Genomic DNA, 119789 nt, shown 5'->3' with positions numbered 1-119789 from the left:
CCCCTCCATCAAGAAGAATCTCGTCAGCGTGTCTCTACTATGTAGAGATGGTTTTAAGCTTGCTTTTGAGTCCAATAAATGTGTTGTATCCAAGTATGGAACTTTTATTGGTAAGGGCTATGAAAGTGGAGGCTTGTTCCGCTTATCTTTGATGGATTTGTGTGATAAACTTGTAAACCATGAAATGACCCGGGTTTTCGAACGAAGAACCCGAATTCCTGTATCGTTGTGATAGTCCCTGGATCAGTAGCTATCACATACAAAACTCATTTCAGGCAGTAAATCAGTTCATACTCACTTAAAAGAGGTTCAAACATGGATTTAATTATTATAAAATCTAGAAGATTTGCAATACAAATTTATTACAAGCCCTTGGGCTAAACTGGAACAAATAGAAAACGGTAGCGGTAACCGGTCTTCAGGCCATCCTTCATCTCGAACTTCATCACCCCAGGCAGCACATGAGCGTAGCACGGGCTTCTAAGCTTCAATCATATCATCCGTCGTTGTTGGTGTCGAACTCCTGATCGGATCCTGCATCTTGCCAAACCATCCCCAAGGACGGAATAGGTTCACGTCACCATCCGTATGCCAGCTTTAAGTGGATGCAAATGTATAAAAAGTAGACAAGGATAGGCTGAGGTTTCCTATACAACACAAGTATATATATATATATATATATATATATATATATATATGTGTGTGTGTGTGTGTGTGTGTATACATATATACATATATATACACATAAATATACATACATATATATACATACATATATATATACGTGTATACATACATATATATATATACATGTATATATATATATGTATGTATATAGAACCCGTCTATTTAGCATTCTGGTTGTTGAATAGTTATTTAACACCTACGGTGGAGCATCACCGGAGCTCCGGTGAGCACTCGGGCAGCAAAAAATTACTCCATTTTCATTGCGCAGTAGTAAAATGGAATCCAGCCTTTATTGTGCATGTGTTTTAATGCCTTTTCGATTCACTGGCGCGCAGCGTGGGTAGTGTAAATGGGATACTCCACGTTTTGATGCCCAGTTGACCAGTCCGCATTGATTTTCGCTTTGATTGCGTTAATTACTGGCTGAGCCCTCTCACAATGTTTTTATTTCGGGTGTGGTTTCAACTTTCTGGTCAGCGGCCACATACCACACTGATCTCTGGCAAGCTAAATATTTACTACGTTGCGGTGTCGTGGAAATATAAAGCAGCCCTCACTATTCCGTGGCTAATCCGGTTGTCGCGACCAATTATTCTGTGACCGATCCGTGATGGGTGCTTCCTGATCCAAACGTGATGGTAGTAAAAAATAAAAGCTTGCGCCGTAAAAGCTAATGTTTACTATGTTGTGGAGCAGTCCTTCCTTTTCTGTGGATAACAAAGGTTCCGCTGTCATGAGAGTAAAAAAGTGACCATTCTGCGACTGATCTGACTGATCCTTTCAGTTCCAAACTTGATGGTAATAAAAAAAAAGAGGTGGTTATAAAAAGTTTTTTTTGCAGCGTGAATATTGATCCGGGTGTGCCTATATCCATTGCATGGGCTCGTCGTGATTTCGTGCCGAATGTGTATGTCAACGCATTGGAGTGGGGTTGTGGACATCGGGGCTATATACTGTAGTGATCGAGAAGCCATTGGTAATCTCTTGATCTATCGACAATCTATTTCGCTGTGGATGAAAGCATAGCAGCCGTATTTCTTATCATGGAAGTATGTTGGGGGACATCCATCTCCTGAGCCATGAACGAAGGGCATGCAAAATGTTTTGACCACGTGCCATGATGGACGAGCCATGAATGCACGGCATGCAAAATGTTTTGACCATGCATCATGATGGATGAGCCATGAATGCAGGGCATGCAGAATATTTTGACCATGCGCCATGCATGGAATCTTCAATTACCCATTATTGGTAAAATTGCAGCAGAAGAGGGATTTTAGGGGGCACAGTTGAAACATGCATCTATGCCTATTAATGTGAGCGAGATTGTCTTTTTTATAACAAATATGAGAGAGATTTGGGAGAGGGACATGCGGTCATTTTGCTTCATGACTCTATCCATGCATTAGTATCTCGTTTAATAATTTTAAGTTCTACGAGATTACTGCACTTGTATATATCCAAGGAACATTACTTGTTCAAAAAAATAATTTTCAAACATAGGAAGTAATATCTACAATAAGTTTAAGTAAATTCTAAAAATTTAAGCAGTATTTTAATAAGTTCTGCAAGATTATTCTATTTGTATTGAAATATAATTTCTTGTTCAAAGAAGTAATTTTGAAACATAGAGGAGTAATATCTACAATAAGTAATTTACTACTTAAAAAGGAAGAAATATAGTTTTCTAGCTTGTTGAATTTTATTTTAATTGAATATCTGGGACCGTGGTAATCTTGAGACAATTTAGGCAATACCGAGGAAGAAATATTCATTGTTTGGAACAATAAAAACATAAAACATTGTTGTGAGGAACTCGCGCGGAGCATGATGATCTCGTTATCACTGAGCGAGCGGTGGCCGTCCTCAGGGAGTGTGATGTCCTGCAGGGTGTCCACGTACGAGTGCCGGAACATGATCTCGCTCGTCAGCGCCTGGTCTTCCTCCTTGACCTGTCTCTGGTACGCTCGCCGCGCACTGAACAGCAGCACGAAGAGCTCCAACTGGCGCAACTGAAGGGCGTGTGCGGCCTGCTGGAGGTGTCGTCCGCAAAAGATGTGATTGGTGATATGGACAGGAAGAAGAAGATGCTCATCTGCTGGGAAATGTAGTGCAGTCAGGCGCGCTACTCTCAATATTTAAAATTACTACTCTCAACATTTAAAATTACTACTCTCAATATTTTTTACCCTCTAGTTTGTACAATATATTATTCCTTCTGTGTGTCTCCAATTACTCTATTCATCTACAAAAATACGATTAGGGCAATAAAATTATCCACTTGTTATGCAAGATCACTCAATATTTTTCATTGCATATACGTGATACCTACATATAAACACAGTTAGGGAGCAATTGACCATATACACATGGAATAAGCAGTGGAGACCAAAGGAATAATAATTAAAGTCTGAAGGAGTAATTTCTTGGAGTAATTTTCGAACAAGTAATTTTCAAACATAAAACAGTAAACATCTTCAATGACTTTAAGTAATTTTTAAAATTTAGTGCAGTATTTTATCAACATCTTAACCGTAACAATCTTTTGAACTTCACAATTGTGCCACCAAACAAGAAGTATATCCAGTATATGCAATTACAGATCTTAAAATTCACTAGCTGATCACACAAAATTTTGATTCAACAAAGATTAAGTGATGTACAGGCTGAAGGCATAATCACATCAAATGCCCACCTTTTCCCGGAGCGAGGACAAAAATCATGTGGATTACCTCACCACTTGCTACCATTCGACATGAATCTCATGGCTATGAGGAGCAAACAAAGACAGTAACCGTGGAAATCGGAAAATGATTCTGTCTTGAAGGGATGCATTGCTTCTGCCCTCCAGATCCTACAAAAAAGCTACTGGTACTATTAGTTAATTGAATTGAAATGGATATATCAGAATGTGAGATTGCTAAAAGAGGGCATGCACTGGAGATTCAGCAGGATATCCACTACCTGAATATTTACCTTTCATTCAATCTATTGGCACGCACGGAAGAACAAGGATTTAAGCTGTTGGATCTGGGGTGCTCTCCTGTGCAGCCATCCATGGCCATCCATGAGATCCATGCTACTGCTACCATGGATTCGATCACATAGAAGCAGGCGTCGCGGAAGCTCTGACCACGCCGCCATGGTTGGAATGTAGTATGCAGAGCAACATGCTCTCCAGAAATATCGTCCACATTACCCATGCGCATGCAAGCGTTAACTGCTCCTAAAATCCCTTCATTGATTGCAATGAATCTCCATGGAGACCGTACACACTGCATGCAAAAAAAAAAGGATCATACATTGATGGTGCGCTTTTTAATTAAATTGATGGTGCAGTTTGCGCTGGTGGGAGGGAGTAATAATCTATATGAATTTTACTCGGCAGAGTTGGGCGACGCTGCCAGGTGCGTTGAATATTATTCAACACCCTAGTGTTGAATAGACAATATATATATATATATATATATATATATATATATATATATATATATATCAGGTCGGTGCAGGAACTCCCTCTCCCTGCACCCCATCTGACTCCACAGGGGAAAGTGGTCTAGAGGGAGATAGAAAGCTGGGTTTACTACTCTAAATGAAGTAACAGAAGAGTAGGAAATGTACATGACCGAGTACGCGGATATACGTATAGATTACACCCTGTAGGGGTTGTACACCTATACCCACTCGCCACGAATCCAGCCAGGAGCGACATGACTATCTCTGAGGCACCGGCCTACCGAAGTACTCCGAAGAGCGAGACTAACCACTATGGCACCATCCTGTCCCACCTAGGTTGGGATGCAACCCCATCGTGGTTGGGGCGCCCTGGAGTTGTGTGGCTCTCCCCCTGCCATCTGAAGTTCTACCAAGTGCCCATGCTCCTCCCGCATCGGGCCTCCCCCGCACTACCCTACTCCTGACAGGTCTGGTGACGCGCATAGCTAGCTCGGACCGGATCCACCATCACAGTGGGTAAGTGGCGTGCACGAAAAGTCCTACAAATCTCAGATACCACATATGTCCATAAGAAGCCGGGGCAAGCACTCCTCGCAGTCCTCCGCAGTGGTTCGCCAAAGGCACCCATAACAGGTATCGCCCCTCCTTCTCTTCCCACACCCGCCACAGGTGCTCCCCAGAATGTGCCCAATACACATTCCTGGCCAGTAGCTTGCCCCCGCTAAAAGCCCTATCTCTGGCTCCTCACAAAGTGGGTCTCATGCATGCCAAGACTATCATATCATAGAATCCCATACCCAAACACTCTCATAGTAGCCAAGAATCCAAGAATCAATCAAGGGGTAATGGGGATGCAAGGAATACGGTATAAGTAGGCCATGCAGGCTTATCTCACATACACACAAGTAGAGCAATAACATTTCTAGCAAGCAATGCCTAATAGGTATTCAAATTGTAGATGTGCGTGAACCTGAGTGCTCCTCATAGAACTCCTGGGTCTCCTGGTAGTCCTAGTCGTCGTTCTTCTCTTCAGCAGTAGGACCTATTCGTAATTATGAATTACTATAGGGGCCAAAGTGCAAAAATGCATAAAACTACCCAAATAAGATTCAACTCACAACCAAACCTACTCTAATGCATAGATCATGATTTTAGAAGAATTATAAAACTGGTTTCATAATTTTCGGAGCTCTGGTTGATTTATTATGAATTTTTGAAGCTTAAAACAATTTCTGGAATTAATAAAAGGTTTTCGGAAAAAAAACACACAGACTGACACGTGGTAGCACTAGAGAGTGCCACGTGTCCTGCTGACATTAGCACGGGGTCTGTCAAATGCTGACGTCATCATGGCCTCTGATGACGTCAGCGTTGACCTGGTCAATGTTGACCAAGTCAACGGGTCAACTAGGTCCACGTCCGTGTGGGGTCCACATGTTAGTGGCAATGTGTCATTGACAAGTGGGTCCCGCGTGTCAGGTCTGGGTAAAAGAAAAAGAAGAAGGGCACGGGGGTGTAAACGGGCTCAAAGAGATTGGGCTGGCTCGGAGGCCCATCATCTCGGTTACGTGGGCTGGCTCGGGTTTGCGGCTTAACGGGCTGGTTTACTGGCGGCCCAGAAACTCGGCTCGGCTTGGTCTTTGGCTGGTGGGCCGACTCGCTTAACTTGGTGTTTGGGCCCGCAGGGCATTGGCGGCCCACTCCTCCTCTTCCCTTTTCTTCTCTTCCTTTCTCCTCCTCCTCTCGCTGGCTTGTGGAGCCCGATCGTCAGCGGCATGCCTCTTCGTGCTGTGGGGGCAGATCAGGTCGACGGCGGTGAGGTCTTCGAGCGGCGAGTGTTCCCCGGCATTGGCGAGGTCCAGCGGCGGTGGCATGGGGACGCGTGTGCACACGCGGGGCTCGGGAAGCCGAGTCCGCGATGCGGTGGCGAGGTTGGCAAAGGGCCAGCTCAGAATGGCGGTCATGCTTGGCGCGGTGACGACATGGCCGCGACGCACGAGCTCTGGCAATGGCGAGCAAGGGCAAGGCGACGGGGTGCGGCGGTGCAAAACAGAGGTGGCGCGGTGGCTCAGTCAAGCGCAAGGCAGGGCAGAAGGGCGGCGGGTCCGATAGCAAGGCAAAGGCGGCGGAAACAGAGGAAAGGCAAGGCAGAGCAGCTCTCCAGGCAGCGCGGCATGTGTGCACAGCCACCGCGCAAGGCAGGACCATGCGCGCGCGGGGAAGCGCCTGGGCACGGGGACAACGGCAAGGTCGGGTTCGTTCGGGACGGCAGAATAGGGCGGTTTTCCTAGGCACGGCGAAGCCGCGCGTGAGTGCAGCAGCGCACGCGGAGCGCTCAGCAAGAATCCGTAGTGGCACTCGCGATCCGGTTCAGGCTAGGTCATGGCGCGCGCGAGCTCCTGGCTCCCGGGTTCACGGTGAAGGGCGAGAACAGGGGCGTCGCGAGGCACTGTCCAGGCAGCAGCCAAGCTCGGCTTGTGTCCGGGGTGTGCGTGCTCGGCACCCAGGGCGTGGCGTGTGCATGCATGGAGCGACGCAATGTGGCCATGGCGAGGCAGGACAGGGCGGTGGCGTGGCGAGGCTGGTCTAGCAGGTTCGGGAATGCGCATCCGCGGAGTCTAGGGATCCTGGCCGCAGCAGCGGGGAGACAAGGCAAGGCGAGGGTGGCCGGAAGGCGGAGACTTGGCTTGGCGCAAAGGCGAGGCAGGGCCCCGATCTTGAGGACGACGCGAGGCTCGGCTTCCACTGCATCGCACCGGAGCAGGGGCGGCTCGAAAGGGCAAAGGCCCGGATTGGGTGGCGCACGCACGCGTGCGGGCACCTGGCTTCCAGGGCCGTGGCGGGGCCGTGCCGAGCCAGTGCGGCACAGCGGCGCAGGTAAGGGCGACGGCGGGTTGCGGGGCGAACAGCGGCGACGTGTCCCTGCAGGCGGCACACAAGGGCATGGAGGTCCTAGCTAGCGGGGTTCATCGGCGGTGTGAAGCACACCGGCAGCAAGGTTGGGTCGGCGAGCAGAGAGGACGGTGCTCACCAGCGGGTCCGGGGATGTGGGTGCTCGACGCCGTGGCGAGGTGAGGCAGAGGATCGTCGTGGCCGTGCTGTGCAAAGCAGCTGCGGCGGCGGAGTCATACTGGCGCAGGCGTGACGGAGCTCCGGTAGGCGGTGGCGTCCTCTTCCTCGAGCTCGGCTTCCTCCTCTCCTTCTCCTCTGCTTCTCTTCTTGGCCCTCTCCCTCTCTGCTCTTCGATTGGCGGCGGCTGGAAGGGGAAAACCCCAAATTGGCTAGGGTTTCCTCCCGGGCGGCGGCTCGGGGTCCTATAGGAGGCAGGCTAGGGCTTGGCACGGGCCCGGACGCCGAGGAGTGGTGGTGATATGATGGTCGCAGCGCGAGGCGACGTGGCGGCCATCCAGGGCTTCTCCGATTCTAGGTCGGGGAGCTCACGGGCCCGGGGTGGCATCGTGAGGTGCGGCGGGCAGGCGGTGGTGTCAGCTGACACAGGCGAAGCCGGCGGCGGACGCGAACGACGTGGACGGAGGCGAGACGGTGAGAGAGAGGGGGAGTGGTTGGGAGGAAGAAGAAAAGGCTGACAGGTGGGGACTACCTGTCAGTGTCTCTCATGAAGAAGGGGTACGGGTGCGACCAGTGCACAGTGCAGGCCGGTGGAGCGGGCCGCAGCAGGTTTGGTGGGCCGGTCTCGGGGATGTGGGCCTGCGGCGTGGGAGCTGGGCCGGGGCGCACGTGGTGGCGAGCGAGTTGGGCTGGACGGGGTTAGCAGGCCGGAGGCGGGGCGGATCGGGCCGGGTAGGAAAGTTAGGGAAGGGGTTTTCGGGCTGGTTAGCTCAAGCTGGTTTGGGCTGGATGTTAGTGGGTCAGTTAGGGTGGTTAGGAAGGGTAGGTTGGGCTAGGTTTAGGCCTGGTTAGAGGTTAGTGGTGTTAGCTTTTGAATTAAGTTTGAATGGCCAAATTCAAATTTAATTCCACACAATTCAAACAGGATAAAATTAAATCCAACTTGAGTTCAAATAAACAAGGTAGATCCGAAAACTCCAAATAACTCCAAATAAATCACACTAACATTAGAGTCCTTATATTAATTATCTTTTATATTATAGGAATTTGGAAGGAAAATGAAGCCAACCTTAAGTTATTCAATCTATTTCCACAACCACACAAAAAAGTTTTTGAAAACTCACATTTTTGGAGAATTTAACATTCTGTAAAAATCACGAGATGTTATAGACACCCCCCTCAAAAGAATCTCGTCCTCGAGATTAAGGGGTTACCAAAGTTTCGAAGTACAAAAACTTTTTGGAGTTGAACCATGACAATAACAAAGCTTGAAGTCTTCAACGGGAAAGCTCACCGGTCATGGCGTAGGATGCATCTCTTGTTTCCCTTCTTGTCAGGTGGGTGAGCCTCCAACGGTCGGTGGTGCGTGAAGCTTGAACAGACTTGGTCGCGGAACCCGAGGCTGGTCCGGGCGTACGGTTCTTCTTCTCTGGGCAGTAGGAGGCCTTGTGGCCCACCTTGTGATAGGCGAAGCAGACGATTGGCGCGAATGAGATGTTGGATCCTTGTGCAGGCTGCTGACGGGGGTAGCTTGCTTTGCCTTGGTTCTGTCCTCCATTGATTCTGTTGCTTTAGTACTGGTTGTTTCCCTCTCCAAAGTTCGCGTTCGGCTGGTTGAAGCCAGAACAGAAACTGTTCCTGGGTGGAAAGCGCGACATGTTCCAGTCGAGGGGCTGACTCTCAAACTTCCTCTTGGCATGCTGACGATCTTCCCATTCAAGTCTCTCCCTCTCAATGGCAGTGCAGCGATTCACCATGTGGCGGAGTGTGGGAAACTCACATCCGGCGACCACCTAGCGAATCCCATGGTGCAAGCCGCGGAGAAACCAGAACTGCTTCTTCTCCTCAGTGTTAGTGTCATCTGGGGCGTACCTCATCGTCCTCATGAAATGGCATTCATACTCCTCCACTCGCATCGTACCTTGTGTCATGGTACGAAAGTCTTGGGCCTTCTGGATGAGAATTTGCTTCGGCACGTGCTGGTCGAGGAATGCCTTAGCAAACTCATCCCAAGAGATGTGCACCGGATCGACGTGTGAGTCATAGTAGCTGTCCCACAAAGACTTAGCAGGACCCTCCAGCTGGTGCACAGCGATGGCGACGCACTCCTCGTCATTGCAGTCAGTGAGGTCGAGCTTGGTCTCGATGATCCTGAGCCAATCATTAGCATCCATTGGGTCTTCTGAGTAGCTGAAAGTAGGGGCCTTCAGAAGGATGACACTACTAAAAAATTCTATTAACCGAGGCGTTTTAAAATTGCCTCGGAGGCGGGCACATTAAAATCCAGTGTGGCGACGGCGAGGCCCGGCACGGGGCGTGCGGCCCCGCAGCGGCGGGCGGCCCCAGCGAAGACTTGGCTCCGTGGAGAGGCCCGGCGCGGTGGGATGGGATGGCTTGCGTGGCCCGGCATCGGGCGCAGACCCTGCGGCGGCGACGACCCTCCCCCTCCCTGGCGCCGAGGTCGGATCCGGTGAGGACGCGGCCGGATCCGGCGAGGACGCGGCCTGATCCGGCGGCGCGGGGCCTCCACGGCGGTAGGGCTCCACAGAGGCAGGGCTCCACGGCACGACAGAGGTCGCGAAGCACGCGGGGGCAGCGGCCGGCGGCGGAGCTCGCAGAAGAGCGGAATTGTGGCGGCGGCGGTGCGGAGCCTGCGGGGGCGCGGCGCCTGGCGGCGTGGATACGGCGGCGATGGGCTCGGCGGGCCCAGGATGGGCCTGCCGGGCTTTTCCTTTTTAAAATTTTTTTTTGATTAACCGAGGTGGGCAGCAAAATTGCCTCGGTTAATGTCCGATTAACCATGATGGTAGATCCGAGACGTTTGCAAAAACTGCCTCGGTTAATGCTTTTTGCCCGCCTCGGTTAATGTTTTTTGTAGTAGTGTGAACCTCTCGATCTTGCGGTGCAAACCTTTGTCCTGGTGACCCTGGTGGCGACCTCCATTGTTGTTTCCTTGTTCTGCCAGCTGGGTTAGGCATTGGAGCCACTGAGTCTGGGCGGCCATAACCTTGGCGAAGTTAGGCGGCGGTGGCGGAGGTGGTGCTTTCTGACGGTTGTTTCTGCCTCTTCCTCCTAGCTGTTGTGCGGGTGCTGCTTCGACGTTGTTCTCCTTGTTGTTGTCACCATCATCATCTCCTTCTTCCACCTGTCCGACAGGGATTGGAGGGGCTCGGGCAGCCAGGGCTGCGCCTCTGCCATGCCCCGCATGTGGTGCACGTGCCGGGGCACGTCCGCGTCCATGACCGGCTGGGTGGCCGTGTCCGCGTCCAGGTGCTGCGGCAGCAGCTTCCACTCGAGCATTTTCCTCAAAGCGGGCAAGCAGACGGTTGGACCTCCGGGTTGACATCTTCTGAGAAGGATAGACAAAAAGCTAACTTAACACTACTAAGAGCACAAAACTATACCCTACACTCGCGGGTAAGAACCATAAGAGGCAATCAAGAGGCAATTAAGATGCAAGCACTCAATCATTCAAACATTCCTAATCTAGCATACTTCACTATCTGATTACTTCGTAACTGCTTCAAAGGGTAGTCTCTACTTCATAAAGTTCGTTGTTTCTCGGGAGTCAACCGAGTTCACTTCCTTCTGATCCAAAAAGGCTTCGTAAGAAACTTCTTCAATGCAGTTAAGAGAATGAGTCAAGAAGTGGAGGAAAGATGAGTCAAAAGGTAGTAGTCAATAGTTCAAGGAAGTATATTAAGCAGAAAGAGTCGTTCAAAGTGTCCTGGATTTATCGGCCAGTCCTATGGCTCGTGCTACGGTCAACCTGGCTCTGATACCAACTGAAACGACCCGAGTTTTTGAACGAAGAACCCGAATCCCTGTATCGTTGTGATAGTCCCTGGATCAGTAGCTATCACATACAGAACTCATTTCAGGCAGTAAATCAGTTCATACTCACTTAAAAGAGGTTCAAACATAGATTTAATTATTACAAAATCCAAAGGATTTGCAGTACGAATTTATTACAAGCCCCTTGGGCTAAACTAGAACAAGTAGAAAACGATAGTGGTAATTGGTCTACAGGCCATCCTTCATCTTGAACTTCATCTCCACAGGCAGCACTTGAGCGTAGCATGGGCTTCTAAGCTTCAATCGTACCATCCGGCCATCCTTCATCTTGAACTTCATCTCCACAGGCAGCACTTGAGCGTAGCATGGGCTTCTAAGCTTCAATCGTACCATCCGTCATTGTTGGTGTCAAACTCCTGATCGGATCATGCATCTCGCCTAACTATCCCCAAGGACGGGATAGGTTCAAGTCACCATCCGTATGCAAGCTTTAAGTGGATGCAAAAGTATAAAAAGTAGCCAAGGATAGGCTGAGGTTTCCTATGCAGTATATATATATATATATATATATATATATATATATATATATATATATATATATATATATATATTATGTCTCTCACCCATCCCAGGTCGGTGCAGGAACTCCCTCTCCCTGCACCCCATCTGACTCCACAGGGGAAAGTGTTCTAGAGGGAGATAGAAAGCTGGGTTTACTACTCTAAATGAAGTAACAGAAGAGTAGGAAATGTACATGACCGAGTACGCGGCTATACATATAGATTTCACCCTCTAGGGATTGTACACCTGTACCCACTCACCACGAATCTAGCCAGGAGTGACCTGACTATCTCCGAGGCACTGGCCTACCGAAGTACTCCAAAGAGCGAGACTAACCGCTATGGCACCATCATGTGCCCCCAGGTTGGGATGCAACCCTCTCGTGGTTGGGGCACCCTGGAGTTGTGTGGCTCTCCCCCTGCCATCCGAAGTTCTACCAAGCGCCCATGCTCCTCCCGCATCGGGCCTCCCCCACACTACCCTACTCCTGACAGGTCTGGTGACGCGCATAACTAGCTCGGACCGGATCCACCATCACAGTGGGTAAGTGGCATGCACGAAAAGTCCTACAAATCTCAGATACCACATATGTCCATAAGAAGCCAGGGCAAGCACTCCTCGCAGTCCTCCGCAGTGGTCCACCAAAGGCACCCATAACAAGTCTCGCCTCTCCTTGGGTACCCATAACAGGTATCGCCCCCTCCTTCTCTTTCCGCACCGGCCACAGGTGCTCCCCAGAATGTGCCCAATACACATTCCCGGCCAGTAGCTTGCCCCCGCTAAAAGCCCTATCTCTGGTTCCTCACAAAGTGGGTCTCATGCATGCCAAGACTATCATATCATAGAATCTCATACTCAAACACTCTCATAGTAACCAAGCATCCAAGAATCAATCAAGGGGTAATAGGGATGCAAGGAATACGGTATAAGTAAGCCATGCAGGCTTATCTCACATACACACAAGTAGAGCAATAGCATTTCTAGCAAGCAATGTCTAATAGGTATTCAAGTTGTAGATGGGCGTGAACCTGAGTGCTCCTCGTAGAACTCCTGGGTCTCCTAGTAGTCCTGGTCGTCGTTCTTCTCTTCAGCAGTAGGACCTATTCGTAATTACGAATTACTATAGGGGCCAAAGTGCAAAAATGCACAAAACTACCCAAATAAGATCCAACTCACAACAAAATCTACTCTAACGCATAGATCATGATTTTAGAAGAATTATGAAACTGGTTTCATAATTTTCGGAGCTCTGATTGATTTAATATGAATTTTTGAATCTTAAAACAATTTCTAGAATTAATAAAAGGTTTTCAGAAAAAGAAAAACACACAGGCTGACACGTGGCAGCAACAGAGAGTGCCACGTGTCCTGCTGACATCAGCACGGGGCCCGCCAAATGCTGACGTCAGCGTTGACCAAGTCAATGGGTCAACTGGGTCCACGTCCGTGTGGGGTCCACATGTCAGTGGCACTGTGTCACTGACAAGTGGGTCCTGCATGTCAGGTCTGGGTAAAAAGAAAAAGAAGAAGGGCAAGGGGGTGTAAACGGGCTCAAAGAGATTGGGCCGGCTCGGAGTCCAATCATCTTGGCTTGGCTCCACCTGGTCCGCGGCTCGGTTATGTGGGCTGGCTTGGGTTTGCGGCTTAACGGGCTAGTTTACTGGCGGCCCAGAAACTCGGCTCGGCTTGGTCTTTGGCTGGCAGGCCGGCTCGCTTAACTTGGTGTCTGGGCCCGTGGGGCATTAGCGGCCCACTCCTCTTCCCTTTTCTTCTCTTCCTTTCTCCTCCTCCTTCTCTCGCTGGCTTGTGGAGCCCGGTCGTCAGCGGCTCGCCTCTTCGTGCCGTGGGGGCAGATCAGGTCGACGGCGGCGAGGTCTTCGAGCGGCGAGTGTTCCCCGGCGGTGGCGAGGTCCAGCGGCGGTAGTGGGTCAGTTAGGGTGGATAGGAAGGGTAGGTTGGGCTGGGTTTAGGCCTGGTTAGAGGTTAGTGGTGTTAGCTTTTGAATTAAGTTTGAATGGCCAAATTCAAACTTAATTCCACACAATTCAAACTGGATAAAATTAAATCCAACTTGAGTTCAAATAAACAAGGTAGATCCAAATAACTCCAAATAAATCACACTAACATTAGAGTCCTTATATTAATTATCTTTTATATTATAGGAATTTGGAAGGAAAATGAAGCCAACCTTAAGTTATTCTATCTATTTCCACAACCACACAAAAAGTTTTTGAAAACTCGCATTTTTGGAGAATTTAACATTCCGTAAAAATTACGGGATGTTACAAACCATGTGAGACATGATGATTCTAATATTTGGCATTCACTATTATGTCATATTAATTTTGGTTGCATGACGCACTTAGTTAATTTGAGTTTAATCCCTAAATTCGATTTGGTTAAAGGATCTAAATGCCAAGCTTGCGTTCAAGCTAAACAACCCCGCAAGCCTCACAAGGCTGTGAAAGAGGCGAGGAAATCTGGCACCACTAGATCTTATTCATTCTGATCTGTGCAAAATGAATGGAGTAATGACCAAAGGAGGAAAAAGATACTTCATGAATCTCATCGTTGATTGTACCAGATTTTGCTATGTGTACTTATTAAACACAAAAGATGAAGCTTTGCATTATTTCAAAGTTTATAAGGCTGAGGTAGAGAACCAACTTGAAAAGAAAATCAAACGGTTATGGTCCGATCGCAGGGGAGAATACTTCTCACAAGAGTTTACTTCATTCTGCAAGGAACATGGAATTATTCATGAGAGGACAGCCCCATATTCCCCTGAGTCCAATGGGATTGCAGAAAGGAAAAACCGCACTCTAACAGACATGGTTAACGCCATGTTAGACAACGCGGGACTATCCAAGGAATGGTGGGGCGAGGCTGTGCTGACAGCAACTCATGTCTTGAATAGAGTTCCTACAAAGAACAAAGAAGTAACACCATTCGAGGAATGGGAAAAGAAGAAGTTAAATCTCTCTTATTTGCGCACCTGGGGATGCTTGGCTAAAGTAAATGTACCAATCATCAAGAAGTGCAAACTTGGACCAAAGACTATAGATTGTGTCATTCTTGGTTATGGCATTCACAGCATGGGATATAGATTTCTGGTAATCAACTCTGGAGTTCCTGACATGCGTGTTGGCTCAATCATGGAATCCAGATATGCTACATTCTTTGAGAGTGAATTTCCAATGCGTGGGAATGCACCTAGCATGTCTGGTCACAAATCAGCTATCTTCCCTAACACTTTTGTGCAAACAGAACAGACAACCATAGAGGATCCCGAGGTAGATGATAACGGAGTCACTCGAAAGAGTAAGAGACAGAGGGTTGCAAAATTCTTCGGTGATGACTTCGCTATATACCTCGTGGACGACACCCCCAAAACCATTGATGAGGCATATTCCTCTCCCGATGCTGACTCTTGGAAGGAAGCAGTGCGTTGTGAGATGGATTCAATTATGACCAATGGAACTTGGGAAGTTGTTGATCGTCTGTACGGGTGTAAGCCTGTGGGATGTAAATGAGTGTTCAAAAAGAAGCTAAGGCCGGATGGTACTATTGAAAAGTACAAAGGCAAGGCTTGTGGCTAAGGGTTATACCCAAAAAAAAGGAGAGGACTTCTTTGATACATATTCACCGGTGGCCCGATTGACCACAATTCGAGTACTGCTAGCTCTAGCTGCCTCACATAATCTTCTCATCCATCAAATGAATGTTAAGACAGCTTTTCTAAATGGAGATTTAGAAGAGGAAATCTATATGGTGCAGCCTGACGGTTTTGCAGTAAAAGGTCAAGAAGGAAAGGTGTGCAAATTATTGAAGTCCCTATATGGCCTAAAACAAGCACCTAAGCAGTGGCACGAAAAGTTCGACATCACTATGACTTCTGCTAGCTTTGTTGCGAATGAAGCCGACAGATGTGTTTACTACCGTTATGGTTGGGGAGAAGGAGTAATCATGTGTTTGTATGTAGATGACATACTAATCTTTGGGACAAGCCTCAATGTGATTGAGGAAGTCAAGGGTTTCCTGTCAAAGAATTTTGACATGAAAGATTTGGGAGTAGCTGATGTAATACTAAACATCAAGCTATTAAGAGAAGGAAATGGTGGGGGTCACATTGGTGCAGTCCCACTATGTAGAGAAGGTGCTAAGTCGCTTTGGTTATAGTGACTGCAAACCTATCTCCACCCCTTATGATCCTAGCATAATCCTTAGGAAAAACCGACGGATAATGAAAGATCAATTGAGATACTCTCAAATCATAGGCTCGCTGATGTATCTAGCTAGTGCAACAAGGCTTGACATCTCATTTGTTGTGAGCAAACAAAGCCGTTTTGTTTCAAATCCAGGAGATGATCATTGGCGTGCTCTTGAGAGAGTAATGCGCTATCTACGAGGCACTGCAAGATATGGCATTCACTATACTGGGTACCCAAAGGTACTGGAGGGCTATAGTGATGCAAATTGGATATCTGATGCTGATGGTTTGAAAGCCACAAGTGGATATATATTCACTCTTGGAGGTGGCGCTGTTTCCTGGAAGTCTTGCAAGCAGACTATCATAACGAAGTCTACCATGGAAGCAGAACTAACAGCACTAGACACTGCCACTATTGAGGCTGAGTGGCTTCGTGAACTCCTTGGGGATTTGCCGGTGGTTGATAAACCTATACCTGCAATATCTATGAACTGTGACAATCAAACCGTGATCACTAAAGTACACAGTTCTAAGGACAACATGAAGACTACTAGACATATAAAGCGGTGGTTGAAATCTGTCAGAAAACTGAGAAACTCCGGAGTAATAGCTTTGGACTATGTCCATACGTCTAAAAATCTGGCAGATCAATTCACCAAAGGACTATCACGTAATGTGATACATAGTGCATCGAGTGAGATGGGACTGAGACCCACATGAAGTCTACCACAGTGGTAATCTGTCCTATGTGATCGGAGATCCCGTGAAGTAGGATGGCGAAACAAGCTGGTGTCAGACTGAGAGAAGAGACCCTTGCAAGGTCCATCTTTTCAAATGCACTACTCTTCTATCTGTATGGCAGGATGGTATATACCTTAATATGTTTCGAGTGGCTTTACAAGCAGAGATGTCGGCCTACAGGACATCTTAAAAGGAACATACCTATATGAGTTCGACTGCTAGTCACAGTCTATGAGATTCGGGTGATCTTTAGATGCTCATTTAAAGGCACGGAGTTTGACTTATATGCTCCAACCAGAGGAGGTGCTCTAAGCAGCCTAGTACCAGTTAAGGATTTGAGTAAACCTTACCTCGCACGAAACTATCAATTCAAGGCATAGTCCATTGCTCAATTGCGAATAAGTGTAAGCTCTTTTTCTAGATGGGTGTTCAACTTAACAGTCCCTATCAAAATACTGGTATATCAAACAAGTCGAGAAATGAGAGCATTGATTGTGTACCTCTGAAGTTCGGTGGGGATTGTTGGACTAATTGGGCATGGCCCACCATTAGTCTATTAATCAAAGAACTTCAAAGGCCCACAATAGTTACTAAGTGAAAAAGGGATTAGTACCACATTTTGTTAACACTAATGAGGTATTCAACTTAAATAGTGAGTTTTGAGATACTCACATAAAAGAAGTTGAAGGGAGACATGGGAATTCACACGCGCGCCGCCGCCGCCGCCGCCGAGCCGAGCCGCCCGCCCGCCCGCCCGCAAGCGCACGTGACGGGCTAGGCGAGGGCGAGGGCGAGGTGTGGCTGGCTGGCCGGCCGCGCCGGGGCCTGCCTGAATGGGCCAAGTTTTGGCGCTCAGCCCAACAGCCAAAAACCCTAGCCGCCAGCAGTCCTTGGAAAACCCTAGCTGCCAACTCCTAACTCCCAACCACCCTGTCCAGGTTCATTCTGGAACATGGTTAAAAGGGGGCGCCCATGTCTGGAGGGTCTCTCCACTTCTTCCACCCTTCTCATACTTGCGCTAAGCTTCTGCATCTCCGGCCAGAGCTCTCTGCGCGCACAGAGGACTCCGGCGAGTAGGCCTCCGGAACTCCATCCGTCAACGTACCTGCATGGGTAGGCGGGCGATCAAGTTTTTGGGGAGCGCCCCTTCAGGCGCGACTGCTCCTTCCGCTCTTCGCCGACAAATGCCACTTCCCCAACCGTCGCTGCCATGGCGCAGACGAGGAGAACTGCTGCTACGGGCGCGGCTGCCGGCACCGACACTGAAAGCGGTTCTGGTGGAGCTCATACCGCGGGCACCGGTACTGAGTCCACCCAAGGGTATAAACTGCTATCTTCTCTGTTTAAGCATTCGATTAGTACTATGCTACTTGTTGTTTTCTTCAGTAGTATAGCAGAGAATGCTTATGTTTATGTTAAGATGCTCATGTTATGTTAGTATCTATTACATCGTTTTTATGGATTAAAGCATGTTGCAAAATGGCTAGATATTCAACATGAGGATACAAAAAAAAACTATCTGTATGGAGACCAAGACATTGGAAGTTTTCCCCTTGTATATCTTTGCTAAGAATGGATGGAGAAGCAATAATAGATTTTGCTTTTAATTCCTTCAAGTCATTTGGGTACTCTTTTCTCTATTTTGTCAGAGGCCAGAGACATTTATTTTTCTAAAAAAAGCAAAGCTATCGGCATATACTTAGGACGCGTTTAGCAGCGTTCCATCCGCTCTGCTCCCACTGTGAATTGGCGGAGCATTGCTAAACGACGACTTCATTGTCCGATTCTTCTTCGAATCTAGTTGGAGCTACGCTCGCTTCCAAATCAAGCATGGAGCGCAAAAAACATACTCACCCTCCACCCATTTCCTTCTGCTCCTGCCTCCCGTCCCCTCCCGACCCGCCCATCCATTGGCTGCCGGTAAGCCACCCACTTGTCGTCACTAGTACCCTGCCCGCTCATCCCCACTGGTACCCCGGCATCCCCTGCCTGCCTGCCCACCGGAGTTTGGCCGTAGGAGATCGGCCGGATGTCAATTTGCGTACACAGGAGCTTGACCAAAGGTCTATTAGCGGCCATCGGAGCTCGGCCCGAGGTGGATTCGCAACCGCCGGAGCTCGGCCCATTGGAGCCTGATTCGCACAGCCACCGGCCGATTTGTATTGTCGGAGGTCGATTCAAGGGGCCATTAGAGCTTGATTGGAGTCAAGAGATGTTGATTCATGGAGTTGTAGCTCGATTTGCGGGCGCTGATACTGTGTCTTAGATGAGGCTCGTAACCACCTGGAGCCAGAGCCCCGCTCAAGCGCCAACAAATTAAATTTGTTATTTTGAGAAGCAGGAGTCACTACTACAAAAATTATTTATCGCGGCCTTTTTTAAAACACCTCCGAGGCAGGCAGAAACTTCAATCGCATCGGTTAATGGTATCGATTAACAGAGACGGTCATTTTTTATTAACCGAGACGGTTAAATCGGTTAACCGTGACGGTACCCTTAAAATGACTGCCTCCATTAATATACATTAACCGAGGCGGTTGTTCTAACCCAAATGTCTCGGTTAATCGATTAACCAAGACAGGTACCGAGGCCCAAAAGACCCATTACTATTGTTCTATATACATACAGGGTTTGGAACTCTCATCTCTTCTCTTTTCTAAACACCCGTTAGCCGCTCTCCCTCTCTCACTACTCTCCCTCCCTCTCTCACTCATCTCTCATCCAAATCGATGCCAGAACGAGGGCACGGCGGCGCCCCGGATCCAGCGCGCGGCGGCGGGTTCCCTCCTCCACGATCCGGCGCGGCCGGGAGGCCGGATCCGGCGGCGCACCGGGCCCTCCCCTCCCCTCCCAGCCTCTGCTCCTTTGTCGTGCTGCGTGACGCGAGAGGGGACGGTGGCGGCGCCAAGGGATCGCGGCGGCTCGGATCGAGGGGGTCACAGCGACCCGGATCGCGCGATGGTGTCGCCGCGTCACGAGAGCCGACACCAGGGCAAAGTCGCGATACTAGGGCCGCCTGCGACGGTGCTAGGGTACAGACGCGGCAGCAGCGCAGGAAGGCCGGCGGCGGCGCAGGGAGGCCGGCAACGCTTGGATGGGTTTGGTGGGCCTTGTCGATGGGCTCGGCGGGCCCCATCGATGGGTTGGCTAGGTTTTTTTATTTTTTTTATTTTATTAACCGCGGGCATTCAAAACGTTTTGGAAAAGGTCCGATTAAATGTGGCATTGGGTTCGAGGCGTTTTGGATGCCCACCTCGGTTAATCTAAAATGCCCGCCTCGGTTAAAATTATTGTAGTAGTGAGTGGCTGGAGCTGGAGTACCTAAGAGCGACAAGCGGAGCAGTTTTGAGCGTTGCCAAATGCGCCCTTAATATTTTTATTTTTAGGGTCTTCAGGCTCCAAATCAACTTATTCGGGAAAGGTATGCCTTCGTTTATTAGATATTGATAACACTGACCATACTGAAAATTGGCCATGTTTATGTAAATCTAAATCCAGTGAATAAGTCCCTATCATTTGTTAGCTGCATATTAATTGTTTGTGCCACTAGGTTTTGCCACGCTATTAATTTATCCCCGGTTAATGCTCTTTGGAAGGAAATATTCGGTGGTAAGTGATTCAGTATAGTTGCCACACTGTAGCGCGAGGATAGTAGGCTATATTATACAACCTAGGAAATTGATCCTTGAGTGGCTTTGATCCCGCCCATTTGTCTTCCCAAAATCTAGTATTTGAACCATCTTTAATTTTGAAGGTGCCACATCCTAAATATTCTTCCTTGATCTTTAATAGGCTTTTCCAGAAGTACGAATCTCCATGTTTAATTTGAACCTGAGAAAAACACATTGAACTTAGATATTTATTTCTAGGCAAGGTCTGTCATGTTCCATCTTCATTGAGTAATTTAAATACCCATTCGCTGAGAAGACACTTATTTTTAATGCCGGGATCTGTTATTCTCAGACCTCCTGGTCCTTAGGGCGACACAGGATATATCATGCATCTTGCACGACGATATTTCTTTTATAGCTACGGCCTTGCCAAAAAAAAAGCTAGATCTATAAAAGTTATGTTTTTTTGACCCCCTTCGGAACTTAAAAAAAGACATCATGAACATTGGATTTAGGGGGTGTTGGATTTATATCGACGATTATAGGTTGGGGCATCACCGCCGGGTCTACAACCGCTGCACCAGCATCCGTTAGCCGCACTGCCGGTCCGCTTGCTGCACCACCAATCCACTCTCCGCGCTGGCCCCCACTCTTGTCGTGCCGCCGGCCTGCTTGCCAGGTAGATCTGCTGGCCACGCCGCCCCCCCCCCCCCCCCCCGCGAGCCATGTGGACGGCCCGCTCACTGGGCCTGCGAGCCGCCCGCGCCGAGCTTGTGCACCCGCGACGGTGGCAGAGAGGAGGATGGTGAGAGGAGGAGGCAGGGATGGGGACGGTGGGAGAAAGAGGAGGACGAGGGGAGAGGAGGACGGGATGGCGGCAAGGAGGAAGCGGGGATGGGGCGGTAGTGGAAAGGAGGAGGAGAGGGTCAGAGGGTAGAGAAGGGGAGGGATGGCGGTAGGGAGATGGAGGAAGGGAGGGGAAGCAGGGATCCAGCAGGCTGAAAGAGGACAATGAGGAGGGGGGGGGGACGAGCGAGACCAAAATACCAGCACGGAGAGGAAAAATATCTAGTAGAGGGCATTACCACCGGGTCGTAAGATGGCGACATAGCCATGCTGTATTATAACCCGGCGCTACGGTCATGCCCTCATCATCTATCCGATCTGTAGTAGTGTTTAGCCTGCTAGGATAAGATAAATGTTTAGCCTTACAGGTACTAACTTATTACACTTGAATCTATCCTCGTTTACACTCCACTCCGCACTGCAAAGTTTACGGTAATGCATTGGGATTCCCATGTACCGGAATGGATATGACCCCAATTTACAGCCAAATAAATATATATACTCATTTTCATGTTTTTTTTTGCTTCACCAAAATCGAAAATCTCACTCTTCTGAAAATTATTTTTTAAGCCAAATAATTGTTCAAAGACACAAAGCGAAAGTTATATATTTTTTGTTTGTTCCCAGTCATGTTAGATAAATAAGATTGTGTCATCTACATATTGTAAGTTCGACAATCCATCTTCAATAAGATGAGGAATGACACCTCTAATTTGACCATATTATGCTCTGCCCTTTTGATTAATATCGAGACCATATCAGCCTCGATGTTGAATAAAATTGGTGACATGGGGTCACCTTATCTGCGACTTTTTTTTGTTTGGAAGTAGTACACCAAAAAGGAATTGCCTTAGTGGCCAAAAATCATCATGGAAAGTACCAAAATTGTCAAGGAAATGATCCTTGATGGCTAGCCGCCAAGCAAAATCCGCCAAGAATAGAGAGCCAAGCAAAATTCGAGGGCCACCGCGTGGATCTGGGGCGGCGGATTCGAGGGCCACCGCGTGGATCTGGAGCGGCAGATTTGAGGGCCATCGCGCCTATCTGGGCAATCATGGAGGAGGGCGACAACGGATCTAAGCTGTGGGGGAGAGAGGCAATAGATGGAGGGAGAAAGGAAGTGACTAGGGTTTCAGATGGGTACGATGCACATTTTATAAATATCAGGATTCAATCTGGATCATTATTTCACAGATGAATGGCCAGCATGAGTCAGGCCTTAGCAGAAAAAGGCCTAGGATAAGTATTCAGCCCAGTTGAGAAAATTATTCACAATTTTTATCTATCTATACTATAATCTATCTATACTATAAAGAATGAAAGAATTGATAACCTTTCTTACATACATTAACCCAACTATCCCTCTCACAAATTCCCTCTTGAAGGTCCACATGGAAAAATTAAGTGCTTGACAGGATTTGGTGAAAAATAAAAACAGCATCAGGAAATTGTTTCTGCCAGAATCGCCGGTTTTTTTTTTCACCACCGCGTCTCATACCCGCCCGCGTGACCCCGCGGCCCCCGCCGTCGCCCCTCAAGCCTCCCCCGCCGACGCCGCCGCAAGCAGGAACGCGCGCCCGTCGCACCTCCCCCGTCGCGCCTCCCCCGCCGACGCCGCCGCAAGCAGGAACGGGCGCCCGTCGCGTCTCCCCCGCCGACGCCACCGAGAGAAGGAACGCGCGCCTGCGCCGTCGTGCCCCTCGAAGTCGCCTCTGGCGCGCTGCGGGGATCTGCACCATCGCGGTGCCCGATTTGCGTGCGGATCCTCCACCACTCCCCACCCCGGTCTATGGGCGGACGGGCAGATCGATCCGGCGGAGCAACGCGTGGACCTTTAGACGCGCCGAGGTGCGACCCCCCTCCCCCTTCGCTGATTTGCCTCCAGCCTCCCCCGCCCACGCCACCAACGCGGGGTCGTGCCTCCCCGCTCCGGCATCCCCGCCGTGCCTCACCGCCGACGTCCTCGCGGGACCTCACAGCTGCTGGGCTTCCGGGCTCTCTGCCGTGCTTGCCGACGCCTTCTCAAACTCCAACGAGCCGGCGCCCTCGAAGTGGACGGGGACACCCCCGATCCGGTGCCTCCACGACGATTCACTCTGATCCGTGGCCCCCCGTCGTCTTCCCCGAATTCGGCGTTGCCCACGGACCCGCACGCCACGGAACTCGCCCCGTCACCTGCCTCCCCTACTTTGTTGAATCACTGGTTCGCACCTCAGGTGAGTGTGAGTCCCTCTTGCTCACGATGTGCTCGGTGAATTAGCTGTTAGGCGGGTGTATACCTTTGTTGTGTCTCCATGTGCTCGCCACAGACTCGCTTGCAACTTGGGATGGTCTTCTCACTTTTGGGGATATGCATCAGCATCAGAGGCAGTTCTATTGATTTTCCAGGGTTTTCCTATGAATCGCCATTGTTCGTAGTAATAATTGAATTGCTGGTTCAAAGTGCATTCCTGATTGTTCTCCGTGTATTGCCAATCAGATTGATTGTTTCAAGCTGTAATGGCTGGGCGGAACAACCTGAACCAATCCTCTGCAACACTGCAAGGCGTCAGATTGGAAGCCAGTGATCTCGGCATTGTGACAGCATAACAGTGGTATAAATAATATTTTTTATGAGGTCATTTGAGCATACCACTCAAATATGCCATTGATACGATAACAGACCTTTGAAATTGCCTGCGTCAATCTCTTGTTTTGTCATAAACAGCAGTATGAGATGTTTGAATGTTGTTTTTCAGGGAAACAGTATGTTGCCTGGCATATATGATGTGACTAAGTGAGTTCCAATTCCTCAAAATTGATCCTCTTCAAATAAAAAATTTTATGAGCTTAATTACTCACTTTAGGATTGCAGTTTTGCTTAGACATGCAGGTCTTAATAATCTTACACAAGCAACTAGGTCAGCCAACATATGATCGATGTTCCTTATTTCAAAGGAACACTTATATCATGCTACACTTGCATGATCCTTAGGAGTGTGTAGTTGTACCAGTTATCAATCAGTAGTTGACAACGCACGCTGATTACTAATGTCAAACTTCTACCCTTTGTATTTGGAGAAGATCTGGAAACGGAGCAGGAACCATGCCATAACATTTTCAAGCACCTAATTATTTTAATTAGAAATCCATAAAACAGTCAGGACCTTTCGGTTACCTTCTGGTAACCTGCTCGACACAGTATTGGTTTTGGTTTTAGCTTTGACTTTGCAGTCTGGTTTTATTAGACATTTCTTTGGTGAAAGTCAAGTTGACCTAATTTTTATTTCCTATTCAACTCATGATTTTTCTAGCACACTATGATGTTTCGATTTGCAACTATTTGTCAAAACAATGCAATTCCTGCTTTACATATCGAGAAACAATGCAATTTCTGGTTGAAAAATATACCATGGTGTAGTTAATAACATATCTAAAAATTGAAACTATTTGCAGAATAGCAAATATCTGCATTGAATAGCAGAATTGAGTGTTTGTAGAATTGTTCTTGACTGGCAATTTACTATTTGAGAATATTTGTGTATTAGTACATCAGGACTACACATATTTGAATGAAGTTCAGTTCTAAATCATTAAGTGCAATGGTACATAATCATCCTATGTCTTTCTAAGCTCGACAAGTTTTTCCATGATAATCCTGATCTGGTTTTGTTGGACTGAGCGTAGCAGATCCTACAGCAACACTGCAGAACCCAACATCGAAGGAACTGAGCATTGGCAGGCTCAAGATCAAGTTTCGACTTTTGGCTGGGACCAGATCACCCACCCACGCTTAGTAGTACTGCACCAAGGTACAATTGTTTAGGCCTCTGCATCTTTTGGTATTCTGTTCAACTACTTCCTGCAAACGTAAAAAATTATCGCAGCGTAGGCAAGGATATAAAACAGAATGTATTGTACATTTGCTTGCATATTTAGTTGACCTTGGTAACAATGGTGAACCGATGGGTTTGATTTATCTCAATACTTTTTGGAACAACAACGTTATATATGATGAATATTGTTATTTATTGGCAGATTCACATCTTTTTACACTTGATTTTTAAGCTCCCGTAGCAGCGCATGGGCATTCACCTATTTTGTGCTTCTCTGAATCTTGGTGACTGAATGAAAGTTGTTGTGTTTTGCATTTTTTTTCCATATTACAAAATATTGAATCAACCGTTGTTATTTTTGTAGACCTGTTTGGCATGGTACTGATTTTATTTGGATCCTACAGTTGCTGCAATCAAAGGTGGTAAAGATAGAAATGCTGATTTTGAGCACTATGCAATATTTCAGGTATCACACAAAACATTTAATTGTTGCTGCCGTTATGATTTCCATTATTACATATTCTTGGTGTAATATTGAGAAAAATACACACTGGTTTTGAAACCTTGGTTTTACAATAAGACAAAAAAACATTTGGACAGAAATCTTGGTGTCTACCCTGGCCTTGTTTCTTGGGAAAATAGGTCTTTTGTTCTGTTTGTGAATTTGACTTCCTAATTTTGTATGGTATATATTTGGTAGATAACCTCTTTCATTGAGCGTCATAACATCTGTATGTGGTGGGCTTTATTCAAGAGAGGGTATGAAATAGGGAACAAGTTTAAAATGATGCTGGCTTAAAGCTTCCTGCTGCCAGCCATTCTTGGGTGTTCTTAATTCATCTCCACAATATATATTTTAGGTTAGCCAACTGGTGTTGCACAAATGCTACCCTCTGTTGCAATAGTCCCAAAATTAATACATGATCTGAATCACTTTATCTGCTCAACAAGGAACAGGGCATTGCATCTCATACTTGGCAAATGGAAGATCTGATCTAAAGTGTGGTTATCCCATTCTCATATCATGCTGAGGCACTAGCAAGGAGAATTGTTCTTATAGCGTAATAAATTCTTGATATTTAATTGGGAAGATTAGAATCAGTATTTGGCAAGGGGAAAGATCGGGCACTCACGTTCTGGTTACATGCATGTGTTCGGTAACATGCTCATGCAATTAGATGGGTACAGTTAAACGCGCATGCAGAAGATTAAAGGAAATAGTGCAATTAATTGAACCCCACAAGTAGGTCCAAATTAAAATCTACAATTGTAATCGTTCTGGAAAAAAAGTAATCGTACATTGCATTCTTTGTTGAAATGGATGGAGTACCCTTCTCTGTTAATCGAGACAAAACTCTAACAAATAAAAGGGTTTGTTTCGAATTTGTAGTAGATTTGTCTAGATGAACATGCTGAATTACTGCATTATTGTATTTGGGTACTTTGGTACTATTGAGTCACAACTAGAAAGCTTAATCCTTGTTCTTCTGTGTTCAATGTGGCCGAACTTTGAAAGTGATTACAAGTCTGATTTGGTTCTTCTGAATGTCATTGTCGCACAGGGTATATGCACCTGTCTATGACCAATGTGTTTCTATCATCAATGTCAGTAAAATGAAAAGTAATTTTAGGAGTATGGTGTTATCTACCTACAGCACTAACTGTTATGTTGCTCTAATTATCCCAAATACATGGATCTGTATCTATTCTAAAGTAGGAGATGGCCTAGAGGTGAAACTGAACAAAGGAAGAGCACATGTTTGACTATCCCTTCCCATGTGTTTTTTATGGCAGATAGAACTTACATTATAAAGTTGCAGTAATATGAATAAAAGATGTTTGAGGTGTGAAAAGCAGCCTTTCATGGTGAGAAGCTAATTATCCCTGTGATGTCTGGCTCTGATGCTTGGCAAGATTTCAAGCATCAATTGTGCTACCATTGTGTACAAGTATTTACCCCTCCATATTCACTGATAAAATATTTTTTATGCCATAATAAGTATCGTGCAGCTATAAATATTCATTTTTGATAATATTAATGTCTTATTTGTGAATATCGATACATGTGCAGGTGGGCTAACGGAGAAGATTTTAGTGTACCCAAAGGCTGAGTGAGAAATATGGATGGATCTTGCTACATTTTTAGATCATATTTTAAATTATGGTGTTGCATCAATTAGACCATATTTTAAATTCCTGTACCAATCAATAATTAATAATGAATTAAGACAAGTTCTTACGGTGGCTCTGATATAATATTTTTGTTGAACTATTATTGTTAATTTTATTTTGTTGATGTGTCCATTAGGTGCTGCCATATATATTTTTGATCCGTTCACTTGGCGCAACTCTTACGCCATGAAGTATATTATATACCTACATAGAGTTGATATTGAATTAGTTTCAAACACGTGCCTGGGCACGTGTATAACCACTAGTCATTTAAACAATGATTCATTTAAATTTGAAAACTTGTGAAGTAGCATGCAAATTAAATTATGTCTTATACCCAAAATATTTTTTTTTTCAAAAACAGACTGCAGATACGCTGTTGTGTAGGATTTAAATTTTTTTGAATTGATTCTCTATTTTCCATAGTTTAAATAAATTTCTGGGTGCTTATCAAAAGTGATTCAAAATTAAACTACGTGCTTCTTGAATAAGATTCAAAAAATTCTGTAAAACCATATTTAGACTCACACGTTCTGTTATAACACATATTCTTGAGCTAGATTAATAATTCAAATGTTTCCTATTTATAATTCATACTTCTATCTTCAAGTGGCCATAGAATAATTATAATAATATCTTTATTTGGTCAGAAAATTGTACAATTTAAAATGACAATGTATTTTTGGTCCATTAGCTTGCCACAAAAAATTCAAGTGGTTCTAATGGTGTGGAACTATCCATTGTTCACAAATGGATACCTCTCACATAATTTATATAACTCAAGTCAAACTTTGATATTTGAATACTTATAATATTTTTAAATTCGTATTCACCTCAAATTTTGATACAATCTTAGATTTAACATAATACTCAAAATATGAAGTTACATCACTAATTTTTGTGCATAAACATATTTTTGTATTCTCTACTCGGGTGGAGCAAAAAAGATATATCTAAAAGATCTAAAAACAATAATTAACTTGCAAACAAACATCAATAAATGAGGATTGTCTCTAGCGCCAAGATTTTTTTTTCCTTTTTTCTTCCCTAGCACCGCACCCATGTTTGAGTGTCGTACATGTGTAAGTGAGCTTTCAAGAAACTTTCAAGATTTAAACAGTTGTATAAAACATATAATTTTCTTGGCTGCCCAATAGAATTGCCAAGGAAATGCTCAAATTTCTTGGCGGTCCAATAAAATCGCCAAGGAAATGAGCAAATTCCTTCGCGGTTCTTATCATCCGCCAAGAAATATATATTTCCTTGGCTATTAGACACTACCGCCAAGAAAATCACATTTTCCTTGGCGGCTTCATTTCAGCCCCCAAGATAATTCCAGTTTGATGTAGTGGTGCCTGGTGTCATAATTAATTTTGATGCCAACACTTTCTTAGGTCACAAACTTCTCAACCCAGCTACACCATGTTTGGCTGAACCCTTTCATCCAAAGAGTTTGCTGAAGAGAAGACCATTTTACCTTATTATAGGCCTTTTCTATGTGTAGCTTAATTATCGCACCATTGTATTTCTTAGTATGAAGTTCGTGAATGGTTTCATGTAAGATCACAATGCCTTCCATTATATTTCAATTTGTCATAAAGGGCGACTGAGATGGTCAGATCACCATTTCAGCTACCCCCATAAGTCTATTAGTAGAAAATTTGTGAATATTTTAAAGCTAACATTAAGGTGGCAAATAGGTCTATATTGTTGAATCTTTGATGCCTCTTTAAATACTTGTGACTTATAACTATATTATTATCCATTCAGACGATCTGTTTTTTTTTTTTGGGGGGGGGGGGGGGGGGGGGGGGCGTCGAAAACTGCAGCTAGATCGTTGGTCTATAAACAGACTCCATGATGATTTGAATCGCAAGCCAGGAAGATTGCAACATATCTAGTCTGAAAAAACAAAGCTTCTGTCAACATGTCAGTTTTACATAATTTCAAGCCTAAATACATTACACTTGGATGGCTGGACCCCAAACAATGGAATTAGTCCAATCAACAATCAATTGGAGGCCTAGTGACACGCTACACGAATGGCGGACGGCGATGGCGTCCACCCCAGCCACGACATCAAAATGAACGGAATGAATGGAATGCTCGCATTTTCGAGCACAAAGAGTCACCGCGATTCAGACCTCAAAGTAAGATCGAAGAGGAGGCATCCATATGGGCAACGATTGGAGCCAGGCACCTTCACATACACACTCACCATTTTTGAGTCCTTTTTTTATCACTGAGTATTTTGTACTTAAGCCTCTTTTAGGCTTCTTTTCTTTGTAATTTGGCCGTCTGGCTCTCCTTCTAATAAATATATATAGTAGGCAGCGCTCCTGCCGGTTCGCTCAAAAGCAATATATATACATTACACCAATTTCGGTGTTGACACATTTTTTCAGTTCATTTACAGCACGTACGTGTAAGTCTGAATTGGCTAAAGAGTAACTGCTACCTAAAGAGCATATTTGATCTTTACTCCTGACAGCGCATACATGCCATCGTGGTGCAAAAAGTATTTCAATTTACAATTTTTGGAAATGTAAATAGCATAAATGAGCAGTTGACTTTTCTATGGTAGCCTTAGGCCAGTCTCAGTGAGAGTTTCATGGAGAGTTTCATAACATTAAATATCATCAATTTTTACGAACGCCTCGATTTTTTCAGAGCAGGTCAAAATTTGACCGTTTCTACAAATAAAACTTAGTTACGTAGCAACCGACCCACCCCGAAAAATATATTTTTAGAGGCGGGTCACCCAATCACCCGCACCCACCCGCCCCCTAAAAATATCATTTTTGCCGGGGGCAGGCGGGTGCGTCACCCTCCTCTAAAAAAATTTGAACGTACTGAGCAAGTGGCTCGGCCTTAAAAAATTCCAATGGAGCGGGCAGCTCAGCCTTAAAAAATTTGAATGGGAGAAGCAGCCGCTGTTCAGCCCGGCTTAGGTGTTGTTTAATTCCAGAGGCTAAATTTTAAACCATGTCACATAAAAAGAATCTTAATATTTAGAAGTATTAAATGAAGTCTAATTACAAAAATAATTGTAGAACCCTAGGGCTAAACTGCGAGACGAATCTAATATGGTATATTAATTCATAATTAGAGGATGGTTACTGCAGTATCACTGTAACAAATCATAAATTAATTAGACTCATTAGATTCGTCTCGCGAATTAGCACTCATCTTTCAAAAAAAAATTATAAATATATTTTATTTAAGGTAAAGACTACAAACCAACCGGCCGTATGTTTGGGCTTCTGAACGGCCGGTCCATCAAGCATCCATCCATCGTCCGGGCCATCATTTCAGTATTTCTCACCTCCTTCCATTTTTCTCTCCCCTCTCTCTCTCTCTACACAGGTGAAAGAGTCATTGCCTCCTTCCTCGACCCCGCCGCCCCATCTGCGGCGCCGAGGCCCTCTCCTCGTCCGGCGGCGCGCAGGCCGCGGCTAGGACGGCCCGGGAGGCCACGGGGATGGCAGCCGACTACATCAAGCAGGCGGCCACGAGGGCCAAGGACACCACTGCCGGGGCGGCCGGAACGACCGCGGAGTACTCGAAGCAGGCGGTGGCGAAGGCCAGGGACGCGATGCTGAGCACCGGCGAGGCGGCGGCCGAGTACGCGAAGCAGGCAGCGGCGAAGGGCACGGGCGGGATGGGGAGCCCCTCACGCTCTCGCCCGCGCAGGAGGCGCCCATCCTCCTCCTCCCTCCACCGCCCTCCCTCAAGCCATCGACCTCCCGCCCTTCTCCTCCCTCAAGCCGGTGACCCCCCACCCTCCTCCCTCACACCAGCGACTCCCCGCTCTCCTCCATGGATTTGTTTGATGCTCTACTGTTTTCTCATTGCAGCGAACTGAATTTGGGGATTTTTTTCCTAAGGGATTTTTCAGCAGAGATGTGGTGAGATTCAGTTGGTGGCGGGGGAGCAGATTCACAAGAAGGCGGAAAATGGTTTGTACAGGATTTGTTTTTGCGTCGGAATCTATTTCATCTGGGTGGTTTATTTTTCTAATTTTTTTGGTAGAGGGGAAACTCAAATCGAATGGGACAAAGAGGAGGAGTCCTCTGTGAACAAAGGCAAGTCTCGATTCCGTCATCCTACTATCAGGAGCGCCAATGATCCATGGCGGGTCGAGAAGATCTCAAGGAGTGTCGATCTGCTTCCCAATAAGCACTCGTCGAGAGATATCCCCTCCCTTACTCTTGTAAAGCTATAGCGTAAGGGCACTTTCTAGCACACACCACATAGCAGTTATTATGTGTGTTTTAGTCGTATTTGCATTTTTATCAGCACTAAGATTCCTCCCCACACCTCGTTTAAAATGTGCAGTTCTTTTTTCGGCTCAATTGTTACAATGCCAAGGGGCCAAAATCAGCAACAAGGGCGCCCTCAACCATCAATGAGGTATGTTTATGTGATTTTTTTGTTCAGTTTATTTTTTACGTATTAGTATTTTCAGGCAATAATGTGGTTTATTATTAGCAAATTCATATTGTCCATTAGCCAAATACACAAGGAACATTAGGCAACCCATCCATTGTTCAGTTTGTTTTTTACACGTTAGTATTTTTAGGCAATAACGTGGTTTACTGTTGGCAAATTCATGTTGTCCATTAGGCAAATACACAAGGAACATTAGGCAATCCCATCTATGCAGCTAATTTTTAACTGCTTTGTGCATCAACTTTTTTCTTTGTGTATATCAGCCACTAGTTTTCTCTCGGGTAGTTTTCTCCCAGGTAGCTTTAGGGGCTAGTCTATGAACTTGCTTTTTTTTAATGATGATCCCGCCCTCTCCCCTATCCTAGGAATTTTCAGTATGATGTCAAGAGCACAGAACCAGCATCAAAGCCAAGTGGGGTGGGTCATTCCCTACTCATCTAATTTTTTTAGCCTTTGTAATTGTAAGTGGAAAGTATAGAGTTATATTGTTTTCATTTGCAATTTTTTGTAAACTAGCTTGGTGGCTTGACTAAGCAAGTGCAAAACTACAAACCGGATGTTTGCAACCCACAAACCTTTCTACTAGCATTATCAGAAGCATTTTAATGAATTTCAGTAGGCATTTAAATACTATTCAAATAGAATTTTAAATGTTCAGTTCAAGCACTTTCATAAAGTCTCATGTGATAGACTCTCTTTTTGTCTAGAATGAAATCTTTTACCTTATTACGATCATAGGCCAAATAGATTAGGTTTCAATAGATGAACAAACATAAGCCTTTTCTAAATCAAAAATCTCTTGCTCATTGCTCTATACATTTTTGGAGTAGTGGGACTGGTTGACTTGCAAATCCTGCACTTATTTCCTGTTTACTTGTGCATTCATCCCCTCAGCTATAGCATATTTTCTCTTTTTTTATACCGTTCAACTTTTGATCTTGATAGATTGTTTATGTTTGGCGATGTAGTTGCACGACCCGCGGCAGCTAGATGAGTTTGGGTATCAGGGTTTATAGTTGGGATGCCACCAACATCATTAAGCAGTTAGAAAATAATGATAATAGCTATGAGAATAGGCAAATAAATGTACTATAATCAAGCAATATTGTGGCAAGGTCAAGGCAAAACAATGCAAATGTTAGACAATTTTTACAGCATTCTTTCTTCTCTAATTTCTCTTTTCTGTTCTTACATTGCATGTTCCAAAATTATTCAGCAAGGGGTATCAAGTACAAAGCATGAAGCAGATATGATGTTCAGTATGAACCGGGTCAAGTAAATAATTACATATGTAGTGAGAGCAAGTACATTATTTTCTGTTAGTTAGTGATGTTGCTTATGGTTAGGCAAAAGTACTCTCAATCACTGGCAGAACCAGATATAATAAACTGAGATCTGCACCATTATATGATTCGGATCTACAGGCACATATATTTAACCAGAATAATAGATCATGTTTTCACCCCTCAATTATAGGCTTTTCCTTTCCTCTTGTTGTGGTAGTTTTTGTGTTAGATCCTACATTTTTTATGATACAAGCACCATTGGTTCTTGATTAGGCAATAATATATATAGGAATTAGGCAATAATATTATTTCAAATAGGCAATAATATGTGTTACAATCTAGCAATGTTTCAGATGTCGGGTACATGGAAGGCCTTTTCTCATGCTATAGCATTGCAACTGCTAGTTTCATTGTTTGAGTCATGCTTGCTTTCTTGGCCAGTAAATTGAATTCTAGGTCAATGTGCTTTTCTTCATGTAGTTAGACCTATCCAATAGCTTTGCTGGTATTTTCGGCGGATGTTGGCAGCTACAGCTTGATTTTGTTTAGAGCAATTGAATAGTGATGGATATCTTTTCTTTTCTTTTCTTTTTTTCATTAGGCAATAACTTGGCTCTAAATTAGGTAATAATGTAGAAGGAATTAGACAATATTGTTTTCCAATAAGCAATGATGTTGTTCTACCTAGGCATAACAATACAATTAATTAAGCAATTTTGTTTCAGTATCTTACAATTCATTTTTTATTGGTTGTATTTAGTGCATAGTTAACATACAACTACCAGCAATGCTGATACAAGCAATATTTCTTCGGCCTACTAATTAGGGAATTTTTTCCCTCCATTACTTACATAGTTGCATATCCTCTTTGGTTTTTATGTTTTGTTTCAATATATTTGCAGGTCACCAGAGTATTGAACATGAATGCAAATCGGAAGGCATTTTGAACAGTTGGGAGCACATATTGAGTACATTTTAGAATTTTTATTCACATAGTGCAGCAATGAAAATTGTAGGTAAATTAATAGGTAACTTTGTAGGTCTGAATGTGTTCTAAGATGCATGATATTTGTACATTCTTTTGTTTACATGAGGGGGCTGATGTTGTTGTGCCTTATGAAGTGCCTGACAATTTGTCTATTATTTGGTATTTTTCTGTTCTATATGATGCTTGATATTTGCCTAAACTACATACCTGATGGAACTGTTGGGGGGGAAAATAAATTTGTTGGGCAGTGAATTGAATGATATTTTTATGTCTGGGCTGCTGATGGTATTGGAGAAAGGATGTGGCCGCCCAGGGAAGAAAAAAATATGAAAAAAGCAAATTTGCCAGAATAGGAAAGTACAAGTATGTCACCGATAGATTAGCTTTTCTAATTACGGGCGGCCGTACGGCCAGCCTAATTTACGGTCGGCCGTACGTTAGTCAGGTACTTTATTTAATACTCTTAGACAGCAAGATTCTTTTTGATGTGAGCACCTGTAAACAAACAGGTCTTATCCTCTACCTCTCGTTCTCTCAGCCTCTCTCTCCCTTATTGTAATTCTCTCTCACCTCGCTCATCTCTCTCTTACTCTCAGGACCAGGAGCGGGGGCTCGGTGGCGGCGCGGCCGGCGTGCTGCCCCGGCCAGGCCCGGTAATAAGGTAACCTCCTGCCGGTGCAGTTTGGACTGCAATGCCCTAGGAACCATGTAATCGGAGAACTGCAAGGTTTTCTTTTCGGTTGCAAAGTCGTCCGAGTAAGACTTGCTTCTCGGCGGCCTGCTGGTTCCATGATTCGACGAGCATGGCGCGCCGGCCGTCGCCGTACCTCATCAACAAGCGGCTCCGGGTGCAGGATGCTGCAGCGGCGTTGTGGCCCGGGCACGGAGCCCTACTTGTGGCTGTCAGAGCAGCTCCGGTCCGGGCAGATGGACGCCGACAACGTCGACATTTGCAGCCACCTCAGGCTTATCTCGTACCGGGAACCAGATGCTTTCCATGGCCGGAGGGGCACAGCTTCGTGCTACGCACCGTGACCCGGAGAGGGCCCGTCCTGCTACGGCGGCCTCGAGAGGTGGCGGTGGCACCGGCAAGGAGCAGCGCCGCTTTTTTTTGTTTATTAAATTGGTTTGTAGGGGCGGGTCAGAGGGTGACCCGTCTCTAGAGATGGGTTTTTAGGGGCAGGTTAACGTATCCGTTTATGCAAACAGCTATTTTTAGTTGCTGAAAGTAGAGTCGGATCCGGCATCCACCCAAAAAATACGGTTTTACCCGCTACTACAAACCATTTATGTAGTAGTGTGATCATCAGATTCAGTGAGGTGGCTGTATGAATAAGGGCATGTACAACGCGAGTAATGAGCCGTCTGTATCCGGTTTTTCACGACTAACGACGCGATTTAACGAGGAGACGGCCAGTGCCGTCGTCTGGCGAGACGACGACCCGCGCTCATGCTCCTAAACGACGAGACAGCCGTGCGCGCCCGTTGTAGCAGCGCCGACGACAACGGAGGATCATGTGTGCTTGCCCGGCTCTGCGCTGCTTCCGGCCGTGCCACACAGAACCGCGCGTCGCGCGCCCGCAGACCTGCGCGCGCCTGTGCACAGAACCACTACCATGGGCAGAACTGAAGCCGCCGACCAAATTCGCCGACGGCCAGCCGTCTCGGTCCAATTCCTCGAGCTGAGAGCACACCAGCGACCTGACTGACCTCCTTCGACCCCTCGCTTCGGGCTGCTCCCTAACCGCTATGGCAAGTGGATAGGTGAGCTCCACCTTCCGGTTCCTGTTCTTTTGAATTAAACTCGAAAATGGGATCGCCATCCCTCAAGGATGCGCATGTTCTCGTTAATGCCCTGTGTTCTTCTCGAGGTCGCTGGGAACGCGAGTGTCGCCGCCGCGGCACCGTGGTCGCCGCCATCCTGTTCGTTGCTGGTGGACTCCGGCCGTTGAATAGCCTCACCAAGTGTGTCACCGAGTTCGCCTCATCGCCCTGAACTCCTATGCGAGATCCTTCACCGCCGACGAGTTCACCGTCGGCAGGAACGCCACCCCACCCTCTATACCCGCGCGACCTCCGCTATGCGCTCAGCCTGTTGGACAGATTGCCGCACCCCACCACGTTCCACTTCCTCTCCAAGATGAGTGTGGTCATCAGCGTGTTCGACAGATTGCCTCACACCCAGGCAGCGCCCGGCCTCTTGTCCTGCACGCACGCGCGGGCGCGCGGCCAGTGCCCGCTGTCCATCGCTGCCGTCGCTGGTCTCATGCTGCTGCGGCCTGTAGGGTTCACTGCTAGAAAACTGGATATTAGTACCGGGCAGGAACCCCTGGTTAGTACCAGTTTTCTGTCTGGTACCGGCCGATCGGTACTAAATGTGACAGCATAATGACACAATTTAGTACCGGTCACGAACACCGACCGGTACTAAAGATATTTTTGTCAAAAAAAAATCAAATTGCTTCTCCGGTTCCTCATCCTTTCTCTCTCCTCTTTTTTTTCTTTCCACCATCGTGCTCCATCTTTCTTCTCTATTTTTCAAGAACAGACTTCTGTTCTTCACGAATAGAGAAAAAAAAGATAAGCATCAGCGGTGGGAAGAAAAGAAGTCTGCTTCTGAAGAAAAAAGATAAGCAGAAAGGAAGGAGTGAGGAGCTGGAAAAGCTTCACTTAAGTTACAACATTCAAGTCAAGATTACAAAGACAAAAAATTATAAGAAAAATTATACAACACAAGAGATTCAACAAGAAGAGATTCAACATTCAGCTGATACCTAAAAATGAAAAAAAATCATGAGCCAGGCGGCGGTGCAAGCCGTGAGCCCTTGCCTGGCCGTAGAGAGCCGGCGCCGGGGCGTCCGCCGCCGCTGCTGGCCGCGCCCGCGCGTGGCTTTGCCATCATGGCTCGGCCGCGCACTATACCACAACCACAATATAGCGTCAGACATCAGTCGCTATAAATGAACAATTACCAACAAACGGTTGGTCGGTATAGTTTTTCATCCAACCATTGGTCGGCATTACAAGTTTTGCCGACCAAAAATCAGTCAATATATCAATTTAGCTTTAGCGACCAACTATTTGTTGGCAAACTGAAGTATTTACAACCAATCATCGGTCGGCATAAAAGATTCACATGTTGGGCGCTCAGCTAAATAAACTCCCGCCCACACAATTTGCAAAGGCCCACTTGTCAGTCTGCTATGAAACCCTAGCTCCCCAAACCAACCCATTCCGTTCACCATTTTCTTGGCGCCGCCACCCACGCCAGTGGCAATTTTCCCCAAGTTGCGCGCGTGCCCGCCTCCCCCAAATCCAATCCCACCTCCCCCAAATCCAATTGCAGCGCCAGATCGAGCAGCCACCCCCCACCACCGTCCTCTGCAGCATCCACGCGCCGCCGTCCCCTGCAGGCCGCCGCGCGCCGCGCCCACCTACAGATCGAGCGACACCCCTTCCGCCGTCCCCTGCAGCCGCCTCCACGCGCCGCTCCAGCCGCCCCCGCCGCCGTCCCCTGCAGGCCGCCGTGCATAGCGCCCTGCTGCAAGTGCGACGCTGCAGGCAGGAGGCCGAGGCCGCGATCCCCACTCGTGCGGCCCTCACGGCCGTGACCCCATCCTCTCGATCCGGAGCCCAGAGGGTGCGGCCCTCACGGCCGCAACCCCCACTCCTCTAGATTGAGCAGCCAGAGGGTGCTGCGGCTACCCCTACCTCCGCACAGCGGCGCAGGTCTGAGGCCGCCGGCCGGCTGCCGCCTAGAGCAGCTAGCTTGCTGATTTTCTGGGCCAGAAGACCAAGCCTATCCTTAGCTTGTCACCGCCACCTTCTCTCGTGACACACAACAAGGCCATCAACTAGGTCTGGACATGAATCATTTGCATCTTCATTTTTCTGCGTGTTTTCTAAATCTTGCTGTTGGAATTAATATTTTTATTGGTGCAGGCAGCAGGCATCTTGGTCAATCACGAGGCTGCATTTGGAACTTTGAGCACATCTTCAATATTGACAACAGCCGGCCACCTAGTCGAGAAGTATTCAGGTGAAGGAGCTTTTGTAGCGATATGTTTCCATCTGTTTTTCTAGTTCCTATGTCTTACTGTCTGCTGTCTTATTTTAAGATGTTGATATGTTGTGGTTGTACTCTCTATGAAAAGATATACTCTACAATCAACTTGATCTCGTCATGGATAGAACATGGATTAACAGTGACTCTAGGTACAACCTATTTATTTTACAAATTCAAGTGTTGTGTAGTTAACATGACATTTAACAAAAAGAATTACATGTAGGCACACCAAGGCATATTTGCAAAGCGTGAACAATTTTCTAGCTTTTGCATTTAAAAATTCAGCAGTAGGCAGCAAGATATTATGCCCTTGTAGAAAGTGTGTGAACTCATTTTGGAGAGAGGCAAGTGATGTACGTGAGCACTTGATATGTGATGGTTTTCTAGAGGGGTATACAATATGGAATTTACATGGAGAACCTACCCCTTCCGTGAATCATGGGAATTTTGATGATGCTGAGCTTATGGAGGACTGTAATGAGGATGATGACATATCTGGTATGCTTAGAGACTTAGCTGCTGGTTTAGATGATAGAGGAGATTTTGAGGACAACAGTTCTATTTTGGAACCTTGTGTTGAGCTACTTGCCATTCAAAAGTTGGTAGATGAGAATAGCAAAGAGTTGTACCCTAATTGCAAGAAATATACACAACTTCGTTTCCTCGTTAGACTTTTGCACCTCAAACTCCTTGGAGGATGGACTGATAGATCTTTTAATCTACTATTAGATCTACTTAATGATGCACTTCCTGAGGGTTCATCACTACCTAGAAATTTTCATGAAGCTAAGAAATTGGTTAAATCTATAGGAATTGGGTATATTAGTATTCATGCTTGTGAAAATGATTGCATTCTCTATTGGAAGGATAATTCAGATTTGAATACATGCCCAAAGTGTAAGGTTTCACGGTGGAAATCAGTAAGGAAGAGTCTAGATGGCAGACATACATATAAGGTGCCTCGAAAGGTTCTTCGTTACTTTCCAATTAAGAAATGCCTACAAAGGTTATTTCTATCCTCCAAAACAGCAAGTCTAACTAGATGGCACGATGAAGGCCGAAGAAAAGATGGCCTTCTAAGGCATCCTGCAGATTCACCATTATGGCAGGACTTTAATGACAAAAATCAAGAGTTTGCTGCAGATAGCAGGAATATCCGCCTAGCATTTGCCACCGATGGTTTTAACCCATTTAGAAGCATGAATATTAGCTACAGTGTTTGGCCTGGTATTTGCATTCCCTACAATTTTCCACCTTCAATGTGCATGAAACAATCCAATTTCATCCTTTCCTTGCTTATTCCTAGTAGATATGGCCCTGGTAGCGATATGGATGTATATTATCAGCCACTTGTTTATGATTTGTTGGATATGTTTGAGAATGGAGTTAGAACCTATGATGCTTCCAAGGGTGAGTACTTTCAGTTGCGTGCAGCGGTATTGTGGACCATTACTGATTTTCCAGGTCTAGGATATGCTTCTGGGTGTGTCACAGCAGGTGTAGTAGCTTGTCCTGATTGTCACTCCAGTACATGTTCAATACAACTTGGTAATGGTAGCAAGACTTGCTATATGGGGCATCGTAGATTCTTGCATGCAAACCACCCATTCAGATTTGATGTTGATAAATTTGGTGGAACTGAGATTAGGTCAGCACCTACTCCACTTACGGGAGATGAAATTTTGGACTGCACTAAGGATCTTAATACAATTTTTGGTAAGGATCCATCTGGAAAGAAACCAACAAGCAAGAAACGCAAGGAAGGGGAGCCATTAGTCATTTTCAAAAGGAGATCCATTTGGTTCATACTTCCATATTGGAAAGATTTAATGTTGCGGCATAATTTTGACTTCATGCACATAGGAAAAAATGTAAGTGAAAGCTTAGTTAAAACATTCTTGGGTACTGCTAGTAAATCTAAGGATAATTTGAATTCTCGCTTGGACATTCAAGCTCTAGGGATTAGAACTGATCTTCACCCAGTTGAAGTGGAAGGCCAACTTTATTTACCACCCGCACCATACTCAATGAGTCCTGATGAGAGGAAATTATTTTGCCAAGTACTAAAAGGGGTGAAGTTTCCTGATGGGTATGCAGCTGATATACGGCATAATATACATGTTAATGAAAGAAAGATATTTGGGCTTAAGAGTCATGAGAGCCACATTATTTTACAACACTTGCTGCCACTTGCTGTGAGAAAGATACTGCCTGAAATAGTTAGTGCTGCAGTGATTCGTATATGCAACTTTTTCAAGAAACTTTCGTCGCCTGTCATTAGAATAAGTGATATGGAAAGTCTTGAGGCTGATGTAGCTGAAACCTTGAGCCTTCTTGAGGCTTTATTCCTTCCTTCTTTTTTTGATATTATGGTACACTTGATGGTGCATCTTCCTGCTCAAGCAAGAATAGCTGGTCCAGTCCATTTTCGTAGCATGTGGCCTGTAGAGAGGTAATTTTCTTGAGCATTTTTAGCATAGTGAATAAATTATTGTGAGCCCACTATTTTTATAACATTACCGATGTGTCTATTGTTTATGTGCATAGATTTTTGATGAGATTGAAGGGTTCTGTTCATACAAAAAGCCATCCTGAGGGATCAATTATGGAGTGGTCTATGTTTACTGAGTGCCTTACATTTTGTTCTCGCTATTTACATGAGACTCAATTTAGCCGCCAATTTAGAGATGATGAAGACAATAGTATTACTCCTTTCTTCCGTAGCCTTGGTCGAGGATTGGCTGGAAAGTGTATAGTGAGTTTGGACCACAAGACATGGCTGCAAGCCCATAGATATGTTCTGTTCAACTATGCCAACATAGGATCTTATTTGGAGTAAGTTATCAAAATCTGTTACCATCACATGATCACATTCTAAATCTGCTACCATCACATGCTAAATGATTTAGTGACCTTTGTAGCAAGCATGCTCACTATCTATCCTCCATTGGTCTTCGAAATAAACGAGACATCAATCGTACACAACATGAATCCTTTCATGAATGGTTTAGGTTGCACGTAAGTAAAATAAAACTTAGACTATGTTCTTTGAGATGGATTTCACATGTACTTTGACTAGTATTTCATAACCACAGGTAGAAGAAAGGTGCGAGGAAGAACCAGAAGAGATTAAAATTTTAGCGAAGGCTCCAATGATGAGTGCACATAAGTATAGTAGCTACACAATAAATGGATTCAATTTCCACACAGAGTCATATGATGAGGGTAGATCTGTTCAAAATAGTGGGGTTGCTTTAGTTGCTGAGTCAACCAGCTTTGATAGGGGCAATAATGATAATACTATAATAGGAAACAAGCCCTATTATGGTATTATAAAGGAAATTCTTGAACTAAATTATCACCACAAAGGAAATGTGGTGCTTTTCAAGTGTGATTGGGTTGACAACCGTGTGCAGGACAAATGGGTCAAAACAGATCAATTTGGGATCACAAGTGTCAACTTTAAGCATTTATTCAACACAGGTGAAAAGTTGTCAGATGAGCCCTTCATACTTGCATCACAAGCTATTCAAGTATACTATGTTCCGGACCCAATTGATAAGGAGTGGGCTGCTGTTGTTCAGTCCAAGCCAAGAGATGTGTATGACTTTGATAATTTGGAGGACGAGCACATAGATAATGATAATGGACTAGTTGTGCAATTGTCTGACCTTAATGCAAGTGTAACTGTGGATATTGTTAATGGGACTATCCCTACTATTAGAACAGACATTGATGGTACACTTGTTGATCCCAAAAAAACTAAAAAATAGTCTATAAAGTAAGTTTCATTTAAACAATGTGGCTGATATACTTTATCTTACTGATTGCATGCTAAGATTGTCATATTTTTTGTTCTTAACAGAAGGAGAAATGCCAAACGCAAGAGAAAACAATAAAGGTGGCCTCACCGAGTACGAGCAGAAGCGTAAAGCAATTATTGCAGACAATAAAAGGAGGCTGGAAGCTCTCAAAATCCCTTCTTTGAGCTCTGAGGGCCGGCAAGCTCCTACAAGGAAAAGAACAAAGGTTTCAGACTTTCTTGTTACAATAGTCTTTGGTACTCTAGATCTTTACAGCATAATATTTTTTAGTCATTGGTACTCAATAGATCTTTACAATAATGCATTTTTTCTTGTAGAGAACTCATAACAAAAGTGATGCAGCAAGTGAAGGTCATAATCTGCGCCCGAGGCCAAAAAGGAACAAGGTTGAGATTGCACATGAAGAGCACATTGATGAAGATCTTGGTTATGACTCAACTGGAGGATTCTTATCTGACAACGAAGGTATTGCAGCATACCTTGTCTCTTGTTGCAGCATAAACAATAGCTTGCAGTATTACATAAATGTTTGTCATTTTTAAAATTACTTGTAACAGATGTTGTCAACAGTCCACAAAATAAGAGAAAGGGAAGAGGCATCACTAGATTGGATGACATATGTGCAAGACCACCAAGCATGGGTAAAATCAAAATAATGCTTAATGAATATGGTCAGCCCATTGGAGATAATTCTAGGAGGTTTTCTAGTTTCATTGGCTGTCAGGTGAGGAACATAATTTCAGTAGCATGTGTTGATTGGAGGCTTGTGGATGCTGAAAAGAAATATGAAGTATGGACTATCATAAAGGTAATGAATTGAGCACTATATAATTGCAGTTGGATATGTTATTGAACAAGCACTCCATTTTCTTTTTTCCTCAAACACATCACAAAGAGATATACTTATTAGCTGGTTCATGGTTGTGTGCTTCTATTCATATGTATTCATGCATTAGCAGTTGGTACATGGATACTACCTATAATAAATAGTATTTCTCCATGAAAAATCAGGCATGCTATGATGTCGACGATGCTGCCTTTAAGTGGTTTATGGACACTGCTGGGAAGAAATGGAAGGAATGGAAGTCAACCTTGAAGAAGCTATATTTTAGTGGAAAACTAACTGATGAGGAACTGAAGAAAAAACATGCTAATAGAGTTAATTCTGCTGATTGGAAATTTCTCATTGACTATTAGAAGACACCTCAATGTCAAGTAAGAACCAATTAATATATGCAGCATATGGCTTTGTGTTCATGTAAATTTCTGATAGTACCTTTCTATAATAGGCTCGCACTAAAGTAAGCACGACAAATCGTGGAGTTGAAGCTACCTCATACATCGGGCAGCAAGAGCTTTGCTCGCTCTAGGCATGAATTGGTATAAAAAAAATCTCATTACATTATAATTCAAGTACATTATTGTCTTCAATCATTAGGACTGAAAGTTAAAGCACATGTAGGATGGGGAACTTGGACGCCCCTCTCGAAGAGATGAAGTCTTTGTCAAAACACACACAAGAAAGAATGGAGTTCCTTCAAAACAAGCAGCACCGATAATAGTAAGCTCCTTTCTTGATGAATTGTAAGATTTAATTTTACTTTGGGCTATAAATATTCATCTTGATACTATGTAGAATCAATTTCAAGATATTATTGAAGAGTACCCAGAGCTGAAGGAAAAAACAATTCAGCAAGGTGATATATATGCTATAGTTTGTGGAGAAAAGGAGCCAAGAGGGCGTGTTCATGGTTTGGGTCTAGGACCAACTCCCCAAGATGTTGGTGCCCCTAGTTTGAAGTCATACGCACCGACAAGGCTTCAAATGGAAGTTTTGGCTCGTAAGAAGGCTGAAAGTTATAATGCTGTTTTAGAACAACGGATAGTAGAAATGTTGGCAGAAAAAGAAGAGGAAAGGATGGCAAGGCATGATGTGGAAATCATGTCACAGAATGGTTCTAATTCACGAGCCCAGACACAGGTGTGGTGCTATACACAATTTAGCTACCAGAAGAGTGTTAGTGTGCTATATTTGTTAACATTTGTTTGCCAAATTCTTTTAATTCTAATTTTCCATGTAGAGCCCAAGGTTCAAAGAACATGATGATGAGGCACAATCTGATCCAGAATGTGATGATGACGATCAGTCTGATGAGGATCAGTTCTTGCTTGTCAATAGACGTTTTGCGGCCCCATCAGTGCCACCGCCCAATCAGTCCGATCAGTGTTGCCCCATTAATACAAACACATCAGCCCCAGCAAAGAAAGATGCGACTCGCTCACCACATGATGAACTTGTAATCTTCTCATTCATACTATAAAATTTCTATTTTTGTGGTTGTACACACATTGATTTACCTCTCATGAATGCATCATTTGCTTCAGGTTGGAAAGGAAGTCATATTATACGCCGTGTTGAGATCTGAGCTACCTGTGGCTAAGGGAACAATTGTTTCAACTAATCCAACCACCTTGGTAGGAGGTCAGCCTCTTGGAAAGCAATATTGTGAAGTTATTGTTAGTTTAGTGGTGAAACGGGATGCGATTCTGCCTCGTCCTCATGCTGAGATGAACAATATGGGTGATGCTCTTATGATGGCAATTGCATGGCCATATAAAAAGGTAACCTAAACTTTTTGTTGTTTATGTCTTTTGCATCAATGGTGATTGGCCAAGTTTCTAATTAATGATGTGTATCTTAGTTGAAGGTTACCAAGGCATCAAAATCCTCCTTGGGTACTGCAGGTATTTAGTCTGAATTTTACTTTCAACAAATAACATAGAGCAATCTGCGCTGCTTCTCTTCTTGTGACATGTGAATTCATAAATTTTGAAAGCAAGTGATCTGCATAGAGTAATCTGCATGGCAATTAGCTTATCTTTGTCAAAATAGTATGAGAATTCTGCAAACATAGTTATGTGCTGCTCTAATGACTAAGCATATAACAAGCTTGTGTAGTGTGTACATAAGGAACTACACTAGTATGCTTAGTTAGGTTTTGCTCACAATGGTAAACAATTAAGATCACTTGGTCCTCTGATATCCACTAATATAACAGTAACTACATTTCGAATGGTTGTATGTCATTTCTTTTTTTTTCATACTTTGCTGAAAACTGCTACTGATTACATGCTATACTCACTTTCAGGCAGTGCTGAAAGAAATGCTAAGAACTAGGAAGGATGCTTGAAGCTGTTTACAAGTTCGAAGATCACATCAAGATTTTGTGTTTATTTTGTTTTGGAGCTCCTGCAGATGAATATTTTGCACAAGCTTAATGGCTGTAGTGAAGTGTGATAGTTTGACCTGTAATGGTAGATGTGGAAATGCTAATGGCTTACTCATATGCAAACTTGATGGCTTTTGGTTAGAAATGGTGGATGCTTCTGATCATAGATGCAGACTTGATGCCTATGAGCTAGCTAGTTTTGTATGGCTGTAGTGTGCAATTGGACTAGCTTATAGCTAGCTACCTCATGTATATGGAATTATGGATAATTTAGTATTAATGTTATATGCTCACTTTCAGTGAATCGTTATGAATGTTCCAATTGTGGATTTATCACCTGATTCAACTGTTAATAGAATAATTTTAAAATATATATGTGGAATAAAATTTATGTTTGTTCATGGGAATAGTTGTCGATGGACTGTTGGTCGGTATTTCTTTCATGGGGCATCGGACAGTCAGTCGGTATTTCTTTCAAGGGGCGTCGGACGGTTGGTTGGTAAAAATGTGTCGGTCGGTATAGATTTATACCGACGCCACTTTTACCGACAAATAGTTAGTGTCGGCGTAGCTTTATGCCGACCGATGGTCGGTCGCTATAGGGACTTTTAGCGACCATAATGTAGTTGCTATATTTTGGCTGTGGTATAGTGGCGCCCGCCGGAGTGCCTCCGCCGCCCCGCCCCGAGCCGCACCCTCCGGCGTGCCCTCTGCTGTAGGGACCGGGCCGCGCTGCTGACGCGAGGCTCCGCAGCCGGGGCCTGGCCGCGTGGCCCGCGCGCCTCCGCCGCCGGGGCCGGGCTGCACCCGATGGCGCGGGGCTCCGCCGCTGAGGCCGGGAAGTGCCGTCCCCGTGCCTCCGCCATTGGGGCCGGGTCGCGCGCGCCTCCGCCGCTGGGGCAGGGCAGCACCCCCCCCCCCCCGCGCCTCCGCCGCCGAGGCCGGGCAGCACCAGTGCGCGCTCGCATCTCCGCCGCCATGCCGCGGCCGGCCGGGGGGCGCCACGCCTCAGATCTACCCCTGCACGAGAGAGGAGAGAAGGGGGAAGGAAAGAGCAAGAGAAGAAAGAAGAGATGAGGAAAAAATGGAGAAGGGAAGGGAATAGACAAGGCTGGTGCTGGCCGCTCGTCCATCCTGATATTTTTCCGCGTTGTCAAGTTAATACCGGACGGAGGCTCCGTCCGGTACTAATAGAACATTTTTTTGTACTGGGTAGTGTCTCTACCCGGTATTAAATATTTTGGGTGTTATTTAGTACCGGCTGGAACCACCAGCCGCTATTAAATGGTTATCTCTCGACGTCAGTAGTGTTTTTTTAGTATCGATTCGTTGGTCTGGCTGGTACTAAACAGTCCTATGGGTACTGTGCTACAGAACCGGTACAAAATGTACCCTTCAGTACCGGGTAAAAGACAACCGGTACTGACGTACAGGATGAATGTGCTGTTTTCTGGTAGTGGTTGCGGCAACGTCATCCGTGCAGTGCATGGTCCTTTCTTCATCCGTCCCATCCAGTACACAGCCTAGTCTCTGCATCGATGCCTCGGTGATGGATCAACGATGCTGTGACTGAAGGCTTGAAGCACACGTACCAGTAACAAGTACGTTCTTAGCTTCTGTTCTATCAAATAGCAACAACATAGTATACATAATGGATTCACAATTTATCTTTGCTATATGTAAAGCATTTAACAGTTTGCAGACAACTAAATAGATAATTCATTGTACCAACCGTCTAACCCTCTATGTTCGGATTACAAAAACTTACAGATAACAAGTTGTATGTGGGTTGTACATGCCCTAAAACAGCCTTAATCCACATTTATTTTGCCAACTGTACGTAGGTCACTCATCTATTGGCAAGTATGTAAGGTTAGGAAGAATAAATTGATATTTTGCGCTCTCTGCCTCTACATATTTTCTGAAAGACAGGCATGAATTGTTATCTACCATCGGCATTTTAATCTAGTACAAGTTAATTCAGTTGCACCACTTGGAAACAGCGCACATTACAGGATGTATCCCAGCATTTTTGCTAATTTTCGGAGGTTTTTTGCTATTTACACATCGCTGAGTGCTTTTTTTTACTGTGGGCCAAAGCAGCACTCTGCAAAAGCTTTGCCGTGTGCCCGAAAAATAGCCCACGGCAAACATGCCTTTGCTGGTTGTTGTTTGCCGGGTGCAACACACGGCATACTCTTGTGGGGAATCCCGTAGTGAGTATAATAAGGCAAGGTATTGGCGCAAATCTAGGGCCAACACACAAACACGCTCGAACGCGCAACGAGCGATGGCACAGTTGCAACGCCGATGCTCAGACCGGTCGGAGATACCAGTCATACCGGTTGTCGCCGGGCAGACCGGCGGTGAACCAACAAACATCGCCCGGAAACGACCCGTCGGAGCAGACGCACGCAAGGTTGTTCTAGAGTTGGCAGGCCACCTAAGCCCTCAATTAATGTAGAGACGAAGGAGGAACAACAAATAGTAGATTGGAAAACCTAGGGCAAAGAGAAAAGATAAAAAGATAAAAGTTGTATTTTTGATCGATTGGATACTCTTAATCGGCCGTGGCCCTTTATATTTATAAGGTGGGGAGGTCTTGCCCCACAAGGAATCCTTTTACAGATCTAGATCTATAAATTTATTTAATTACACTCGAACTCCATATAAACCTAGACCGGACCGGTCAGACCTGTAGGCACAACCAGTCAGACCGGTATTCACTAAGTATTCGGGCTTCATCCCGGAGTATCCGGATCAAATGTTTGGACGTCTGAACAAAAGTCCGGATTATCTGGGCTTAAATTCGGAGTTTTCGGTTTCTCTGGTCTTATTGTCAATTTTGGTTGTCAACATATGCCCCTCTGTTTTTGATGATGCCTGCATGCCAGAAAATAACCTTCTGAATCAAAATTATCTAAGTACGATGATGAACAACACATCGGCCATATATTTGTTCTAAGGGCGATGAAAGTATGCATCGGCCATAACTTGCTCTACTTCAAGTTAATGTTAGAGCAATTTGCTTCAGCCTCCATACCTGCTTGGTATTCACTGACCTGGCTGGTATTACCTTCATCAGTTGCTCCATTAGCTCTTGCTTGCGCATTCGTTGCAACCTTTTTTTTGAGTGTGAGATAAGCCCGAGGGACACCACCTCGGCTTTAAATATTTTGAATCTTGTTTTATGTTCTTGTCACTCTCTTTGCTGCAATTAAGATCCTTTTTAACCAGATTATCACTAACCGGTCTTTGTGAAGTACAACTTGGATATACAGAAAGATAATGAATAAAATATAATTGCATATACATCCTACTATAATTCAAAGGTGTATAACGAGGATACTAATAATACAATGGAGCAATCGGTCCATTAAATGAATGGCATAGCAACATAATTACCTTGGCTTGGACAAGAATTTGATTGCTCTTGATGCTTTGATGATGGCTTTGTATCCTTAACTTTGTTTGACTGTCCCTTCTACTTTTGGATGGCTCCTTCCTTCTCATATTCGGCCAAGAGCTCCATGAAGCTCGGCCTTGCTTTGCTCTTGTTACTTTTTTGCAGAATTCCCAGATGGACCGGTCCGACTAGTTTCCAGACCGGTCTTAGCAGACCTGGAGCCTCTCTTCTGTTCTCGCCCCCCGAGCATTGAACTTTTCAATGAAAACTCAGAGGACTTCTTTAAAGGGACTTCTTGGCTACGTTTTGAAGGCTCAGATCTCTCTTCACCAATTATTACATTTTTCCTTTTGTCGATTCGGCTTGACTTGGACAAATTAACACTTTAGGATTAATCAATTCAAGCATATCCATATGCGCAGGAAAAGGATTCTTATCAACCTGCATTTGTGGAACAACTAATCGGCCTTCATTAACAGCCGATTGAATTTGTCTCCGAAGCACATTGCAATCATTAGTGGCATGAGAAAATGAATTATGACATTTGCAATAAGCATGCCGCTTTAACTCATCAAGCGGTGAAATAGCATGAGACAATTTAATCCTAATTTCAACAACTCATCAAAAATACGATTACATTTGGACACATCAAAAGTAAACTTCATATTTTCTTGTCGATTTTTATGAATCTGCTTGAGAGAGCCACAAGTGCAAGGTTCATCATTAGAGGGCCAAACAAACTCAGCAGTGCAAATATCTTTATCTTCATCATCCGAATAATTTGAATCGCATCCAAGCACATAAACAGGACGATTAGGATTTTTATTGGACTTTTGTGAATTTCTAGCCTCTTTAGCTCGGCTTTAATTAGCCAGAGCTTTTTGCAATACTTGACTAACATCTAGAAATTCTTGTCCATCTAGCTTTTCTTTATGAAAATCAGGTAAACCAGAAAAAGCTAGATCAGCTAAATCTCTATCAAAAATTGTCAAACTATAGCATCGGTTTCTAGTATCTCTAAATCTCCTAATATATTCAGAAACACTTTTATGTAATTTCTGTTTAACTGATGTAATATGTGACAATTTCAATTCAGTTTCACCAGTAAAGAAATAATCATGAAACTTCTGCTCTAAATTAGCCCAGGTGTAAACTAAATTGGGTGGCAATGAAATAAACCATGTAAAAGCAGCACCCAATAGAGATAAAAGAAATAACCTCAATTTGCAAATATCATTAGTGCTAGCCTCACCACATTGTATAATAAATTGATCTATATGCTCGAATGTAGTTCTACTATCATCACCAGTAAATTTAACAAATTTAGGAATTTTAAACCGTTGAGAATATGCAACATAATCGTAATTCTTAGGGTATGGTCTTTGATAAGTTCGGCACTTTATCTTAGGTTCTATATCAAAAGTTTGCTGAAATATCTTAATAACTTCTTCCTTAAAACTACTTGATCCAAATCATCGGCATCAGGCTGATTTGGGACCGGTGTACCATTGTGTTGAGCAAAGTTCGGCGGTGTAGAGACATGTCACAACGAACTTGCCGCACCATGTGGTGGCATATTTGCATTAGGTGTCGAGTTATATAAAGCTTTATGATATTGCGCTGTTACATTAGTTCGGCCTGATGATTGCTTAGCCGAACCCATACTGTAGCATCAGTTGGAATTCCAGCCGAATTACCCATGATTTTATCGGTGTTAGATGTAGATGGATCTTTGTCATCACCGATAGGACTCATACCAAGATAGGTTTCTATCCGACTAAATCGAGTATCAAATATACTATGCAAATTTTGACCCACTAATTCCAACTTATTATTCTAATGAGAAACAACAGCACCATCTACTATATTAGCAATCTCTGAATCGAGAGTAGGCTATTTATTCTCATCAGATTATACCTCAAATTGACAAGAGTCGAAGGTGCCATCCTTTGTAACCTTCCCTTGTCAGTCGATGGAGAAGTGCGAGATGTATTGCTTCTTAGCTTCTTCCTCCGGTCTTTGAATCTCCTTCTCCTTCTCTTTTTTGATCTTCTTCTAGATATCATCGAGAGCTTTCTGATGTTCGGCCGAAAGTTGCTCAACAGTCGGCCTTTTAATATTGTCGACATCAATTTAGCCAGGTTTAGGAATACCGGCCATGGCAGCCAATTGATTTTTCCTATTCCCCAGCAGAGTCGCCAAAAAGTATGTTGACGCAAATTTAGGGCCAACACACAAATGCACTCGAATGCACAGCGAGCGATGACACAGTTGCAGCGCCGATGCTCAGACCGGTCGGAGATACCAGTCAGACCGGTTGTCGCCGGGCAGACCGGTGGTGAACCAACGAACATCACCTAGGAAAGACCCGTTGGTGTAGGCGCACGCAGGGTTGTTCTTGGATCGGCAAGCCACCTAGAACGCCATCAATCGACGTAGAGACGAATGAGGAACAACAAATAGTAGATTGGAAAAGTTAGGGCAAAGAGAAAAGATAAAAAGATAAAAGTTGTATTTTTGATCGATTGGATACTCTCAATCGGTCGTGGCATTTTATATTTACAGGGTGGAGAGGTCTTGCCCCGCAAGAAATCCTTTACAGATCTAAATTTATGAATTTATTTAATTACACTCGAACTCCATATAAACCTGGACTGAACCGGTCAAACTCGTAGCCACAACCGGTCAGACCGGTATTCGCAGAGTATCCGGACTTCATCCCGAAGTATCCGGGTCAAATGTTCGGACGTCTGAACAAAAGTCCGGATTATCCGGGCTTAAATTTGGAGTTTTCGATTTTTCTGGTCTTGTTGTCAATTTTGGTCATCAATACAAAGTAGGCACGCTGAATGAAGTGTTACATTAAATTTGTACCGAGGTGGATAAGAAAATAAAAGAGAGCGAAGAAAAACGGACTGCAAGGTTACAGCCGGCAGCAACACATACTCCAACGTATTTGGTGAGAAAATAAGAGAGAGGAGATAGAACCGGTATTAATTATATAGCCCACCACTTCTACAGCCAACTATTTATACAAACAAATTTTTAGATTGGCTTAAAATAACATGCAATAGTATGACTCTAGTATCGAGAACATCAGACTAGTAACCAATCCTCTATACTCCTATACTATCAGCAGTATCAGCCATGTTTCATTGCTGTTTCCCTGATGAGTGTTGACCCTTGCACATTAACTAGTATATCAAGGACCAGCAGTGTCTGACGGGTCAAAAGGGTGCAGAAAGCTAGAGCCAAAGCAAAGCAGCTCCACCTTCGTCGTGGTTGATGCCTCAACACATATTAGCATGTACAACGACAATTATTACGCCGTCTATTAGCGATTAATTGGGCTTATCGAGGACAATCCGGGAAGCGACGGTCCTCTCGCGAGGCGACGACCTCAGCCCGTTGCCCGAGCGAAAACGACGGCTCAGCGCTCCCGCTGTAGCAGTAGCTGCGAGTCGACGGCGGCGGCGCCGGATCCCTTGCGAACGCTGCTGGCTGCTGCTCGCACGCCGAGCCGGCCAGAGAGCTTCGTGAATCACCGCGCCGAGCCTGCCCCCTACGGCACAGCTGCCCCAGATAGCCGGCGCGCCGAGGAACAACCCCCCCCCCCCCCCCCCTCTCCTCCCCTAGTCCCCAACTGCTCGGCTGCTCCCATGCGTCGGCGTTGGCCAGAGCTGTTTCCGTGCAGATTGGAGAAGATGAACAGGTGATAGGCTCTTCATGGTTTGGCCCCTTGCTTGCCTTGGTTGCTTTCCCGTTGGCCCATCAAGCCCAAAAGACGAACAACCCACTGCCCACCCAAATCCCCAGTGGCCAAAGCCAAAGCCCAATGGCATGATACGGGCATAGTATTACATAGTAATAATTTATATTACTATATGTAAAAACTTTGCTATCTTGTGTATAATCCTTTTTATACTATGAGTTTATATATACTAGATGTTTGCCGCAAAACAATACACAAAGATCCATTTTACATATTTGATCACCATATTTTATGTGTGTAGGCATGTATTAAATAGTTTACAGACAGCAACACATCATTGTCATCAGTATGCAGTATTCTATATATATATATATAGGACTGACGACGACTGGAACTGGCCAATGGCACGCCATTAGGAACTGTGATCCAATCAGAATCAGACACGGTCACTAGGTCGGCCCCTCGAAAAAAGACCCATCAATAATGTAATTATTAAGCTGCCTTTGTCATATCATTACCAACCGAGACATGCCGGGTCCACCTTGGGACATAACTGCAGCTAGATTGATTCGCCGAATCTACGGGCATGCATTTCATGATTGAAATTCTAGCTCCGGAAACTGTATGGAGTTTTTTTTTAAGAAACACCAATCCTAACCACGTGATTACGCGTGCTACACTCATCTTTGAATACACGCACACAAACCTATCCTTAAACGTCATCATGGGCAGCTCAATTTCGACGGATACGTCATCTCCTACCGAAAGAAAAGCACCAACTAAATCCTACAATAAATCCACAAAACACAATCACCAATGACGAATCAAAGATTCTAACCCTAATGGATAGGTTCCGACCACAAGAAACCTTACAAGATGAGTTTTACTTAGGGTGTGTTTAGTTGGTGGAAAAGTTTGGGTTTTGGTACTGTAGCACATTTCGTTGTTACTTGACAAATAATGTCCAATCATAGACTAATTAGGTTTAAAAGATTCATCTCGTGCTAATCAGTTAGATTACATAATTAGTTATTTTTTTCAACTTCATTTAATGCTCCATGCATGTGTGAAAAGATTTAATGTGACGGATACTGTAGAAAATATTTTGGGAACTAAACAGGGCCTTAGTTCACTATTATTATTTTTCAATACAAGCACACATTGCAGATTATTTTTCTTTCTAAACCTTTCTCAATGGTAGTTTTATTGTGAATACATATATAAATATCCACATTAGCATAAATGATGGTATGATGGCTAATATTTAATGAAGAGAACAAAATAGTTTCATCCCAATGCAACAACCTCAATTGTATATTTATACGGTATGTGTTTCATTCATATTGATAAACCCGCCCGGGTCCCGCTACAATTGACATGGACGCAATCAATGACATCAGAGACACAAAATACACATGCATACAGATAAATGACTGGCACAATCACAGCATTCAACAAGCCGATTATGAATGCTCATTTGCCTGTCTCTGCAAGATGCTGCTGGTGCGCCTATGGCGCCACTGCAGGGGCCCTGTCCATTGGAATCTCCAGCCGATCGAGTTGGTATATCCCCTGAACAAGGCGGGCGTTCCCAACTATCTCACCGGTCCTGAGGTCCTTGATCAGGCACCCCGAGCGGGAGAACATCACGTTGTAGTCGAGCTTGATAAGCCTCGACAAAGAGATGACGTTGCAGGTGAGGCCAGGAACATAGAGGACGTTGTTCACCCTGAAGTTCTCCATGACCACGGGCCCAAAGCCGCGAACTGCTAGCTGATGCCCATTGGCAGCACGAACCTCGCCGCCCTGTCGTACTGGGATCAGCCACGGAAACAGGGACGCGTTTCCCGTGGCATGCGTAGAAGCTCCCGAGTCGAGAATGAACTTGGTGCAGAAGACGGGATGATCAGCTGTCGTAGCTTGGGTGCTAGCTCCTTCGGCGTCACCGATCGCAAAAACCTCGAGCAGCCTGACGAGATACTCTAGTCTATTACCATCCTCGTCCTCGGTGATCAAATCATTTCCTTTGCATAAAGTAATTAATACACAGCAAGTTAATTATATTATTATTTAGGAAGAAGCACCGGAACATTTTATGATTACAATTAAGCCTGCAAGAAAATGTCTATATTTGTGACTTTTGGCGATGTTTTTTTTTCTTCTCAGAACATCAAAGCAATGTATTGAATAAGACTGATCTTGCCTAATTTGTGCCGTCTCCCTCTGTAAGTAATTGTAATCTTCATGTGTTGCATCAAAATGCTTCATTTGAACATTTCACGAATTTGTTCATAGGTGCATGTAACATTTATTCTCCATTTCAAATTGTAACACTTTTAAAATTGGCTTAAGCTTTTCTAACTTCTACTAGGTTTATAGAAAAATACATCAAAAATCTACAACATCAAATTAGTTTCATTAAATCAACTAAGAAATTTGTTTTATAGTGCACTTAGTTGGTCTTGTAGGTGTTAATATATTTTCTAAAGAATTGTTTAAAATTAGAAAAGTTTGACTTATAAAGACAAAATGTAGGAATTGAGGGAGTAACATTAATGCCAACCCTTTGACCATTTAAAAGTACTAGGGGTATACCAAAAGTAACATTAAAACAAATAAAGTAAGACATACCAAAGGAATATGCATTTGTATTCATTCTCTTTAGGTGCTTGTGATGGAGGTGGTGGCGATTGATGGCATTTGCTAGTTAATAGAGGATGAAGATGGAAGCAACCATGCGGCGATCAATATGGAGGTATTGTAGGTCAAGGTGACAAGGGAGAGGTGCTAATAGATGTTGAAAATGGATGGTCGACATATATGCAGGTGGTGTCGTGGAATGTTATAGTGCTCCCTTTTATTAGGCAACAGAATTAAACAAAACATCCCAGCCTCTACGTATGAGTTCCTTCATACGGGATGTGTGTGATGGTGCTTTGTGGTTTTTTCAATAGTAGAGAGACAATATGCCTTGGGGCCACAAAATTAAGGTTCTAGTGGTGTCACTGGGAACTCATTAACTATTCTAGAAAACAGAGAAATCATAAGTGAGAGTAATGACTTTCAATAAAACAAAAAAAAGTGAGTTTAATGCCAATGGCTATTTCTGAGAAATAAAACGAGGAAACCTTTAAGTTCTAAAATGCCCTATCCTACATGTGACAAGATGGGTAGGGCTGCATTCATCTTGCTGGGGGTGTTGCTCTGCTCTTTTGTCACACTACTTCAAGGTTTTCAGGGCCCTAGGAGAATTTATAATCATTTCCAAATTAAAATTCTATGCATTATAATATCTCTTCTCTTGTGGTGTAGTTGTTATCGCCAGAATTTGACCAGGATTGGTAGGCCAAATGTCAGAAGAAGCCCACGGTAAAGGAGTCCACTTGGCCAGGCTTATATCATAAGTTTGGCCAAATACAATGATAATTGGGCACTCAAGGGTCAAGCTGAGATGGGGTCACGGGCCTAATCCATGTTGAAGCCCAGTCTATTCGCGAGGCTGGTTCGGACTGCAGGAAGAGGCCGCACAAAAATGGACGCCCAGGCCACATATGGAATCCGTTTTGGACGTTCTAGATATGCATGGAAAGCTAAGGAGATAAGCTTTCCAATACAACTGGAATCACGTCCAGATTCGCTCGGAGTTGACGGAAACTGCCGAAACAATAGGACGACCAGAATCTGCCACAATTATACGGCATGTTTCGGCTGGTATTTGGAAGCTTCATGAAGATCTGGACCGGTGGAGGGAAGAGTCCAGGTCATGTTATCTAATCTTCGAGTCTTTATTGAGTTGTAATCTATCTCTAGTCTTCGTTTAGGAAAGAGTTTAGAGGTTGCCTTGCACGGCAAGAAGTCTCCGGACTATAAATATGTACTCTATGACATTTGTAAAGGGAGAGCGTCATCACGTCTCGCAAACAACAACTCTCGGCGCATCGCCACCCCTAATCCTAGGGTTTCATCCAAGTAAGTGCCATGTTGCCCTGATCGCTTCTCGCGATCAGGGCAGCATTGTTCTTGCTTTTACCTTTATAACTCGTACTGAAGCGTTTTTTATGGCGAGTAGTACTAGTTATCCTGATGTTCGTAGCATGGCTTTTAGTAAATCCATTGTGCTTTGTTGCTTATCATCTACGAATATCATGTTGTCTCTGTGCAGTCACGTTTCAATCTTATGCTAGTTCTTGTCGTATAGAATTAGTCGCACAGAGGCAACACCCTGCTTCTTTTATGTCTAGTAGATCTAATCTGTTATGGTTTGCTCTTATCTTAGGAGCCTGCGTAATATCTGCTAGGTTAGGCCTTGCAAACGGATTGGATGATCCAGTGGTGTAGTAGATGCTTTATCTTAGCCTTAATAGGGATTGTTCCGGGAATCGGCTCTTGCTAGTTCTTAGGCCTCTGTTTTGAGTTATGGTTCAGTTATCTATTACATTCATTAGGCCTAGTCACGTGTAGGATGTTCCGATCTAGCAGTGAAGCTGTTACCATCGTGGATTAGATTAATTAGATTTAATTGAAGCAGTTTCATAATTATTTGTTTTATTTATCATATCTGGATACAATCAGATCCCATCTGACACCGGGACGCGATTGGCTCTTTAAAGACGATGCAAGAGTCGTCCCGGGGAGCCGACCACGGCTCGGACTTACATTTACACGTGTCTTTGTGCGCAGGAAACTGTTCGGAGCACGTCTGCACCCTCCTGATCGGGTATAGGTCAGGTGGCACGCCTGGCTTTCACACATTCTCCAGGTGCGTGACGGAATTGTGGGCCGTCGACGAGGGAGCAGTGCCTGCCAGCGCCCCGGCGACCTCCCGGCTCTTCGTGTTGCCCGTCGCTGCTCGCCGGTGGGTTTCGACTAACAACACATTCTGGCACGCCTGGTGGGACCCTTCTCGGCAACAACGTCCACTGCAACAATGACCGGAGCTCAAGATCAAGAACCCGCTCCCAAGCCCATCACGTATGAAGAGCTCTCTCCTGAACACAAGAAGAAGTGTGATGAGATCAAAGCTCTGCTGGAAGCCGATCTCATCGGCTCTTTTGAGAGGACCCGCAACCATGGCATCAGGTGGAAGGGGTTCTCGCCTGAAGGCGCTCTCGACAACGTGGATTTGTCTGTACCATCAGAGGAGCGCACCAGGGCCCTGCGTCAGGAGATGAACTACATGGTGGCCCATGCGCTTCATCGGCATTCTCAGAGCCTGATGAACGAGCTCGAGCGCATGGCACATCGCGTCATCCAGGAGATAATCAAGAACCAGTACTCTCCATCAGGGCCAACCCTGGGGAGTCACACAGAGGAAGCTGCACTGCATTCTAGACCGGTATTGCCGTTCTCGTTTGCGGCCCCAAGACCACAAAATTCGCCGATCTACGTCGTCCACAAGATCGGCGGCGATCCTGGAGAAGGCCAATTCCTCACCGAGCCACCCAAGGAGATCCCGCACGGCTACACGTGCGCCTACATCCCTGACAGCGTCAATCCAACACGCTCGGTGCAGATGGCAAACCCAGGAGCTTCTAGAGCAGACGCGGAGAAACAAGCATGGCTGGCAAAGTACGCTACTGGGCCGAGTGCTGAGCTATCGGCCCCAAGAGTTCTTAGTGTGGAGCAGGTCAGTGCAATACTGAGAGACCAGTTCGGCATCCTGCCAAAGAGAAAAGCGATCGGCTATTCCAAGCCGTATCCAAGTGATTATGACTTGATCCCACTGCCGCCCAAGTATCGGCTTCCCGAGTTCACCAAGTTCAACGGGTCAGAAGGAGCCAGCTCCATCGAGCATGTGAGCCGATACTTAACGCAGCTTGGGATGATCTCAGTGTCGGATCCGTTGAGGGTCCGGTTCTTCGGCCAATCCCTTACAGGCCCAGCTTTTGGGTGGTATGCATCACTGGCTCCGGATTTGATCCGAACTTGGAGGCAGCTCGAAGATCAATTCCATACCAGTACCATTCGGAGGCTGCCGAAGCTGGAATTGCCGACCTCGCCCAAGTCAGGCAGAAGCGAGGAGAGACTGTGTCAGAGTACATACAACGCTTCAGGGAGGTCAAGAACCGATGCTACTCGTCGCGCATCACAGAGAAGGAGGCAGTCGATCTGGCTGTCCTGGGACTCGCTAAGCCGATCAAGGATGCGGCTTTTCAGTTGGAGTTCACATCTCTGGCGCACCTGGTGCAGAAGCTTACAGCATACGAGCATTACCATCCTGAGCTGTACCAGGACAAGTTCAAACGCCATGTAAACATGGCCCAGGCGGAAGAATCTGATGACTCTGGTGAAGAGTAAGAATTGGCCGTGGCAGAGTGGACTCGGGGGGCAAACCCTGTCCCGTGCAAGTGGGTCAAACAGCAGGGGCTTGTGAAGGGCTTCGACTTCGACGTAACCAAAGCAGAGCAGATATTTGATCTGCTCCTCAAAGAAAAACAGCTGAAGCTCCCAGAGAATCACAAGTTACCGACGGCACAAGAGCTGCAGGGAAGACTGTACTGCAAATGGCACCACTCGTTCACTCATTCCACGGGTGAATGCAAGGAGCTACGTCGTCAGATACAATCGGCTATCGAGCAAGGCCGATTAATCCTGGCTCAACACACGATGAAGGTTGACACAAAGCCCTTCCCACAAGCTAACATGGTGGAGCTGTCAGACTTCGGATCCGAGGGCCAGGATTTGGCATTCCAGATCAACATGGTGGGACCCGTGCGCCGCCATGACAAGCAGAGGAGAGAGGCCGCTTCTAGCAAACGGCCGCAGGATGAACGCGAACTGGAACAGCAACATGTGACCAAAGAGCAGGTGCGTCACATCCGCAATCAGCTTCCAGCTTCTAATCGGCTTCTGGAAAAATACCAGTACCAGTACAAGTTGCGCCACCGATATGAGTCGGAGGAGGACGAGTACGAGCACCGCACAGGGAGGGCACTGGGAAGACGCCAGGCTATACGCGACCACTAGCACTACCCGTTCTTTTGGTATTGCTGGAATTCCGGCATGAGCCGATTGCCTACTATAGATGATTGCTTGGAGTGCAGGCCTCGAGGACGCCAGCAGGATAAAACATCGGTGTTCCAGCGTTTAGGGCCCAGAACACGTCATGATGACCGTGTGAGGCGGCCATCCAGGGGTGATTCCGAGCCAGAAGAAGAAGACAGGTACCATCGTCCACGGTAGTGTCCTGACGGGCTTAATCGCTCACAGAAGCGCAGGGTGCAGCGCCTGCGCAATCTGGAAGAGGCAGAAGCGAAGTACCTCAACGTGCTGAGGAAAGCGCATCCGAATCTCGCGGAGCAAGTCAGACGGCCGTGAAGGGAGGAAAGGCGCCCTCCGAGAAAAGAGTGGCGCCCCAAGCAGACAAAAGCCGATGAGAAGCCATCGGCTGATGTGAACATGGTGTTCGTGCTCCCATCGGAGTTTCGGTCACCCCAACCGGAGGAATTGGCCATCGCGCAGCTGGATCTCGGCCCACGGCCAATCATTTTCGAGAAGCCCAAGGAGAAGAGCTACAAGCACCTGAAGGGGTTATATCTCAAGGGCTTCATCAATGGCAAGCCTGTGAACATGATGTTGGTCGATACTGGTGCCGCAGTCAACCTGATGCCATACTCTGTGCTGCGCCGATTGTGTCGTTCTTCTTCCGATCTGATCAAGACCAATGTGATGCTTAATGACTTCAATGGACAGCCATCAGAGGCGACGGGGGTTCTTAATGTGGAACTGACAGTGGGCCGCAAGACTGTACCAACATCGTTCTTCATCGTTAACAGCAAGAGTACGTACACAGTGCTGCTTGGGAGGGACTGGATTCATGCCAACTGTTGTATCCCTTCCACAATGCATTAGTACCTCGTCCAATGGGATGGCGATGAAGTAGAAGTGGTCCCTGCAGATGATTCCAGCGAGGTCTCGCTCGCAGACATGCATGCTTGGGATGCAGAAGGACAAGAGCCGATCTCAGGGATCGCCCTGGAAGACTGTGATCGGATCGAAGCGACAAAAAATGGATTGAGACTGGTCTTTTCCACTGGCCTCACAGAATAAACACATTTTGGCACGATTTGGTGATGAAATATGGAGACCCATACAAAAAATTTCGTCCGGATGAAGAACTACCGCCGGTGCTCCTACAGCTTCTTCGCTATCGGCTACTTCCGCTCCTTCGCAGTTCCGGCCATCGACATCGGCTACTTCTGCTCCCATGTGGGCGTGGGAGTGTCTGATACATTAGCCGATCGATCCGGCTAACAGTACTTCTGCATCGTCATCGTCATCGGCTATTCCCGTTCCTGCGACACCATCGACATCGGCTACTTTCTGCTCCCATGTGGGCGTGGGAGTGTCTGATACATTAGCCGATCGATCCGGCTAACAGTACTTATGCATCGTCATCATCATCGGCTATTCCCGTTCCTACGACACCATCGACATCGGCGAATTCGGCTCCTACGGGGTCAGGGCATTCGTTGCCTACGGACGGGTCCGCCTCGCCCAACCCCTATGGACAGGGTCCGTCTTGCCCGACCCCCGCGGATAGAGGGTCAGGGCATTCGTCGAATCAGCCGCCTGATTCAGCTTCTGTGCTCCTTCGATGCGATCAACATCGGTTGCTTCATCCACGTGGACAAAGCATTTGAAGAGCTCTCTACGACAACAGATGTCCTGATTGGACTTTAGGTTACAGATGTTCGGCTTTCTAACAGCCGATAGTTGTGATGAGAATGCATTATGGCAAGTACGGACCAGGCGGGGTTTTAACCATCGGCTCGTCAACATCCAATTTGATTGGTAATATTCAAACCCACCATTGCATCATCATACAGTATATGTGTTTATCACTTGCACTAGCTTCCTTGTATGCTTAGTAGCTTCTACTTGTGTTTCGTGTATATATTTTGAGGTGTGGATGCTAGTGACCATGTGTGGTTAGGCTCATTTGAATATGTTGAATATCTGATACCGAGCATGGCTTTTATTCTTTTGAAAATCTGAAATATGGTCACCGCTTTACTTGGCTACTAGTATGTGTAGGCTGACTTTGTTTTTATTATCTTGTACATGCCTGGTAGCTATATCCTTTTCTTGGAATCATTTATGCAGCTCGAGTCTCAATGCAAATATGATAATCTTGTGCTAAATTACATTAAAATCTGAATGATGTCCATGCTGTGCTATAATGAAAAGATCCAGGTGGGTTTGTTTTGTCTCACCGATCTAGTTCGGGACTGCTTGCTATTGCACTTTAGCATGAACTTGGACTAGGCTGTGAATGACCAAAACCTTGCTTTAAGCTTCTGATGGTTCAACGGACCTAGGCTTAGCATTGGTTGGTAAGAAGTGGCCTGACAAGCAAATAACCCCTGGCACAGAACAAAAGGCTTGTTTGAGTTTCAAATGCAATATGTTTTAACCTGCAAGACCTGAGGGCGTGAGTAATCAAGCTTGTTAAAAGATCCTTGTATCGGAGAGAGCTCACTGGTGTAGGTTGTAAGCATCTAGGCCCTCAAGGTATGTTTCGGTGATTAATGACAACCATTATTGTGACTAATGAGTTTGTGCAGCTTAATAGATCATTATCGCTCATTTGGTCATATGTCAAAAGAGGCCCCTCAATTTCGGTCATTCTAAAAGGCGATCTCGGTTTTCAACTTATATATGTCAAAGCTAAGGATCTTTCTAGTCCTAAGTGTCACAAGGTTGAGAAGGACACTTAGGTTAGTATAGGTTTTATAGTTTTGTAGTGATCGCACTATTAAGAGGGGTTAAGGCTTAGTAACTTGAGCATGGACATGGTCATTTGAAAATGGATGCACACTATGGTCACTCAGGTTTCTAGAAGTTCAAATAAGTGGTTCTCAAACTATATCTCAAGAATATTTGGATTTCATTCAAGACTCAAATCAGAAAAGACAAAATCAGAAAAAGTCTATACACCAGTTTAACCGACGCTCTCAATTTTCTATACGTCGGTTAAACGAAGTCAGCAGAATCTGGACAAATTCAATACACCGGTTAAACCGACGTGTTTGAATTTAACGTCGGTGCATTAGTCCAGAGTTGGTTTTTCCAGGGCAATTCAAGTTCTATTCACCGGATTAACCGACGCTGTTTGAATCAAGACGTCGGTGCAATTGACCAGTGAGATGGTTTTTCAGTGGATTTCAAAAGTTGTACTCACCGGTTAAACCGACGATAGGTTTGAGTTAACGTCGGTGCATTTGTCCAGAGACTTGGTTTTTCAGTTGATCAGTGGACAACTACACTCACCGGTTAAACCGATGATACGTCGGTCAATCTGCCCAAGTTGTAACGGCTAGTTTTCAGAAGAGGCAGTTTACATTCACCGGTTAAACCGACGATGACAAATGGAGGGACGTCGGATTAACCGGCGCTACGCAGTTTTCTGGCAGCTTTTCTCCAACGGCTCTATTTGTGTGAGCTGCCTATATATACCCCTCCAATGGGTCATTTCGCCCACTCTTGACACCAGGCAACATCCATACACTCATACTATAGTTAAGAGCCACATTGAGCTTCATCATTCACATACTTGTGTTTTCAATCAATCAAGAAGCAAGATTAAGGACTTGAGTAGAGAGAAGCTAGTGTGCATCCGTTCTTGGTGATCGGTTCTTGCTCAAGTGAAGGCCTTAGCTTGTTACTCTTGGTGATTGGCATCACCTAGGCGATCTTGGTGATCGGGGTGTTTCTCGCGGAGCTTGCCAAGGATTGTGGGAGCCCGGAGAAGAAGATTGTACGTGGCTTGAGCTCCACCACGCCGAGATGGTGAACGGAGACTCTTAGTGAGCGCCCAAGTCTCGGTGACATGGGAGGTGACAAGACTCTTAGTGAGTGTCACAACGTGGACTAGGGGTGTGTGCCAACACATCGACACCACGGGAAAAAATCCGGTCGTCTCTTGTCCACTCTCTTTATTCAAGCATTTTCTTTCATGCAATTTACTCATGTGCTTGACTTAGAGATCATAACTTAGCTCTACCTTGCTAGGCTTTACTTTGTTTTTATCTCTCTTAGCTTGTGTAGGTAGCTTAGTTATCCGGTTGGTGAATTGGTGCCCTACTAGTATTGCATAGGTTAAGGTTGCTTTACCTTGTTTTAGAAATTGAAAAAGGCCCAATTCACCCCCCCTCTTGGTCCATCGATCCTTACATAGGTACTTGCTGGTTTTTGCTTGTCATGCTTTAATGTACTAGTTGGTTGGGCTAAGTGGTGATGCTTTTTATTTTGAAAATCCTAAAAATTGCTTGCTCATGTTCTAATATAGATATATTATTTTGAGCTTTTCTATGCGGTGTCTTTATGCTATACCCTCACTGTATATACATGCTAGCACTTGTAAATGCTTTGAGACATACCTGGAAGCTCACACTCACTCTTTGCATGACATAGCATATTTTTGTGGGGGGAAGAAATTTTTATCAATGATGATGGTTTGGTTTATGTGGACTGTTTGGCTAACCGAATATGATTCATCAGCTTTTAGCCGATTCACAATGGATGGCGGAGAGAGCTTGGGCTCTTGACTTGTTCTTTTTCTTCGCCATCTTCTCTATCCCAACCGCACTCCCTTTAATGAGTGTTTTGTACCCAAGCTCATAGAGCTCATGTACATGCTTGGCAATCTTGCGGTTGTGGTATAGCACGGCCCTTGGGTATTCTTCATCACTTGAACTTGATTCATCATCACTATCTTCGTCATCCTCTTCTTCTTGTTCACTTTCATTTGAGCTTGATGAGTCTTGTCGCCTTGGTTGATGCTTGCATGAGTGCTTGGCGGCGAGACTCTTTTTGCTTGAAGAAGAGGTGGACTCTTGCTCTTTCTTCTTTGTCATCCCCATACTATACTCATGGGCGATGATTTGATTGATGACTTGGTTTGGTGTAAGCTTGACCAAGTCTTCCTTTTGCAAGATCGTGTTGATGATGTTGTAGTCGGGTTTGCGAAGGCTTCGGAGAATCTTGCAGTTAATTTCCCCATCATCAACTTGATTGAGACCTAAGGCATTAATTTCATTGACAAGAGTATTTAATCGTGAGTACATGTCATGAGCATTTTCATTTGGAAGTTGCTTAAAGCTACTTAGCTCCTCGCCGAGAATATGGTATTTTTGATTGGCAACATCCTTTGTGCCTTCATGATTCTCGACAATTTGCTTCCATAGCTTATGAGCATTTTCATTAGCAAATACACGATTAAACACACTATCACATCGAGATGACAATAGAATAGATTTTGCAATGGCATCATATTGTCTCTCGGCTTTATTCTCATTTTTCTTGCCCTCTTCGGTGACACGCCAAACATCAAGCCCCCGAGCTTGAAGATGTGCTTGCATAAGCACTTTCCAACGTGGAAAACCCGTGCCATCGAAAAACGGAGCCCTATCAGTACTCATCCCTTCCCCGGACATATACTCACTCGACGGTTAAGTCGACGGTTCTCCTACGAGCTTTCTCACAAAATTACCAATAGAATTGGCTAATCTTCGTAAGAGGTGTGAGACCAGGCTCTGATACCAATTGTAAGGATCACCTGGGTGTCCGACCCTAGAGGGGGAGGGGGTGAATAGGGTCGCTAATCGCTTTTCTATCCTAGGGCTCAATCTAATTGCATAAGATAAACCTAACACGTCCTACACATGCTAGTTATGACTAAGGTTTATCTATGTTACCCTCTACTTACCCCAAAAGACTTGCAACCTATAGCCAATCCTAATCAAACTAACTAGGAAAGTAAAGGTAAGCAAGAAAGAGTAAATGCGGAAACGTAATGCGGTAAGTAAAGCGGTAAGGGAGAGGATGTGCAAACTCCCGTGAAGACACCAAGACACACGATTTAACGTGGTTCGGTTAGGACACCAAAGTCCCTCCCTACGTCCACGGCCACTTGCTCACAAAGAACAAGTGGGATGCCGAGTCTCTTCGCTTGATCACCGTCTTGCCACGCCTCCAAGGCTCCCGACAAGCAAAGGCTAAGTGACGCCAAGTCACAAAGACGAGGTCACCGCCACCGTCTATCTCGAAGCGTCACCACGGCACCGTCTTCACTATCTTGGAGCTTTAACACCAAGTAGGGGCCTCCTTCCCCGCACAAAGTGTCGTTGCCACTCCACACCAAGTCGGAGGGTCACACGACGAGTACACAAGTTGCTTGCCGCAGCAAGACTTTCTCTCAAGCTAGTTCTCTCAAGAACTAAGCCTAAACAAGCACTAAGCACTCTCACAAGTGTGCTTAAGCCTATATGATGTACAATGAAGCTCTATGGTGGTTGGAGATGATCTTTAGCTCTTGTATACTTCCTTGAACTCCAGCACTCTCAAATGGTGCGGCCTTGGGGGTATATATAGGCAGCACAAGCAAATATAGCCGTTGGAGAAAAGCTGCCAGAAAAGTGCTTAACACCGGTTAATCCGATGCTCCCCAAATTGCCATCGTCGGTTTAACCGGTGATACTAAACTGCCCACTGAAAACTAGCCGTTACGTGTACGGGCAATCAACCGACGCAATCGACCGGTGTATGTAATATTAGCGTCGGTTTAACCGGTGAGTGCAACTGTCCTCTGATCCTTGAAAAACAAACTCTCTGGACAACTGCACCGACGCCATTAACCGGTGCATCATCGGTTCATCCGATGTATGCATTTTTCTTGGTCTGCTTCTGCCATTGCACCGACGTATTCAAATTTCCTATCGTCGGTTCATCCGGTGCCAAACCCTAGCCCGCAGGCCATCTCTATCATTGCACCGATGAGAACATTTTGCCTTACGTCGGTTTAACCGGTGATACTAAAACTCCCAGACGTGCTCAAGTCAATGCACCGACGTGCCTTACGTCGGTTTAGCGGAACCCCCGTAGGGGCGGCCCTTCGGGCCTAGCTTCGCCTCTCTTCTCTTTGTCATCACTTGAACCTAAAAGCCTGAGTATATCATCTAAGCAAACACATTAGTTCAAGTGTTGCGTGTGTCATCAATCGCCAAAACATTATATTGAAATATGGCATGAGAGGCCATTTTCGCTACAGTAGGCCAAATGTCAGAAGAAGCCCACGGTAAAGGAGTCCACTTGGCCAGGCTTATATCATAAGTTTGGCCAAATACAATGATAATTGGGCACTCAAGGGTCAAGCTGAGATGGGGTCACGGGCCTAATCCATGTTGAAGCCCAGTCTATTCGCGAGGCTAGTTCGGACTGCAGGAAGAGGCCGCACAAAAATGGACGCCCAGGCCACATATGGACTCCGTTTTGGATGTTCTAGATATGCATGGAAAGCTAAGGAGATAAGATTTCCAATACAACTGGAATCACGTCCAGATTCACTCGGAGTTGACGGGAACTGCCGAAACAATAGGACGACCAGAATCTGCCACAATTATACGGCATGTTCCGGCTGGTATTTGGAAGCTTCATGAAGATCTGGACCGATGGAGGGAAGAGTCCAGGTCATGTTATCTAATCTTCGTAATCTATCTCTAGTCTTCGTTTAGGAAAGAGTTTAGAGGTTGCCTTGCACGGCAAGAAGTCTCCGGACTATAAATATGTACCCTATGACATTTGTAAAGGGAGAGCATCATCACGTCTCGCAAATAACAACTCTCGGCGCATCGCCACCCCTAATCCTAGGGTTTCATCCAAGTAAGTGTCATGTTGCCCTGATCGCTTCTCGCGATCAGGGCAGCATTGTTCTTGCTTTTATCTTTATAACTCGTACTGAAGTGTTTTTTATGGCGAGTAGTACTAGTTATCCTGATATTCGTAGCATGGCTTTTAGTAGATCCATTGTGCTTTGTTGCTTATCATCTACGAATATCATGTTGTCTCTGTGCAGTCACGTTTCAATCTTATGCTAGTTCTTGTCGTATAGAATTAGTCGCACAGAGGCAACACCCTGCTTCTTTTATGTCTAGTAGATCTAATCTGTTATGGTTTGCTCTTATCTTAGGAGCCTGCGTAATATCTGCTACGTTAGGCCTTGCAAATGGATTGGATGATCCGGTGGTGTAGTAGATGCTTTATCTTAGCCTTAATAGGGATTGTTCCGGGAATCGGCTCTTGCTAGTTCTTAGGCCTCTGTTTTGAGTTATGATTCAGTTATCTGTTACATTCATTAGGCCTAGTTACGTGTAGGATGTTCCGATCTAGCAGTGAAGTTGTTACCATCGTGGATTAGATTAATTAGATTTAATTGAAGCAGTTTCATAATTATTTGCTTTATTTATCATATCTGGATACAATCAGATCCCATCTGACACCGGGACTCGATCGGCTCTTTAAAACCAATGCAAGAGTCGTCCCGGAGAGCCGACCACGGCTCGGACTTACATTTACACGTGTCTTTGTGCGCAGGAAACTGTTCGGAGCACGTCTGCACCTTCCTGATCGGGTATAGGTCAGGTGGCACGCCCGGCTTTCACACATTCTCCGGGCGCGTGACGGAATTGCGGGCCGTTGACGAGGGAGCAGTGCCTGCCAGCGCCCCGGCGACCTCCCAGCTCTTCGTGTTGCCCGTCGCTGCTCGCCGGTGGGTTTCGACTGACAACAGTAGTATAAACAAATTTTATGACGCAAGGACCATTCAAACCTAATGTTGATTTCCTTACCTATTTAATGTACGAATTGGGTGTTCCTCAATGTGCTGCTTGTATTTTGCAAGTATAGATCGATTGGAAAGGAATAATGAAAGAAAAATAAATTCCTAGAGGAGTGTGAATTTCATGTTTAGGGGGCAGGGTTTTGATTTTCAACTAGCAAATTCACCATTTTGCAATATTTTAAAAATCATCTATGTTGCATACATTAAGTTAAAAAATTAAAGATGAACAAAATTAATGTCAAATTCATCCAGTATATGTAAAGAAACAAAATAAAGAAGCACTCATCACAGCATTGTCCATCATGCGGTTCATGCAGTACTAGCTACTTGTGTCTTTTTAAAAAAAAATCTCAATGTGAAAGATTAATATGAAATTGAACAATTCAAGGTTACTAGATTTGTGTGCACTACTTACATATAGAGTTTTCATGCAAAGTTATTAGACATAATAACATGTTGCATTATCATATATTTATCATGTGGATTGTCATCCATGTAGAAAAAGGAGGGTTTTTCTCTACTAAAGTCTAAAACCCTATGCCAAGATGAAGCTATATAATTTTATCAATAAGATGCCACAATGGTCCAACAATTCGTTTACCACAAACGTTTCGATGGCCTCTAATGTTGGTTTTTTATTGAAGATGAACTGGTGGCTTGTTTCTGATTTGGTATTGCTAGCTCAAGGGAGAGTGAAACTTATCATCTTTTGATCCTAACAGGCTAGTTACTGTATCAATTATACCTTCGATAACGTACAATTTATTTTTGAAATAAATACCTATCTATATAGCTATTTCAATTTTTGAGATGTGTAAAGTTTGATGAACTTCTGGAGTCCTAGCATGATGTTTGGATATCCTTGGACTATAAAGTTTAGTCCGGATCACATCGATTGTTTGCATGCCAATTAGTAGGAGTAAACATAGGCTTATTATATATATAACTGATTTCTCTAGATGAATCTATTAGGCCTAATTAATCCATAATTAGCATATTTTGTGACTGTAGCATGAAATTGCTAGCCTAATTATGGACTAATTAGACTTAATGGATTCATCTTATAAATTAGGCTTCAGTTATGCAATTATTTTATAATTAGTCTATGTTTAGTTCTACTAATGGGCATCGGAATACCCAATGTGAACCGGACTAAACTTTAGGTCAAGGATCCAAACACCCCCGCGTATTTGTCTTTGAAGCGCTGATTTAGTTCTTAATGACAGCCATAGGTACAATTCTTGTCTAGAAATGGAAACCTATATATACTGGGACTGAATTTTTCCAAAACAATGCACCCTTGACCCCTTTTACTTACTAATTTGGGAGCAGCCGAAGGGAAACTTCAAATTCCGCAATTAGAGCGGCTATTAACTGGATAGACTCTGGATTTAACATTGGAAACGGGAATACGCCAAGTCAACGGGCCCAAGACTGCCTTGCCTGTCACTCGCTAATTAAACCACGTGCACTAGTAGGCAGCAAGCTGATTTAGTGTACAACCTGCGCGGCATCAAATGAGTGTCCGGTGTCCAGATAATACTAGGTCAAAATTAATCGAACAATAGAAGGGGATGAGCTCATACCCTGCCTGGATCCCTACCGTAGCGGAGGGGAAGGACGACACATCGACCGGTGCGACGATGGTTACGTCGTCATCCATGCCGCCAACAGGACGATGAACCGAATTGAAAGAGCCACGCTCGCTCGCCGTGGGGATCGATCGGAGGGGAAGGCAGAGAGGCACGGCCGGCTGCAGGTTATCGGAGCTGAGGAAGATATGGCCACCAGCTCAATTCGTCTGAAGAAGACGGCTTGATTTAATCGGCTCCCTTGGTTGCTCTATCAAACGGTGGGTTAGCACTACTTTACTGTTTAATTACATTTTGATCCCTGGTCCGGCCATGAAAACGAAAGTTGATGACTAAAGCGCTAGCTCTTGGTGAACTGCGAAGAAAGCTGCAAACACTGCGTGCACATGAGTGATTGTACCGTGTGCTTGACAAAAAACCCCTCGGAGAAGAAACAATCTCGCTCACTTTTGGTGCCCCGAGTCCCTGAGATGCGTATATAAAATGCCAAGCCTCAAGGGTCTGAGATGCATGTGGGCAATATTGTCATTTCGCCTCGGCCCTGATGAGTCAACGACTCGATGGCTCTCCCCCGACCCTTCTGCTCCCTTTCCTCTTCCTCGACGCCTCCAGCAAACCATGGCAGTCGCTGTGTTCGCGGTTCAGCAAGAGCTTGCAGGCTCGATCGTTTCCAGTATCGCCGATGAGCTATTTCGGGCATATGCTTCAGACTGGTATGATATCTCTGCCTCGCTCTCCCTATCGCGGCTTAATTTCTTCCATTTGCAGAGAGCTAGATCCAAGCGAAATAATTCCGTGTTGCGAGCTAGACAAACACGCATCGCAAACATATGCATACACTGTGGGATAAAATACAGTTTAGTTCCTCTTCGGAGACAACCGGCGAAGTAGATATTATCCAGTATTTCTAGGAAAAAAAGGTAGAAATAATGTAGTTTTAAGCCTCGATAGTCAAATTTAACCTCGCCGGAATCAAATTTATCGGTTCAAACAAAATATTTTCTGCAAATATACAACGACGACTCCGCTCGGGGAGCTACAAGCAGCTGCGCAGAGCACAGCAGGAAGGGGATTGGGAGGTTGGTTATAGCTGTGTTACCGTACGATAGCTGCTCTGATTTCTCCATAGACATTCAGATGCCGTCGGAATATCTCAAAAAGGGCAATATTGTTAAGAGTTAAGACCTATCGGTGGCTTCTTTATTTTCCCTTCGATATGGAGAACATCTGAATGTTTTTTCCTCCTCCACACAGCAACAGATATGCTGAAATCCATGGTATCGCCTATGAGCATGAGAGGCCATCCTCTGCTTCACCGATGGTGTATCGAGTCGGTTGTCGGAAGTCATGTGAAGTTTTGAAGGCCTCTGAATTCAGTACCGTGGAAACCGTTGAAAAGAGCATCGAATCATCTGCGTCAGTTCATAAAAAAATTGTGGAGTTCATTGGAGAAAGAGCTCGTGCTCACAAGACGCATAGGTTACTCTGTACACAAAAACAAAACCTTGGTAAGCATCATACTTCTGGTGTGACTGTTCCCTACTTGTAGAATAACTATCTATATAGTAGGGAATCATACTTGCACATGACGAGATAATTATTAATCTTTTTGTTGATACACAGATGAGCATCACGGAATTGATTGGAACACACGCTACAAAATGATTAAGGGGACTTGCGAGGGCTTTTCATACCTCCAGAGGCAACTGCAACATTGTATTTATCATTTTGATGTTAAAGCAGAAAATATATTGCTGGATGCAAATATGGTGCCAAAAATCACAGATTATGGCATGTCACGGTGCTTCGGGGAAGAACTAGCACGAAACATGACAAATTGTATAGGAACACAGTAAGCTGCTTCATGTTTCATGCGAACTGAATTTTTCTGTAAGCAGAAAATTTATCTAACATAAGTTTGACATACTCATTAACCATGTATGCTGTCGTTCAGGGGGTACAAGGAGCCAGCGATGAATGGAAAGATAACCTCACATATGTCCGACATATACAGTTTGGGTGTCATAATCTTGAGTATATTGAAGATTTATTGGAGGAACAAGCAACAGGCAAGGCAAATAATGTTGATGCTTGAGTCATCTTCCGAACAAATGAAGAGATTAAACCAAATAGTTTTAAGCTGTCTGGAAAAAGGCAAATCCACGAAGGTTACGAGAAGCACTGTTTCTTCAACGCGACGAGCAGCGCATGATATCATCGTCCCAGATTCTGGTGTTCGCATCAGCGCCATGGTTGACGTCCCCAAAACGAAACCTTCCCCGGCTTGTATTAACATAGACAAGGCACCATCAACTCCTGAAGATTCAGTGATCCTTGTGCTTGAGTCCGGAAGCAGTAAATTGGCTCAAACACCATCTACGCATCGACATCTCAGTCATAGTAACCAGACAGATGAACGGAGCAACAAACCACTCTCTAATAGAGCTCCAGCGACCAATTCGTCAGCAGACAAAACACGCGCTACAATGGAACCTAATAAGCTTGCTGATGATGAAGCTCACAGGTAGGTTTTTTACTATGCCTTCCAACTTTCCTTGCCATCTTGACTCCGATCCAAAGCTATACAACTAAAACTAGCCCTTGTTTTAGTAATCTTCCACTAAGCTTGAGAAGATCTTCCAAAGGAAACAACTTTGTGCTGATGAACTATACCAATTTCCTACGTGATCATCTTAACACTATTAAATGGAAGCTCGGTAGCCTTTATGCTACAGCTCTTTTAGGGTGCATTATACTACTATTTAATGATATATAGAATAGAGAAAATCTAAACATCCATTGCTAAAGATAATTTATTAATTATCACTACCTCTACTAGACTACTACTCCCTCCATTCAACTATCCAAGGCCCATTAGGAAATCTGAAAAATCCAAGTATGCAAGGCCTATTCCAGTTTTTCTCGAAGTCATGGTGCGCGACGCTTCGTGGACCGTCATGGAGTAACTCCGTCCCCGGATCCATTGTGGCACCATGATTTTTTTCTAACCTATCGCACGTCCACCCATGCGTAGTGGATCCCAGTGGCCAAATGCCATAATTAAGAGGCTAAACTGTACACGTTAAACGAGGATGAAGTAATTGCATTTTTCCTTCAAGTTAACTCTTCCTTGGTCTTTGAGTCATGAGCAAATGGACCTTAGATAGTTGGATGAAGGGAGTATAACACCATGCTACCATTAAAATATATTACAGTGATGCATCTATGTTTTTTCTTCATAAAACGCAAGTACTACCTATACTATTCACTTATAGTACCCATACCAAGCATGAAGTTTTCAGGTCGTTTTAACTTTTCTAAGTGCAATATATTTGCTATATATCTAGGTATATATTGTGTCTAGGTGTATAACAAATATAATGCATCTATCAAAACCGAAACAACATACAATTTGGAACAGGAGCAATATACAATTAATTTTAACCATCAAATATTTTTATGTTACTCTTTTTGTATCTGAATGGAACTGCAGGGGAGCTCCCCACTGCCTTTTTTAATTATATAAAATGAAAAGTTATGGCCCTAGATCCAACAAAAGATCCTAAGTAAACAGAAGCCCAACAAAATATACTAGCCCTTTTCAAACACTGGTATAGCCTAGTATAGAGCACCATAAAAACTATCATGGTAATCTTCATAAGACGTGCTAGAAAAAAAATCCTAAAAATAAGACAAAAGAAAGAAACATCCCCATGTGCAGCTAGAGAGAGGGGTGATGTGGCTGGCAGATGAAAAGGTAGAATAGATATTGTACCTGGCGCGCTCACGGTAGTCGTCACTAATTACGGTGTCCGATTTATTCTTTCTGGTCAGACACTCAGCGCCCTAGCTACCGATATCAGTATTGTGATGGATTGTGATTAGATGAGAGGAGCCATCAAATAAGCTAAATTGATTAGTTTCGTGCAAAGAAAAGAGAAGAAGAAGATGATTTTAACACGATTTGGTAGGGTACCTAGCAACGCTGTAACGGTGAGGGGTAGAGTGGAGGGCAGAGGCCCAACGACGAGCATTGTCCAGGCTCGAGGCAATGCCGTTAATGGAATGGACCACAGACTGAGGGCAGCCTGTCACCCTCACGGTGAGTGTCCCAAGCCTACTATGGTGTGGCAACCTAGCGACACCTACAGTAGGACAAAGTGAAGCTTGGCCTAGTCATTGGTAGAGCTCCATTGGGCGCGGTAGGGCACAGGTACCATGCAAAGGCCACAGTCACCACCATAAAAAGGATGGGTGCGAAGATGTGGACCGACAACACCCATAGAAGAGCGACTTGACGGCACGAACCAGAGACCGCCTAACAACTCTGATCTACTTCTGTTTGACAATGTTGTGGCGGCGGATCTATAGGGGCAGTCCTGAATGCTAGCTATGAGGGCGCTGCCCCAGGAGAGATCAATCTCGCTAAAGGCAACGCAGTAGGCCACATAAGCCATGGTCCAAGAATTAAAACCCTAAGCAACCTGGATGCAGATGACATAGAGCGAAGGCAAGCGCAAAAGCGGAAACTCTCTGAGAAGAGTAAAAGACAACCACTAGCAAAGTTTCCAACAAGACGCCATAGGCGGCGTTCGTCGTCTGACCAATGTGGTCAAAACTTTCACCCGGAAAGCTCACCTGAGAAGAGGGGAGAGGGGGCAAGAATGATGCCTTCAAAAAAGGTAAAGGGTGCCCGGGGTGTTGCCGTCATTGTCCCACAAGCAGACCCTGGGCTTTCGCCTCCACCCCATTCCTTCCCATAGATGAAGGCCGATGTACATAGCCACTTCACAGGAGAGCCCACCGGCCGGTACCCCGCCCAGACTACCGCTAGAAGGGGTGGCTAGAAGGGTGCAAAAGCAACCACCCAAACAAGGGATGGGAGGCCGACATCCGGCCCCCACAAGTATGACGCGCGCGACTGGAGGTGGCAAAGGTCCGCCGTAAGGTGACTGACGACGGCGACGTGGCCATAGGCCTCTGGCCGGCAACCCATGGAGCGGCGGCGTGGCCACAGCCCCGGCCACCCGAGAGTGGCAGCGGAGGCACAACACCTTGCGCGGCAGTGGTGGCGACAGCCATGGGTCCCCCGGCCACCCCAGCCGCCAGGAGCCTAGCACCGGGGGTGGGCGGTGGTGGCGACCATGGCCCCCCAGCCACCGAACAACGGCGGCGGCACGCCCCCACACAAACTGATCCACCGGAGTGCCAGCACCAGATGAGGGTGCCTACAGATCCGGCCTGGGGAACCTAGATCTAGCGAGGGGAGCGTTGTTTCCAGCCCCGACGGCAGAGGAGGAGCGGCGAGGTTGGAGGCCAGCAGAGGAGAGCGGGGGAAGAGAGAGGAGAGAGAGGACGACGGAGAGAGCTGAGCCGTGGACTGCCACTGCCTCCGGCGGCGGCCATAGGAGGCGGCCGACGGGAGGGTGGTGGATGGTGGCGCAGGGTCATCCCCCACGTCGCTTGGGAGAGCCGGGATTATTATACATTGCTATCCTAACTACCGAATATACTCTAGCATTGCCATCTATTATATTCTATGAGATACAATGTGAGGATATATATAGAATGATAATGGCCGAATATTTCACACTGTGTTGTAGAGGCCGGAATATTGAAATATTCCTTTATCTAAAAATAGAATGATAAGGGCTATACTTAAGTCATAATTAGACGTGTTAACAAATAACTTATTTCTGCTGCTATGATCTATTGTCAGTGAACCTAATTCCAGTGTCGACGAACGCGATACCAATGAGGTGGCAAGGAGATCCTGCAAATGGTATGTCGCAACCGGCGCAGCACATCACGCCACAGGGGACCGTGGTCAAATCACCAACATGGTGGAACTCGAGAACGATAACCTTTGTGTTCAGGCGGCAGATGGGACGCCCATGCCTGTACGTGGCCGCGGCAACGTGGAGACCGACAACGTGGTGCTTCCGGACGTCTACTACGTCCCCGGGCTTTGGACGAACCTTGTTTCCGTCGGCCAGCTTGCCGGGCTGGATTACTGCGTTGGGTTTAGCCGCGGTGCGTGCCACGTCAGTGACGCCGCCGGCACGGTCGTCGGTACGGCCCACGCCAGGGGAGACGGCCTGTATGAGGTGGACCATCTGAGAGTGCCACTTGACATGCGATGAACTGCTGCTGATGAATCATGAACGAGTACGCAGGCATATTTACGGTTGTGCGAGCTAGTGCGATCGATGTGTGTAACATGCAATAAGGGCGACCGATCCATGCACTATATTGCTTTCTCGCTTTTGTTGAAACTTATTTGTATGTCTTCCTGTATGTCTTCCTGATCAGCCCAATTCCACTGCACCAACTATGCAGGAAACCATGTTCCATGAACTGGTTATCATTATATATGCTATTGCTTATGTGTTTTTTTATTTCTTTCCCCCCTGTGGCTTCTTATTCTTTGAGGTGGCAGTCTTCTTTTAGCCTTTGCAATGTGAAATTATCCCAGGCCATGTTGTGAAAATGAGCTGACGGAATGTGAAGGGGCACGCATGCAGTACTGACGGAGAGTCAGACGGATTTGCACTAACACCAGGTTGGCAGCAATTTGTTTTGTTATTATCACATTTTGGGCGAGGTTTATCTGGTTTATGGGAAACTAGTGCCAGTCAGCAAATCTTTTGAATAAATGACAACGGGAATCGGGAAGCTTGTTCTTGTAACATCTTCAAAGATTCTTCATTTACTTCTATATAGTATACTTACAAATTTAGATCCTTTGTCCTGTTTGTGATGCTTGATATACTTCGATTTACATCTGGCCAAGTCAAAGTATGGATAAGTTATTTGTATTTGTGTGTATACGAATCTCAATTTTTTCACCAAGGGAGAAGTTTCCGTTGAATTTTCATAGCCTCTGTTAACTTGGCTGGCTGGGTACAGATTGATATGCATGCACCAGCAGGCTTCAACGTTCGGGGCATGAATGAATAATCAAGTAATATTACGTGCTTAATTATTGTCATAAACTTTTGGAAAAACTAACGTATTAATCTGCCTTCCATGCGTTCATGTGAGTATATATACGATGATTACTCATGTATATATAATAGTGTTTTAGTATATTGATATGCATGGCTCCAGTTCATGATTAATATGGCCTTGCTACTTTGCACTGTATATATTGTAGGACGTATATATACTAATGTTTATGCGGCCTCCTCTTTAATTAATATATATAATAATCCATGATTATCTCTTGATAAGATTTCCTTACTCGGCAAAAGACTTCACATGTTGCCCCAGCTCATCACAAGTTGTACGATCACCAAAACTGTGTTGGCACTGTGAAGAAAAGACATTCTCCCGAAAGAACACAAGTTCACTCACACTCTAGCACAAGAGGGTCAGACACGACGTGTTTTTTAGTTGTTCCACTGCTGCACACAAGCTAGCGCCTCACAGGATCACGCACATTTCACCTTTTTCTTTCTCTCCGTAGAAACTGAATGCGTGTTTAGATACAACACACGCTCGTGTTTAGTCTACGTACGTCTACCTCGCCGCCGTAAACTAATTAAATAACTAATAATAATGCATCATCATGGCTAGGAATAACAGAATCCAACGAACAACTTCAATTCAAACGTATACTCAGTCCATGCAAAGCTCGGCCGTCCCTTTTTCTGTTCCTGAAAGTCAGGACGTGTGCCTGGCAGCAAACACCTGCAAGTCAGGATGCAAGTGGGTCATTTTTGGGTCAACCGGTGTCCAACCCACCCAACCCAAAATTAAGTATAAGATTATCCAAAAGCTTACCCAAAAAACGCTATTACTAGTTTCCTAGCTAGATGTAGACGGAGACGGTGAAGTTGCCGTTCTTCCCGCCGGACATGTCAAAGTGAGGCTTCGCCTTGGGCCACAGCATGGGGAACTCGCCCGCCATGTACGTCATCTCGGCGACGAGCTCAGTGTCCACATCGTGGTCACCTGGAGGTGCCATGGTCCTCACGCCGCCGCCATGCGCGCAGACCTTGGCCCTTCTCGCGCCGTCGATGCTCTCGAGCGCCGACACCTTGTCGTCGTTGAAGCTGTCCACTGGCACCGGTGGCCACTAATCCTCCTTGTTGTGCTTCGTTCGTGGCTCTGAAGCTCCATTATTATGAGCTCCTCTCCATCTCCGCTACACTGTGACCATGGCGGTCACCAAATCGAGAATTCAAGATCTCCATTCTCAAATGCCCGGATTGGGTGTGTTCATGACTTCATGCTGGACTGAGCTATACGCCCCCACGAGATCGATGAAATAGGACCCAATCGAGCCAGAAAAAAGCAAATCAAGCTATAACCATGGCCATGGTGGTTGGGGAGGACACGCACCTGTAGGCTTGTAGCAACATCACCCGACACAGCTGATCCCGCCGCCGGCGTCCATGCCTGGGACAACTCCAATCGCGAATTCGCGACGGCCACCACTACCACCACAGAACGGATCCCCGCATCGCCCCCTGCAGCTACCTCGCGCACTAATCTGGCTAACCTGCACCGCGACTGCGCTTGCTGACGGCAACGAAACAGAGGCTGCCATTGCTGGCTACTCCACTCCATGAAGCTCATCAGCAGGACCCAACGCCAACGAAACAGAGGCTGCCATTGCTGGCCCGCTCATCAACAGACCCCACGAGTGGATTGGCTTTAATGCTGAGCTTGTCTCCACGGAGAGGCCACATTTGTTTTGGGTTACCCAATTACCCACGGTTGGAACCCAAAGAATCAAAAAATTATTGGGTCGGCCCTATAGGATAATTACACTATTTTTCATGTTTTGGGTATTGTTTAGTTGGGTCAACCCAACAAAACTTGCATCGTGACCTGCAAGGCTAGCTGACTCCAACGACCCGTGTGCACTCGCCTTGCTGCCATCTAGGCACTACGTACGTATATATACGCCATGCAGCACAGCCAGCGCGTACGCCCAATTAATAACAGTAACATGGACTCAGGCCGGCAAGTTATTGGCTATTGCACGCTAGACTGACGTACACACACGAACATGGTAAAAAATATAAATAATAAGATTAACTCTGCTGGCTCCAAAAAACCAGAAACCTGATCCCACTTTGAAAACAGTCGTCCCCGCTCGGGCGACAAGGCGGCTCCCTCGAACCTAGCCGCCGCACCTCCCGCCTCCCCTCCCTCCCACTGCCGGAGCGAGTCACCGAAAGCTTGTGCGACCCACAGTGAAGGCGGCGGCGGGGCCTTCCCCCTCTCTCGGGCGGCTTGGGGCGGGTGAGGTCGCCTCGGCTCCCCTAGAGCTCCTTCGTCTGCTGCGGGCGTTTGCGTGGCGGAGGCGGCAGGGGCCACTAGATCCGGCGTTGCCACGACCGGATCTGGTGGCGGCGCGACGGGGGCGCGTGATGGTGTGTCGGGGGAGGCGGCGTCCGGCGTCGGGGAGCAACGACGGCTGCGGATTGTGCAGATGTGGGCGCAGATTGTGGCCATTGCGGCCGTGGCTGGCCGTGGTCGGCGGTGGCGGTAGCTGCGATTGGGAGCCTCTGCCTTGACAAGATCTGGGCTTTGAAGGCTTGGAGATGGTGGGGGTCGGGGGAGTGATGCACGCAGGCGACGGGTGCTGAGGTGAAGAGGTGGTGTTTCCCTTCTCCTCCCTAATATGTTACTGGTCCGGCGCTGCTATGGTGGTGGGGCTGGAGGGCTGCAGGTGCTTGCTGGGGGCGCCGAGGTGGTGTTTCGGGCTGTGTCGGGCCTCTCCTGGTAGAGGCGTTGCGGAGGCAAGGGGGAGTGGGCTGCTGGCTTGGCCGAGTGCGTGCGGCAGGCATGGTGCTGAGCCAGGCGAAAGCCTTCACTGACGCTAGTGTCGGTGGCAATGATGGCGTCGCCCCTGTGGTGTCGCTCTCCCTACTGGGGGCACCATTGCGAGGCACCATGTACCTACTGCACGGGGCTCTTTAGGGTGAAAACCTTTTTTCATTTTTGGAAGTGCGACGGTGGCGCCTTGGCATCGTGACCTTCTTGGAAGCATTGCATCTGGAGGCTTGTCTTGGCTTGTGGCAGTGGAGGTGGTGGGTGGTTGGTAGAGTTGCCTGTGTGCAATGGAGAGGATGTGCGCACAATCTGTGTTGGCAGGGAGATGCAGAGGATTGATGAGTACTGGAGGTCTTGAGTTGGCACGCAAGGTGCAGTGGTGTTCGTGGCGACGGTTGGGCGGAGGTGTTGCTCTCATAGAGGTTTTAGATATTTGAGTCCCTGCCAGAGAAGTGTGAGGCGGTGGGTGAGGCAAGTCCCCAATGCAGAGTGGTCAGGATCAGTGGTTTTCATTGTTTTTGCGATGGGAGTGTTCTGCTGAAGCTACACTGAAGCAAGGGGAACGATGAGCGTGTGCGTGAGGTTTGAGGGGGATAGTCTCATGGTGGAGGAGTTAAGGTAGTCATTCGGACTTGCAGCGGGCTGCGGCATTAGGCATGGCCCAGCGTTCGTGACGACAGCCGGCTTTTAGCTCATCTCTCAGGTTGTGGTGGTGTAGTGTTGTGTGGTGTGCGTTTATTTGGATGGTGGTGTACGCTTTGGCGCGTTATGTACGAACGCTTCTTCTTCTTATATGACATAACAACACTCCTACTACCTTTAAAAAAAATAGAGTAACTCTAACCGTACATAATCATAGTGTCTTCTTTTATTCTAAAGAAGACGTTCCACACAAAGCACACCACCAGAAAAGGTTATTATAGACTTAACTGCAGGCACCTTGTTGATTTAATGGCCTTGTTTGGATCATTCTAGTTCCTAGAACGCACTTTTTCCGAGAAAAGAATCTCGCTTGCATGGAGTACTAAATGAAGTCTATTTGCAAAATCTTTTTAGGGATGGGTGTAACTTTTCGTGACGCATCTAATGACGGTAATTAATTGATGATTGGCTATAGTGATGCTACAGTAACCATCCTCTAATTACGCGGTCAAAGGCCTCATTAGATTCTTCAGGGTTTCTAGCGCAGGGTTGTAGAGTTAGTTTTGCAAACTGACTTCATTTAATACCAGTAATTAACGGTCAAAATTTCCTAGCACAAGTTGCTCTAGAAAACCAAACAGGGCCAATATCGACGGATCACCACTACTAGAAAAGAGGCCTTTAGTACCGGTCGGGAACCCCGGTTTGTACCGGTTTCCCGACCGGTACCGCGCCATCGGTACTAAACGCGCCTGTGTTTAGTACCGGCCGGGCTGACCGGTACAAAAATGCGCAGTTTAGTACCGGTTGGTAACACCAACCGGTACTACTAAGTGTTATTTTGGTTTGTTCCTTTTAATTGTGTTTCTCCACTTATCATTTTAGTTTTAGTTAATTAGTATTCGTATTTCGTAGCCATTTGCGTATTTGCATTCGTATCTAGCATTCATATGTATTGTTCGCGCAAAACAAAAGCAATTATATATACATATTATATTGATATACACTTCATTAATTACAAGTACTTATACTAGTAATTTGGAGTACAAAAATATTTACAAGTAGCCATAATGATTAGTTTTTCCGACAAGTATCCAAAAAGGATAATAATACTAGTCATCGTCATCGTCGTTGTCGCCCCCGCGGTTGTTTCTATCAAGTCGACCCACGCTTATCCTTTGATCTGAATAAAATTCTCCTTTTCGATTTATGACCTCATCTAGCAGGAATCCATAGAGTGATTCTTGAATTGCCCTTATTCTTTCCGATTCGATGAGGTCCTCCTTCATACACCAAATCTGTCAAGTGCAAACACCAAAATTTTCTATTTGTACCTCCATGGAATTAAATGAAAGAAATTGTTATATATTAATGTAACACGTACATCAAATTGTTGTTGTGTCATCCTCTTGGTGGAGGAGCAAAAACCCTGTATGTACTCACATACATAGTAACCACATAGGTTGGTTCCTTGCTTCTGTCTGAAACACTATATATTGATGTGGGTTATGAAATATTCATGACGTTTAATGAAATCACATTAGATGCGCGATATGTATCCATTCCGGAAAGTCAGTTTTGATATAAAAATCAGAAGTCGGTGTCGCGACTCCTATGTGATTACGGATAAATCGAGCCCATGCTTTTTGAAGGATGTCTATGAGAGATTGATACTCTTCTTTTGGTTTCCGCAAGTTGTCGAACACCACAACTCGGGACCGATCGTTCTCGATAGAGAGCAAGATCCAATGGAAGCTGTTGAAATTGAAGTGATGAAAAGAAGTTAATTAAAGGACTCACTTAAATTTTTATGGTAAATTGAAGTGATGTAAAAAATTAAAGGACTCACTTGAAGTTGTACGACAATAGAATGAATGTGCAAGCATGCTGCCTATCCATGGCCGTGAATATAATATTTGTGGTGCGATTTGGCCATTTGCATACTGACTCTTCATTTACGACATGTGGATTAATGAAGCCGATGTTGTAGATCCCCTTTTTTCGGCATTTTTGCACCTTCATCCTACTCGATTAGAAATACAATGATGGGATGAGAAACCACAGACTTAGTATAGCTAGATAGTATAGAAATGAGAGAGAAAACACTTACATGCATAATGTACTGAGGAGGGACTTGTCTAGAGCATCTTGATGGTATAGATGTCACAGATTTACAAGTTCAATCCATACATCGTCCATCCCCCGATGAAAATGGCTATCTTTAATGCGAGCAGCGAATATAATATTTCCCTCTGAAGAATATTTCAAGTACCAGTAATGGAACTCACACATTCTCGTTGGTAGCATGTCAATCAACTCTGGCCACATAAGAGGTTGTCCCAGTACAAATTGTTTTCTGCCTGCTCCTTCATGAACTGGGAATTTTTCTTTCCCTTCCAGCTGAGCTTTTGTGAGCCCGGTTTCAGCCACAAACTCTGCAAGTGTCGCATCCTCTTTTGAAAGGACCTTGAGATCGGGTACCCTTTATTTGGGTTGTTCGCCGAGCTGGGGGACTTGGTTGTACCTCCGATTACTCTTCTTCTCCCATGATTTTGTAATCGAGTGGTCGTAGTCCGATATCAATTCTTTTTGCTTTGGTTGGCACATCATGGATAGAAAGAATTTCTTCGATGCTGGATCCACTGGTTCCTTTGGCGGAGGCTTCTTTGGCTTCAACTGCTTGCGCACGTCTTCTTGCACCCAAACAGTCAATTCCTCATCAGTCATTTCGTGACCTGACTTCTCTGGCGGGGGCTTCTCTTTCTTCTTTCGTTCTTGGGTCTTCTTCAGCCTTGGAGGTGGCGGTGGCGGCAACCAAGCATATTCCTTCTTCTTTGCGGGGCGAGGAGGTGGCGGAGACGGACTAACACTCGGCTCCCCGGAAGTGGCCGGTGACAGCGATGGACTAATGCTGGGGTCCTTGGTTGCGGGCGGTGACGGTGGATCCACAATGGGCCTCGAAGACCCTTGAGCAGCTGGTGACCTCGGAGACGGGCTAGGATCCCTACTTGCAATTCTTATATACTGTTTCTTCCAATAGATCCAAGTGTGGAGGGCCTGTCCTAACTCCTCTTCTCCATCGCCTCCAGGGATCTCGAGGTCGAGGTCTTCCCATCCTTTCTCGACACGGTCAACGATGACTCTGCATATCCTTTTGGGATCGCCATGACATGGATTGTCCCGCCTTGAACAGGGACTTCAGCAACCCCGTGAGCGACTACTTTTAGTTTTTTCCTGAGCTGATATAGAAGCTCACAGGGTCCTCACGGCGATGTCGTCCACAGGGTAATGTTCTGCAACCGTTTCCTCTCGATCTGCAGTTGGGTGTTCCATTGAAGCGACGCTGCTATGACGCTGCTAGCCGACGGGGCTAGTCTCGAACTGAGCCATTGATCTGGCTTCTGGTTGTTGCTACTAGTTAGCTGTAAGGGCATGCAACTTCTCTACGGCTTCAGCTTTTTTTCTCTGTCAGCTTCGATATGTATCTATGTCGCCACTGAAGCCATGCTTCCATGGAACTACGCTCATGCCTCGGACACATCCCGTGTGTTCAGGTGTCCCGAGAGCGTACGTCAGCTCGTCTTTCTCTCTATCAGGTTTGAAGCTGCCTTCTGACACGGCCTTGAGTGTGTCATCGAGCTTGTTGGCCGCTTCTCTTATGGCGTCGCTAGTGACAAACGAGCCATCTTCCATGTTCAATGTGCCTCCGTGAGCATAAAAAAGTAATACTTTGCTCACAGCGGCCAGTTGAACGTTGCCGGTAGGATTCCTCTTGCAATGAGGTCCTCTTCCATCTTCTGCCACTTCGGAATAGCCGACTTGTAACCTCCCTGGCCAAGATGATGGAAGTGTTTTTTCTTGCTCGCATTCTCTTTGGCTTGTGCTGTTCGTTGTTCGCTGTCCTCGGATGATTTGTATTGCACAAATGCATCCCAGTAAGGATGTTGTTTCTTGAACGTAGTCTTTGTTCAAGTTTTTCTTGAACGTCTGAAACGCAATAGCCATCTTCTTCATGACCCAATCCTTAAATAGTTGTTCGTGCTCCTCCGGAACACTGAAGTGTCGTTTCACATCTACCCATAACATTTCCTTTTCTGTGTCTGGGACGATGTCATTGTCATTGTCGGTGGCTTTGCTTTTCTTCCATAACTTAAAGCTGATGGGGATATTCTCACACACAGAATACCTGCATTGATTGACGACTGTTGTCTTAGCATCCTTGGGAGACTTTGGTTCACCATCCGGGTACAATGAGGTGATGGTGGTATGCCCCTCCATCCTTTTCTTTGAGCCTCGTTTCCGTTTCGGCTTCCTCGATCCGGATGCCTGGAGAAATAGATATTTCATACACGTTGAAGTTTTTTAGGAACAGAATTCATCATGAAGTTGAACATATATATATGTATGTACGAATTTCAATACTAACTTCGGCTGTATCGTCTTGCGCAGTCATTTGCTCTGACTGGTCAGCATCGCCTTCATCAGTATCGTTCAAATACTAGCTGCCATCATGCTCGGTATCTTCTCCGCTTTGAGAAATTATGTCTTGAAGGAATGAGTCATCGTCCTCACGCCGAAAAGGTTCCATTTTGATGTCTATGTGAAATAACATTTGTTCAGTATGCGATTTTATACAAGTTAACATCGTATATAACAAATTACGAGTTAAACAAATGTAGATCCGCAACACATATTTTTCATCATATAATACAACATTTGTTACAATAAATATCATGATACATATGATACATGCATAAAGTTTAACATATCTTTCATTTTTATACAACTTTGTACAACTCCTATATATAACTATCTAATAATATCAAAAAGAATTAAAAAACAAGACGATAATACAATAAAACAACACATAATTTTTACAAAGAGTATTAACCAATAATACAATAAAACAACACATAATTTTATTACAATAAAACAACTAAATTATTCTACCATTTTTCTAGTTTATTGTACCAATTTTTCTAATTTATTCTACCATTTCTACAATTTTCTACCATTTTTCTAATTTATTCTAACACTTTTCTAATTTACTCTAGCATTTCTACAATTTTGTACAACTCCTATATAACTATCTAATAATATAAAAAAGAATTAAAAAACAAGACGATAATATAATAATTTACAAAGAGTATTAACCAATAATACAATAAAACAATACATAATTTATTACAATAAAACAACTAAATTATTGTACCATTTTTCTAGTTTATTCTACCAATTTTTCTAATATATTCTACTATTTTCCAAATTTACTCTAGCGTTTCTACAATTTTCTTCCATTTTTTCTATTTTATTCTAACATTTTTCTAATTTATGTACCATTTCTACAATTTTTGAATTTATTTTAAATACATAACCAATTTAAACAAGTATTAACCAATTTATAGTACTTCTTACAAAATGTTCTATTTTGTATCATTTCTACCATTTTTCTACTATTTTTCTAAATTATTCTATCAATTTTTGTATTTATTCTACTATTTTTCTATTTTATTCTACTATTTTTCTAATAAAATATAAAAAAGAATCAAAAAACAAAAAAAAACTGACGTCAGGGGCTGACGTCAGATCAATTTCGCGCGGTCGGCCGGGCGGGGTGGGGGAGGCGGCCGTCTGTGGCCGCCGCGGTGTACTGGTGCGGCGGCAGTGGGCCGGGGGCGGCAGAGCAGCGCGGCGGCGGTGCCCGGGGCGGCGGAGCAGGGCTCGGCGGCGCGGAGGAGAGGCGGAGGGCCCGGGCGGCAGCGCGGACGGAGGCGGCGTCGATGAGGCCGAGGGGGTTGGCCGGAGCTTCAATCAGCGACGGCGGTGGCGCGCGGAGGCCGGCGCGCGGGGTCGACGCGGAGGCGAGACAAGCTGCGGCGGTGGCTGCGTCGGCGGTGGCGTGTTGCGGCGGTGGAGGGGCCGGGCGCAGTGCGGGGAGAATGCCGCCGGGACGAGGAGGCGACGGTGAGGGGCCCAGCAGGGACGGCGAAGCGACGGTGCGGAGGCGGCGAGGACGGCGACGACGACGAGGAAGAGGGCGTTGGGGGGATCGATGCTAAGTGCTGGGGGTTATATAGATTTGCCAGTTTAGTACCGGGCAGTGGCTGCGCCCGGTACTAAACTGGCATCTGCGCCATTTAGTACTGGTCGCACCGGGCGATGGCTGCGACCGGTACTAAACAGCCTCAACTGGCGGGGAATTTTCGTTGAGGCTGTTTAGTATCGGGCATATATTTGGACCGGTACTAAACTGGCAAATTTTTATATTTTACTTTTTATGTCCTATATGTTATTAATGTATATACTAGAAATTACTTTTCATGTCCTACGGCTATCTGCTAGCGCACCCCTAGGGGTGCGCTATTTAACACCCAGCGCGTTGAATTAGTATTTAACGCGCTAGCAAGTAGCCCCGTCCGACGCCTGCACCAATAGACTGAAACCGAAAAAAGGTACTGGCTGGATTCCCGCAACCGGAAAAAGGTACTTTGTGTGCACGAACCCAACTAGAAAACTCGTATGGACTTTTCCCGTCACTGGAAACTTGGCCTGTGACCCAAAATGTTGACGTGGCAGGAAACCTCTCGTGACCAGAAAATATTATGTTTTGGTAGGTGGTTGTTAGCGTGTTGTTGCAGAAACCAGAAAAAACACATTTATGACTGCGAAATAATTTATTCTTGGCCGCCAAGCTCATTCGTTCTGGTTCCAGATGAAAAATAATAGTTCTCTTTTGATTACGCGGGCACAATAATTATATTCGTAACTAATAAATTGATAAAATTTTATTGGTACAAAATCACGTTTGATGAAGATATTCACAAGGATGTACTAGTCCAAAGAATCAAAGTTCGATCTTGGCATTCTTCCTCTTCCATATTTGGTTTTCTGAGGTTCCACATCATCAGTTTCGCATTTGCGCAGGGGCAGGGAAACCTAGAACACCAGAGCGCAGCCGCAGCTGCAGTGACCAATACTGGGAGAAGCACATTTTGGTGATGCTTGTACCTACAAGAACGCATAAATTTCAGCACTCGTACTTGAAACTATCAAAGGGATCGATTTTATACATACATATCACTAGTTTTTGCAGTAATTCAATGTACATATTTGTAAAGATAACCGCCACTTGTTTTTTCAATCCAAATTTTCAAGATTCACACTAAAAAACAACAGTAAGTTAATAGTATAATTAACTTGCATAAATGTGAATAAAGGACATGAATTTACTGCAAGCCGTGTCACTGCAGGTTTAAGATCATTGCGGTGGAATGTACCCACCATCACGCAGCTACAGAGACAATGACGAATCTTAAATTCAGAAATATGCAAATTACTGCAGATGAATCTTTTATTTACCTAATACTATCAGATTCACTGCAAAATCTGCAAGCGCAGTCCAATCACATTATTCCTTCTTGAAGCTCACATTTTTATAATCAGCAGGCTATGCGAACTGATCCAAACTGATGGCATGGAATTGTATTTCAGTCAAAAGAAACAATAACCACACGCCAGAGGAACATTAATTGAAGAGAGCCACATAGACTTATTTCTCCACCTTAAACGATAGTATCATCTGATTGCTCAATTAAGCACAAAAACTCTGAACAACAAGATAAAATCAGATCAGTAAATACGGTGAATTTAACACAAAAAAGAACCAATCACTAGCAGGTTCAAACGAAGTAAAATTAGTATCCAAAAATACAGAACTGTAGATCAATCAACTATACTATGGTAAAACGTGGTCCTATCAGCATAAATTTGATTATGCATCTTATTTTTGGTTCATAGAGTTACAGATCTTCCTCTTAATAAAAAACGGTGGGGTCCGTTCACCCCTCCGGCAGCGTTTTTTTATAGAGTTACAGATAACTGACCAGATTTGAGTTGCCGAAAATGAATCCTGGCGGTGGCAGCCGCCGCCATAAGCACATCCGTCGTGCTGCTGTCGCCCCAAGCACCAAAATTGCTAGCCACATATACTAATTAAATCTTAAATTTTAGACATCACCGCAATATATACCTATCGGACAGCTCACCTAGAGGACGGAGCCCACGACATCTGGTACTTGACCGCCGGGCGCCGGCAGGCTGCTGCTCCACACCCCTGGGTGCAGGCGTTTGGAGGCAGCCTCGGACAGTAGATGGCGGTATCGGCTCCCCTGTCAACGTGTCTGCGCGGGCGGCTGCTTCACCATGTCAGATTTGAAGCGCCTAGCAGGCGCTGCATGGGGATGGAGGCCGCAGCCCCAAGCAGCGATGGATGGCGGAGAGGAGCAGGAGCGCAGAATGATGGAGGATGAGATCACGACGAATCGCCTCGCCGCCACGGCCTGCTTATCCGGATCTACAGCAGTATCTGGTGTGGGAGAGGAAAGGAGGAAATGATCGTGGGCTCAGTTGGGAGTTTGGACCCACGGTGTATGAGAAAAATGATCATTTCCATTTTCCGGTTTGAACCTTCTAAATTTCCGATTGCAGGATGGATGCTAGTTGGTTTGGATCATTTTTCGGTTTAAAGAAGAATTTTCCGTTTTCAAATTAAAGTTTTTCGGTTTCGATTTGGATAGAGGATGTTTTCCGGTTTAAAGAAGAATTTTCCGATTTCGGGTTAAAGTTTTCCGGTTTCGATTTGGATAGAGGAATGATCAGTGTGCAGTGTGCTAAATAACTTATTCAGCACCCTGTCTGCTAAATAGAGAATATATATATATATAATATAATAGAGTAAATTGCACTCACCATACAACAACTTGGCAGGTGGGTGCAAATTGATCCAACAACTTGTAAACTGCTCATTTTAGTACAATAACTTACAGCTGGGTGCAGATTGATCCAACAACTTAGAAAATGCTTAATTTAGTGCAATAACTTGGTAAATTGGTTCATTCACAGTCCAAACGTTACACGATAATGTACTTGCTAACGTCAGGTCACAATAAAGAGTATATTCACGTCAGAACGTATTATTTGACCATAGATTTTCATTTTGCTACGGACGCCAATAATTTTTACATGGAGGGTTGGGATTCCCTGATAGAATTTGGTAGTTACACAGGATTATTATTATTTTTATTTTAAGTCTAGACTAGGTTTGTACCCGTGCGTTGCTAAAGGCAAAATAATTTATAAGTAAAATTTGACAAGCACTGAGCATTGGCAATACGTTGGCATTTAACTATAACTTCGATGATAAGATGATGTGGCGTTTTATTCAAACTGAAAGAACCTCTATAAATATCAAAGCATGATGATTACTATTAGAAAAGAGAAAATAAAAGACAAGATGTTGCAACAGCTGAGACTGTTTCAGTTGCTGAACCATAATAATCAATTAAACATACTATTGATCGATAAAGATAGATGGTTTTTAGAGCTCCAAGACCTAAAACATCCTTGACCGTTTTTATTAGTGATTGCATACTACTTCTGGGTCTCAATCCCACATGCAGCCTATATCAAATAACAGTTCTAATCTTCCTGCAAAACAAGATTCAAAAGTGGAGGTCTCATATCAATAACAAAAAGGATTAAAGATGATGAGCCTGCACCACTGAATCCAACTCCATGATGAGCTTAGTCTGAACCCACAATCCAAACACCAAGTTAAGATAGAAACGAAGCAGAATTAGAATGGGCCACACAAATAAACACATTTTAGCAGAACAAAGAGTGAGTCAAGCAAGCCTTAAATCTTAAAAATACTAAACCCATTTCCTTAAAACTGCAAGCTTTCGTTTACTGAACTTTCAACTACAACATATTAATTTAGCAATGAGATGCTATATGCTTTGCCAAAATGTAGTTTCAACATTTAGCAATGAGATGATATATGCTTTGCCAGAATATAGTTTCAACATACATGTTATGATTGATGACATGTAGCAATCACAGGGTCCAAGAAAAATTAAAGCTTATTTTTCCTACGAGATCATGTCAAAGCAAAAGATGCACTATGTGCTTATGGCATGTCCACTGGAACTACTAGATCATGTCATAGCAAAAGATGCACTATGCGCTTATGGCATGTCCACTGGAACTACACACAACAGGAGAATTAAAGCAATGTCCAAGAAAAATTTTGGAGGTCCCCGCTAAATATTGATGCAAGGTGGCTACGCAAGAATTGATCCAACAGAAGTTGACGTACATATAGGCGGACAAAATTGTAGGAGTCATTGTGATGATACGTTGTGTTCTTCTCCAGATGTATACCCTGCCTACCACAATGCGGCAGTAATGAAAATGATTTCAGAGCGTGTTACGAGTGGCAGGCACCATGTAAATTAGTCATTGAACAATTTCTAGATAATGTTCACTGAAGTCAAAAAATTGACCTCCTAATGTGCTCATTGTAGCAGACAATTTCATGTCAAGTCCACAATTCAAGATCAATCAGTACTCCTATTTAGGCCACCAACCAGCACTACATTCAAGCTAAAGCTATTTATCTCTCGCTCCCAGTTGGATCTGACATACATTTATCAACAATGCAACACCTACTTGCCATTCAGATGGCTGCGCCGAGGGCATGGGAAAAACAAGAAGGGGAGGCGTCTGTGCATTCGCTCCTTATATCGGAATGAATTGCAAATACAGAAATTACCTTAGCACCACAATGCAGGGTGGCGAGGGCGCCCGCTCCAAGCAGCACGAAAATCACCCACGACTAAGTCCCCTGAGCAATCAACACGAAATTAACCTGTCGTGACAATCAGATGTTGTTCCTACATATTTGTGCGTCAACCAAGAATTGTCACACAGGAACCCTAAGCAAGAGGGCAGAGCACAATTGAACCCTTTGCCCCCCTCCCTGGGACTGCATTGAACTTCACATCTGCAGAAGATGAAGATGGCCATACACGTCAGTCAATCTGACAACGATAGTCTAGGAGAGGTGCGGCTGTACCTGACTGGCTCGGCGGTGCGCTATTGCAGAGTCCGACGCAGGCGGGGAGATGCGATGCGATGTCCGGACGGTAAAGCCACTGATGGAGTCTAGAGTTCCCCATAGTCCAAATGATGAGACCCTCTGGAGATCAAAATTGTTGAATTGAAAGCTGATGTATTATATGAACGTCTGATCTGCATTCCATTTGCATACACCATCCGCCATATTAGAGTACTCATCCCAATGCGATATACAAACTAAAGAATGGGAAGTGCAGTAAGGATAATTTTGAGATGGTCGTTCAACGATCTTATGCATGTATGTGTACAATTTAACAACTGTCAGATAGCTAATTGTTAGAAATTTAGGCAATTTCGGACACAATTTAATTCCAAAATTAAATGTATAAACTAGCAATATTTCTATGACTTTAAGGAGTAAAATAAAACATGTGAACATGTTTATACTTATCATACATATAAGCATAAACAATATAAATAACCAAAGTTTCAGGGAGTACCCTGAAGCGGGGCCGTTGCCGGAGGCATTGGCTGCGCTGTTACCAACTGGAGTAGACATCTACTCGGTTGGCCTCAGTCGAAGTAGTCGAACTAAATCGGTGCAGGAAGAAGTTCGCAGTGCAGTCCCGCGAACGGTCACCAAGATGTAGTCGACGTAGTCGTTCGGCCACCAGAATGTAGTCGACGTAGTCGTTCGGCTCGTCCACCAGGAAGTAGTCGTTCAATCGGGCAAAGCCTTAGTATTTTTGAGCAGTCACGCTAAAGCGTTACCCAAAAACCTGATTGCCCGCCTATCCCGTGCAGGATCTCAAGGCGAGCAAGGTTTCGGAGGCCTGCTCACGCTAATTCTGTGCGCGCAGAAATTAGCGTTGGGGAACTCAGTTGTTGCAACTGGAGAGGGAGAAGAGAGGAGCCGAGTTGCCTCAGTGCTCTGGTGCAGGATGGATGAGGGGAATGACACTCCTTATATAGTGACTCAGGTGCTCAGGATCATTGAACATGGACACCATCAGAGTCATTTAGGTGATGCGGTTATGGCCATTAATTACAGATTTAATTGTATGTTTAATCACACGATTAATTGCTGTCAACGGCAAAATAGCCATCACATCGCACCGCGCCACGCCGCACCGCACCGCACCGCACCTGCACATCACGTCCGGCCGCGCACGCGCACCGCCCGGCCGTCCGGCCGCGCCGCGCCGCACCGCGCCGCGCCTCGCCTCGCCTCGGCCACGGCCACGGCCCGGCCCGGCCCGGCGCGGCGCGGCGAGGCGAGCGAGCGCGTGCGCGCGTGTGGTTCACCGTCCTCCTCTTACCGGCTTCACAAGTGGTGTACACGAAGTCCACCTTTTAAGTCGGTTGAGATCCTCCTCAATTCCCGGTACGGAATTAAGCATTGATTCCCTAGCATTAATAGTGGGCTTTAAATTCTTTTAATGCTTTAGAATGAATGGGCCAAGCCCATTACTCCAACAATCCCCACCAAGAAATTCAAGCCACACTAGAAATACCCTCATTCCCTCATTGATATACCAGTATTCGACAGAGACTGTTAAGTTGAACTTCCATCTAGGACAAAGGCTACACTTATTCACAACTGTGCAATGGACTATGCCTTGAATTGCCAGTTTTGTGCAAACAAGTTTGACCAGAGCCCTACACTAGTACTAGGCTGCAAAAGCATCCCCGCGGTTTGGAGCTTATAAGTCATACTCCAGGCCCTTCATGAGTTTCTAGAGAATACCCAATTCTCATAGACCATGACCAGTGGTCAAACTCATATAGGTGTGTTCCTTTCAGATGTTCTGTAGGACAACATCTTTGTTTCAAGAAAACAACTCATTTGTTTAAAAGAAACCACCTGGCACACATTAAGGTATAGACCAACCTGCCATACAGATTAGAAGAGAAATGCACCTTATACACGGAATGAGCCCTTTTCACAAAGGTTCCCTTCTCACTGTCAGACTTTAGTTTGTTTCACCATCCTAATTCACGGGATCTCCGATCACATAGGACAGGTTTCCACTATAGAATGACTCACGTGGGTCTCAAGCCCAATTTCATAGATGCATTGTCTATCACATTTCGTGAAAGACCCTTTGTAAACTGATCTGCCAGATTTTTAGCCGTCTGAACATAGTCCAGGGCTATAACTCCGGAGTTTCTCAATTTTCTGACAGATTTCAACCGCCTTTTTACATGTCCTTTGAACTATTCACCTTGACAATTACCGTTTGATTGTCACAGTTCATTAGGATTGCCGGTAACGGTTTTTCAACTATCGGCAAGTCCATAAGGAGCTCACGAAGCCACTCAGCCTCAACAGTGGCGGTATCTAATGCTGTGAGTTCTGCTTCCATAGTTGACCTCGTTAAGATGGTCTGCTTGCAAGACTTCCAGGAAACAGCTCCACCACCAAGTGTAAACACATATCCACTTGTGGCCTTTATCTCATCAGCATCAGAAATCCAATTTGAATCACTATACCCTTCTAGTACCCTTGGGTACCCGGTGTAGTGAATTCCATAGTTCATTGTCCCCTTCAGATAGCGCATTACTCTTTCAAGAGCCTTCCAATGATCATCTCCCGGGTTTGAAACAAACCGGCTCAGTTTGCTTACAGCAAACGAGATGTCAGGTCTTGTAGCGCTTGCTAAATACATTAATGAACCAATGATCTGAGAATATCTTAGCTGATCTCGCATTATCCTTTTGTTCTTTCTAAGAATTAAACTGGCATCATATGGTGTTGAGACAGGTTTATAGTCGCTATAACCAAAGCGACTTAACACCTTCTCCACATAGTGAGACTGTGTAAGAATCACCCCACCATTGATCTCTTTTACCAGTTTTATATTAAGGATAACATCAGCTTCTCCCAGATCCTTCATCTCAAAATTTTGAGATAAAAACTCTTTGACTTCCTTAATCACATTAAGGCTAGTGCCAAAGATCAGTATGTCATCCACATACAAGCACAAAATCACTCCTTCAGCCCCACCATAGCGATAGTACACACATCTGTCAGCTTCGTTCACAACAAAGCCGGCAGAGGTCAAAGTTCTATCAAACTTTTCATGCCACTGCTTAGGCGCTTGCTTGAGACCATATAAAGATTTTAACAACTTACAAACCATTCCTTCTTGACCCTTTGATACAAACCCATCCGGCTGATCCATATAGATCTCCTCTTCTAACTCTCCATTGAGGAAAGCCGTCTTAACGTCCATCTGATGAACGAGAAGACCATAAGAGGCTGCCAGGGAAAGTAACACTCGAATTGTGGTCAATCGGGCAACTGGTGAATAAGTGTCAAAGAAATCTTCTCCTTCTTTTTGGGTATAACCCTTGGCCACAAGTCTAGCCTTGTACTTTTCAATAGTACCATCTGGCCTAAGCTTTTTCTTGAATACCCACTTGCATCCAACCGGTTTACATCCATAAGGACGTTCAACGACCTCCCAGGTTCCATTAGACATGATAGAATCCATCTCATTCCTTACTGCTTCCTTCCAATAGTCAGCATCAGGAGATGAATATGCCTCTTCAATGGTTCTGGGTGTATCATCTATGAGGTATACAATGAAATCATCAGCAAAAGACTTTACAGTCCTTTGTCTCTTGCTCTTTCTCGGAGCATCATTGTTATCCTCCTCAGGATTTTCTACAAGTGTATGTTCATTGTGTTCTATCGGCTCAGCAGAGCCATCATCCTTGATGAACTCTTGCCTAGATGAACTTGTTTCATCTCTCATGGGAAAAATGTTTTCAAAAAATGTAGCATCTCTGGACTCCATTATAGTACCAACATGCATGTCAGGTACTCCAGATTTCACTATTAAAAATCTATATCCAACGCTGTGAATAGCATAACCTAGAAAGATACAATCCACAGTTTTAGGTCCAAGCTTACGTTTCTTGGTTATTGGCACACTCACTTTTGCCAAACAACCCCATGTACGTAAGTATGACAGTGTTGGCCTTTTCTTCTCCCATTCCTCGAATGGAGTTATCTCTTTATTCTTTGTAGGAACACGGTTTAGGACATGACATGCAGTCAATATAGCCTCACCCCACCATTCCTTGGAAAGTCCCGCTGTATTTAACATGGCGTTAACCAAATCCGTTAGAGTGCGGTTCTTTCTTTCGGCAACCCCATTTGACTGAGGTGAATAGGGAGGCGTCCTCTCATGAATAATATCATGTTCCTCGTAGAATAAAGTAAATAAATTTGAGAAATACTCGCCACCACGATCTGACCTAACTCTTTTGATGTTTCTCTCAAGTTGATTTTCTACTTCAGCTTTATAGATTTTAAAGTAGTGTAAAGCTTCATCTTTTGACTTCAACAAATAGATGTAACAAAATCTAGTACTATCATCAATCAAAGTCATGAAATATTTTTTACCACCTTTTGTCAACACTCCATTCATTTCGCACAAATCGGAATGAATTAATTCTAAGGGTGCCAAGCTCCTTACCTCCGCGGTCTTATGAGGCTTACGAGTTTGTTTTGATTCAACACATACATGACACTTAAAATTTTTGACAAAAGTGAACTTTGGAATTAAGCTCAAATTAGCTAAGCGCATCATACAACCAAAATTAACGTGACAAAGCCTCGAATGCCAAACATTTGTTTCATCAACGTTAATAACATTGTATGCAATTTTATTACAAACATCTGACAAAGAAAGACGGAACAAACCTCCGCTTTCATAACCTTTTCCAACAAAAGTACCAAACTTAGACAAGATACATTTATTGGACTCAAAGACTAATTTGAAACCATCTCTACACAGTAGAGAGCCGCTGACTAAATTCTTCTTGATGGTGGGGACATGCTGCACGTTCTTCAGCTGCACGGTCTTCCCCGAAGTAAACTTCAGATTTACCGTACCAACACCAAGAACACGCGCATGTGATCCGTTCCCCATCAGCAAGGAGGAAGTCCCGCCGGTCTGGTAAGAAGAGAACAAAGAAGCATCAGCACAAACATGAATATTAGCACCAGTGTCAACCCACCACTCGGGTGAACCAAAGACTGAAAGAACAGTAGGTAATAAATTACCGTACCCCGAAGTTCCTCCAGGCTCGCTAATAACCATGTTGGCGGAGTTGTTGCCTTTGCGGTTCGGACACTTTGCAGCAAAGTGATCCGTACTAGCGCACACATAGCAAGCTCCCGTCTTCTTCTTCTTCTTAAAAGTGGTTATCTTCTTAGTCTTTGGTTGGTTCTGCGGTGACTTTTTCTTGTTCTTATGGGAGTTGTTCTTCTGAACAAGATTGGCACTTGAACCACCAACAACTCCTTTCCCACGTATGTCCTTTGCTCTCGTCTTCTCCTCAACATCAAGAGTCCCTATGAGTCCATCTATTGTGAACTCCTGTCTCTTGTGTTTTAGAGAAGTAGCAAAGTCCCTCCAAGAAGGTGGCAGCTTAGAGATTATACCTCCAGCCACAAACTTATTGGGTAACACACATGGGGACTCTTTGCTGCAATTTTTGAGATCTTTTGCCAGAGTATGTATTTCATGAGCCTGTTCCACTACATAACGGTATTCGACCATCCTGTACTCAAGGAACTGCTCCATGATATACAACTCACTCCCGGCGTCAGATACTCCATATTGAGCCTCAAGAGCATCCCACAATGCTTTGCCAGTTGCAGCCGGATATAAGAATCCACCAGGTTATCACCGAGAACACTAATGATCAAGCCTCGAAAGAGGATATCAGCCTCATCGAACGCACTCCCTTCCTCTGGAGAGAATTGTTCAGGCTTACCCTCTTTCACATGGATCACTCTCGATAGTGTTAACCACAGTATAAGCCGCTCTTGCCAACGTTTGTAATTTGAACCATCAAAAGGTGATGGTTTGATTGATGCAGCAAAGCTAGATACCGAAAGCCTGTTAACACAATCAGGTTTTTGGATTGTTAGAAATTTAGGCAATTTCGGGCACAATTTAATTCCAAAATTAAATGTATAAACTAGCAATATTTCTATGACTTTAAGGAGTAAAATAAAACATGTGAACATGTTTATACTTATCACACATATAAGCATAAACAATATAAATAACCAAAGTTTCAGGGAGTACCCTGAAGCGGGGCCGTTGCCGGAGGCATTGGCTGCGCTGTTACCAACTGGAGTAGACATCTACTCGGTTGGCCTCAGTCGAAGTAGTCGAACTAAATCGGTGCAGGAAGAAGTTCGCAGTGCAGTCCCGCGAACGGTCACCAAGATGTAGTCGACGTAGTCGTTCGGCCACCAGAATGTAGTCGACGTAGTCGTTCGGCTCGTCCACCAGGAAGTAGTCGTTCAATCGGGCAAAGCCTTAGTATTTTTGAGCAGTCACGCTAAAGCGTTACCCAAAAACCTGATTGCCCGCCTATCCCGTGCAGGATCTCAAGGCGAGCAAGGTTTCGGAGGCCTGCTCACGCTAATTCTGTGCGCGCAGAAATTAGCGTTGGGGAACTCAGTTGTTGCAACTGGAGAGGGAGAAGAGAGGAGCCGAGTTGCCTCAGTGCTCTGGTGCAGGATGGATGAGGGGAATGGCACTCCTTATATAGTGACTCAGGTGCTCAGGATCGTTGAACCTGGACACCATCAGAGTCATTTAGGTGATGCGGTTATGGCCATTAATTACAGATTTAATTGCATGTTTAATCGCACGATTAATTGCTGTCAACGGCAAAATAGCCATCACATCGCGCCGCGCCGCGCCGCGCCGCGCCACGGCCACGGCCCGGCGCGGCGCGGCGCGGCGAGCGAGCGCGCGCGCGTGTGTGGTTCACCGTCCTCCTCTTACCGGCTTCACAAGTGGTGTACACGAAGTCCACCTTTTAAGTCGGTTGAGATCCTCCTCAATTCCCGGTACGGAATTAAGCATTGATTCCCTAGCATTAATAGTGGGCTTTAAATTCTTTTAATGCTTTAGAATGAATGGGCCAAGCCCATTACTCCAACACTAAGCAGTTATTTTTAGAGGTAACAAATGTATACTTATTGATTGTGTATACTTTGAATATTTCTCTGTAACTTTAAAAATCTTCATGTTTTTCTAATTTGTGTTTGATTTGACTTCCAAAGATTATCACCTGCAATGTTCACACTAATTTTGGTCCTGCAAAGAGATTTTGTGCCGCCAATTCAAGTTCAAGGAACACAAAGGATCAAGAACAACGGATCAAGAAATTAACACAGAATAGGTTGCACTGGATGCTGGCGTTCAAACTTGGGCTAAGGAATCGATCCGTTCTTGCTCTGGACGCTGGAGTGCGACGGCGACGGCAACGTTGATGGCGAGGTCCAAGGGTAGGCGACGACGGATGTCTAGAGCCTGCGCGGACGAACGTGACGGCGAAGGCGACGGTGATGGCGATGTCCCGGGGGGAGGCGACGACGTATGTTCCTGGAGCCCGCGCGGATGAACTCGACGGGTCAGCGGTGGCAGTGGCGGCGCCGTGTGGGAGTAGTGCCATGGCCGGCCCTGAATTTTCGGTGGCCCGGTGCGGAAAAAATAATGGAGGCCCTCATTCACCATATAAATATAAAAAGTCAAATTGACAATCGGGCATGACAAGAAGGTGGTGAATTGGCGATCTGTAGACAGCGGTGGCGTCTCGCGAGGAAGTCAAGGAGGCACTGAAGCGTGTAGTTGGGCAGATGTTGAAGAAATTATCGATTGATCTTCCTCTCTATCAGGTCTACTCTCTGCAACTGGGCTTTGTTGGTACTTTTTTTTATCCCAATGCAGCACGTGACTTTATTTCTCCAATTGAACAGAGATATCACGCTCAAAAATATAGGTTACCAAATTTATGAGGGGATCATGGGCCTGTTTGAATACATAGAGATAATAGTTATCCCTCACCTTTTGGTCTCAAATTATCCCTCATGTATCCAAATAGGTGGGATAATTTTGAGCTAAAGTGGATTATCCCTTTCAAAATCCTTAGCCCCTCCAAGTGGTGATAATAGAGCTAATTTTGTATGGACCCTAAAAAAACATGAGTATGCACACACACCTAGACATGGGAATGGGAGAGAGAGAGTAGGCAATTAGTACATGTATCCAAACAACCTACATTGGGCTAATTCTTAGCATAACATTTTAAGACTTTAACATTAGCTCTCAAAATTAGTCCTGGGCTAATGTTCCAAACAGGGCCATGCCAAATACTTAGAGGATCCGAGTCTCTTTCAACATCTAAACTTATGAACACAAGTGTTACTTATGACTTACATGCCTCTTAACATAGCAATTTTTGGAGGCTCTCAATTTTTGGAGGCCGCGGTCGCACCGTCCGCACCCCATAGCGCCGGCCCTGAGTAGTGCGGCGTCCGCCCGAAGCGGGCACGGACTGCGGCGGCGGCTGCGTGCGGGGGGTGTGGGAGTTTGGTGGCTGCCTAGAGTGGGCGCGGACTGCGGCGGCGGTAGCGTGCTGGGGGGCTCGGCGGGCGGGCGAGATTGGATCGGAGGAGGACAGGGGTCGGGCGGAGACTGCAGCGGCGGCGGCGTGCGGGAGGAGGGCCGTGTGGGCGAGATTAGCGGGCGGGCGAGAGTTAATCGGAGGACAGTGATCGCAGGGGAGATTCAAATGGAGGAATCACAACCGTCGGAGGCTTAACCAAAGTTGGAGAGGCAAGAATGTACAAAAAAAAAAACGTCACCCTTAGTCTTTTTTTAGTAGTAGAGATAGAGATAGAGACTAGAATTGGTGCTTTGATTTAGGAATTGCGAAAAAAATATATAGCTCTATACTCATCCAAATATCTTTGAGTTCTACACGCAACGAGAATCTAATGGCGCAACCCATATTGTTGGGCCATGGTTGCATCCCTAGTTGGGCCAATCTCTTTTTAATAAGAACATATATGGGCTACCGCGTTACACTACAGAGACGAGTGTGGCTGATGATGATGGGCCTCAAAGCACGATGCCCCCCCTCTCCTGGGGTCAACTAGGGGTAATGCCATGTGACCTAAAGTCATTTAGTCACAGAAGCGTTCCACCGTCCGCCGTGCATGTTAGTCATCTCATTGGGCTGATTTTTGTTGGGCCGCACGTTTCAACGCTTGTTACTAATTTTTTGTGTTTCAACGCGAAACTTTCCTGTATCGTGACGGCGCAAGATTCACGTTCACTCATTCTTATTCCCCATATATCACATTTATACAATCAGAGAGAAATAATATTTCTACATGCTCATCAGATGAAACTAACGCATTGGGGAGTCTTGTCAATTTTAAAACTATCATAAATAAAGAAAGAATGGAAAAGTTCCGTGCTGGCTTCATTCATGACTAAAGGAACAAATAAAGAAACTTAGGAACTGTACGTCCAATCTAGAAGAATTCCATCAAACAACTTTAGAGTACGTGAAACATTAATTTAAATAATAATCCACCAGACATGAAGAGTTGCGGTACAAAAGTTTAGGATGGTGTCTTTGCGGGCCCAGCCCATCTCTATCTCTCCACTTCTTTTTTCTTTCTGAGAACTCTTCACTCGTGCGCACCAGAAACGAAGCGAATGGCGGTAGAAAAATTTCTATCAGGTGCGAATTGCGAACAAGATATATAATACAAGCATGGTAGATGTTATCAGGACCACCCATCATGCTCTGCAAAGTAAAATGGATACATGATTGAAAATGGAACAAAAATAGATGGAACACCGCTCAGAAAGAAGATGGAATAAAAGAGGTGATGATTTGGTAATTTTTTTAGTAGGGCATTTTATTAATGCTTGTGGAACTTAAACATTAATTCTGTGGAACAAAAATATGTCAAGTGAGAGGAGCTTAACAATTTGTTCAATTCGAACAAATGATAAATATTTTATTTAAAATAAAAAGATAAAATAAATAATTTGTTCTGTTATAACAAATAATAAATAGTAAATGTTGAAGTTAAATGATTAAATAAATTGTTTTAGATTTAATGTGGAAGAAAAACATTTGACCCGTGGAACAAAAAATTAACTTATTTGTTCCAGCATAACATACAAGAATGAGGGAAAAAAATGTAATAATCCTATTGCGAAATGGAGCACCGTGCAGCGCAAAGGGTAGGAAGTTGTGACGCCCTTGGTGTTTAATATGCTAAATATGAAGTCTTAAACGTCGCGTCATGCATAGTAATCAGGAATAAATTGAAATAATGCACTCTTGTAGGCATGCATGCATGTGTATGTACGTGTGTTTATGTGCTTAATTTGTATGTGTGTCTATGTGTATGTGTAGAATAGAGTGCTTATGTACTTGTTCACTTCATCATGAAATGAAAAATAAAATGCATCAATATACACCCTAGGTGATATTTTATAATTTTTTTGAAATAAAAGGCAAGATCACTGCCACATCATATAAGAAGAAGAAGCATTCGTACATAACCTGTCGAAGCGAACACCACCACTCCACAAACAACGCACCCAACAAAACACTACACCACCACAACCTGGGAGAGGAAGCGAAAGAAGCCGCCGCGAACTGCGCCGTCGTCGCCAACGCTGTGCCACGTCAATAGCCGCAGCCCGCTGCAAGCCCGAGTGGCTACCCAAACTCCTCCACCATGGGACTATCACAATCAAGCCGCACGAACACGATCGTTGATCCCTCTGCTCCAGTGGTGCGTCAGCAAAACACTCCCGTCGCAGCACCAATGAACACCACTGATCCTGGCCACTCTGCGTGGGGGCCTCGCCGCTCCCATCACCTCACACTCCTCTGCCAAAGAATCAGATATCTGAAGCCGCAAAGAGAGCACCACTTCCGCCCAGCCGTCACCGAGCCCACCACTGCACTCGCCAACTCAAGTACTCCAGCACCCATGGGCCCTCAACACCTTCCTGCTAACATGGACCGTGCGCACATCCTGCAGCACACAGGCGAAACCACCTACCAAACCGCCAGCACCACTACCAGAAGCCGTTCCGGGTCCCCAGATGCGGCACCCCTCCAACGAGGGCACGACGCCAAGGCGCCGCCGTCGCACGTCCATAGATGGATAGGGTTTTCACCATAAGAGCCCCGCATTGCAGAGAACATGATGCCACGCCATGGTGCCCCAGCAGGGAAACGACACCCCAAGGGTGCCTCCACCATGCCCACCGACAACACATCAGTGGAGGATTTCGTCTGACTCAGCACCATGCCCGCCACAAACACATGGCCATGGTAGTAGCCTGCACCCCGTCGCTTCCGTACCGCCTGTACCGGAAGAAGCCCGGTGCAGCCCGAAAGCACCACCTCAGCGCCGCCAGCAAGCACCAGCTAGCCCCCAGCCCCACCACCAAGGTGGCGCTGGACCAGCATCGTTGACGAGGAAAGGAGAAGGGGAGCGCCATCCTCTCACAGCAGTAATAGTTGCCTACGTACCGCACACCCCCGACCCCACCATCTCCCGGCCAACATGGTCGAGAAGGCAGAAACCGGCGGCCCGGCCACAGCCAACGCCGTCACCACGGCGTCGGCTCCGCTGCCCGTGCTCGCCAAAGCCGCCGTCGCCACCGCCCTCCCATCTCACATCCGGCGGCCCCCACCGCTCCGCCCCCCAGATCCGGCTAGGGCGGCAATGGATCTGAGGCCTAGGGCCACCGCATGCCGCCGTCCCCCGCACCGAGCAGTGTCACCATCCACGGCGCGAACAGGGACACCAGCTCGACGCAGCATGGCGCGCTCCACCCAAAGCCCGTCTCGTACGTCGCGAACCGGTTGGATAACCCCACCGTCACGAGTCTCTCCTTGGGGACAGCACCGTACGCCGCCACCAAGCCCTTGGCATCCGAGATCTCACCGCCCGCGCGAGATCCCGCGCGCCACCATAGGGAAAGCCTCGCCGCTGCCCTCCTCGAGGCCCGCATGGACTTCTGGCGGCCCCTCCGGTAGCGGCAAGGTGGAGGAGGGAGGGGGAAGGGAGGAGCGGCGGCGGCGCGGGGTTGGCCGCTGGAGCCGCCTGCGCGGGGGGGGGGGGAGCGGAGAGTTTTTTTTCTAGTGGGCTTTGTATTTTATAATTTTGCAAGAAGAATCTAATTCAAATTAAAAGAGGTCACATTTCATGATGAATAAATTTAAATTGTAACAAACATGCTTGGAGAATGAATTTTAAACCATAGCTCAAATGAACTTTTGCCTAAAACCAAACTTGTAGGATTTTAAATGATGAGGATCTTTCATGTTCAAGGATTTTCATGTTGCTGCACAAAATTTGAAGAAAAGTTTGAATTTAAATTTGAATAGCGCCATAGTGCACATTCATGAAGAATTTAAATTTAACTCTTGATTTGATTTTCTAATGAACTTGTGCCTGAAACAAAAATGTAGAGTTTAAAATTTACTACAAGTTTTGTCTTCAATTTTTTCACATTCCAATTGAAAATCTTGAGAAAATATTGAGTCAAAACTCGTTGACTCTTTCTCTCCCTTCCTTCTCTCTCCCTCCCCTCCCTTGTTTTCTGCCCTGTCGAGAAGAGCAGCACGGCCAGGTGGCCGGTGATGCTTCCGCCGCACTACCTGCCAAGAGCCCTTGCCGGACCAGCCTCAATAGACCCGCTGCAGCTCTTGGCCCCGCGCCTCGCCCCGTCCCCTCTCGCGACTGCCATGCGGCATGGTATCCTGCACTCGCGGCATGAAGATGGCCCTTGCCAAGCCGCTGCCACTCCCCTACCTCCTCGCTCGGCCGCTTTTGCCCTCCTGGCGAAGGAACCGAGTGCTCCGAGCTCCCCTTTCTCCTCTCCCCTCCTTGCTCCAAAGAATCCAAACCCTAACATCCTTACCCTTAGGGTAACGAGGTAAACCAACCACAAAATCCATGGTAATGTTCTCCTATTTCCACATAGGGATCTCTAATGGTTTCAACAATCCAGCTGACCTTTGATGCTCAGCCTTCACTTTTTGAAACATACCACATGAGGCCACATATTTAGCAATATCAATCCTCATCTGCTTCCACCAGAAGCTTTGATTCAAATCTTTATACATGTTTGTCTCACTAGGGTGCATTGTATATGGACTGCGATGAGTTTCCCTCAAAATCTCCATCTTTACTAAAACCCATCCTCCTCCATACTGAACTTGTGGGGTCTCCCTGCCTCAATACACTTACGAACAGCCTGAAGCAAGTGATCCTGTAATTGTGCCACTCACACCTAGTCACGCAATGGTGACTGAATCAACAACCTAGTCTCCTCACGTGCAACACCAGCATAACGAGAGAGATACCCATACCATCCAAGTCAGCTATCAAGGACATACAAATCTTAGGAACACCGGTCCTTCTAAGCGCATATGCAACAATATCTGTCTTGCCAGGATGATACTGGATAGTCAAGTTTAACTCCTTCTGAGGAAAATGTACTTGAGTCTCTGATGACCCATAAAGATATCACATGTCTCGCCATAGAGATAATGTCTCCAAATCTTCAATGCAAAAAGCCACTACTTCTAACTCTAAGTCATTGTGTAGGACAATTCTCCTCGTACTTCCACAACCACCTAGATGCATAAGAGATTACCCCACCCTCTTGCATGAGCATGAAAGCATGACCAATACTGGAGACATTCGTGTACATTGTGAAACGCTTGCCTCTCTAGCAACACTAAAATAGTATCACTCGCCCGCTTCTCCTTTAGAGTACAAGTACTCGCCTCAGAATCATCAGTCCAAATAAATGGAGCATCGTTAGCTCTGTCACCGGCTTTGCAAACCGATGATAGTATCTAGCAAGGCAAAAAAAATACAAACATCTATGTTAGTACTCAGTCTATCCCACTCGACCACAGAAGCATGCCCGCGAAGAAAATTGTGCGATCATCATCATCTATGAAGTGTTACTGTGGTGATGAGTTTTTTATCCAAGATCAGAGGAGTACCATGAGCAAATAATAGATTATTTTGAAGCTCCATCAAGTCTTCTTTCCAACGGATCAAGAACTGTCAACTTTGGAGATCGGTGTGAAGAGTTATGGTAAAATCTTTCAACGCTGCGCGTTCTGAAATCCCTCTGGACAGATTGAAACGCCGTAATAAAACAAACATAACTTCTTTATCCGGAGTCCAATTGGGGCGAATGACCACTTGTTGAAAAGATAATTTGATGCACCTTGCAATGGAGCAGATGTTTGGTACATGTTCTGCACTGGATGAAGGGGAATTCAACGAGGAAAGAGGTAGTAGCAACCGACGAAGAAGGTGATGACAATGTCAAAGGATGATTGGAAGGCTGTGTACGCAAAAGATGATGATTTGAAGTTGACCCAAGCTGAAGGCAAAAAGATTAGAAGAACCACGACACCACCTATCTTCTCAAGTGGGATGCTCGATATACTTGTAATCGAGTGATGCTATCAAGGAAGGAAACCGTTCGGATCATCAACACGAAGCACAGGAGCATCTTCCAATCCCGACACCTTGGGTAAAGCAAGAACAATGGAGAAGACACATCATTGAAGCCGTGATATTTGCTGGTAGTCAATGGTGATGACCTTGAAGCCTAGGGACGCACGACACTACGTTCCAAAGACCACATGATTGAGATCATTGACATCTTCAAATGAATTCACAAGAAGATATTGTTCTCATTAATGTCCAGCTCGACCTCAGAAGCAAATAACAGCATATTTTTGGATATTCAAAAGCTCCACGAAGTTCCCGTTCCAACGAATCAAGAACCAAGTCAATCGGAGATTCCTACAAGCTGTTATGGCCAAAACATTGAAGGTTGTGCACTCTAAAAATTTCTGGACAGCACGCAGCGCCAAAAGTGAAATGGGCATAACTCTCTTGTTTGGACTCGGTTTAAGATGAATGACCACTCATTGGAAAGGTAATTTCACAAAAATTTCAATAGATCTATATTTTGGTATATGTTCTGTTGAGTATATAGGAGAGATTCCATGAAGAAGAGGCAGGAGCAACGCGATGAGAACAAGATAGAGAAGATGATGATGACAACAATGAATGAGAGCTTGGGCGATGCTTTCATCAAGAGTACATGATAAAATTTAGAGGCTTGGAGATGAGGAAGAACCCCAATGACATTGGCAAATGAAGGCACAAGCGGTCGACTATCGACAAACGAAGATGTTGCAAACAAACCACGACGGATTATAAGAGCGCAACATTCAACACATGGAGACGTGAGAAGCAAACCACGACAGACCACGAAGAGTGCATCAAGATGACATCTCGCACAAAGTATCACGACTCCAATAAGTATGAGAAAGCTCTGAGGCTAAGGTATACATTGAATTCTCAAGCTTCTATTGGTTTTGTTGATAATCTTTAAAAAATCTCATGCTCGAACTGATAGTCGGAATGAAAGTTTAAATTCTATGCCTTGTTCTTTTGATGATAGGCTAGAGTTTCTTGAGAATGTTGATTTCATGCTTAAAGAACCTCTGCCTAATAATGAGCTCCACGCTATGCAAGAAACGCATGCTGCATTTAATTACATCATGCCTTGTTGATGAAATTTAATTGAGGATGTGATTATGTTGCATATGTTTACAAATAATTACAAATTTCGATCTTGCTTTGCGCTTGGTCAAGCTCATGACCCTAAAAGAGCACATGTCGGGAGAAGCCCCGAATTTTACTAACCATGCAGGACATGAAACTCAAATGATGAGGAGGAAAACAGTGCCCAAAATTTTGAACACCATCATCAACATCTTCAAGTTTCAAGAACGGACGTCGCTAAGCCTCATCAATTTTGTGCACAAGTCCAGAGATTTACAATGCAAGAAAGTTGAATATTCAGGATCTCCACCAAGTCCTCGGTTCAACGCATCCATGATCGATACAATTGAAGACCCACGGGAGGAGCTATGTCTCAAACATCGGAGACGCACATGCTGAAATCAGCACAGGGCAGATTGCAGTGACGGGGAAAAGGGACATAACTCCCTCAATTGGAATGCGTTTTGGGCAAATGAAGACTTGTTGGAAAGAAGGTTTCGTGCACCTTGCATTGGATCAATTGGTTGGTGCAACTCCCAATCTGGACAGAGAGGAAAATCTGTGAAAAGAAAGGTAGCGACAAAGGACAACAAAGAAGGAGGTGACGATGATGTGAGAGACGATTGGGCAAGTTTTCCATTAAGCGTGATTGATCATGTCCAACATGGGAAGTGGAATAAGAGCTGCATGGAACACCTTCACCTCTTGCATGAAGGACCATTGCTTCACATCAATTTGAAGGTAAGAAAGTCGAGATCTATGACTTTAAATGAAGCGCTTTGCGGGAGGCAACCCGATCTTTTATTTTATATATATTAATATGACCGTCTACATTGCACTCTTTAATCGGAATATCAAGTAACATTGTACCATTGCTCTAACAAAAACCACAACTTCATGTTGTTCATTCTAAATGTTATTGAGGGAGCACTTTGTTATTTGATCTTGGGAAACTTGTAGACCTTTTTGTGTGCCTATTAGTGTTTAGAGTCTTTTTATTTGTGTCCTTTTAGAGGGAAATATGAAGTGTTGCACCACCCTTTGTTTCTAAACTTGTGGCTAGTTAACTTAGGCTAACTTTTTGTTTTGTTTTAGACCACCTCATCATGTCATATAATTTTGTTCACCCACCACGTGTTGCATTGCATACCATGTTGTTCGTCTCACCATTGCATTGCATTGTATGTTGCATTAAAAAAAACTTTTCTAAAAACATTGACTAGCCTCGCTTTTGAGATCCTAAAACCCTTAGGAAAACCACTCATAGAGCAATCCTAAAACCATAGGTTATGTTTTTCATTCAAAAAAAAATATAACTTTTGTTTCTCTCTAGTTTTTTAAAAACCACCTTAGATAGAATTTCTATACCCAACACTCACTCATCAAAATTTTTGTTTTAAACCAAAAAAAATATATAGGAAACATATAAACCTACTTCTAAAACCTTGTTAGCTCGGTTGCTTGGTCCTTTTCGATAAATAACCTTTTCATTGACAAAAGCCTCACTTCTTATGAAGTGTCGTGAAGGCTTTTTGTCACTCTTAGCAATTGTTTTTGAATAAGCTAATTGCGGAACAACATCGAAAGGTCCTTTCAACCTTGCTAACACTTGTTTTTGCTAACTTTGCATTTGCACTTTGCATCCATTCCATTGTTCATGCGACAAGTTGAGTCTAGGGATGCTTGGTTTGTTGGCATTTGTCTCTACTCCCGACCGTCACCCCGGGGGTAGTGTGTGCACTTGATTGTTTTGCAGGCATGACAAAGCGTTCCCATGAATTCGTGATCAAAGAAGAAATCAAATTCGTCAACACCTCCAAAGTTCGAGAGCAAGCCCAGCTGTTTTCATCAAATTTTGCACACGGACAGAGACGTACAAGGAAGAAAAAGTTGATATTCAGAAGCTCTATGAAATTTCCGTTCCAATGCATACAAGATCAATGAATTGGAAGACCCGTACAAGGAGGTATGGCAAGAACATTAAACGTTGCGCGTTCTGAAATTCGTTGGGACAGATTGCAGCGCTGGGACGAAATGGACATAACTCTCTTGTTCGGAATCAATTTTGGGCGAATGAGGACTCGTTGGAAAGGAAAATTCGTGCACTTTCCAATGGAGCAATGTTTCAGTACATGTTCTGTTCTGGAAATTAAAAGAAAAATTCGTGAAGATGAGGCTGCAATGGGACAACGAGGAATTAAAGGAGACGACGACGATGTGATGCAATGATTGGGACCATGACTTAGTACAAGAAGAAGTTGAAGGAAATTGAGGCAACAAAGGTGAAGATACATTGAAGATGATATTCATACACATGAGGGAAGGACTTCAAGAATTGCAAGATAGTTCATCTTCTCCTTCCACGCCTAGCATCATGCTAAGCATGGGGGAGGATTTCGTGGACAACGAAGAAAGATCTCATGGAGTAAGATAATCATGGTTGCCACAAGATGCTCATGATTCTTCTTCCATGCTTAGCACAATGCTTAAGTATGGGGGAGGCCGCGCTACACTTCATTACGAGCATCGAGAAGGACGGTAATTCTTCCTCAACTCTCTCTTTTTCTAAATGCTTGTACATATATGCCTTCAACCATAGATGCAATCTTTGTATATCTCTCCCTATAATAACATGGCTACTAGGAGTACAACCTAGATTTGTTTTTATTTTCAATGAATGATAACCACCATCACTTTGTGCTCACCACATTGATACATTTTGGCAATGCCTTATGCTTATGGAAAAATGATGAAAGTTGCTTCTTTGTTTTACCTACGCTATGTTGTATATGACTTGACCATTTGCTCTCAATTAAATGGAATTAAAATGATTAAATACCGGCTCTTTTATTTGTGGAGGTTAAATGACTAAATTCTAGACCCACATATTCTTTGTTGCTCTTTGATTTAAGTCTACCGATGACCTTGCACCTTGTGTTGTTTAATTTGAAAACTTAATTCCTATGCTATCTGCATTTATGAATCTCTTGCAAAGTTCTACCTACCAAAGCCTATACATACATATTCTTTCATGATGAAACCTTTAATTTGTAAACTTATATTTTGATGAGTTGGATTAAGATTGATTTCTTTGGTATGAGACTCAGAAGCTGGTCATTCCGTTTTTTTTGTGTAACCTTCTTTCTGCTAGCCTATTTATCCATGCATTGTGAGTTTCTACTTCGGGAATTTTGCAAACCTCGCTGGATATCCACCCTAAACCAAAAATATCTTTTTGTGATTACCTCCTTGACCACAACCCAATTTGAGTATGGATTTTCATTTCGATGGAATCAAAAAAATCAAGAGCACCATATAAAGAAAAGTTTTGGGAGACAAAGCTCCCCGGAGATTCAAGAGGTTCTATGAAGAAGAAGGTGAATTTGAGATACTTACCCTAGCTAGTTAGTTCTCCCACTATTCATACTCGAGGACGAGCATTCGTTCAAGCATGGGGGATGGCTAGGTAAGTATTCTATGTTATCAAAAGTTCTAAGGAGCAAAATGAAAGAAAAAAAAAGAGAAGAATAAAATGCTCCTTAGCTCTTTTTGGCTTCATTAATTTTCCAAGTTACTTTGAAGAACTATTCCATACTCAAATCTTCCAACCATGTGCAATCCGATAACGAGAACTTCATTTGTGTCTCGGGATCATCCATTTGCCACTTGCACATGTCCACCTATCTAAATGTGTGTGTTTCATCTTTCTCCCTCTCCAACATTATTTTTCAATGGCCTTTTTGACTAGTCTTGGTAATTCCATAAGATCTCTCTCTTAGTTTGATAATATTTCAAGTATAATATTTTGCTAGGATTGTTTTTACCTACCAAGCTCCACATAAACCTTCCACTTTTATATATGAGTAGAATAGGTTGAAGACAATCTAATGTAGGCTTGAGAGACTTGATGAGATGAGTATTTCCATGATCTTTTGCAAGAGAAACTCACTTATGTTTGATATTCATTCTTTTGAAAACTCTTCACGATGAAACAAGGTAAAGGTTTGAAGTTCGCTTAAGTTTGAGAGCATGGCATTTATTTATTATTGTGGCTTGTTCTTTAATTGCTAGTCTATCTTCCATAATGAAAAAGTAGCCGGTCACAACATGACTAAGTGCAGAGAGGACATTGAGGGGCAACACTGATTTCTTTATAAGCAAAGCTCCTGGACTTACTCGAGGACGAGCAAGGTTTAAGCATGGGGGGAATGTTGGCGCTCCTTAAGTACCCCTTTTTATCACTTGTTTATCCTTGATAATGGCATGAATTTAATATCAAAATCGCTAACTGTCCTAACCCCGGTCTAATTATTGGTCATTTTCACACTTGCACATATATTTTGGAGGAACTTCATTTTTGCAGGTTTTTGGTCTATTTTGGAAAATGAAATGATGAGGCCCGTGATCAAGCGCTAACACGGAGAAAGACGAAGGCCAAAGCCCAAACGAAGGACCAAAGCCCATGTTGATTCAAAGCCCATTCATGCACATCCATCCTCAAAGAGAGCCCAAAGGACCAAGCCCACGAAGATGAGATCAAGATACTTCAGGATTAAGCAAAGCAAATGAAGATTTAAGGAAGGATTCTCTATCCTATCCTTTCCTCGAAGATATCTCCAAGATAACGACGTCCAAAGGGGTGCAATCGTGAAGGACATAAACTCTAGAAGATGCGAGGAGTCTACACGCGAAAGATGAGACTGAGGCGGGCCCGAAAGAGGGTAGGCCGGCCGGCCTAGGCCGATGAGCCAGCCGGCCTAGCCCGTTTCTGAGGCGGTTCGGCCTCCCCTTCGACCGGTGGCTTCCTCGGTTTATAAATAGCTCGCACCTTATTCGACTCGCAGCATCCATCCACCCAGAACTCGACGAAAATCTAGGGCCAAGACCGGAGGGAGATGACGGCCGCCGCAAGTCTTCGAAGTTGTCTAGGAGATGGCTTAGGCCGCCCCTAGCCGCCATGGCCTCCTTGCGTGGTTGTGCCATGGTGGAGTTCATGAGCTAGTTGGAGTCGTCAATGGTATGTACCCGGTGGTGACGATCCAAACAAATCTATTATGTGAGTAATGATAATCATGTCTTTCGAATCTTTTAGCGACCATGTTCTCTCTTTCGATTTCGTTTTTTCTTTGGGTTTGCTTCATCCTAGATCTATTATCGAGATAGATCGCTTAGCATGATCTTGTAGTCATGGTGGCTAGAGGTTCATAGCGGAACTACAAAAGGGGGTTCGACTTGCTTCAGGGTGCTTTCGTCCAAAGGGGGGCGTCGTGACAGGGCGTTGCCTAAGTAGATGGGGTATTAAAGGATCGGATTGGAGATTTTGGGTTTAAAGATGCCATTGATTGAGATGCATGATTTATTTGCTCGTTAGCTTGAACTACAACTAGATGACAATAGGCCTAGTCATGTCTTTGGTTTTTCTATGGTTACGCCTATGTTCATGGATGAGATCAACCTTTACACAACACTCATATCTATTAAAGGTTACTCTATATGTTCAATTCATGCTTCATGTTAGGATAGATCCGTTAGATTAGATGGAAAACCTTGGGTAGTTCTTTGTCGATCCACGAATTGATAAACCTTGGGGGAATACTCTAAGGGAAAAGCTACACGATCCCGTGCGCTTGCGGTATATAAATAGGGGCGCTAAGGAGCGTCAACAACGACTCTGGTACCCCGAGACAAGCTTGACTCGACTCTAACTTTCAGACTACCTAACCTACTCTAGAAACTAAAAATGAGAAGAGAGAACTCCTTTAGTGTGTGTTGAGAGTGAGGGTGTTGCTCTCTATCTATAGTGCTCCAAGGTCGGTACGAGGTGGGCGCGTGTGTTGTAAGTAACTAGGACGGTTGATGTAACTTCAACGCAAAGTTGAGCATGAGCCTCTACAAAGTGGGGCTGACCGGCCTCCCCTAGGCCGTCCGTACTGGGGATCCCACTATCTGGCAACTGAAGTTTTGTGGACGGCTTGGATTGTCCCCTGGAGGTCAGTGGAAAAGGATTTGGTCCAAAGCACGTGATTGATAGGCCGGTCGGCCTGGGTTTGGCTCCTCTCGGCCCTCCATTTCACCGACGCATCATTCAACGGTTGTACATTCTTTCTCAAGGCGCTTTGGGTCTTGAAACTGCATTTGGACACTGAATGTGGACCCAACCTTCTATTGCTCAAGCCTTTCGGTTTTTGTTTGTGAATTTTGGATGGAACCAAATTGGATTGGCTTGGATTTGTGTTCATGATCACTTTGGCAAAGTTTTGTGGCATGGTATGTTGAGGTGCAGGCCGTCAGCTTGGGATTTTGCCCATTTTTCTTGATTTTTGGTACACTAGTTTTTGTGACCACTACTCATCCAAAACTTGTTGCACTTGTTAGAAATAAGCAAAATATGTATGGAACAAGCTGTAAAGCTCACATTATTCCCGAGCTAGCATGTAGTTCAATGTGTATTTTAATTTGGACCTTCTAATTTATCATGTTGTGTAATTTAAGCATCTTGTGTGATGAATATTCGGACTTTTATATTTTAATGTTTAATTCGCAGAAATGGCTTTGCAACATGATGCATGCTCCCTTATGTAAATATTTTAGTGTGAAATTTGCCAAATAATATGAATAAAATGAAATATTATTGTAGATTGATGGACCGACAATGGATGTACGGTGATCGGTGCACCATGGCGTGGATTAATGGTCTAAAGTCTTTTCTTGATGTGACGGAGGCCCGCAAGCCATCGAAAGGTTTCATGTGTTGTCCATGCCGCCTTTGCCAAAATAAAATGGAATACTCTAACAGACACACTACACATCCACATTTATGAAAAGGGTTTCATGGATAACTATATGCTTTGGTCCAAGCACGGTGAACCTGGAGTTCTAATGCAAGATGGTGAAGGATATTATGATAATGATAACAACAATGCAGACTGGGCTCACTTATATGAAGCAGGTGCCTTTGGAGATGAACTAATGGATGAGGCTGAAGAAAATTCTATAGAAGCTTAACCACCAGATGAGTTAGGTCAGGTTTTAGTAGATGCACAGAGAGACAATGAAACTTTGAAGGAGTCAAAGAAGTTTGAGATGATGTTGGAGGATCACAAAAAATTATTGTACCCAAATTGCAAGTAGGGGCTCAAAAAGTTGGGTACCATACTAGAAATGCTGCAATGGAAGACAGCTAATGGTGTTACCGATAAGGTAAAGAGCATGCTTCTAGAGGAGAAAAAACTGCTTTCTGCAACATACAAAGCAAAAAGGGTTGTTTGCCCTCTTGGATTGGAGGTGCAGAAAATTCACGCATGTCCTAACGACTATATTCTCTATCGCGGTGATGAATATGAGAAATTGGATGCTTGTCCTGTCTGCGATGAAAAGCATTACAAGGTTAGGCAAAATAATCCTGGTGATGTCGACGGGGAGCCCACCAAGAGAAAAGTTCCCGCTAAGTTCATTTGGTATTCCCAGTAATACCACATTTGAAGCGCTTTTTTTAGAAACAAGGCTCATGCTAGGTTGATGCGGTGGCACAAAAAAGAGCGTAAGCAAGATCATATGCTGAGACACCCTGGAGATGGGTCCTAGTGGAGAAATATGGATAGAGAATTCCCAGATTTTGATAACGACCCAAGGAACATAAGGTTTGATTTAAGTACGGACGAAATCAATCCATTCAGTGAGTGGGGCAGTAGTCAATACATGGTCTGTGACCCTATGTATGTTCAACCTTCCTTCTTGGCTATGCATGAAGCAAGTACATGATGATGCTGGTGCTTATCCAAGGCTCGAAACAACCTGGCAATGACATTGATGTGTACCTAAGATCGTTGGTTGATGAACTTTTACTGCTTTGAAAGAAAGAAGGTGTACGTGTTTGGGATGAGTACAAATAGGAGAATTTCGACCTGCGAGCATTGCTTTTCGTAACCATCAATGATTGGCCTGCACTTAGCAACCTATTCAGACAGTCGAATAAGGGATAACAGGCATGCACACATTGCCTAAAAGAAACTGACAGCTTGTATCTACAAAATTGTAGGAAGGTCGTGTATATGGGCCATCATCGATTTCTTCCCCTCAACCACCCCTTGAGAAGAAAAGCAAAACATTTCAAAAAGGAACCACAAACTCGTGCTAAGCCTATGTTCCTAGACAGAAATCATATTTTCTCAATGGTAAAAGATGCCCATACCGTGTTTTGGAAAGGGCCGTGGCAGTCAACAAGTTCCGAATGATGAAAACGGCCATGCCCCAATGTGGAAGAAGAAGTCCAAACTGTGGGAGCTACTGTATTGGGAAGCCCTAGGGGTCCGCAACACAATTGATGTGATGCACTTGACGAAGAATGTTTGTGTGAACCTACTAGGATTCCTCGGTACGTATAGGGAGCCAAAAGATACAATGGAAGCAAGACATGATCTGAAAGAAACAAAACAACGAGAAGACCTACGTCCAGAGAAGAGAGAAAATGGACAACACTACTTGCGTCCTGCTGGCTATACTCTCAGCAAAGAGGAGAAAGAAAGCATGTTTAATTTCTTGAATAGTATGAAGGTACTGTCTGGGTACTCCTCGAATATGCAAGAAAGAATTAATAAGAAAGAGAAGAAGTTCACAAACTTAACATCTCATGATTGCCATGTCCTGACGACACAATTGCATCTGGTCGCGTTGAGGGGTATTCTATAAGAGAATGTAAGATTGGCAGTCGTGAAGCTATGCGCCTTCCTCAATGAAATTTCGCAGAAGGCAATCGATCCAAATAAGCTCATAAAGCTACAGAATGACGTGGTCCAATGTCTTGCTAGTTTTGAGATGATGTTTCCACCTTCATTCTTTAATATTATGACACATCTCCTGGTTCACATTGTCAAAGAGATAAACTTCTAGGCCCTGTATTCTACACAATATGTTCCCATTCGAGATGTACATGGCAGTCTTAAAGAAGTACGTTCTCAATCGTTCTCGTCTCGAATGATATATCGCCAAGGGCTATGGAACAGAGGAGGTCATTGAGTTTTGTGTTGATTTTATTGATGATCTTAGTCCGATTGTGTCCCCATGTCATGCCATGAGGGTAGATTGAAGTGAAAGGGCACACTAGGGAAGAAATCTAATATGCACATCCCTGAAAGTGAAATCCGCAAAGCAAATTTCACCATTTTATAGAATTCATCTCTCACGACTGCATATATGGATGAGCACATGAATATTGTTCACTCTGAAAACCCAGGGAAGTTTGAGGCTTGGATTACACGTCATCACATAGATAGCTTTGCTATTTGGCTCAGACGGAAACTCATGGGTGACAGCATGATTGATGAACAACTACAATGGCTGGCTAGGGGACCATCAGCCACAATCATGCAATAGCAAGGGTAAGAGATAAATGGATATATATTTTACACGAGAGCCCAAGACGAAAGGAGCACGAACCATAATAGCAGTGTGCGTATAGATGCAATAGGCCATGATAGAAATAAGGACAACTACTTTGGTGTCATAGAGGAGATGTGGGAGCTAGACTATGGCCCTGTTGGGTATTTTAGCGATGCGAATAAATCCGGAAGCGGATAGATACTATTGTAGCTTTCACTCGTGAGTATTCAAGGGTATTGTATTCAAAGGGAACATGTGTGCAATAACTCCTAACTTAGTCGGTCCAAGGACACACCAAGAATAAGTGGCAAGGCTGGAGAGTATTCCTGAGGTACCACTAAAGATGAGTTAAAGGTTGATCTCTCGGGTAAGACTCGCTTCGGACACTGGCTTACCCCTAAAATGGTCAGGAGACTCCGGCCAACGGCTCTACGCTATATTATCTGAACGTGGAGGATTATGAAGGATCGACATGGCTGTCTCCACCTGTGGCCTAGATCTAACAACCGTGAGATTTAAGGGAAATGAAGGTAACTCTTAGCCTAGACACCACGTCTACGCTACTAATTACTACTGCAATCTAACTATGTCTATTGACCTGTAGCAAACTACAACACTCTATATAAATATGGAGCGACAAACCTGTGAGTAAGATAACTGATCTCACTCATATGAAAGTACTAAGAGAGACAGAAATCATAAATACCAACTTACTCATACAAGAGGAAGCTAGCATCTATAGAGGTACAAGACTGAAGAACGCCGGCAGACCCGACGCTTACCCAAACTACTCCTCACCCTCCTCCTACTCTAAGCACTAGCCTAGGCAGGGCCTCGCCTTTGCATTGGAGCACTGCATCTTCTCTTGTGAAGGAGGAAGAGGGCTTGGTGGTGTATTTTGTGTTGGGGCTCTCTTTCTCCTTATATAGCCTTTCCAGGGGTGCATCCACAGTTGCATTCACGAGGTGGTATTATCCACATCCGGAATAGGTGTAGGGAAGCGGTAGAAGACTGTAGGAGGGAGTTGGGCTTGTTTAGGCCTAGTGGGGGATCGGCCGGCCCAGGGGTCGCCAACCCCTTTCTGAGGCCGTTTGGGCTTATCTTTGGTTGGTGCACTCCTTGTGGGATCCTATGTGGATCATGGGGTGCACGGGATGAAGTTTAGTTGGCATGACATGTGGACCCTCAATCCTTGTGTAATGCATGATATGATCTTCTGTGCATTTGTCTGTGTTTTCTACGTGTTTTTATGTTATTCCGGACTTGTGTACCCGCAATCAACAATTCACCAACACTTGTGGAATTTGTTAGTAATAACTACTACCACTACTGGTGGTGCTTATTCTTTAAGTGTTTATGCAGGAGTTGACAACATATATTTTGCACTTAACAACCATTAACATGCCCTTTGAAGATTCCTTTGTTTTGGTGCCAATGGGTCCAGCAGGGAAGAGGTTCTTTCTAGGAATCATGTGCCAACCAAAGCAGAAAGAAATAACCCTATCGGACTACGACCGCTCTATCACAAAGCCCTATGAGAAGAAGGGTAACTGTCTGTACAACAAAGTTCCCCAACTCGGAGAACAACCCAAACAAATGATACCCCTCTCAAGGTGTTTTCAAAAAAGGATGAAGCTATAGCAGAGTTTGTGGTGGAAACCGGCCTCTAAAAAACTCAGCTCCTAGGGAAAGAAGAACACCCGATTCGCCTAGGGTCAGGCTCTAAACCATTTGTCATGGTGGGAACCCCTTATGTGGCCAGAGTTGCTTGATATGCTTTCAACAAGAATGCATGAGTTGCATCGATGGTACATGAAAGCAACCTCAAAGGGGGATGTAATGGTCGCAGCTTGAATTTAAGATAGGCATTTCTATCGGGGGATGGATGACGTATGGATTGAATTTGTTAGTCTTTGGTTTCTCTACCATCAAGATGCCCTTGACAAATCCCTCGTCATTGTATTTGCTATGTAAGTGTTTCATCTCATTTCTATACTCTAGCTCTATGATCTCTAGTACTACTAAGTCTGTGCTTTCTCATCCCTTCTTTTTATTTTTAATAATGTAGGATGAAGGTCCAGGAATGTCAAAAAAAGAGATCTACAACATCGGCTTCATTGACCCACAAGTTATAAATGAGGAAAGTTTAAGGAAATGGCCAAATCGGGCCGAGTATGACATATTCATGGCATTGGCTAAGCAAAATACTTGTACATTTATTCTGTTCCTATATAATTTCAAGTGAGTCCTTCAACTTTTTTTCAATTAGCTCAACTTGACAATAAGTATATATATATATCAAGGCAACAAATGCTATGCAAATCACCTTCTGTAACACCCCAGAAAGAAACACAACAATCCTCTGGAGAATTACCGCACCACAACATAACTAAAACAAAGTACGCGGAAGCAAAAAAAATCATTTAGATAGATTAATAAAATTTCGCTGGAGTGAAATAAACAGTTCACAAACTAAACCACGCGAGAGAATTTGAAACAGCATCAAAATCTTCACATCCAAACATTTTATTATAGAATATTTGTTCAACATAAATTGATAAGTGTGTGCAAACGTGTTGCTACTCCCATCCCAAGCATGCAACATCCAAGCTCAAGCACCTGTGAGGGGAAAATCAAAGTGTGAGGTTTATGGAAAAACCTCAGCAAGCAAACTGATTTAACCAAGCTATTTAAACCACAATTTGATTAAACATTAGATTAATATTTTCATATAAAAGAAATATCATACTGAGACAGTGTAAGTAAAGGTATAGATCTTCATAATGATTCTTCAATGCATCTGCAAATTGTGCAATGCATTCTGAATGTTTCAATGCACATGCTAATGGTGCAATGCAATGGATGACTTCACTTCTACCCACAAATCCCAAGGAAGGAAGTGAGGGCTGCAACCACATTGCTATATCTCAACGTGCGTTGTTGTACCGGTACTTACCGCACCAATCCGGCTACGGTTTCTTCATATGCATATTCAATATGAGAGTGCAAAAGCATGATTGCAATGCATGAACTTCATATACCTCCAGAATTTATAGCTCCAAGAACAATGCCACAGGTAAACAAACGTATAATTCAACAAAATAAAGCTAAATTCTGATCTTATCTGGCTAGTGTGAGCTTCTGAAATTTAATGGAGGCAATTCAAATAACAAAGTTAAAGCAAGTAGACCACATCGCTACGTTTACTTGCCTTCTCCGAAGATAAAAAACGTGAGCTAAGCATGGTCCTAGAAGGTGCACCACCACTCCACAAACATAGCTCAGAACCAAAACAAACACACTTCAAAATAAAGACATCGAGTAAAACAATCCTACGCCCGAACCCAACGTCCTCGCATCGACATATGCTAATCTAGTGAAAACAGCAGTACTGTTGCTTCTATTTTTTGGAACCTTTAATTCCGTTCAACAAAAATTCTGATATTTTTCCACATGAAAGATAACTTCATAGACTACAACTTTGTATTTATCACAAAGTAAAGGAAAAAAATCATTAACAATGAGTAAATTCGTGGTGAACCTTAATCTGACAATCTGACAGATTCTGCAGAACAATCCTGCTAAAACAGTCATAACTAAAGCTCCAAAATTCAGATGATTATGATATTTACTAATCTGGAAAGCTTATGAAATTATCTACAACTCTTATAACTACTAGGAAGTCCAAAAACGCCATTAAGGTTTCCAAAACTTTAGGTTAACAGTCACTGCCAAGAATTACGAGACTGAAAAACAGTCAGATTCCAACCTTTATTTCTCCCTCATCTTAAATCCGATTGAGGTGTTCTTTGGGGCCATGGAAAGATCTCTAACTCTTCTACAACTCATATAAAGGTTTGATATTTTTTTGAGATCATTAAGAGTACGAAAAACTGCCTGGAACAGGAACTGCACAGATTGATGGCGTGCTGAGAATAGCGACGAGGACAAAACCTTAATCCTAGTCCAAACGGCGACTAATACCGCTACTCCCAAGAGCTAAAAACTTCTACAACTAGGGGAAAACAAGTTCCACAGTAGGTCCATGTCTTACCTAGGGTTCTCCCTTGGAAAGAATGAAGGCGGCAGCAAAGACGACAACAACCACGGCGATTCCACTCCGTTTACCTTGCATCCAACCTCGCTGCACTACACCACACAAGGCGGCACCACCATGAACAGCGAGAACAAGCCATGGAGATGGGGAAAACAGAAAGAGAAAAGGAACCCCAACCGATTTTTGGAGAGGAACGATGAGGATTGACGAAGACGTGCCCTAATCTCCCTTCTCTTCCTCCCCCTCTACCCTCTCTGTTCTTTCGATCTGGGGGGTGGCGGCGCAGGTTTAGGTTTAGGGAAAGTAGGGTACTGTAGCGCGAGTACTGTAGCATGGGTCCTGTGCGCGGGCCCGGCCGTCCAGCAGCTTGAAAAGACTATAACTTTTTGTTCC

At 44.8% G+C, this 119789-nt stretch overlaps 5 protein-coding genes and 1 long non-coding RNA gene across 14 annotated transcripts; 5 read left to right on the top strand and 1 right to left on the bottom strand.

The window, feature by feature from the left end:
• The first annotated feature begins 22483 nt into the window (after positions 1-22483).
• Positions 22484-27073, top strand: LOC120644120. Of its 8 annotated transcripts, none has more exons than XR_005663419.1 (4): positions 22484-23192; positions 23456-23752; positions 24643-24767; positions 25156-27073. It is a non-coding gene; the product is annotated as an uncharacterized LOC120644120 (long non-coding RNA). The 8 variants fall into 8 exon arrangements; XR_005663413.1 differs by having other exon boundaries at positions 23456-24767; positions 25156-26740; positions 26863-27073; XR_005663418.1 differs by having other exon boundaries at positions 22485-23192; positions 23456-23593; positions 23715-24767.
• Positions 27074-37634: 10561 nt separating this feature from the next.
• On the top strand, positions 37635-40045 carry LOC120645526. The gene is made up of 3 exons (XM_039922310.1): positions 37635-37904; positions 37979-39986; positions 40037-40045. Exons 1-3 carry the CDS (start codon positions 37873-37875, stop codon positions 40043-40045), a joined length of 2049 nt encoding a protein of 682 aa, XP_039778244.1. The 5' UTR covers positions 37635-37872.
• Positions 39991-42709, top strand: LOC120644118. The gene is made up of 8 exons (XM_039920680.1): positions 39991-40207; positions 40303-40590; positions 40677-40773; positions 40851-41536; positions 41621-41784; positions 41897-42044; positions 42137-42387; positions 42591-42709. The coding sequence occupies exons 1-4, from the start codon at positions 40047-40049 to the stop codon at positions 41526-41528; spliced, it is 1224 nt and encodes a 407-aa protein (XP_039776614.1). The 5' UTR covers positions 39991-40046; the 3' UTR covers positions 41529-41536; positions 41621-41784; positions 41897-42044; positions 42137-42387; positions 42591-42709.
• Positions 42710-42920: 211 nt separating this feature from the next.
• LOC120644119 lies at positions 42921-45113 on the top strand. Its single transcript, XM_039920681.1, has 7 exons — positions 42921-42959; positions 43042-43140; positions 43216-43560; positions 43661-43876; positions 43965-44201; positions 44282-44324; positions 44729-45113. Exons 3-7 carry the CDS (start codon positions 43405-43407, stop codon positions 44755-44757), a joined length of 681 nt encoding a protein of 226 aa, XP_039776615.1. The 5' UTR covers positions 42921-42959; positions 43042-43140; positions 43216-43404; the 3' UTR covers positions 44758-45113.
• An 8103-nt stretch (positions 45114-53216) lies between these two features.
• LOC120644117 lies at positions 53217-69573 on the bottom strand. Its single transcript, XM_039920679.1, has 2 exons — positions 69133-69573; positions 53217-53953 (listed from the first exon to the last, which is right to left on the bottom strand). Exons 1-2 carry the CDS (start codon positions 69207-69209, stop codon positions 53437-53439), a joined length of 594 nt encoding a protein of 197 aa, XP_039776613.1. The 5' UTR covers positions 69210-69573; the 3' UTR covers positions 53217-53436.
• Positions 69574-69650: 77 nt separating this feature from the next.
• LOC120644116 (receptor-like kinase LIP1) lies at positions 69651-75536 on the top strand. 2 transcript variants are annotated; one of them, XM_039920678.1, is made up of 5 exons: positions 69651-69851; positions 70393-70646; positions 70762-70990; positions 71093-71662; positions 74873-75524. In XM_039920678.1, exons 1-5 carry the CDS (start codon positions 69757-69759, stop codon positions 75279-75281), a joined length of 1557 nt encoding a protein of 518 aa, XP_039776612.1. In that variant the 5' UTR covers positions 69651-69756; the 3' UTR covers positions 75282-75524. The 2 variants fall into 2 exon arrangements, with proteins under 2 accessions (XP_039776612.1, XP_039776611.1); XM_039920677.1 differs by having other exon boundaries at positions 69652-69851; positions 74858-75536.
• Positions 75537-119789: the final 44253 nt, after the last annotated feature.

Source organism: Panicum virgatum, chromosome 8K (genome assembly GCF_016808335.1).
Source record: "Panicum virgatum strain AP13 chromosome 8K, P.virgatum_v5, whole genome shotgun sequence".
NCBI lineage: Eukaryota > Viridiplantae > Streptophyta > Magnoliopsida > Poales > Poaceae > Panicum > Panicum virgatum.
Note: the sequence above shows the minus strand (reverse complement) of the source record. Positions and strands in the feature narration are given on the sequence as shown.

Excerpts from the sequence above, each read along its gene's own strand:
- LOC120645526 (XM_039922310.1), top strand. The coding sequence starts at position 37,873 with ATGGATAGAACATGGATTAACAGTGACTCTAG. Across the intron at positions 37,905-37,978 it reads TGGATTAACAGTGACTCTAG|GCACACCAAGGCATATTTGC; the intron begins GTACAACCTATT and ends AATTACATGTAG.
- LOC120644119 (XM_039920681.1), top strand. The coding sequence starts at position 43,405 with ATGGAAGTTTTGGCTCGTAAGAAGGCTGAAAGTTATAATGCTGTTTTA. Across the intron at positions 43,877-43,964 it reads GCTCACCACATGATGAACTT|GTTGGAAAGGAAGTCATATT; the intron begins GTAATCTTCTCA and ends CATTTGCTTCAG. Across the intron at positions 44,325-44,728 it reads ATCCTCCTTGGGTACTGCAG|GCAGTGCTGAAAGAAATGCT; the intron begins GTATTTAGTCTG and ends ACTCACTTTCAG.
- LOC120644116 (XM_039920677.1), top strand. The coding sequence starts at position 69,757 with ATGGCAGTCGCTGTGTTCGCGGTTCAGCAAGAGCTTGCAGGCTCGATC. Across the intron at positions 70,647-70,761 it reads TACACAAAAACAAAACCTTG|ATGAGCATCACGGAATTGAT; the intron begins GTAAGCATCATA and ends GTTGATACACAG. Across the intron at positions 71,663-74,857 it reads GCTGATGATGAAGCTCACAG|TGAACCTAATTCCAGTGTCG; the intron begins GTAGGTTTTTTA and ends ATCTATTGTCAG.
- LOC120644118 (XM_039920680.1), top strand. The coding sequence starts at position 40,047 with ATGGAAAGTCTTGAGGCTGATGTAGCTGAAACCTTGAGCCTTCTTGAG. Across the intron at positions 40,591-40,676 it reads AACATAGGATCTTATTTGGA|CAAGCATGCTCACTATCTAT; the intron begins GTAAGTTATCAA and ends TGACCTTTGTAG. Across the intron at positions 40,774-40,850 it reads ATGAATGGTTTAGGTTGCAC|GTAGAAGAAAGGTGCGAGGA; the intron begins GTAAGTAAAATA and ends TCATAACCACAG.
- LOC120644117 (XM_039920679.1), bottom strand. The coding sequence starts at position 69,209 with ATGGATGACGACGTAACCATCGTCGCACCGGTCGATGTGTCGTCCTTC. Across the intron at positions 53,954-69,132 it reads ACGGTAGGGATCCAGGCAGG|AGGAAATGATTTGATCACCG; the intron begins GTATGAGCTCAT and ends TACTTTATGCAA.